The sequence below is a fragment of the Pyrgilauda ruficollis genome, unplaced genomic scaffold (assembly GCF_017590135.1).
Source record: "Pyrgilauda ruficollis isolate IOZ18807 unplaced genomic scaffold, ASM1759013v1 scaffold1, whole genome shotgun sequence".
In the NCBI taxonomy this organism is placed as follows: domain Eukaryota; kingdom Metazoa; phylum Chordata; class Aves; order Passeriformes; family Passeridae; genus Pyrgilauda; species Pyrgilauda ruficollis.
Genome location: NW_024508100.1, coordinates 10,897,943 through 11,019,838, shown reverse-complemented (window position 1 = coordinate 11,019,838; position 121,896 = coordinate 10,897,943). Strand labels below are relative to the sequence as shown.

The following is a 121,896-nucleotide window of genomic DNA, read 5'->3' as shown; positions in this document are numbered from 1 at the left end:
TCCCTCATCTGTTCTTTTTCCCTTTTCCTCTTTTCTACCTCTCTTACTTCACCCTACTTGGCCTTCTCCTACTTTTTTTCTTCTAGACTTCTTTAAACGTGTTCACCAAGTTTTCTTCTTGCATTACACTTCACTGAAGCATTCTCTTTAAAAAATCCCATTAATAGCTTGCCTTCTTTTTGTGTGTGTGTCTTTTTCTGCCTTTTCTGTCCCTTTACTTATTTTACATTTCCAAGCCTGATCTCTTTGAAACAGTGTGCACATTAAAATAAATAAATAAATAAAGACCTGTAATACTGTCAGTTTTCTTCAGGCACCTTTCCAGTGCATTTAATATAACTGAAGGGCATGGAGTCTCCTTGGATAAGGCAGGCAGACCGGATCCTGGACACCGCTCCTGGGCTCAGCTGTGCTCGTGGGCCCTCTTTGGCTCCCATTCTGCTTTCAACACAGCAGCAAAAGCTGAGCAAAGGTTTTCTTCATCACCTATGGGCCCATCCTGGTTCAGAGAGGATTGCCAAAATAACAGAGCATATGAAAGGTGCCAACACTCTCTTCTCAGATGACCTCTGCAGTCCTTTAACACTTAAGAAGGCAGCATGATCTGATCTCAGGCAATCTCTACTACAACACATCCCCGGCAATGTCTGTATTACTGCCTCTAGGCTGGCTCAGCGTCTCCAGCGGGGAATTTGTAGCACCCAGCCGCTGGCGTCTTCTCCTGGCGGAAGCTCAACCATTTGAAGAGAAGGGGAGGGAAAAAAAATCCCAATCAGGACGCTTGCACATGCTGTTCTCTGCTTGCTCGCCTGGGTGTTCTGCTGAAGGACTGGGACATCTGCAGAGGAGGGGAAGCGGCGGCGGCTGGAGCGTGCCCTGGTCAGGGCTGGAGTTCCTCCAGCGCCGGGGGCTGTGAGTGCGCTCAGCCGGGGGGGCGAGCAGCGGGGCCGGGATCGCGCTACCCGGAGCGTACGCAGACAGACGTGATTAAAATTCAAGCCTAATGGCCTCTGGCATAAACAACATTCATCAGCCCGGGACTTGCAATGGATCTAAAGCCGCTCGCAGCAGCTCGGCAGAGGAATGCAATCGGGAAATGCACGTGAAAATGTGCAAGAAGATTGCCCAGCTCACTAAGGTAGGTCTCGCTGTTGCAGTCTTTCAAGGGAGGTGAGGCTGTCCTGGCCGGGGGTGTCAGGGAATTGTCTCCTCTGGTGCTCCTAACTAAGAGGAGGGAAGGGAAGCGGGTCCTCTCTTCTTAGGCTGTTGCCGAGAACATCGCTGTGCACAAACTTCCCTGCACACAGTTCCCCCGCGGGGGCTGCAGCCCGTCCTAGGGGGTGCCTTTGTGGCAGCCGGTGGACGCCTGCACTGAACTGCTCTGATTACCGGGCGACCATAACGGGAGGAGCTCCAGGTCCGCGAAGACGCGGGGTTTGTCTGGGAGCTGTTCAGAGGGATTGATAGTATCCGCTTTGCTTCTAGAATTACGAAGACTGCAAGTAATTTGAGTTTTATAGGTTCTCAAGTAATATTGTTACAAAGCTGTAGCCAGCGCGTGGTACTACAGTACAATAATACTCTGACTCGCAGCTAATTGTTCCTGATGTGCGTAAGGGCTACTTTAAATGACGTCTGTAAAAGGAGTTGAGAAGAGACAGGACTAAATTACGTGGTATATTGTACTTAAAACTTTTAGTCAATAGTGAACTATTTGATATTTTCCACACCGTGTTAAGAAATGAGTAGATGTAGATGTAAATGTGTAGGAAATGGCAGTTATCTATTAACCTATTCTTATGCTGCATCTTTGTCAGTGAGGAAAACATATTTACTACCCTTGTTTATGCAGTTTTTACATGGTCTGTAACCTCACTGCAATTGATATAGACTTACTGGCAATGAAAAAACATTGACTGAAAATACAGGTCAAAGAATAAGAAGTCATTTAGATGTTCAAGTGAGAATGGCTTACTAGTTACAGTGCTATCATTCTTATAATAACTGTATGTGATAGTGTACATCATGTGCATCAATACATAAACAAGAGCTACCTCTAATTACATATACTTCCTATATTATACCTTCTGTACTATACCAGTACTTACTTTACAGGTTCTTTGTATGCTTTAATAGAATTTGTATGTTTTAATAGAATTTGTACACAATAAAATCCTTACTTTTGCCCATACATTGTATAATTTTATTGCAGTAATTTTTTTCATATGTCTTTTGCTAAATTTCTATCTGTTAAAGTGTGTGTGGGTTGATTTCTTTAGTTTTGGTAGAATTTCCCCTCTAGATGCTTTTCAGTTATCTGAAATAAAGATGATTTATACCTGAAGCTCAAAAAATACTTCTGAAAAGCAAATAATTCTGTTTTGGAATGTGGCTTTTAAGAAGTAATTTTCTCTGCAATACTTACAGAGAATTCATGGCACAACTGGAATTTAAATCACATGGTTTCCCTTCTGAATTCTGTGGAGACTAATGCAGTGCCAACAGCAAGCACGTAAGAAGCAAAATCTGACACCAGATCAACTGAAAATTGGCTATATGGGAAATTTGTTATAGTAATTTTTGGCCTAGGAATTTTGAGAGCTCCCTTTTAAAGCTCTTGTTTTCTTGGTTATATTACAGTCTGAATGATTATAATAAAATCCCTTCTAAATATAAATGGCCCATAGTGCTTTCCTTTTTGTTTCTAACTCAGTATGCAGTAGTGCTGTGTTGTTGCACAGCTGCAACTTCCTGTCTCAGTGACTGTAGCAATTTTCATTGATGAGGAGATAATGATCTCATTATTCATCCACTCAGTTTTGTGCCAGGTGAGATGAGTGCAAAATATGTAAATTAGGTATAAGATATAGATCTTGACTTCCATTCTCTTTGTTACATAGTCACTAGGGGCCTCCTCCTACTCTCAAAGGCAAAGAATAAGTGTGTAAAGGTATCAACAGGAACCAAACTGGGTGAGATGATAAGTTCCTGTCCTTGCATGTAGTGCTGATGATGTCTTAAGGTGTTAGGGGAATACAGGGGTCCAGGGAATCCCAACAGCTAATTTGGACAGAGACTCTGAGAGCTGCTCCCATTCTACTATCCTGCTATTTCTGGTTTTGCAGAGGTAGAATATAGGAAGTTTTCATACCTTCAGTCATGCATTTTTTCTCTTCCCCACATTTTTGGCTGTAGCTGCAAAAAAAGTACAAACCTTTAGCAATATTTTGTTTGCTTTGAGCCAGAGACTACTAGTTTTTTGTAGCTCACTTCTCTTGAAATGGCTATATTTGTGTTGTATTTGATTGTAGTATAATGCATGACTTTGTAGTAGTTATTAAGTAATACCAATAATGATGTTCAAACTTCTCCATCAGACACTGGACCCATGGCATGCTGTTTCATGCTTCCCAGTTCTTTGTACTTCTGTATCTGTTTAGCAATGACATGGAGTTTAAGATGCATGGTGACTTTTATAAGACTTGGGGTGTCATTCCCTGCTGCCTCAAGTTGCAGATTTGTAACATCTACTGGCTGTTAAGGGATTTTCATGTGCTTATGGTATCTCAGCATAGTCCTTTTCACTTGAAATAGGATGAGAAATTCAAATGAGCTCTCAAAGAAGAGTGTTGAGGATCAGCTTTCATTAACAGAGGCAGTTTGGACAGGGCTGACAGGAACTAGATACACTACAGATATCTGTGCTATTCAGGCTTCTTTTCAAACCTCTGCCAGTGAGGCTCAAACCAAACCTGCTGTTCCGGACTGCAGTTCTGAAACCAAGCCTAATATGAGTACCTAGAAAGGTGACGGTACCTGGTGATCAGAGAGCTACCTAAGCCACAAACTAGTTCTGTTTCCTTCTTAGAAACAAATTCCTGGATACCAATGGAGGGGTATATTTTAATGAGAGAAAACAGTTATTCTCAAATACTTTTTTCCCCTCGGGGTTCATCTGACTCTATATTGCAAATCTGGGAACCTTGTCACACATTTTAAATTGCAGTATTACTGGTCAAGCAGATTGTTACTAAAAAAAAAAAAAAAAAGTCAAAAAGTCAAGTAGTCTGGCAAAAATTTTGTGTATATATGTTGGATACTGTGAGTTGTAACAGAGGAAAAGAGTGCTGATGCAAGGAAAAGTTAATTGCTGGTAAAATGCACTTGCAAATCCTTTTTTCCCTTTAGGGGAAAAAAATGTCAAAGGGAAGCAAGTGTGTTCCTCTTCAGAAGCAGCAACATAGGCAGATGTTCCTTAATGACTCTGTGTGGAGCAGTTCAAAATGTTACATGTTCTGACTGCCTATCACCAGCAGTCACTAGGAGGTTTAGCCCCTCAGCTCGGTCAGCAAGGTAGAAAATATGACCATTATTTAATAAGCTTCAGTGGAAAATCAGCCAGAAAAGCAAAACCCTCTTTCCTGCATTGTTTAAGGGAGGGATAGCTGACTTCTGCTCTATTATGCTCCTATTTAGTTCTGTTAGCTTCATTCTTGTGGGTGGAGATTTACCTAAAAATTCAGCAAGTGACCTGGCACGTGTGTGAGGCCATAAACTGTGTACACCACTGCAGTGTCTTGTAGCAGGGCTATATATTAGATCTTTTAACCTTTCCCCCTTTATGTGTCATAAAGCTGTCGAACATTTCTTGGTTTTAGACATGAAATATGATCAAACTTTAATGGTTTATTCTGGAAGCACCTAACAGCTGGGTAACTCTAACAGAGCACTTCTGTGGTCTACTCATATTCCTGTTGAAAAATGTGGCCTTTTCCACATAGTTTATTGACCTTGTTTGCTGTGATGTATTAACAGTACTCACTAACCAGTGCTTACAGTGGTTCAGCTGCTGTGCAGTTAGTTATTATGCTACCAGAGCTCTCCTGTGTGCTTGAGGCTTTTTGATCTCAGCTCTCTAGAGACGTATTCAATATTCTACAAAAATGAAGCAAAATAGAATAGAATAAAAACTAGGATCATGCTTTTGGAGCAACAGTATTTTTCCTTTCAGCAAGGAATATAAAAAATTATTTCCATGTCGGCAAATAGAGAGAATCTATAAAACTGCTTAAATCATGTGCTAACAAGACCAACAAAATCAGCCATCCATAGCCCCAACTACTTTCTGATGTATTTGTTTTCATTATTTTTGTGTACAATTTGCTATCAAAGCTAGCATTATTTTTGCCTATGAGCTGACAAGAATGTGCAGTAACTTGTCATTACTATGTTTTTCCTTACGGAAAGTTCCTCCCTAAAAAGGATCTCCTGTGTTATTACATGTATGTGCAATGTCATAAAATTGCGTTGATCAGCTAGTCAAAAGCAGTATTAAAGCCATACTTCTATTAGGAAAATGCCTAGTATCTTCTTTGGACAGCTAGAAATTATCATTTAAATTAACTAATGGGAGAAGAATGACATCTATGTATGGAACTACTTCCTTACCATACAAATTTGTCACTAATTATATCAAGTTTGCAGAAAATCGATGGTCTTACTAACTGGCAACTCAAGACTACTTTGTAATGGAGAGTACATAATGAATTCAAGTCTCTTTATCAATGAATACTAGTTAATGTTTATATACAACATGTTTTACATATTATTAATATGCAAATTACAGGCAATAGGCAATAAAATATGTAATGAGCCATTAATTGCACAAAAGAAAATTGCAAGCTTATAGCTTTTCCATATTCTGTCTTTTTTTAATGGTAATATTTAAAAGTCCCTTTTTCAGTCACACTATAATAGTATCTCTCTCCTAATATTTCCTTTAACCAGTATGTACATGCCAATATTTTACAATTGTGAAAATTATACCCAAATTAGAAGTCATTGCCAAGTCAGTTGAAGATATTCTCTTGTAAATATTTTGAGCTATGTATTTTAGTCTTTTGAACACTCCAGCATTGAATATTGTATATAAAATACCTATTTTCCATAAAGTATCATGTTCTTCCCGCCTCACTCCCTCAGCTATCACATCCTCATTAGTTAAAATATTTTCTGTGTTTTATTAAAACAGCTGTAACATTGAGGTAGAACTCTCTCTGTTGCCACCTCTACAGTCATATTTTAAACACCTTAAGTGTCTCACTGTTCTTCCTGCCTGTACACGAACAGACTGTCTTTAGTCTGGTTCTGAAAACTACTTAACCTTTGTTTTTAAGTAGGAACAGGTAGACATGTGAGTTTTGGGTTTTTTTGGTTTTTTTTTGGCTTGTGCTTAAAGGGAGGCAGGATGTCTGTGAATGTATTTAGAGCAGTACCAAGGGAAAAATGTGGGTTTTGGGGTTTTTTTTTGTTTTTTTTTTTTTTTTTTTTTTTTGGCTTGTGCTTAAAGGAAGGCAGGATGTCTGTGAATGTAGTTAGAGCAGTACCAAGTCTGAGTTAATTTATCCAACCCCCCAGTGGGCACAATAATTCAATCTTCTCTGCGCTGGTTCAAACTTGGCATTTTTCTTCATGTGTATTCGTTTGTCTTCCAAAGTTGGAGACAGCAGAGTACACACAACTCTGTTACTGAGGAAATATTGCCTTTATTTCATAAAGAAACTACAAACTGACTGACTGCTTTCAAATAGGGATTTTTTTTTTTCTTAAGTTAACGGCCTGGGTGCAATTCTTCTGAAGGAAGATTATATTTTTTAAATGTGTGTGTCATTCAGAACTTTGTCTGACTTGGTTTTCAGGCGCCTAAGGTAAACACAGTCTCCTACCAGTGAAGTCTTCTGTTTTAATTATCTTTGGAAGCTCAGCATCTGGCTGTGACTGTGCACTGACTGGTTGTTACTATATAACCCTCTTAGAGGGTTATAGAAGAGCTACCTTTAAATGTAAATATGAGCCTGCAGGTGATTATTTTACTTTTTTTCATTCAGCAAGAGAGAACTACTAGAATTTGACAACAAGGCTGTTAAGAACTATATCTAATACTTTCACGTGTTTTACAATGTTGAAATGTTTTTACTAAGATACTGATATGCCTTAGTATTTAATAAAAAGAATATATTATCTGTAGACTACAGGACATAGCAATGCAGCTCGGTGCATTGCTGCTACACTCTTTGCAGTCTGCTTCCACTTTTTCTGATGATAAATGGTGGTTAAAGTTTGTTGGTTTTATGATCATTGATGCAATCCCAGAAGGTGTCCAGCATATGCTTAATAAGAGTATCTTCCTGAAATGGGAATGTGAGTAGTAACTGTATTGAGTCAATCTCCATTTTACTGTTACAAAGGTTTGTGTAAAAATGTCCTGGGTACAAAAGTAACAATGTAGTATTATGATGTATATAATGATGTATTATGTAGCCCTTTTGCTTCATAACACTATGTTCACTTGGGGTTCAGTGATGCTGCTTTGAAAATGAGGAGAGAAACTCAAAGAAAAATATCTTTTAAAAAACACTATGGTGAGGCTGGTCTGGGACAATAGCCTGATTCTGATGGTGCCCAGAGAGTTACAGGAATATGACATGCATCTGGTGTTCTTGTCTAAAGTTTCATTGCCTTCATTGATCTGTGAGATTTTCCAGAGACTGGCAGAGTATCTTAATACTTCCTTGCCCTAACTGGTTTACAATCACTTCTTGAATCCCTGTGATCTTTTAGTTGAATTTACTTACAGCAGCAAGAACTTAAATTTTGGTGCCTGTAGTAACAGAAGCTGGTATTATAAATTTATAGATTCCTGAGGGTTCTGATGGTTTCTTTTCTTAATTAGCAAAGTATCTAAAATGTGCAAAGAAATCTTTTAAATTTTAAAAAAACCTCTCTGAGAATGCAAACTACAGGAGAGTAAGAATTTGATCCAATCTGTATAATGCTTTAGTTTGAGTTAAGAAGCAACACAACTCATTTTATCTATGCTCATCACAGATCTACATAAAGGGCAAAACTTGGAATAAATATTGTGTTTTAAATAAATTATAATATTTGTTTCTACAAAACCATGTATTTTTTTGGGAAAAATCTCTTCCACCTCGAGCTGTAATTAAATCAACAGCTCTACAGCTTATATTTGCAAGACTTCCAAATACTGCTGTATTTAAAGTAAATACTTGGAAAGATGGGAATCAAGTGAGAGCTTACTTTGACAAGTCTGGGTACTGTATTTATTGTAAAATTGGACAATGTTGCTTTATTGTAATGTGCAATTTAGAAGGTAATTTGGAAGCATAAAATTTCAGGTAGTTATCTAGAATGATTAAAAAAACCAACCGAACAAAACGCTTGAAAGCACTGAACTGCAATTCTGCAATTTAGTCTGCAAATAAAGTCTGCAATTTAGACTCTTTAAAGTTCTTTAAAAGTCTGGGATGTAATGAAACATTTCTCAAAATACAGTGTTATTTTGGCAAATGAATTCTATCACCACTGTATTTAAATCTGGTTGATGAAATGCATTAGCTCATATTTTTGAAGTATAATTGAGATCAAACTTCTGTGAGTTTTAGATAGGTTTATATCCTAGAAGAACTTGGTATGTAACAAAAACCAGACCTAAATTATCTGTAAATTTCATGCAAATAAGTCTTTTTTTTTTCTTTCTATTAACACAGAATTCGTGACTTCAGTTGTGTACTAAAAATTCACCTGGTCTACAGTGACAACAATGGACAGAAGACATACATTTGTCAGACAGATCCTCCACCTCTTGCACATTATACATCTGACAGAGTGGTTAGACATAGACAAACAAATTCAGTAATTCTGGAGACATTTTTGGTGTTTATACAACACAGATTAGTCTTGTGACTCTTATTACAGTCAAGACACTTCCTGGACTCCCAATTAACTTTTGTGGCTCTACAGCATATTTTTTCTGTGCTGAAATTATTGGTGCCTTTTATAGCACCTGCTCTGCTTGTGGAAATATTCTTGCAATATAGTTTTACCTTCATAATTCTTAAATTGCCTAACAGTTATTCTTGTGGCTTATTAGAAACTGTAAAATACAAATGAGGGACAGCTGGATGTCTCTTTAGTGAAATTTAGGCCAGAGCTCCTTTTATGTTAGATCGCACTTGAGAGATTGGGTGCAATACGTAAACCACTAAACTACCATTTTCTGTGTTCAGTATTGCACTACACCAAGCAGAAAAATAAAAAGGTAAAAGATGGGACCAAATAAATGTACCTGTGCCATTTTCTTGTATTAAATTTAAACTAAAGAGGGTGGCAGAAAGAGTCAAAAAACATGACAAAATATATTAGAAACATGTAGACATTTTAGGTTTATGCTTTCTTGATACATTTTAGTATTTCATTGTATTTTTTGGACTGACTGTAACACATGGTATGTGTAGGAAAAGGGGTGATATGTTTAAATTTGAAGAATGTAAGATCAACTTGCCCTCTTCTGCGGTGAATCTCTAGACAAGGCGAGCCTGAGGCAGACTGAGGAGGGTGAGACATTGCACCATGAGCTTCTGCCCAAGAGCCATCAGATCATGTAAACACAGGTGGATTTCATACAGAGACATTGGCTACCTTTGTGCTGCACCACCTCTTCCAGGGTGGTGCAGCACAAGGTAGCTGGGAGACTCTTCCAGGATCTCAAGGGCTTTATTATCATGGATGAAAGGATATAGATTCACCCTGAAATAAAAGAGAACCTTGTGGAGCAAAATCCTTTTTTATTATTGTAATTAGGATTCATTCTGGTGTAGGATACAAGCCATGCACCTCTTTGGGATGTTTGGAGTGACAATTTGTTTAAAGCTTCTCTCATACTACACAAGACAACATATGTGTTTATGTTATGAACAATTGCTGCAAATATTTGGATGCATGAAATTATTCCTGTGCTTTCAGGGAACCACAGAGAAGGCAAGGGAAGAGCTGAGACTTAGTACTTTAGGTCCCAGGTCATACCTTAGAGCAATATCATTTATCACTTACCACCTCTGTATGAAATCAGCATAGATGTAAAATGGGATCAGCATTGTAGCTAATCATAGCCTAGGCCTGTATCTTAATTAAAAGACATTATTCTTCAGTCTTAGGACTTAAGAGACTGATTAGAGTATTAATTAATGAATTGTGGGCGGTGGGTTTATTTTCTGGAAAGCCTGTGGAGCTGATGACAAAGGAGGCCAAGGAATAGAGGAGCCATTTGTTTAAATAACTGAAGTTATTTTTAATAATTTTTCTGTCCTTTGCTTTTAAAGACACCATTTAAGGCTGGCATGTTTTTCAGTACCTCTCTCTGCTCTGCTCGGCAAGCAGACGAGTTGAAAGAAAAGTGTAAAGGAGATGATGCATGGAGTGACCTGGCGTCAGTGAGCCTCTAGCAAACTTCCTTCTTACTAATAGAAGTTTGTCTCCTTCCCTGCTTTGTGTAGAGTGCTGCTGGGAGTACCCTGTTTGGCACCTTCATCCAGGGCCTCTTCTCATTCTTTTGGGGTTTTTTTTGTTTGGTTGGTTGGGGTTTTTGTTTGTTTTTTGTTTGTTTGGGTTGGTTGGAGGGGTTTTTGGGTTGTTTTTTTTTTTGGTGGTTTTTTTGGGGTTTTTTTTTTTTGGTTTTTTAGTGTTTTTTTGTTTGTTTGTTTGTTTGTTTTGTTTTGGTTTTTTTAAGGGATTTTTCTGTTGTTGTTTTGTTTTTTGGGGTTTTTTTTGCTTTTAACTTTTTTTGTCAGGAAGGTTTTGTGTCTACTAGCTTGGGCCTGAAAGAAGACTATTTATGATCTTCTGCTTTTCTGTGTTTATTTTTAAAATCATCACTCCACCTTCCATACAAAATTGTCTTATTCAGCTAGAAAAGCAACCTGCTAGAACTATTTTTTTCATTATGATAGTCAGGTTCCTCTAAGAGTAATATTTAACACTGCTGTAGGAAGAGAGTAATTTTTGGTTTGAATGCTTTAACTGTCTTCAATGTTAAGGTGCAGTTGAAAGTTTTCTTTTTTAATTTTTTTTTTTTTTTTTTGTTTGGGTTGGTTTGTTTGTTAGTTTTTTTTGCTTTTAACTTTTTTTGTCAGGAAGGTTTTGTGTCTACTAGCTTGGGCCTGAAAGAAGACTATTTATGATCTTCTGCTTTTCTGTGTTTATTTTTAAAATCATCACTCCACCTTCCATACAAAATTGTCTTATTCAGCTAGAAAAGCAACCTGCTAGAACTATTTTTTTCATTATGATAGTCAGGTTCCTCTAAGAGTAATATTTAACACTGCTGTAGGAAGAGAGTAATTTTTGGTTTGAATGCTTTAACTGTCTTCAATGTTAAGGTGCAGTTGAAAGTTTTCTTTTTTAATTTTTTTTTTTTTTTTTTTTTTTTGGTTTGGGTTGGTTTGTTTGTTATATCACCCTAAGGAAAATGAGAAAGGAAATTCTATTTAGATTTACAGCATTTGGAGGATAAACTAGGACAAATAAGATTCACATTCACTGCACTGTTAATATTCAAGTGTATATGTATAATATTTTTTTTTACCAACCTGCCATACAGCACTCAGGTGCTATAAACTCAGTACAGTGTTTCCCAATCCATTTGGTTTTGGAGAGCTGTGAGGAGGCAGAAGCCATTGGTATTATGGTAGTGACTCCAAGAGCAGTGTTGTGCTCTTTTCATTTGAAAGCTATTCTGTCTGTACTGTCAAATGATCAGTTTTAGAGCTGCTTTTTAAAAGCTGTTTATCAACACAGCTGTTAAGGGATTTATACCACATTAGTGTACACTCACAATGTGCAGGTCTGAAATAATTTTTCAATATTTTTCCTTTCAGCACATAAAGCAGTGGATTCATCTCATATAACTCCAGTCTTCAAAATGAGGTATCTGGAATGGGAATATAGGAGCTACATTCAGTAGGGAGTAAAAGGGAAGGGTTTAAATTTCATAAAGTAGAGACCAGCAGCCGACTCAAAATTAAATCTTTTAAGAAGGTTAAGATATGGAGGAGTCAATTTCAGCACTCAAGCTTGAAGATTAAATTTAAGGGCATGCAAATCAAAATGCTTCACTGTGGTTCTAGCCAGTATTGAACAGAAGTGTAGGATTCATAGATGGGGCAGGGTGGCCACGTTCTTCCATTGTTTTAGATAACTCAACTAAGGTGCTGGTGGTAGTCTAACTACCACCTGGTAGTTAGAATGGCTAGTAGCTGGCTCAGTGCAATTTGGGAAACCTGTATAATTACGTGAGATTTTAGAGGAATCCTGAGCACAACATAGCATGAGACAGGCCATGGTGATGTGCTAGAGAAATTTATCATTGAGTGAAAGTCAGAGTCACAAAGGTTGGATGTTCATTTCTGTTTTAGTGATGGAATGAAATACAGAAATGTGACCACCAGCATCTGACCTAGTTTACTGAAGAGTTACCCAGCCTAATTACTGGTCATTCAGTGTGGAAAATGTGGGCAAGAATAATCTTCTTGGAGTTTTTATGTCTGTCTCCTGAATAGATAAGAGCTGTTCATAGAATGATTTTAGCTAGTGAGATGAAGAAATCTGCTCAGTATACTGTAACTCTTTCAGTTTCAAAGGAAAATGATTAAAAATAACAGAAAGGAATTAATGGCTTGTAATCTAAGGCCCCAAAATATACTAATCTAAATGTAGACAATAGCTTATTGTCTGGTATTCTTCTGAAATATGATGCTGTTATTCTATTTTGTCAAGTGTTTATCAAGAAACATATTTGGACTGTGTTTTGCATTTGTGACTTTTTAAGCCTTCTGTACCTAATTCATTACTGCCAGGGTGGAACTTTACTATACACAAGATGTATTTCTGTATTTGCTTTCATTTATGATTGACTGAAATTCAATGTGTTATTCATATATATAGCACAAAAAGTGGTTGGACATAGATAAGCAAATTCAATAATTCTGAAGACATCTTCAGAATCTGGACTTATATAACACATTGCAGGCTTGTGACACTTACTCTGATCAAGTCACTTACTGAACTGTCAATTGAGACTTGTCATGATACAGGCTTATCTATTATAGGGCCACAACTCTAGCATAATTAAAGAATTAATTGTGTCATTGTTTCTGTATTTATTTATTTATCTACTTAATTAAGGCTATGATTTTCTCAAACATTATCTAAGAATCTTTTGATTAACTTCTGTGGGCTCAGGCCAGACTGAAAATATTTGAAAATATCAATACTTGGGCACAAATTTGAAAATATCAATACTTGGGCACAAATTCCAAACCTAGTTTTTTAGAGCAGTAAAAAACCCTAACCAACCAAGCAAGTCAAAAACCTTCCTACATAATGTGTTCTCCTTGAATTAGATAACTATGTCCAGTAGAAACTGGATTAGTTCCCATATGTCCTAGTGGAGGTCTGAAAAGACAAGTATCTGTGTTTTCAGGGCAGTTATTCTGTTGTGCAGTTATATGTTGCTGTAAATTTAAGTTGGGCATTTACTCCTCATTTCAGGCTTCTGTGGGCTTCTAATAGTGTTTTCTTTTTGAAGCAGCAGTAGGGTGCTTGTACAACAGCTTCTCTGAGAGATAGTTGGTGTATGTTGTGGTAACAGATGAAGCCTACTTAGGGTAATATGGTCTTACAGTAATGAGAATTATTATTCTGCATTTTATAAAAGAAAATAAAACATTAAAGGGTTTAAATCAGTTGTTTGGAAAAATTACTTATCGTCATCAGAGATTTGCTTGAATCTCTAAAAGCTGTTTTGAGATTTAGAGCTGTTACTGAAATTATGGGGGAAAAAACCTGAAATACGTTGCCTGAACACTTCTCAGAATCAAGTCAAAAGATGCTTGCAGGTGGGTAATACCTACCCTGAAATGCTGACCAAACTGACTTGTCAGGAATGTGATTCCAGGAGTGCATCTTTCATGGTGTTTTGACTGAAGTCAGGAGTGCAGAATTTAATCTGCTTTTCATACTTTCATTTACATCAAGTGATTTTGGTCCACATGAACTGCATGTCAGGAGCTCATGTTTCACTGTTCAGATTTGTCACTACTGGTCCCCAGCACTTTTTTGTGCTAAAGGCAGTGTGGCCTTTAGTAGTCCTGCTGCATTGAAGGTCAGATGAACTGAACTTCAAATAAGGAGTCAGTTAGCTAGAGAAGGGACCCAACTTCTTTCTTTGTATTAGAGATCAAACTAGTGACATGAAGTGGCAACTTACCTGGAATAAAAAAAGAAATTTCTGACAAACATTTTTTAAAAATACTGTTTGTCACCTTTTTTATGAGGTTTTTCAGTTTATAGTTGTCCCTTCTGTTCCTAGTGGGAGAAAAAAAAAACTGAAACAACACAAAGAGACAGCACCACCAAAAAAATATTAATCTATAGCAGTAATTCTCTTTTAGTGTTTAACACCTTGATAGATACAGTAACTGGATTAATGGCTATTGTTCACAAGATACTTTACTTTTCTATTTTTCTTGTTTGATAGGTGATATATGCCCTGAACACTAAGAATGATGAACATGAGGACAGTATAGAGGCTTTGAGAGAGGCTCATGAAGAAGAAATTCGGAATATTCTTGCTGAGACAAGAGAAACGATTCTCCAGTGTAAAAGCAAAGCTGAAGAAGAGCAGTTACTGAGAAAGCATATTCAGGCCCTTGAAATTGCAGTAGCACAACATAAGAGATTGAAGGAAGAAGCTTTAGCAGAGTTAATATTGTGTAAAAAGCAAGCAGAAGAGAAGGAGTCAAGAACAGAAGAGAAACAAGCACAGACGGGCCTTTCTACAGACACAGTAGACACCACTGCAGACTTTGAAAACAAACTTCCACATTTAAATCAGGAGCTTGATGGACTGCTAAATGAGTGCAAAGTATTTAGAGGAGAAAATCTAGATAAAAAAGTAAATTTAGATGAAAAATGTAGTGTGGAAAGGCACATTGTAATGAATGAGATACAAAACCTGAAGAGTGAGAACCAGAAAACATATGAAGAATATACTCAGCAAACAAGAAAACTGCAAGCCCCATGTGAGATACAAAAAGAGACTTTGAAAATAGCTATGCAGCAATCTGTGATAGAAGCAAACTGTGAACAAGGAGAAACAGAGCAAAAAAAGAGCTCAGAGGCTGAGGAAGGTTTTTTGCTGCAGCAGGTAAAGAAGCTGGAGGCAGACCTAGAGGAGAAAAGCCAGAAGATAAATGAGAGGAAGAAGCATTCCCAGAAGCTGAAGGAGCGGATACAGGTAGAGTTAATCCATATCTCTGCCTGAGAAAATGAAAATTATCAATTCTTTAAAATTTGGGAGAGGAGGGCCTTTTACAGATCATGTTGATTCAAATGCTTTTTAAGTAGTAAAGCAGTTTTAGAGGCTTAGAATGGAAATAGGAGTGATATAATGCTGGCATTTTTAAAGATAGAGTTAAGATGATTAGTAACTCATTAGGAGAACACTTTGAACACTATAATTTGTATTCCTTGAGGGAGGAATGAAGTAAAATTTATCTGTTGCCTGAAGAAAGTTTTACCTTTTTTGCCCGGCAATGTGGCGGAACAGCACACAGGCACTACTGCTACCAATGAGTGTTTGTTTACAGAGTACATTCTCCTTTTCCCTTGTGGTTGCCAATAGCTCAATGCATGGATATAAAGAGGGTTAGATATGAGACCTGAGCTGGCAGTTTAGGAGTCAAGTGTTTTGTATAACTCTTGCAGCAATGGCTTGTACCAGGTGCCATTTAATGAAGTGTCCTTTACACTTGTGAAGTTTTATGTGCTGAGCCATGTGACTTTGGCCTTTGGTTTTTGCACTTTGCGCCTTGCACTTCGCCTGCCCACCCTCACTGCTGTGTATCTCACACATTTGCAGCACAGCTCAGCAGATCCTTCCTGGTTGCATCATGTGTCAGATGTAGTTTCAGAGGTTGGCATGTCATGGGAAATCTGCCAAACAGCTGCTTTTGGTACATAAGGTCAGAGTGCAGGAGAGATGCTGATGCACAGTGCTGACATTGAAGCACCCAGCCATGCTCTGTGCTCATCAGTTCAACTTCCTTCTGATACTTTCGGTTCTTTACATCACGTAAACTCACCTACCAGACATGCCTCCAGCCCTATGATAGCAATCTTGTGTATTAGATAAGAAAACACCTTGAAAGTCTAGACTTGGAGTATTAGAGAATAACAAAAATTGTTCCCTAATGGGAAAGATTTTCTTCCTTTGGAGGAAGAGAGCCCCAGAATTCTGCAGGGAGCAGGGTCAGCCCAGTCAGCTGTGTTCTTCCAAGGCAGCTCTTAACTGTTTTCACCATCTGCCCTCACATCTTGCTTGCCACTATCATTTTGCTGATGATGCAGAGTTCTGAGCTACTTCTTTGAGGATGTTCTTAGAGGGAGTTCAGTCTTCAATACAGTCCCTACCTCTGTGTTTTACAAGATCAGACGATGAATTGAATACACCTTCCCCAACATTATTCAGATTTCGTTGTCTCAGTGTGTAGATCTGTAGCAGAACAACCTCTATCTTTTACAGAAAAGTGAAGAGGATACAATGAATGGCAGAGATACAGATAAGCCCTTTTTTTAAATTGAGCTCAATCTGTAATATCTTTTTCAGTACTAAAAAGTATCCTGGCTCTGTAGAAGTTGGAAGCATTAGAGGAAAAGAGAGAAAGGAAGATTTTGATTTTTTTTGTGGGTACATTAGGTGACGTTCAGGAAAAATTAAGATTAAACACATGAAAATTTATGTGCATGGTTTACTCTTCTGATTATTGTATAAGATATGCAGTAATTTAGGAACAAATAATGTAAGCTATTACATTATTTGTGGAAGTGGAAGAGGAATTACATTATTTGTAGAAGTGGAAGTAAGAGGATGGTGTCATTAGCAACTTATTTTCTAAATTCAGTTTCAGCTGGATAAAACTGAAATATTTTCTGAAGAACATATGCTCAACTTGTACATTTCAAATCCTCTAAGTCTGTGGAATGAGGCTGATTTACATACCACTGGAGCATATTGCCTTGAATCTTTGAAGAGATACCTTCAAACTAGGATAAATCTGGAAGGAGGGAAAGAGTTAGACATGATGTTGTTTTCTGTTTCTTTACAGTTTGAACAAAAAAAAAATTAAAATTTCTCCTTTCTAAATGGACTATTTCTTATGCCACCATTAAATACATTTTTTCAGACTTCTTTGGACAATGGTAGGGAAGTGGAAACATCTTTTTAATCAGAAACACCTTTGAGCATTAGTAAATACTAGCAGGAAAAGCATTTTTAAGGCTTGAAAGGTGAAAGGACTATTGATTCAACAAGATGAATTTTCCTGTTTTCTCCTTAGTGTATGCCAAGAGGTTTGAGGCTTTAGATGAAAGGCATTGCATTAGTACACATTTATTATTACTGCTGTAAAAGGGAGAATACATAGGCTGACAAATCATTAAGTCTGATCTGTTCAGTCTAGTTTTGGAAGAATTCTGGCATATATGCCAGAGGTAAAAGTAACAACCTTACCTTGAAATGTTACAAACTGTTGTATTTCAGCAACCGAAAAAGCCCTAATTAATATTCATTAACTTTTGGCATAAATTGTCACGAAATTATTAGAAGTATAACCTATTTCAAGTGTAGGATAATCTCAGACATTTTTTAGATGGTAACTATTGATGGGTATTCACTTTACAATGATGCCAACTATGTGTGAGGGAAGGCCTCCACATCACAAGTATTTATTCTGGCATATATGCCAGAGGTAAAAGTAACAACCTTACCTTGAAATTTTGAGCTACAGAGAGTGTTAAATACTGTTAATAAATGAGGTTTTGCTTGACATTCATATAGGAAAAAAAGGCAATTTTATTTGAATGAGTATTGCAGTATTATGCTAGACATCTGAAACTGCAACTAGAACCTCCAGAATAGAATTCTGTATGGTTCAAATTTTTTCCATTAGTTCTGGAAAGACAACTCCCAGCAAAGTCTGGACACAAGAAGTCCCAGCAAAGTAGGACACAATTTTTTCTGAATTTAGAAAAATCTGTATAATGGATTATGTTACAAACTGTTGTATTTCAGCAACTGAAAAAGCCCTAATTAATATTCATTAACTTTTGGCATAAATTGTCACGAAATTATTAGAAGTATAACCTATTTCAAGTGTAGGATAATCTCAGACATTTTTTAGATGGTAACTATTGATGGGTATTCACTTTACAATGATGCCAACTATGTGTGAGGGAAGGCCTCCACAAGTATTCTGGCAGCAGAGACAGTTTAAGGGTATGGAAGAGCAAAAAAAAAGCATTTAAACCAGCTCTGTAGGTGATTTATATCATGGAACACCAAGAGAGAAAATGACCATTTATTTCTCATTACAAGAAAATTGCATATGTAATAAATGTGAAAGTAATGTCAGGCATATTTTAGGATTTGGAAGTGTAGCTTAAGCGAACACAACAAGAAATTCTGGGATCAAAATGTATACTGAAAAAAGAGGAAGATCTAAGTGTAGTCAAAGAGAGAAATTCACATCAAGCAAAGGAAATCCTGCATAAAGCAGGTAAGATACTCATTAATGTCATTCTAAAGTATTTTCCATGTTAGTAGTCACTGATATTGGAAATTCTGCAAGTTATTTATGCTACTTGAAATGTAAATTTTGGTACTACAGAAGATATGGAAGTTACATTGAATTCCCAAAGCAAAGCTGTTACAAAAGTAGATGAACTGAAACATCAAATAACGCAGCTGCAGCAAATGACTTGTACCAAAGAGAGTCCGGAAAAGAGCAACTCTGAAGATGTGCAAGAGCTTTAACACGTGATTTGCTCTCAGCTACTCAAAGGCATGGCATACCAAAAGAACTGAAATCAACGTAGTTTTTTTAATGATTGATGACTTTATTGTACAGAAGTCAATCCTGTAGGATTCCCAGATCCCTGAGCTCAGTCAGTGGAACACTGACTTGTGTTCATAACATGAAGTACCTGAGTTCCTGCAAAGACAGCAAAGGAGTCCTTGGGCTAGACCAGGGCATAGTGTTCAACTGCTTCTGTAACCAAATCCTTAAAGAGAACAATGTCTAAGGCAGACTTTCTCTGCTGAGGTCAAGCTGGAATACTGATTTATTTATTTTTAAATATAGAAAATGGTTATTCTGAAAAGCTGTGCAGAAATGATAGCAGGAATTAACTCAGTAAAATGAGGAATGTGTGTATGCTGAGAGTACCCTCTGTACAATATCTCCCCTTAGGCAACTGTTCAGCCCTGAATCTTTTCTATATTTTTTAGTTCTCTTTAACTATTGTTAAGCTGCCATTTAGGAAAATTAGACTTGGCATCACAGTCAGCAAATCATCTACTCTACTTTTTCACAGGACTAAGGATGTCCTTGAGGGAGTCTGCATGGTTGGAAGTGAGTTACACACCCAAGCTCAAGCCAGAACAGCAAAAAATCCCAAATAATTCCTAGACTGCAGAAGAGGCTTACCATCCTGAATCAGTACAGTTCTACATTTTTTAACTAAAAAAAGCCAATATTTTTCAATGGAGTATTGCCACCTAAATAGTATTTTCACTGCAAAATAGACTACTGTGACCCTGGGGTTTTTTTTGTACAATATATCTAGTGTGTTTTATAGGCTGTGGAAACTGTAGCTGTTTACAAGGAGGGTATGAATAAAAGAAAGAACTTTTTTTGTAAAATCAAGCATCAGTCCTATAAGGAAAAGATTTGTTTGAAGGAATAGCTGTTAAAAGGAATGGTAATCATGTAATGAAGGCTACAAAGGAAATCATGCCAGTCTAAAACTTCATGGAATTGGAAAAAAAAATAGCAGAAGGTAGGAATGTTCTTCTATTTATAGATGCTTTAATTCATCTGGTTTTAATCTTATTGGTTACAGCAACATCATTTGAATTATGCTCACTGTAGGCACTTTGAATTAACACAAAATGCCAGGATGTTCTTGCTACAGAAAGGAGAAAAAAAAAAAAAAAAAAAAGTCAGACTGATTTATTTCTGTGAAAAGCTCTAAAGACAGAAAGGTGAATTTATCCTTGACAGGATAAATGGTCTTCTTAGCAATACTTATCCTTGCATTCTTTGCATGTGGCAATTGGAGTGTTTTATATAAGATCCTTCCTGAAGAAGAATGTATTGTGGGTGTTATTCCAATTTCTGAGTTAAATTTTCATGGATTGCTGCTGTGAAACACTCAGATAAATTTATTTAATCAGAATTTTGTATTGATTAGGCAGAGGATCTAATTCTGCAAAGTGTTGGCAAATTAATTCAGAGTGCATGTGTTACCAATGAAATTACAACTATTTACAATGCATACATGCATACATATATATATACATATATATATATATATGTCCCTATTTAACTTTAGTCAGAAAGAAGGCTCATCTTCTTGTAGATCCAAACAGCTTACCTCAGCAATACCTTTTTCTCAGTGTGTTTTAAGTGTTACTTTTGTTGTTGATATGCATTAGCAGCAATTGGCTTAAGAGATTCTTCAAAGAATTTTGCTTTCATCGGAGCTGCTGTCTGTGACTGAATCCTTTGGCTTTAAGAAACTTGCAGTCTCTAATGCTTTTGTGCAGCAGGAACCTAAACGTGAGCTGAATTCTGTTCAAAGGGAGGGTAACCTTGAAGCAGATGTTTAGTTTTAAGCATGTGCTTTAATGACTAGTGGAGCTCACAAGTCAGTGCATGTCTGTGATTTGCCAAATTTGAGCATAAGCTAAGGGGGAAATTAGGTTCTGACTCCTAATGGACTTCAGTGTTCATCAAAGATCTTCTAGACAGAAAAAGAAGGTTAATTTCAGCCGTTTGTAGAATGGGACAATAAGGCTACTGCTCAAGTGGTTTTTAGACCCTTCTTGGTGCTAAGAATGAACTTCTACCCATTTTCTGCAGTTGACATTGCTATGTCTTTCCGAGTTCAGTGTTTACTTGAGAATAATTAACACTTGCTGACAAGTTGGGAAGTCATAAAAAGCAAGCAGCTGCTGTCCCTAAATGCTGAGCTTCATAGTACCTGCCCAGTCTTGGAGACTAGGAATTTTGTGTTTAGTGCTTGCTAAAAGAATTAATTTCCATGAAACTGCATTTATACATTTTTACAATCTTATTTCTCAAAATTGAACCTGGTTGAGTAAATTATTTTATCTGCTTGTGGAATGGCTCACTTTTCATCAGTATCAGAAGATGCAGTCCTTCAAGATACATAGTTACCCTAGTGAAGCCTCATGGAAATGACTTTGCCTTTTATATACTGTATTTTACTTATTATTAGCTTAGTACATGTATTATTGAAATTATGCCAGGCTGAAGCTCTTCGTGTGCGTCAGATTGAATTTAAGTATCACACACTTCATACTTTAGAAAAAAGGCATACTAGCAGACATTTTTTAAAATATAAATAAATATTATAATAAATATCGTTATTTAAAAATATTATTACTTACAATAATATCTTCTTAGAGATTCATATTAATTTAATCAGAAAAATATTGAGTTAGTAAAACAAATAAAATTACAAATTTTTTCATTATTGATGCTGTTTATATCCTCTTATTCAACTAAGGCCTGTAACAGCTGTTAAGGAAGCGTTATATCTATTTTTCCAGATAGAAAAATTGAGATACAAAGAAAGTCAGTTGACAGAGATGAAGTGGGAACGTTGCACCTGATCTTCATGTTTTAATCAAAAAGACAGTTATATCTGCTCCTTTTTGTACAGGCAAAACTAAAGCTAATTCCACCCTTGCAATATCCTCGTATCTCTTTAATTCCATCCTTTAATTGCTACCTAAGTTTTACATAGGGGTGTGTGAGAAGGAGCTGTACAGGATGGGGGAGGTGTTAAGTAGTTATTTTTTTCCGTTTCCTTCATTTGTAGTGCATGAAGGCACTGTGGAATGTTTTTTGAGTTTGCAAATTTGCACAAATAGGAAGAGCAAGCACACTAATGAATTTGTAATGCATGTCACTTCAGGAAGTTTCTAGAAGTTGCACATTCAGTCTTTCTACAATAAGTAATTGCTAACACTTGCTACAAACAATTGCTACAAGCTCTTGGTCACTGTCTTGCAACTGATGCTCTCATTGATTTTTTTAACTATTTCCAGCAACATGGCAATTTTACAGTCCTCTTTTTTTTATTATTTTATTTTCTTTTTACTTCCTCACCATTATTTTCTTTATGGATGCTATCAGATATTGCTTCCTTTGATTCTCTTTCCACTAATTGCCCATTAGTCATCTTGTTATTTATATGGCCAATGTATATTTATGGTTTTTCAGGTCTTGTGGGTGACTCTTGCATACTAAATAATTTTTGAAGATTAACACCACTCTAGGCAAAACAGTCTGACTCTTCATGCTGTACAGTTTTACACCTTAAGGAAGCTTTCAGTAGAAGATTAGGATAATGTGAGCTGTATTGTCTCACAGTAATATTGGAAAGAAGCAAACCAAACTGTTAATATATTTTAAATTAAATAACACGAGTGACATTAAATGACAGTAGCATGTAATGTTGTGCACACTTCTGTATTATCTAGGTTAAGGTAGAAGAAATGTGTTCTTTTTCATGTTGCATGTTTTGTCCCATCTATTGCATGCTCTTGTCTTTTCTTCTTCTTTTTTTTTTTAATTTTAGGAGCTCCAGACACAGCTAGATGAATTTAAAAGAAAATCCGAGTGTGAACTAAAGCAACTAGAGAAAGAGAAAGAAGTTCTAACTGGGAAACTTCAAAACTCTTCACTTGAGGTAAACTGGGCATAAATATAATGCAGTAATAAAAAGTCTCTTCATTTTTCATCCCATCTGAGAGATTCTGCATTAGATCTTAATGCTACTTGTTTTGTCTATCATTCAATAAAATATGCAAGGACTCCAAATAGAAATAACAGAAATAACTGCTTCTAAATATCTCTGAAGAGTTTGACAAGCCTATTTATTTCATATATTACTCTTTGGAGATGTGCTAAGGTGAGGAGTTTGGCTATAGTAGGGTTGCAGAGTGACTCTGATTGTTTATTTACAAGCAAAATTAGAATCTTCCTTACAACTCCTGTTAACTTTCTGATTTTTTTTTAAAGCATAGAGATGTATCTTCACTGATTCTAACCAATTTCACTTCCCTCAAGTTCAGTGGGAGTTTGCATGGCAACAACTCTGCAAAAGGTGAAGACCTAGATCTTCTTCAGTTGACATTTGTAGCCTCTCAGCCATAATAAATTCTTGCTGAGTATTTAAAGATAGAGAAAGGACAGATAGGACAGATAGGCTCATGAGGAAGCTAAGCAAAACATTGTCCTCCCTTTACTGCCTCCACTTTCCCACATGCCACTACTACCCCTTGGTGTGCATGTTCCAGCAATCAGGGCATGGGTTATGCTCGTTTATGGTAAGCCACACCTGTTTTTTCTCTCATCTGTGCTACACTAGCTGTACTAGTTATGAGTGCAGCATGGGTTTTTCATTTTTATTTCTTCTCTAAAACATTCTGTTAACATACATTCTGTTATCAAGCAGTGACATTCTGACATTCTGTCTATTTCTCAGTCTTACAAATACAGAATTTAAGTGTAGTTTAATGTTCTGAAATTTCTGGCTATTTTAAAGTTTCATTACACATTTCTGCATGCCACTTCTCTGTGAGAATTTTGGTTCAATCCAACCTATGTTGGCTTATTCAGAATGAAAGGTTTATGACATGAAGGTTTATTCCTCAAGTTTTGCAAATGCAGAAAATAAGGTCGTGAATAGTCAAATTACTTTTCTTGAAATCACATGTTCAGGACAGTAAAATATGAAGGAAACTTATGTTTTCTAACTGCTCATCCAGTCGCATCACAAGATCATGGTAAATTGGCAAAGAGTGCTGGAAAATTATTGCCACCACAAACATAAATAATATTAAATAGTACATAGCATGTCATATGTCACATTCACAGAGCCATGGTAAATATGAAGATACCCTAAGAAACATTTTATTGTATCTTAGAATCTGACTGATCTCAAAAAGGGGGAAATGCTACATTTGAAGAGAAATTTTGCATTTTTGTTGATTACTCCAAAAGTTACTTTCTGATCTAATTACTTGGCAATATTGCCAGGGTAGTGAAGTCATTTCAACTTGTAATAGTTTCCTGCTGTAGGTACATGAATATTCACAGCCAAGAAAGCACCATTTACTATATAGTATTATGTTTCACTTAGGGCATGTTTCCCATCTGGGAACCTTTGCAATGGCTCAGCCCAGAGCTTCTGCCTCAGAGGTTAGGCAATGTGCTGTTACTAATCCAGTTCTAACCTGGATACAATTTCAGACCTAAAAATAGCTTCCTTGGCTGCCTAAGACCCGTTTTTGGTTTGGCTGACATAGCTGGAGCATTATGCAGAGTAGACAGAAAAATGATAATTTCATCTCTCTAGGGCTGCACTTCAAACTGGCAGAATTTCTGTATTAATAAGATTTTTATGGATAAAGAAATCAGACTTCATCTGTTTGGTCATTTGGAAGGAAAGATGTGAGATCCTGTGTGGGTTGAATGCTGATTCATTAGGGCCCTCCAGTTCCTTGGTTTTGAACTACAGGATCTCTTCAGCATGTGTTAAAGGATCTTGGTGCCACAACACAAAAAAAATACAAAGCTATTGGAAAGTGTCCAAAGGATGGCTACAGGGATGGTGAAGGGACTTGAGGGGAAGCTGTATAAAGAGCAGCTGAGGTCACTTGGTCTGTTCAGCCTGGAGGAAACTGAAGGGAGACCTCATTGCAGTCCAGAGCTTCCTTATGAGGGGAAGAGGAGGGGCAGACACGGATTTCTGCTCTCCGGTGACCAGTGACAAGACCCAGAGGAATGGCCTGAAGCTGTCAGGGAAGGTTTAGGTTGGATATAGGTTTTTCTCCTAGAGGGTGGTTGGGCACTGGAACAGGCTCTCCAGTGAAGTGGTCACAGCCATCAAACTGACAGAATTCAAGGAGTGTTTGGGCAATGCTCTCAGGCACATGGTGTGACTCCTGCGGATGGGGCTGTGCAGGCCCAGGAGTTGGACTTCTATGATCCCTGTGGGCCCCTTCCAGCTCAGAATATTCTATGTTTCTGTTCCATTCTGGAATTAGAAGATACATAAAATGGAAGTGCAAACATCAGCTTGTCATGATACATCTTCGTATGTGGTTGATGCTTTGCGTGAGGAGGCTCCTTGGATGAGTGAAGAGACATGAATCTTGACTCCATGTTTCAGAAGGCTGATTTATTATATTATGATATATATTATATTAAAATTATATATTAAAGCTATATTAAAAGAATAGAGAAAAAAGGATTCATCAGAAGGCTAGAAAGAACAGGAATGGAATGCAATAACAAAGGCTCCTGACTCCCAGAGTCTGAGCCAACTGACTGTGATTGGCCATTAATTAGAAACAACCAACATACACCAATCACAGATGCACCTGTTGCATTCCACAGCAGCAGATAGTTATTGTTTACATTTCTTTCCTGAGGCTCCTCAGCTCCTCAGGAGAAAAATCCTAGCAAAGGATTTTTCATAAAATATCATAGCTACATTCGTATAATGCCCAGAGTTTCTATGGACCTTGAAGATTCCACCAAATAGCAGCCAAAAATCACAGTCAGAAATTCCTCTGGTCAGGAATTGCCACAAGTTTAGGAATATTGTTTACTGTGAACATAATTGAAGAAACTCTGAAATAAGCCTAAAAAGTCTGTGAAATACCATTTATTTTGTTTTTATTTCTTATGCCATATTACTCTTTATGTTATGTTGGGTAATGTTTGCATCTCTGAGATCACTTTATGCAATTCTGGTAGATAAAAGTGAATTAGTAATGGAATTAAAGTACATTTTTTTCAAGAACTTTTGTTTTGCAGCAGGAGGACATTATAAAACACAAAATCCCAGAGTGTTGTTGCTTTGTTAATAATGAAAACGTCCAAATAGATTCTGGACTGATGTGAGCTGGCAGAGTTTCATTGGCTTAAATGCTACTTTACCAACCTAAGCAAATTGAGGGTCTGGCTATCTGTTTAGAAGACAGGAAGTGCAAAAAATTACTGGGGCACTGCAAAACATTCCAGAGAAGAATTTTCACTGGTGTATTTGAAAACCTTTTTAATTGCAAGACAGGAGGAAGAAACCTGATAGGATGGAATTGTTTGTTTCTTAACCTCTGTTAGAAGTACAAGGATTCATGAGAATGTCGTTGTATGCCTGTACATTTCTTAATAACTGAAAAACAATGGTATTAAAACTACTTTTCAATCTGATTTCTTACTACATTATGTTCCCAGCTTAGCCTGTTTCTAGTTAGTATGATCTTTCATTTCATGTTAGAAGTCCTTTGGGCCATTACTTGTCTGTGAAGAGTTGGGGAAGTTTATAACAACATGACCACAGATGGAGTTTATATAGGCCTCTATTGATCTTTCCTGCCTAGCTGACTAATTTGCTTTAGAAGTATTCCAAGTAATGTTTTTCCTGTTTCAAATTTTTCTATTATAAAATATACAGCCTTTTTTTCTGACACAATTTTTTCAGTCCCTTTATTTTCAGGAAGCCCATAAAAAAATGCATACTTGAGTGTAGTTATGCTAATGCATATTGTGTCAGCTGATAGGAGGGGCTGTACAGCATTAAGTCTTTCACATCAAAGGTTAGGTTTATAAGGAACTGCAGTACCTAAAAATTTTACTGTTTCTTTTCTTTATACAGGAAAATACTGGCTTGAGTTCAATAGGTGTGAAAACAAAGTAGATTTTTTGCCTGTAACCAGAAACCAAAGTGCCTCTGATTAAATCTTATGATTTACCACATATTTCTTTAAAAAGTAATAAAAAAAAATGAATCATCTCTTGAAACAAAAGTATGGTTGGCAAGTGGCTCTGGCATCTGCCTATTCTTGGAGTGTATCCAGGCCACAGACAGATCCCATTACACAGATATATTAAAGACATTTAATGTTTTTCATTACAAATACTGTTTGGCAATTATTCTTCATAGCTCGATCAGGAAAATTGGAAAATTGGTTTCATTGGATGACACAATGGAAGAAGCCAAGAGACAACTGGATGAATAGTGAACTTAAACTCAGTCTGAGACAGGTGAAGCTAGGTGCTCTTTCAAATTAAATACATCAGTTTGTTGGATAGTTTCAGCAAAGCCTTAGGCCTGCCTTCTGGTTTGTGCCATATTATTGTGCAAATTGAACTGTGGATTGTACCTATGAGATGGAGATGATTTGAAATTTTTAAAAAGTACTTGATGAGAAACAGACAATATATGCAAAAAGGTTGTCATTCTTTACTGAAAAAAGGGCTCCTTGCACAAAACAAGCATCATGCTATTTTTTCATAGAGCAGCACAAGCTCATAAAGTGTAGTCAACTTTACATAATTGCTTTCCACTGTGAATGCAGCTATTAATCCTATCTTGTTGACTTACTTTTCTGGAAGGTGGCTCAGCTGAAGCAAATATTAGAACAACAAGCAAATAATTTCAAGGAGTCACTGAAGAAACATAATCTACAGTCCAACAAAGAAAAAGAGAAGCTTTTGCAGGACCTTCAAAACACCATTAAAGAAAACCAAAATGTTAAACTGCAGTTGGAGGCATCACATCAAAAAGTCTTAAAAATGTTGGAGAAAAGCAAGAATCAGGAACTCAAGGTCAGTTTACTACATACTAATGTTAAAAAATACATATATTTATGGGGTAAACAATCTAAGTGAGAGCCAATTATCAAAACTCAGTTATCTCCAATTAGTTTAATGATGGGTTGCTATTGTTGCACATAATTAATTATTCTGTGATTTTGAAACCTCCTCATTATCAGGCTGGGAGGGGTGGGTTGGTTGGTGGTTTGTGGGATTTTTGTTTTGTTTTTTAATAATTTCAACATTTTAACTTAGACAACATTGTGAATATATTATAACCTACAGTTAGGCTGTAATGAATCCAAGCTCCTTTATCTGTGCACCTGCTTCAGAAATACAAGGGAACTCAGGAGTGTATTAATAACAGGACTCAGTTTTATTATGTTTCATCCATTATTAATTTATACATAAATATTTAAGAAGTATAATAGACACATATAGTGATGTGTATTGCCTTATATACCTTCAAGAAATCATTTCAGTAACAGGATAGCCAAAGCTTTTAAAGGTCCAAGTGAATTTATTTCAGTGACGAAATGTTAATGCAATATACTGAAGTTCTAAAGACTGTTGCTGTCCAAGAAAAAATCAACTTGAAAAATGTACACATGATTGTGACATGGAGTTCAGATGTCCCTGTTGGTTCCCACAGTTTAGTACATTAACATATGAAACATAGGTAATAAAAACACCCTAAGTAGAATTTAATATCTTGTTTATATATTCCAAATAAAATTCCAGTTTTGACAAAACCAAGCTGAAGGCAGTGAGTTGGTGAGAATGAAACTGAGGATAGGAGTTTTGTTTCAGAGCCACTATCATTTGCAGAGCTCCATCATTTGCAGTGTACCAGCAGTACTTCTAATGACAGTGGAAGTGTGACCCAAGAGTGATTCAAGGAAAGATAGATGCCTTTGTCTGACACACTGTGATAAGTAATGGCAAACAAGTCAAATCTGGAGGCCTTTGTATGATGAAAAATAAAACTTTCTTTCTAATGTCAAATAGTGCAAAGATATCAGTGTTATTACTTCACCATGCTCAACGAATCTAAGAGGTGATACACTGATAATTTATCTTGTACCTATTAAGTGTTAATTTTCAACTTCAGCTCATTTTTATGCTTGCATTGATAAAATGTCTTGTAAAGTGCTGATGAAAATTAAAGTTCTACAATGAAAGGCCAGATTCATCCTAGCATTACAAGCAAAACAGCAATCTGATAAACAGGCTCCAACTACTTTGTTTTGGGGGGACTTTTGCTTACAGGAGGCAGAAGAACGTTTGAAAAAGGAATTTAATGAGACTTTGAAGATCCAACATCAGTCTCATAGGCTGGAAATACAAACCTTGGAAGAGAAAGCAAAGAAAGAATTACATGATGAACTTGAGCAGATACAAAAGCAGCAAACCCTGTTGCTAGGTATAGTGCCTCATGTCTTGCACAGTTCCTACTGCTTGATTATATATGTGCTGAGAACCACTGACTTTCATCCCATTCATTTTCTTTCCCATTTTTTGGGTGCTCAAATCTTTGTTAATCTCTTATTTCATACCCTGCAATTTCAACATTATAATCTTAATATTCTTTGTTAACCAAGCTTTCAATTGTCAGCAGCAAAATGTTGCTGAGAGAGTAGTATGGTGTACAGCATTCAAGTATGCATTATCAGGCATGTTAGATTGGAAAATTATAATTAGTTTCTGTGATTTTACTCTTCTTTTTCTATGTTGAGATGAATTTTTATATGTCCTTCAAGTCTGCTCTATTGAGTTCAGCAGTGGAGATCAGTTGCTCCCTATGTACTGTTTAGTCAGTTTCAAAAGTGCCCAAAACTGTTTAGAGCTAAACAGAACACTGCACTAGCAAGATGTGTAATATCTCCAGGTTTAATCTCAGGTTATTAAAGCTCATCTATAAAATGGGGGTTTTTTTAATTAAATAAAGAATAATTTGAAAGTATTTTACATACAAACTGAATTTTATTCTTGGAGTTTTTTCCACCAGTAGTTAAAATTTGCTAGAAAGATTTCTTGCTCTCTAAAGTTTATACTTTGAATAGATAGATTCTCTTCTTCAAGAAAAATTGTAGGGAGACAACAGAAATAAAAACTTTTTTCTTTGTGTACTTGAAAAACTTGTACCTAATATACCCAAAAGTTGCAGTATATGACAGGTGAGCTTGAATAAGTGTTGTACTTCTCTAACACAAGCAGAGCTTTCCTCAGTCTGCATTATGGCCCTCTGTAGAACACCAGCTGAATTAACAGGGAAGCTGAGGGGTTCTGATCTTCAAGATTAGAAGAAACAATGGTGGTGATGTAGTCTGCAATACAACTGCCACAGAATTACCTCTCTGACTCTGATGTGGACTCATTGCTTTTGTAGCTCCATATCACGTTGCTATTGCTCAGGTGAGTTACCTCTCTAGTAATAGGAGGCCATTATGCTTAATGGGGAAGGAGTTGAGGAACAAAGCAAAATGTAAGGAGTTAATGTTTTCATCTACATTCCCTGTATCTGCCTTCCCCATCCAGCTGGCCTCTGACTGCCTAAATGACTGTCTGATTGTTACTAGGATCTCTAAGGATGGAACTCTCCGAGCAACAGACATCATGCACAAACCTAAAGAAACAAATAGAAGAACTACAAATGGAGCTGAGGAGTGTGAGGACACTGAAGAAGCAACAGGCAAGCGACCAGTTTGTACTTCATTGCCATGCTGTGTTTAGCAAAAGCAATAGTATCAAATTTCTCTCTCCAGTGATAAAAAAAGTCTCTTCCAGAAATGGAATGGGTTTTCTGCCTTTACGTCTCACTTGTGTTTATAATTTTTTACCCTGTAGGCAGGCTTTTTCTTTCCTAGTAAAGATCTGAATTTACAAAAGAAGTAAATGACTGAATGTTACAATAAAATAAATTCTGTGGAGACTATAGAATATATTCAGGAACTTTTGATCCCTGATTTTGTCTTGCACATATGTAGCATGGCACATATAACTGAAAAATCAAATCACAAAAATGCAATGCACACAATTCCAGGAAGATATTAATATTAAAAATAAGAGTCTGTGAATAACTAAATGTGGCCTTTTTCTTAGGAAGGAAGTAGCCAAAGCCAGATCAGATCTCTTCACGATGAACTGGAAAAATGTCAGAGTGAAATTTCTGAACTCAAGAGAGAGAATTTACTTTTGAAGGACACAATGGAGCTGCTCAGTGCTGAGTTGGAGTCACAGAAGCAAGAAGCTGCACAGCTTCAGGACAGAGATAAACAGCATAGAAGGTTTGCCTTGAATTCACACTTGACAGTGCTATCTAGAGATTCAATAATAATGCCAGAGTGAGTGGTGTTGTTCTAAGTGTGATGCATGTCAGAATCTTTCCTTTCTAAAGTACTAATTTTAGAAGCTAGGAATTTTGCAAAATCAGTAGTTCATTTCACATTTTCCTCCAGCCATAATAGATGCATTTGAACTAATTGTTCATTATATGTTACAGAAAAGTATGTCTAGTGTATCCCCACAGGAGTGACCTAAGAAAATGTGCATAATGTCAGCCTTTCAAAGGCACTGGAGGACATAAATCCCAAACTCACCGAAGAGCTATTAAAAAAATATTAAATATTAAAAAAATCTGAGAATAAATACCAGGTTTTTATACGTACTCTGTAGCTGAAACCAATGGACTGTAAATTCAAAGGGGACACTTGAGAATGTCATATATTCCCTGTAAGAGTTTGCTTTGGCTGTAGCAGTCAGCTTTGCATTGGGGAAGTAAGGGCAGTGCCAGTGGATACTGACAGTGCCTCTGGGCTGATGGTGAGCCTGCTACTGTGAGAGGCTGTCAGGGCACAGGAAAGGCAAGGTGACTTGAGTCTTGGCCATCTTGTAGAAGGTAAACCATGTCTTAGTGTAGCCACAGGCTCAGCACACGTGGTGCAAATGGGTCTTCCCTTTTCTGTTCAGGAAAAGTGCAGGATCCCAGGATCAATTAGGCTGGAAAAGACCTCTGAGATCATTGAGTCCAACCTTTGACCAAACACCACCATGTCAACTAGGTGCCCATGGGCCATGGCACTAGGTGCCACGTCCAGTATTTCCTTAAACACTTCTGGGCAGCCCATTCCAATGTCTAATCATGCTTCCTTTGAAGAAATTCTTTCTACTAACCAACCTAAACCTCCCCTGGCATGACCTAAAAGGAGACAAGACTGGGTTCACTGCCCACTGCATTTGTATGGCTGTTGAATCCTTTGAAATTTCTGGATGAACATACTTAACACATTCTCTTTGTAGAGAGACTGAGGCTTCTGGTGTGTGGGTACCTTTCAATTAATTTTTGCAATGGTGTAGAATGGCCCCTAACTGCACAAGCTGTATATATAAAAGAATTTCTGAAGAGTATGCCCTTAAAGGAATCTTTAAAATGATGGCCCATATAGTCCAGAGAAAAGCACTCAACAGATAGAATGTCTCTCTGCAGACTGTCAGAGTGGCCAGAGTAACTCCATTCCTGTCTACCAGTCAGTAGATAACTTTTTTTTTTTTTTTTGCCATTGCACTCTTTGGAGAGTTACTTCAAAGTGAATTTCATTTCAAGCTTTTGAAGCAAGATCAACAGAGAGAATTGCAAACCAGAGAGTTTCATTAATGCCCTCAAGCTACCTTGAAGGAATTTAGAGCTTCTGTTCATGAAGAGAAGAATTATTCACGTGTCAGTGCTGAGGTCTAAAAGGCCTCAAATGCTAAGGCTGCTGAGCTGGAGGATTTTCTTTACAGGAGTGAATGGTGTAGCTCTACTACAATAAGCATTTGGGAAGGAAGCATTAATGGAAATTATGTAAGGAGAAACCCTTCCAATAAATGGAGGTAGGACCAAAGCACTGAAGTGGACCTCGGTGCCTGATTCAGGCTGCTCTGAAATTAACCCATGGAAGACTTGAAAAACTAACTTGCAGCTCTTGTTTTGTTTTTGCCAGACTAATAATTTGTGTAGGGGAATAGTTAAATTGGTGCATATAAGTAATTGCTATTTTTACTTTTAACAATAGTGCCCCTGTCTTATGCCAGTTTCTTTTCTGATTTGAAAGCTGATAGTGGCTCGTTACTTGCATGTGACAAATTTTTATAACAAATTACTTAAAATTACTTAAAATTACTAGTCCTACTCTTGCCAAGTAAGTGAAACCCATAATCTGCTTGAAGCAACAATTCCTCTTTCAATTCTCTTGAATTGTGTGAATTCCACCTCCAGTACAAAAAGCTTTTACAAGGATGAGGATAAGAGCAGACAAAGGTGGTTTTATGGGAAGAGAGAACAAGTCCACAAATGGCTCTTCTGAAGGAGCATATTCTACTCCTGAATATTAATTTCAAGGAATCCTTCTCCATTTTTTACCCTTATTCTTCTGCTGCTTATTTTATGCTAAGTGCCAAATTAGTCACTTCCATGGCTATGCTCTGATATCAAGGGGAGAAACCTTTCATGGACCTTTTGGTCTTTCCTGAAGCCTTTCAAAAACAAGTGAAACAGGATTGGGAATACATTAAAAAGAAGATGGGGAAAATGAAAGATAAGCCTAATGTCTTTTGTGAAAATTGCAATTGTTAATATGCTGAGTTGAGCATGTGTGTTTTAATTAGTAAACCATAGAACATGGGCTCTCTATTGAGTTAATGAAAAGGTTTCTCCAAGTAATGGCAAACAAAAATCAAACTATGATTCTTCAATAGATGCCTATTGCTTTTGGGATTGGTATTAGAATGCAGTGTTATGGTTAGACTTAAGAAAATATTAGACATTTTTTAGTTTTCAGTTTATGGTCTTAATCATATAGCAGTATCTTCCAAAATATATTGTGTGAAAAGATTAATGTTATAGTTAAAAGCATTTTTACAACACTGATAGGCAGTATGTAGTGAAATATATCATGAGAGCCTCATGTTAAAATGCCAGATATTTCAACATGATTTTGCTTAATACAAATAAGTTCCTATGGTACTTTGTTGTCATGTTTTATCATTAAAATTGATGTACAAACTAACCCTAGACAGAATATCAATAGCACCATTATATGGAATAGATCTTCAATTTCCTGAAGGGTGAAGGTCAAGTACTTTTCAAAATAATTTTTCTCTTCCTCAGTGTTAAAATATTCCTTCTCAGATTGCAACCAAAATGTCAGTCAAATCTATAGGCAGGAGCCAGATCTTTGCCCAGTTAACTACCTTTGCAGTCAATAAAACTCCTCAAAACTGCATGCTTTGATCAATGATAACAAACTAATATTGAAACCTGAGAATTCAGACATATTTTAATACCAATGAAAGGCTACTGGTAGAAGACCTCAATATCAAGCATAAAAAAGAACTGGACGTACTGAAAGGAGATCACCGGAAGGAAATTGAAAACATAGTATCTGATTTCAGCAGCACTCAGGCACATCTCCAAGCAAAGATTTTCTCCTTAGAAACTGCGTAAGTAATTTAACAATAAACTCTGGCTCACACTGGCAATGGGTTCTGTTTGTATTTATTATTCTTAGTACATACAGTTTTTTATTAATCATAAGTAAAATATTATAAGGATCAAAATAGAAATGTATAGGTATTGTCTTTGAAAACCAAAAAGACACAGCCACATTGTAATAAATTCTGGGTATTGTTTAATCTAAAGCACTACACATGAAATTTTACAATGCTAAATTAAAACTTGCATGTAGGATCTAGAAATTCTATGAAGTGTAAAATCATCTGTGTTACCGATGATACCAGAGGCCTTGATCCATGAACTTGTACTTAATTTTGTTCAGCAGAGCAGCATCTTTGAGTAAAAGCTTCTTAACATCATTCTCACTCCCTTAAAAATTTCCAGGGAAAATGATGCTCATGTAAATAAATGCAGTTTGCAGTCCGCTGTGGATTTAAGAAGTTCTGTGGTTCTTCAGATTTAACAGGAGAGACCCCTCAGAAATAATCCCTTATATATAGCCCTCCATCTTTTCTCTTATTCCAACTGTTTAGAAGCAGCAGAAGTCCAGAAGAGAGACTTGGCATGTAAGCAGGCCTCTAACATTTAAACCTTTCAGATGTAAGGATTTATCTTTTTATTTTAACTCAGAGATAATGCTAAGATAATAAGAGTCAGGGGTGGTCTTCTCAAAAATGTTTACCCACACAATAAAAAAAAAGAAATTTAAGGAATTTAAAAAGCTGAACTCAGACTACAGGTTTTGACTCAGCAGGTTTAATAAAGCAGCATGCATATGCAAGCCTGTCTTCATGAAAGTTACAGGAATTGAGTCATTCTAAGGATTCCAAAGTTACTGGGTCAGAAAAGAGAACAAATAGACGAATATAAATATGTATAGATACTCTGACACTGATTTCTTTCTTTAGGAAACTAGACTGGCAATATAATGTGCAAGCTTGTTACTATTTTACATAAGGGGCTGGATTTTACACTGGACAGGTGTTGTGGATTAACCCTGGAAATTTATTTTGGAACTCCATAAGATTCTATACCTCTACATAAACCATGTACAGATGCCCATTTTATAAAAATCCAGTTTTATTGAAAAGGCCTGGCTGTGTCCCTGTATTTCAGGCTTGGAACATAGGGCAGAGTACATCCAAGGTTTCTCTTGAACCTAACCTGAGGGAGTTTTATTCTGGTCTGCATTTTTTTCGGTACAGACTTAAAGAATTAGAAGAAAAGTCAAGAAAGTGGGAGTCCAGGCCTGAAGATACACACCTTATAAACTGTCTGCAAGACAAATTAAGTGAGAGAGAAGAGATTATCAAGCAGCTGGTGGTAAGACTGCTTTTCATATGGACATAGGTGTTTTGGAATCTATTGCGAGGCTCTATTCAGTGCTTCACACATTGCTTCGTTCTGGTTGTTTCTTTCTGTTCTGGAATTCTTTGACAAATGTATCTTTCCTTACCAGCTTCCAACAGATGCGCGTTTTCATACACATGACTCTGTTTCCCTTCAGGAAGGAAGAAAATGTCAGCATTCATTTTCAGCCAACACTGAATCTTACAGGAATCGGTCATTTTCTTTCAACCCTAATACAGCATGCCTGACTCCCTCCATGAAGGTAAGATGAGCAGTGCAATTAAAATCACAATTTTAATTTTGTGATAGTTGATTTTGATATTTTGATATCAAATTTTGATAGTTTGATATAAAAATATCAGTAGTTTGATAGTTTTATTCCTAATTTGAATAAGTATTTTTGACAGTTTTATTACTATTTGAATCATATCAGGACAATAAAAATGCTATCCATTTTTTATGATGATGTTATTCAGTAGAATTCTTTCCAGTGCCAACCTACAGTCAGTTGTTGAGCATAGAAGAAATTAATTAGAAGTATATATGCAACATAGCTTACAGGTGTTTAAGCCAATATAAAACACTAGAACTCTGACATCAGTCTTCCATTGGGATAAGCATAGCCATTGCTTGCAGATTTGGGAGTTGCTAATTGGAATATTGCATGCAGTGAGGAAAATTGGGAATCTGTTTGAGTTGCAGTTGGTATCTGCCCTTTGTCATTCCAGCCCCTCTGCACGATATTTCTACAAATAGCCATAGAAAGAAGGGAGGTCAAGTTGGTGGAAAGCACCTTGATGTGTCTAAAATCTCAGGGTCAAATACATGTTGTTTTAATTGGATGACAAAATCCATGGATACCGCATACCCTGAGAATTTAATTTAAATGCCTATAGAAAAAGATAGAAATCTTCCTGTTTGGGTGTTCCTCATAAGGTATTTGGGAATGAGATATTGTTAAAGTTTCATAGAATAAATTATAAAAAATGTGTATGTAATGAAGTTTTCTGTTACAATAAGAAGCAGAAGAAAAAGATTGAGGTGCCCAGTCGTGTTGTCAGTGTTCCGAATTTAGCTTCCTACGCAAAGAGCTTTTTGAGCTGTGACTTGAGATCAAAAAGAAGTGCTCCTCAAATAACAAAATCTACAAGCTTAGACCGGAGTTCTGGCTGCCTCAGGGTGGGCTCTCCATCAACACAGTCCTCAGACAGCAGTGCTGCCACAAGGTACTTGTCCATTTTGCATGATGATAAATGAATTCATATTTAGAATCTTGTAGGCATTTCAAAGACATTTGACATGTAGAAATACACAACAATGTAAGGTTCCTACTGAGCAGTGAACTCTGTGTGTTTGGTTTTTTTCAGACAGATCCAGAATTTTACTGCAAAAGTGGGCTATAATTCCTGCCCAGCAGACCTTATGCTTGCAACCCCTCCTGGTAGGGGAAAAAAAACCCAAAACAAACCAGCCAAACAAAACACACACAGACACACACATACACAAAAAAAAAAAAAAAAAAAAAAAAAAGGAAAAGGAGCTGCAAGTATTTAACTAAGAATGTAGTTAATTTTGAACACGGCATCTTTCAGTGGTTCTGTTAAAGATGTGTGTCTTGTGTGTCTTCCTTCTTATTTTTATTGCCTCACCTTGCACTTGGTAGATGTGGATGGCATATTTTTATTTTAAGAGGTATTTGAATGAATCTAGGCTGATCATTTGGCAAAGATTAGAGATTTGAAAACTGATTATCAGATACGTCTTTGCTTTTTTTCTCTCTGAGGAGTTTAAATTCTTCAAATTTTTGAGTTATGTAAACACTGTTCAGTGTTTTATAACATAAACTCTCTCTTCAAGAAATACTTAAAAATGTACGTAGCTAATATACAGTTAAAAAATCCCAAACCTTACCACTGTATTTCAGGGCAAAATCCAGCCTTCTCAGCTATCTCCTGGTGGAGATTTAGTTACCCTGTAAATTATGTGCAAGAGAATTCTTTCCTTGGGGGCAGATGGTGCTGACTGCTGACAAAAACAACCTGGGACATAGGCTTAGATCCTGTTAGGCAATTCCCACTTCTTTAAGATACAAACATGCTGTGTCATGCCAGATGACTGCCAAGGCAAATGGGATTTCTGTTTTAGAGGGAAACAAATGCGCAGGGAAACTGAGGGTAGCTTGGCTGCTGCTCACTTAATTATTTTAAATCAATGATAAGTTGATTTACATTTAAATTTAAAATTTAAATTTAAAATTTAAATTAAAATCTATGATAAGTCCTATTTGCTATCATATGTTAAAAAAATCCTGAATGATGGAAATTCAGGGACTATGTAATAGGACTGATTATGAATGCCAGGTAGTGTTCAGATAAACCTTTCCATTTCAAATAGAACTTTTACCCAACATTTTAAATGCATAAATTGTATTTGGTATTTTTAAGAGTGAATTGCAGCTGCCATTCTCTGATTTTCAAGACTTCATATCCTTGAAGCATCCTTTTGTTTAATATTTTGGAGCAGTCAAGTTAAGAACTATGTTCAAATGTTTCTGCATAGCTGTTGAGCTCTGCTTCATGCTTTTCTTCACGTTACAGTCAGTGCTGCTAGGAGAGTTACCTGGCTGGCACAGATCCCACTAAAACTGTAGCTGGCACCTTTTGGCCTCATCCATTCATGTGAGCACAGAACAATTCATGGGATGATGAGTTTTTCTGGGAAAAGTATTACATGTTGATAAGATTGTAAGTAAGTAGGTTGGTGATGCTAATGCTTATTTGTTTGCACAGGACACATGGCAATGAACCACCACAAACCAAAGATGACCAAAAACAAGACCCTCAGCATCAGGAATGGTTTACTAAGTATTTTTCATTTTAAAGCAAACTATTTCCATACTTCTCAGAATTACTATAAAAGTAATTCCTGTTTTCTTTTTAGGAATGATAATCCAATAGATGATTTAAGGGAAGAAAAAAAAAAGTAATTTCTAAGTTAGGAAATACCTGCACTCTCTTACATCTAGTAACTATGGAGTTGCAGGCATTAATTTCAGGAAAATGCATTTTTTTTAACAACTTCTGTAAAAAAATGAAGGAAAAGTTTGGATACAGCTATGTGAAAAGACTTTTTAATGAAGAGACTACAGTATCACTCCACAATTTCATTAAATATGGAATTTGGACTCTGATATGTTCTGTCAATTTAGCACCAGCTGAAAAAATATCTTCCTTCTATACATTTATATGCTTGCTTCATCAGCTCTTTAAAGTAAGTTCTGCATATAATAATGTAATTTTAAAAGTTTTTAATGCTTTTAATTTTAAGCTGTACAGCATGTAGTACACCTTCAAAAATAGCATGTTTATAGCAGAAATAATTTCTGGTTTGCTTCATGAACTGTTTTGTATATCAGCTATTGCTATGTAATATTCATGTTGAATTTCAATATATGTATCAGCCTGATAAATTAGGATGATGTGTAAGTATGAACATTAAAGCTTGTAAATCATCCAATTTCTGTGTTTTTCAAAAGACTTCTATGCTAATGCTGAAGTAAGTCAGACCTGTACACTGAGTTCCAGTGATGACAACTGCACCCTTGTACCTTTTAACTCCATACTAATTTTATGCCCATGTAAAAGCAAAGTGGGGGAATGACTACATTCATCAGGTCATGCTAATTCATTGCTGGTAGAAAAGAACCCATGAAGAAGTTGACTCTTGGGTAATTAACCCATTAAGTGTAAAAGGCAGGAAAATGTGCAACCAGCAGCCTGCTATTTAAGACAGGACAGTTCCTCTTCAATTGCTTTGAATCCCCATTTCATTTCAACCAACAGGGCCCAGCTACCTAAAAAAATGTTATACATGCAAAGAGGTGCACGTCCAGCTAGCCTCTTCTCACATCCAACAGCCAGCAAGAGCTGCACCAACAGATCACTGGCACTCACTTCAGACAAAACAGCCACTGCATCTCACTGGTGGTGCAAAGGTGGGAGGAAGGGCAGAACACTTCTACATACCAACACTTTTCATCCCAGTTATCCAATATTTTTTTCCAAGAGGAACTGCTTGGTTGGAAAAGTGACTTTGGCAGTAGATTTGGCAAAAAAGGCATTTTTCATACTTGTAATCAAGAAAGATTAATGTACAGAAACCCTGATGGTACGGTACCTTGGCATCTGTGAGGATGGAAATGTACAGCACTGTTTTCATTACTTTTCATTCACGCTGCCCCAATGACAATAGAAATTTCAATACACAATTAGCAATTCTTATTTCCAGGGTTACAACAATTAATTATTCAACTCTGCCCCCAAAAAAGTATATGTTGAAAAGTGGATGAATTAAATTTGTTGCTTCGTAATACACAGAAAGGACTCTTTTGCTACTTCTACTTCCAAAAGCTTTTTGGCTACATTTAACTCACTAAACAGAGCACTGCAATAGAAGGTAGTTCTGTATACTGGTCAGTGGTGATGATCCTACCTCCACAATGAGTGCTCTGTATTTTGGAGTAGGCATTTTGAAACACCTCTTTAGCCTGAGAGTCAGAACATCAGTAATATGAGGCCTACATTACATATCCCACTCTTTTTTATGTTTTTCCATTTCAGTTCATCCTATAAGAACGAAATTTGAATATCCCAAGACACTTTTCATGAGGTGAGCCAGTATGATGGGAGAGTGATGATTCACTTCAAAAAAAAGTGATCTGACCTACATACTGACAATTCTAAGAGTGTTTCTGCAGTGGTATTCATTAATAATTACTGGATCACAAAACATTTAAACATTCCAGAAAAATCAAACACTAAGCTTTGCAAATATTTTGATCATAACAAAAAGAGACAGGAGAAAGCAAGGGCCACCCTCTCTAGAAGGAACAGGATGCATTCTGGGATACACACTTCTACCAGAAAGCAGCCTGAACAGGAATTCTTGAGTATTTTCCATTAAAACATAAAACCATTCCGTATTTCTGTAATAAAAGAAAAGAAGAAAATGTATTTGGCTTAACTGTTTTAACTATATTTGCAGTACAAATTACATTATACAAAAAGCATACAAAGAACACCATTGCTTTTAAAATATTGAGTTGTGTAGAACTGAAGATTATGTTTGCTTCATTGGAGCAGGAATATTTGCAGATGCTTGTTCTAGGTAAGCTAATGGACCTTGAGGCATTTCTGCAGGCTTTTTGTGCTGTACGCTGATGTCTTCCAGGACCTGTTGCCAGTGTCGCAGTTTACTCAAATGCTTCTGAATTAATGCTTCTTTCCTCTGCAATTCATTTCTTAATTCTGAAACATCCTGTGGGGATGAAAAAATTGTGTATTAGTAAATAGACAGTATTGAAAAGGATAACCAACCCCACATAAAGAGCATGTAACTTTTTTAGACATTGAGTTTTTTGAGTAGAAAATGGAATAATGGAAAAGTGTCTAATGATACAGAGGGTAAGCACCGTGAATGCACTAGTGCTGTTCACCTATGTCAGAAATTTAAGAGATCACCATCCCCAGCAAAACCTGACTAACTAGTTTGTCTCTTCCAATGAATTATCAGCTGTGTTCCAATACTCCACACACCAGCAGGTATCCAGCTTCTCCAGGTTCATGATGAGACTTATAACAGCCAAGTTCTATCAACTTAAGGTACAGTGATGAAGGTACATAGCTTATCTGATCTAGCACAGGACAGGTAAATTAACATACCTCTTTAATTACTTGTTCTGGTTTCTGGACTGATAGCTGCAGTCTTTTTTGTAGAAAAAAGCATTCAGTTTGTCTTGCAACATCCAGAAACTTTTGGATGCACTGATCAACACCTAAACATATAATAACAACATTGAAAGAACAACTTCCAAAAAAATAAGATTTCAGGCTGGTAAAGGTAGTGGTCTATTAAAAACACTTTACACAGTACTTTCTAGAATGAAAATCTTCAGACTATCTAAAATAATGTATTTATAAGCCAGTAAGTCACACTGCTTTGCAAACGTAAAAGTTATTTTGTAAGTGCAGGCCAACACTTCCTCCCTTGTTTTATTTTATTTCTGACAAGGAGTAATAAAATAATTGAACTTGCTTGCATGCCTAAGTAGCAAGCTCAGTGTAGGGTTCTCAAATATGCACTTATTGAGAAGAATATTCTGTCCTCATATACTACACACTACTGTTTTGGTAATAAAAGCTGTTCCATGCCAGTACCTGAATATAATCAAATAGCCAGAAAGGAGTTTTTAAAAGCATTTATACCGATTTTGAAACGACATTTGAGTGAAGTTTTAGAAAATTTTCAGGGACAACTGCATTTCTAAGGAGTAGTCAAGGGCCACTTTTCAAACTCCTGTTCATACTAATATTTATTCCACCTCCACGGAGGTGCGTCACTCAAGCCCTAAAGCAGCTACTGAGCTGCCTGGCCCGGCCCTTGCCATGTCCTGTAACTGCTTCATTCCGCTTCCGAATGCATCACATCACCTCCCCGGTGCTCGAACGCGTTTCACTGCACGCCAAAACCGGCACACTCCGACCTTCCCACCGGACCGCGGGCATTCCCGGGTCCGCTCCTTTCCTGCCACCGTTCCCAGCAGCGTTCCAGCGGGAAGGGGAGGTGCCCTGCTCCTGCCCCGGGCTCACCGGTGCGGATCTCCTCCTGGTCCGTGCCGTTCACGTAGTCCTGGCTCACCAGCGAGGCGAAGCAGGCCTGCGGACAGGGAAGCACCGCGCTGAGCGGCTGCGGGGGGCCGGCGCAGGCAAGGCAGCGCCCGCCCGCGGCTGCCCCCCCTCACCTCGAAGGACGCTTCCAGCTCGTCCACCAGCGTGTTGTTGGGGTTGCGCGGCCCGGCGGGCGGCGGGATGAGGCCGGGCGGGCCGGGCGGGCCCGGCGGCGGCGGCCCCGGGCCCTGGGAGCCGAACATTCCGCCCAGCGCGCCCGCCATGGCGGGAGCGGCGGCCGCGCCTGCGGCGGGGGGGGGGGGGGGCCGGCGCGGCCCCGCCCGCTGAGGGCCGGACCCTCGGGCCGCCGAGGCGTGTGGGTCAGGGCATTGCTCCTCGTCCTGTCACTGGGCTCCACTGGAAAGGCTCTGGCACCATTTTCTTGGCACCTGTCTAAGATATTGTATTAATCCCTGCTTGGACTTCTCCAGACTAAACAGACCCAGCTCCTGCAGTCTCTCCTCATACGAGATGTTCTATACCGTCCATCCTCACAGCTCTCTGCTGGACCCTCTCCAGCAGCTCCATGTGTTTCTTGCATTGACCAGGCCAGAACTGGACAGAGCACGCCAGAAGTGGCCCCAGTAGGGCAGAGGAGGGGGGAAGGATCACCTCCCTCAAGCCGCTGGCCACACCCATCCCATCCACCCCAGGATAGCAGTGGCCCTGCTGGAACACGGCAAGCAGAGACAGCACAGCCATCTGCCCCCGAGGGACCCTCCTCCTCCAGCCTTTGCCCTGCCTGCGTCTCACAGGTGCGAGCCTGGGTAAGCGCTGCTTCAGCATCACTTGTCCCACAACAGCATTTAACAAAAACCCAACCTAAACCAAAATAAATCCCCACCTCATGGGCTTGGATCTCCCAAATTGTCCAAAAAACATCACCTCATGTTTTAAGTGTCAGGTCTGTTTGATGTTTTAACTGATTCTGGGAATAATATTCCTGCTTGAAGGGTGGCCACTTCACACCAGGAAAGAGGGGAATATCAGGATGACAAAAACCACGTGAGATAAGGGCAGGTCCCCCTAAAAAACACAAACACTAACTTGCACCCACTAGTTTTCTCAAAATATACACTTCTTGACATGTTATAACTTACTACATAATTCTATGCTGAAGCCATGCTAATGCTAATCACCAGCACAATTTCTGCCTCAGTAAATACCAAAAGCAGTTTAGTTTTTCTAAGGAAAAAATGCCAGAATGGTGTTTCTATGAAAAACTTTGCAGAGTTCCCATTGACACCACCTACAGTTCACTCAAAACTGAGGTACATCTATCATTGATTGTTTATTCTCTCTCAATCAAAACTCACATCCAAATAAGGTATTTATTGTTTACAACAGTTATGCATACTTTGCATATAAAATAGGTGTCTCAATAGTTCCCATTATCATGTTTTGGTATTAAATATTTCAGTAGTTCAAACAGAATAATTTTTGTTTTGCTGCATAATAGGGTAAGGGATGAAAAATCTCAAAGTTGAGATATTCTTTCCCAAGTAATATTTTATAAAATGCATTTTTAGTTAATTGCCATAGTGAAAATATGCTTGGGACATTCATTTATGAATGTATGATACCTTTTAAGATTTTTTTTCTTAAGGCAGAGTGGATGTTTTTAGAACAAGTATTTTTATTTGGCATTGTGACTGTCTTGACTTAATCGAGCTGCAAACTCCACGAGCGTTCTCGTGGGCCGCCCTGCCATGCCCTTCCGGAGATAGGGCACCTCATCTTTATTTGACATGACCCCAGCTATATCCAAATGAGCCCAGTGAGAGGCAGTCACAAATTCCTTCAGGAATGCAGCAGCTGTGCATGCTCCTCCAGCTCTGTGGGGAAACAGAAAGATGTATTGTTCCCAAAGCAATTCCAACAGCACACATATTATACAAATAGGTTGAACGAAAGGGGCACGTGGAAGGTATTGGTTCATCTTACCTGCTGTACTTTCCAATGTTGCTCACATCTGCAAGGGGACAGTCTGTGACTTGTTTTGTGTAATGCTCAAAAAGAGGCATCCTCCAAACTCTGTCCCCTGTCAAAATGCTGGCCTGAAAAAAACCCGATGATATTTTGGGAATGTCTTTTTCTAACTGCACTTGTAAGCCCTGTTTTCATGCATGCTTCTTTTTGTTTAGGTTTTACCAGTCTAAAAACCTTCAGCCCAAGATATTAGGTTAGTGGATATACACTGTTTGCAAAACAAAACAGGCAATCCTGCTTTTTAGGTACTTTAGTGTTAGCCATAAGGCAACATCAAAAAAACGTATTTTTTATCTGTTTTTCCTTTTTCCTGACAAGAGAAATCCTTTCCCTCAGAGGCTTCCTTGATCCACTGGACCTCAGCCACTCACAAGGCCTCTCTGAATTTCTGTATCCATGTTGTTAAGCAAGATCAATTATCTTTTTAACATGAACTAATTACTGCCAGTAGTCCAGAGTTTATGCATATGTAGTGAGTTATCAGAACATGCAGATCCTTAAGATGGTGTATGATATTACATCGCACTGAAGAGCTAGTAATTAATAGCCAACATTATTTTCAACTAAATAGAGTACTGACATCATTCCTCTAAAATTTCAAAACATAATAACATCTTTCAGATTTGCATACAGACTTTCAGTAGTGTACTAACTTTTCAATAAGACATATCACTGAATTACTATTATGATTTAACAATAATGCAGGTGACCTACCTCATAGAGGTGAGTCCAAAGCCAGGATGAATTTGTGAACACTCCAGTTGCAGCAGATCCCAATGCAACATCCATGGCACCTAAAGAAACACACCTCCAAGTTTATATGACAAAGGCAAAGGTGGACCTGAGCTATTCCTTGCATCCTAACTCCTCAAAGAACTTTCCATTTTTAATTCCATTATCAGTAACAGGAATTTATCAGACTGCAAAACTTGAAGACTAGTATACTGACATTTTTGAAAGTCTGAACATCTTTAGAACACTTATATATTCTAAAAAACCATAAGAAATCATAAAAATTATATTGTTTTCCATGAAACTAAACTTTCTGGTTTCAGATTGATGTTTCTTAGAAATAGTTCTAAGATAATGTATTAAACAATAACAGTATCCTCTTAAAAACCATAGTAATTATTATTTTCATATAGAAAATACAAGTGAATGGGCTTTTTCCAGTTTATAGGCCTCTACAATTTTTGAGCTGATACTTTCTCTTTTGTGAATTTCACTTACATAGACTTATGCACATTATGTGTAATTTTACTCAATTAAACATTTAATTTATTAAAATAATCCTTATCAAAATATTAAACCGTAAGATTAGATATTTATTATTTGATGACCCAGAACTGCTTATCTAATACCAACACTTAATCCTTAGTGAGATGAAAAAGAAAATAACAGTAGTTTAGCAAAATATGTCAAAGAAATTTCTATGGGAGCCCTCCTTCTTCCTGTTTGGTGCCCAAGGATCCCAGACAGGAATACTTTTATACAAGCCAACAATCTTAAAATCAGTTTCCCTTCTGTCTATTGAAATTTTCCACAGCATTTGAACTGGTAAAACTGATGGAACATAATTTAAGGCATTAGCAGAGAATCTATATAAGCATAATTATTTTGCTTAGCATATTAATTAAGCAACAGAGTGAGTCCTGTCTGAATTACTCTTCCGTGTTTGCTTTTATTGCAGCTACAGTCACCTCACCCATGACAGCTTGTTAGTGAGTTCATGCATACAAAATTGCTGGTTTTAAATTTAAATTTACAACTGTAGAGATGAAACAATTAAAACATATTTCATAATGCCTAAAAGTATGCAAATTACACAAAAAATACTTCAGTCAAACGAATTCCTGAGGAATGATGACGACTCTCCTGCCATCATGGAGCCAGCCCAGAGAGTGGGAGAACTGGCACTGGCTGGGTCAGAGCTCAGGCACCCAGCAAGGCATTCAGGAACCTGTCTGGGCTCCAGCGTGCCAGATGGACTGGGCAGGACTCTTCCATGAGCATGTCACCACCTCTGCATCACACAGGCCTGGGAGCTGAGAGGGTTCAGCTCAGAGATGGAGGAAGCACAGGGAAACACTGCACAAGCACTGAAGCCTGTGTAGGTTTTCCTGCTCTTGGCTCCAGCTGAGCCAACCCAACTTCATCTCCACTGCTGAGCATGCACCCTGCACGTCCCCTCCCCACTCCAGAGACACATAAGCTGTGCTCACTGCTGTCCTGAAACAAGTAAAATAATCTCAGTTGCCTTTGAATTAAGGTGGGGTTTATATACACAGCACAATTAATCCACAGCCCAACTAATCAGTAACACAAAACTGACTTCAAAGTGAGCAGGGAAGGGACACTGCTTACCTGTTAATGTTGCGGCATTCACAATAGCCCTTGCGTTAAAATTATGGGCATAACAGAGAGCATCAGCTAACAGCAGTCTTCCTTCTGCATCTGTGTTATCTACCTTCAAAGGCAAAATCAGTAAAAAACAGATAAAGTACTGTAAACATCTCTTTCACTGATGTATTTCTCGCATATGTTAAACAGCTGTTGGATAGAGACCCTAGAAACTTCAGGTAATGAAAATTTACTCAAACTACACTGAAAAAAAGAAAGAAAAAATATAGTATTGATATACAGTTGTGTGTAAAAGCATGTCTGTGGCTGAGGTAAGTCATCCTTCAGCACTTCAACCTCCTCTGCATGCTGGGTGTCTGTACTGCTGGCTCCTCAGAAGAGCCTGGAGACTGGACAGGTGTCTCAGGGGAGCACACAGGGTGCATCATGTGCTTGGAGCTACCAGCACTTTCTTGCAGATTTCTTCTTGGTGGGGGAATACATGCCCAGTCTTTTTCCCTCAAAGCAGAGGGTGACTGAACTCAGTTTTCCGAGATGAATGTCAAAGAAATGGAAGGTTCAGCAAGTCAAAAGTGGCAGAATCACAGAAATTCAGACAAAAAGAAAGCCGTCTACTTCTGCATTAAATCAATGATCTACAGCACAATGGCTTTCAGTACAATTTAATCTATTAGATGAGTATGGAACCATTTGTAATATATATGAAATATGTATCTTAGGTACTGATTTGGCAAGCTCCTTTGAACCAACAGCCTCTATGACTCAGAGTTCTGATTGTACTGAGCATTTTGGCAGTGTAAAGACCGTGGTTACATCAGCAGGAAACTGATGTCTTACTTTGATGTCCAGATAGCAAGGAATTCACCTCAAGAGTCTGCTGGAAGCAATTAAAGTTATTTATTTGGACTTAGAGCCTGAATTTATGAGCATTGTAACAACCTCTTGTGCCAAATGAGCTATTCCAGCATGCTCAATAGATGACCTTACTTTGCAGCTTTTCCTAGCAATTTATAAGACACGTCCCATCTCTTCAATCTATATTTGAAAAAATCCTACCATAGCAATTTCTAGCTAGTAACATGTTTCTTACAATTTTAAAACAGTACATTTGCACTGCTTATCTATAAGTGATTTTTTCAAATCTAATCTGACTGCAGTCAACTTGGTTGGTTAAACCAGTTCACTAAAAGTACCCAAATTCCAAGTTTCACATGCATACCTGTATTGTTTTTCCATTCTTGGCTCTAACTACATCTCCAGGCTTGTTTGCCTTACCACTGGGCATATTTTCACAGAGGGGTGCCAAACCTTAGAGAGAGAAAAAGAAAAGTGAACTACTAGTTTTTCTTCTCAGAAAAGCTGTAGAAAAAACCCACTTAGATAAACTCCAAACACCTCCTTAAGAAAATTACAAGTGTAATTTTGAAATTAAACTCAAAATCCAAATTTTCCCAGTTAATGGAAGACATATGGTCCAGTTTTCAATCAGGGAAACTCCTCTGCATGATGCACCACCAGGCTCTCTCACATACACTACTTTACCACTTGGGTTTTCTTCTACATTTTTTCCAGACAAGTGATATCAGAGGAGCAATAAATACTATTTTTTGTCTCCCATATATAATTATTCACAGGTAAAGGAACTTCTTTGTTTCTGCAATTAAAAACTTCTCAAATAAACACTCTGAGCCATTCAAGCTGTGCTCATTGTGTAATGTCTAGAGTGGTCCAAGGACTTGTCACGTAACTCCAGCCATACCAAGAACAACTAGAAATGAGCAAAAAACAGGCTCAGTGTCAAAACTGCAACTGTGACTGGGATCATGGAATGAATAAGGAAATTCACTCATAGGGAAAGCCTGCACGTGGCACAAGGTCCACAAGTGGAGCACCACTTTTCAGTGGCAGGATGTACAGACAGGCTCCACCGCCAGCCGTCCCCATCGCACACTCGGTGAGGAACGCCGTGAGGCTGCGCCTGGGCTCCGCTGCCCTCTCCTGGCTGAAGCGCAGAAGTGACTGCATACCTAGTGACTAAATACTAAATACCAGCTAACTCAAAGTCGAGCTTCTCAAACTAAAACTTATTGCAGACCACGTTCCATGTCATTGCCAACTGGTCTTGCCACAGCGTCTGAATCAGCTCATTTAATTTTACCTCTGTAGAAAAAATAAACTTTTTTTCACGAAAAATATCATTGCACATGCATAAAGGTATCAGCAGACTGGTTTGGTTTGTTTTAGTTTTCTGCTGAGATATTCACCTGAGGAAACTAGAGCTGATCCCTCTTCCTGTTCAGTTGTGGCACACACTTACAGAGGTAGCTCAGCACTCCTGACTCCTTTTCCTTCTAACTGCTTATAGAGATGCACATTCCTTCTTGTAATGAAGAATCAGGACTTTTCAAAGACTCACTGGCAGTATCTTTATTGACAAACATTTCTTACTTAAGATGTAAAAATCATACCTTAAAAATCTTGATTTGGTGTTCTAATATTTTATTCAAGTAAAGAACAGTAATTTTTTCATATGCAAGTAAAAATGGAAGAGAGATTGAGCAAGGGAATGAGAGAAGCAGGTGTGCAAGAGTCCATGATGTTTGTACATGGCTTTTACCACTGCTAATACTAGAAAAATACTCTCTCACAAAACCCTGTAGAACTAAGATTTTTGGATTCTCCATACAAAACCACTTACCAATTATGTTCAAAGGTAGATTTAGAGCTGCTGCTGTCACAATGGCTGAACAGACAGTTGCTGCCCCTCCCATGTCTGCTCTCATCGCATCCATACCCGATGACGGCTTCAGGGAAATGCCACCGCTGGAACAAACAGCTCAAGTTCCATGTCACATACACTGGTGATGCTCTGTCCATCAGTGTGTGTTAACACCAAATATCAGTAAATAAAAAAACCTGCTGCTCCAGGTACTTCTACAACCCTAGTAAGTGTACTGGAATCAAGGTATCTGGGTTTTCATTTCAGATAAAGTATTACTTTCTCCTAATTAGGAGACCATAAAAATCCAGGTAAACTGCAGTGGAGTAACTCATTGGTCTTCATAATGGCAGTGCACATAATGAACAAAATGGTACACTTGGTAAAAATCAACATGTGGATGGGGAACTGACTGATAATTCTTCAGCAGTATGTGACATGAAAAGTAATTATAAGGAACTGCTGCAAAGAATGAACTATTTTCTATTTCCTTAGGCATCACCTTGATGTCCACTGACATACTGCAATTCTAAACATGCAAATTCTTTACCTGCAGGTCTGTTCAGGACAAGAAAAAAAAAATACCACCTTCTTTATTTGCTTTCCCTCCGAATTTCCTTCTTCCCCTTACAAAATGATGTCATATTAATTCCTACTCTGGACAACTGATGTTGTCTTACTGCCAGAAAAGGCAGCACAAGCTACTATATAATGCAAGTTCAGTGGAATGGCATTGGAAGACATGCTGAGCAAAGAAAAAGCATCTCCCTGTTGAACACGAATAGCAGGAAAGCATTTTCTCCCTCTAGTAATTAAAATATCGGCATACAAGCATACATACCTGTCAAATGTAACTCCTTTTCCTACAAATACCAATGGGGAGTCATCTGTATTGGCACTCCCTAAATAGTGAATCTCCAGAAAGATGGGAGGTTCAGCTGAACCCTTGGCTACACTCAGGAATGCTCCCATCTCTTGTGTCATTATCCAAGACTCTGGTCTGGAATAGAAACATGTATTAGTTTTATTTTTTTTTCCCAACTGGACACTTTGACCAAGGTGATTTTTTTAAGATATCATGATTCTTGATGGTTTGTACACAAACCATTTCATTTTAGTTAGTTGTTTGGGAAACTGTAGTTTAAATCCAACCACTACTACCTTTTTTTGGTGAATCAGAGAAAATACTTCCTCAGTTGCTCTTTGATTTTTGTTTTGTCTTGTTCAAAAAAACCCAACAAAGCAACAGCTTGTCTACAGTTTCTGCACCAGAAACACTGATCTTTCACTTGCCTGTGAGGCTGTAGATGCTAAAGGTATGTGAAGTAACATATTGCAGCAGGTTACATTTAGCTTTCTGCTAGCAAGATTTCCCCCAGTCTTTTGCTTTCAACAAAACAGCCTCCAAAATTTGCACAACCAGGAATCATTTCTACTATAGAACAGAAAGTAGAAATTCAGGGGCAAGAAGCACCAGCTGTGCAAATTCACTTGCCAGGGCTTTTATGGCTCCATCTCGCATTTTTAAAAACTATTAAAAAAACCCCAACAGTAACAGCAGTAAATAGAAGATCCAAACAAAAAAGCAAAGGTATGTAAAAAACCCACTTGGGAAGAAAACAAAAGGTACTTAATATTAGCCTTCTATTCACTGAGGCTTCTTTTCCCAGCACTTATGTTAATTAAGCAATAACTGACTGCATGACTAATTGACAGTTAATGATTTTACTGCATCACAGTATTTTGCTTCCTCTGCAAACTAGCAGCTCACTTAATCCTTGACAACAGCCTGCAGTCTGGGCACCCCTCACACTTTTTCCCCAAACACTTCCCCTGCTTTTGTCATTTGAAGTAGCAAAAGGAAAATGAGATCTGAATAACTTCAGATTTTAATAACCTGGAAGGTATCTTATTTCACTGTTATGGTCCTCTACCATACAGAGGAATAATTTCCATGGAATTTACCTTATGTGGACCTTCACATTGCTGAAAGTTCTGAGCTTCTGTTCAATATGTTCAGCAAATTTGATTGGAGTTATATAATTAGCTGGAGCCTCCATAAGGTACCGAGCAAGATTCTGCCCCTCAGCGTAGATAACACCTTTCTGCCAGGCTCCCCTTTCATCACTAAACAACAACACACAATGATCAGGATTATAGACATTTGTAAAAGTAAGAAAAGCATTCACATATTCTCTTTCTTAAAATGCAATATCATTAATTTGGAGAAATTAAGAATATCAGTTATCTTAGTACAAGGACTCTAGCCTAGTAACTTGTCTCTGGTTCTAGTCAGTGCCAAACACTTCAGAGAAAGCTAGGAGAATCCAAGAGTAGACAGATGGAAAATTGTCTATCCAATTCATTAGGTCTTATCCTAATCCTTACTAATCAAAGATTGGCTTAAATCCTTAAACACAAGGTTTAATACCCCTTCTGAAGTTTGTAATCACATTACTTTTAACAGCCTTGAAAGTTTTTAATTATCATATAAAGTCTCCAATTCTGTTTCTCCCTTTACTGAAATATGGTCATGCAGTATGAGTGGAATTTGGATCCCATTTCCCAGTGCACTCAAGGCACTTCACTAACAAATGACAGAGCAAACATCATAGAGCTGCCTGTGTAGGAAATGGGGAATTCTCTCTGGTTACTTGGACAGACGACCAGTACAAAACCTTTCCTTTTACTGAGACAACTTACTTTATAAGTTATCGTAAAGCAAGGCATTGAACAGGATTTTGCCTCTAAAAAGAGCAGGACAATGATAGAGGAATGCAGGAGGAATACAGAAATATTGCCTGGGTATGGAAGCATGTAATTAAGAAGCAAAATGTCAGCTGATACTGAAACTGGTAAGAAGTGGGAAAGGTACCTAGAAGACTTCAACAGGAACACCATCAGCAAAAGGCAGGGCAGGAATAACACTGTTCACTTGCTAAATGGTGCAGGTAACCTACTGAACACTGAGAAGGCTGAGGTTCTCAAAGCTGGCTTTGCATCAACCTTAATAAAGATCTGCTTCCAGATGCCTCAGTTCTTTGGACTCAGCAACAGTTTAAGAAAGAGGGGCACACCTCATGACAGGAAGAGAGACTTAGGACTTAGCTTAAGGATGATGAATGTACACAAGTCCTTCGTAGCAGGCAGAACACATCTGAGGGTTCTGAGGGAGCTGGCTGGCATCACTGCAAACCTAGGCTCTTTCAGTTTGAAAGATGTAACTGAATGTGGTCCCTGATGACTGAAAAGGACAAATATGCATCTTCAAAAATGCCAAGGAGGATATAGGGAAATATATAAGCCAGTTATCCTAGACAAATTCCTTAGAAGTTTGTAGAGAAAGTAATTTTGAAAGCCATTTCTAGGTATATGAAGGACAAGATGGTCACTAGGAACCATATTTTAGATTTGCAGCAAATTCCTGACCAACTTAAATGAATTCTGTGATGAGAGGGTTTGTCACAGAGGACCACAGTGGATGTAATTGACCTTAAAGGTCTTTTCCAGACTAAACTCTGTGATTTTTCTTGACTTTATCTAGGTTTTCAGACAGAATCCTTGCAGACAAATTGAGAAAACATGAATTGAAGCAGGAGTGTGTCTGAACATGGACACATCTCAGAGCTGCACAGTAAGACAGTAACAGACAACAATCTCAAGATTCAACAAGGAAAAGTGCAATAGGACACAAAGAAAAAAATTCACTATGAGTGTAGTTAAACACTAGAACACTAGAATTTTCAATTCAGGAGATATTAAAATGTGGACTAAACAAAGGCCAGGCTTTAATGTTGTACATAATGTCCACGTTATCCCTAATCCAAGCTGGAGCTGGACTGAATGACCTCCAGAAGTCTTTTCCAACCTAAATTACTATATTAAAAAATTTACTTCCATAACTGGTCCTAGGACCATCTGTGTTTTCAGGAAATGTGTTTTCAGGAAATATTTAATACAAATTTAATCAGGTTCTAAAGTATCTGCAGTGCTACAAAATAGGAAGAGTGTTTATTTTACATATAACTTATCAAGACATGCTTAATCAAGAGGCTTCCACTTTATTTCACTAACTTCTTTGTAAGGAAGAACTTGTTCCTGCTTGAAGTACATACAGGAAATTCCTCTCCCCTGAATGACAGAATATCCTATACCAAACATCTAAAGTCCACTCCAGTAATTGTTCTGAAACCAAAAGCCCTGGTTCTACTTTCTGCTCTCAGTAAGTGATGTCTGTTTAGAGAGCAGAAGAACTCAGCTTTCTCTTCTTGCATTATACTCTGTGAATGAAAATATAACAAATGAACTATGTAAAGTATATCCATAGCACATTGGTCTGGTGTCAGTTAGCATTTCCTGATTCTCCAAAGGATTTATCCATTTATGGAATTTGAAATACCCGTTCTCCACAATTCTGGCACACAATACCAAAAGAAGTCCTAGTATATCACAACTTCTCTCCAGGTAGCTTTTACTTTTTATCCTGGTCCTTCTTTTCTATGGAGCAGCATTTATTTGCCCTTAATCTCTGAATACGGCATTAAAACACATAGAACAAACACTATAAATATACTTGAGATGTAAAATACTTCAGGGAATTCAAACAAGTAGGAGTTAAGAAGAGTACTGTTCCTAGCCCTGTTCTTTCAGTTTTGTTTTTCTCTTGTACAAGCATACAGTTTTATAAATAAGCAAACAAACAAAGAAAACAAAGATGAATAAATAGGCAAGCTTTCCTTTGCCATCACCTTCCATGAAGCTGAGGAGTAACTACAGGTTTCTTTTTTTGCTTCAGCTCATTATATTCATGCAATCCAAGGACAGCACCTTCTGCAGCTGCTTGTGCATCTCCACAGGGGTCTACTTCCACACAAGGGATCTCCAGATCCTGGATCTGCCTGCAGCCAACTGAAAAATACAGCACAGAACTGAAGGCCAGCTATTGCACAGATCAGCAAAACAGCTGTCCAAGGTGATCAATGGGATGTTGCAAGGAAAAAAAAAAATTTAACTCAAGATAGCTGAGTTTATAACTAAGTCAGTCAACCAGATCATGCAGTAGAAGAATTAAAAATGCTAATGACCGTACACTGGCAAATTTTTACTAAAAATACCACTTGGTGAATTATAATTATTAAAATGTTTCACAAGAATAAAAAAGGAAAGATCACAGTTATTCTGACTCCTAAAGTTCATTCTATAGCAAAGCAAGGCTCTGTCATTCTGGAGTGCTATGAATTATGACTATCTACAGGTATCAGAAATGTGTCATAATTTAGATTTTTGCCAAGAATATGACTGTTCTTTTCTTCCAGATGAGTTTAGATACCATTTCGTAAACAATGTATTCCATAAATTCTATTTTGCTCCCAAATAATTTAACTATGTTTTATGTCTGCTACAAAGTGAACATTAATTAACAATGTTAATGGCAGCTACAGGCTAGCACTTTGGACAAACAGCTGTCATCCAATCAGACTATAAAGTCTTCAGTGAGAACTGCTTATTTTACACACTTAGATGCAGCAGTCATCCTTGATTAAGATAAGCCTTTTCTGTCTTCAACAGATAACATACTGAATCATAGTACTGATGCTGTGAAAGATATTGATTTCTAACACAAATATCTCAGTTATGAAATAAGTATGCATACTTAAATATATATATTTATATATACAAAAAATAGATATAATATGTGTGCGCACTTAAGTACAGAGTGACCATAAAGTGAATTGGTGATGCTCCTTGGCCCCAAAATACAAATTAGACAAGTGCCTTTTCAATGTCACACTGTTCAGGAAAGTTATTTCATAGAAATAACTGCAGTTACCTGTCTTCAGATTTCATTTACATTCTTGATAACTCCTTGCTCACTAAGGAAAAATTTGCATGAGTATCAGTGACAAGTACATGCATTTACCAAACCATGCAGTAAGTTGTGCATTTCAAAACAAAGGCATACCTAGACTTGGTCTTCAAAAGGGGAACATGCTGCAGAACTACAATTGCTTTACAGACAAAATGCTTTAACAATTTAAAAAATATTTAACCTGCAACAGCTGTACGGATGTTTTCTTTGCCTTCATTCCAGTTTTCTTGTTCATTTATTCCAGCATTCTTCTTTCCCAAGCCAACTACCACCACACTTGGAAAGTCCTAGATGAAGCCAACACACAAATGGATTAATTTTCCTCATTGTTACAACCACAGCAGAATTGTTAAAAGACTTTACTTTCCAAATCAAATCAAGCATAGCATTAAAATAGATGCAGTACTTTTTCTATATCAGGCACTTTCCATTAAGAGTGCCTGCATGGTGCTGCTGTGCTGTGCTCCCAAACATTTGCCACAGGCATGCAAGTCAGTTATTCTGTTGTCCAGTTAATAATCATGTGCAATGCACGTGGCAGACAGGGCTTTATGTTCAATACATAGTAAATCTGATACTCCCAAGGACAAGCCTAAGAGTTCTTGGAAAGCAGATCCAGATTCCAAGCTGTAAGAAAGGACAGAACTTATCTGGAGAATCATAACCCTTTTTGGCACAGTACTATGTTCAAGAAAATAAAATCACTTCAAATGCTCAATGTGTTAGCTCATCTCAGGAGCTCTGCTGGCAGGATTTGACAGGTAGCAAACCCAAGCTGCACAGGGTTAACCTTTCCAGAGCTCAGGAAAACAATGTAGCACAGCAGACTACATGCTTGCCTTGTAAGCTGTATGCAAGTGGAAGGAAAGAAGAAGTAATGAGTTATGAAAGCAGCCTTTTAAGAGTGAAGTGAAATTTGTATAAAGATCCAAGCTATGTATGTGAACATATATAATGTCCCTATAGCTCTTAAGAAAAAAATAAAGTTAGGCTTTCCCATCTCTGTCAGCCTCTAACAACCAGCTGTCAAACTGCTATGCTGTAGTGAAGTCCTTTAGTCCACAAAATGCTGAAACTTGTGTTAGCTTTCCAGAAAATCAGTGATACCAGTTAACATTCTCCTGTCTTCTATTGCAGAGATTTGCTACTCACTTCAGAGTCCATCCTGTATGCAGAACTGGGATAATGGGACCTTCAATGCACTCAACTTCCATGAAATTTCTGAGAGTCTTTTTACCAAGTCCAGTGTCACCTGTGTGGGGTGTCCGCACAGGAATTTATACATGGTAGGCAATTCTCACTACAAATGGATTTATTTCAGATTATTTAAATAGCCAAAATGTAAGAATCAGTTGCTTAGAGAGGAACACCTAATGTCACATCACATGCCTGCCTAGGCCTTACTAGGCCTTACTAGGACTCCAAAAAGGCACAAATCATTCCATATTGGTCAGCTTCACATACGTGCATTAGTTCTATTCCAGCTTCTCAAGTGGAACCAAAAGCCTAACTTTGAGCAGATGAATCCTCATCTCACAGCCTATTATGCCCGTGCAGACAAAAGTTGTGCTTGAAGAACAGTCCCCTAACTTGTTTTCAGAGGTTTCAAGCACCTGACTTAAAATCTCTGACAAAAGTCTATGAAGGGACTACCTTGTCTTGGAACTGTTAGTCTGGAAGCTCTTTGCACCTATCAGTAACTCCTCACAGACTCACCCCTCCTGGACACAGGAGGCACAGAAGTCAGAGCAAAACTGCCATGCTTTAGCTCATTCAAGAAGCAGCTATTCAGAGTACAGCACCTTTTGGAGCAGACTTGTTCACATCCTCTCCATCTGCAGCACGGTGGAGGGAGTACAGGACTGTGCAAAAGGCTGTGCAAACATGGGCAGTGCAGAACGGGAGTTGAAACAGTCAAGAAGAGGGAAGAAGAGCCAGCCATTTATACAAGCACAGCAGTGAACTCAGCATAAAATTAGATGTAAGGACAAACTTCACACATCAATCAACTAGCATACAAAACCACTAAGTACGTACCTGATGCAAACCATGAAATACGCGTGTTTTCCCTTTCTTCAAAGGTGGCCCACATCTAGGACACAAAAAGATTCTTTCAATACAGAAGGCCTTACTTGTGATCAATCTTACAGTACTGCATTTACTCCACGACCACACAGTGTGCCACACATGCACTTGGATGCTTGGCTCTGTGCTGATTCAGAGCAGAGGACAGCTCCCATGAAATTTTTGCATGTTTGCTCAGTGATTAGTTTTATCATAGGAGCTCCCCTCCAAACTGTCAAAGCAAATAGCAGCCTGACAGTGATATGGACAGAGACAGTAATAACGAAAAAAAAAAAAATCATTCCTACTGGTATTTATAGGTACTTTGGTCCATTTCAGAAGCTTATCACACACTTACAGGGACAGAAGTGCTCTCAGCTTTCCAGACACAAGCCTATCAAAAGCATCTCCCGCACTAGTGAACTGGGCAGCACCATCATCCTTTTCACTAGAGTAGACTCCCAGAACAAGACCCTAGAAAAGGGGTTAATGTAAAGGCATTCATGTAAACAACACGAAATTTAGAGACCCATCAGAGAGTCAGCGAGCACAGTGTTCAAACTATGGCTACTTCTGTATGCATTTATCTAAGTTTTTGAATTTATCTAACGTGATGCACAGAGTAACACTTTTGTAAACCAGGATCAACTACTACAACTACTTTAAAGTGTGAAAAAGAAGTCAGATACAGCATAAGAGAACTTACAATAACTTTGCCTGTCACATAAAGACAAAACCCTCTTTCAATCAGTAGTTTTAAGCACAAAAGAGTTTCTCCCCGCCAGCGCAGACCTCCATTCTGCACACCCAAGGGAGCGGAGGGAGCCGCACCGCTCCTGACTCAGCTCCGGGGGGCACACGGGGGGCTCAGCCGAGCCGAGCCGAGCCGAGCGGCGGAAGGGACACGCAACCCCCGCCCCGGCTCCCCGCTCACCTTGCCGGCCGCGCCGCGGCTGTAGCCCCGCGGCCAGGGGCCCTGCGCCGAGCAGCTGCAGGCCCGGGGCACGTCCCGGGCGAGGCGGCGCGCAGCCCCGCTCCGCACGCAGGGCAGCAGCATGGCACGGAGCACGGCAGGCAGCAGGGAGGGGAACGGAAGGGAAGGGAAGGGAACAGCGCGGGCGGGCCCGGCGCGCACCGTGCCTCATCAGCCGGCGCCGCAAGGGGCGGTGCGCGGCGGCCGCGGGGGAGGGCCCGGCCGGAGAGCGGGGATGGAGAGCGGGGCCCGGAGCGCTCCCGAGCGGAGATTCCGCGGGACGGGAGCTGTTGTTTCCTGATGGTCCGGCACGATTGCTCGGCTTCACAGTGGAATTTTGCCCTCTCATGGCATGTTCTAGATAGGTGGTCGTACTTCTCTCGGGGGTTTATCACAGATATAGGCAGCCCTAGTCTGCATACTGAATACTTAATTTGCATATTGAAGATTAAAATGTAAATCGTTTAGGAAAAATAAGACTTTATTGCAAACGTACGTTATTTTCTACGAGAAAACTGTAACAATTTCAGTCTGAAATTACAGAAAGAAATAAAAATGTGGCAAATAAAAAAGCCCCACAAAACAACCCAATGAGAATGACTGGTTACATTCTGTCAGGAAAATTCACAACAAAATGCAGGGTTATCACTGCAATATCAGAAGTAGATTTATGGTCAGCAAAAGCACTGCATGGAAAAGAACTGGTTGGAGTTTGCTGACAGTTACTGTATTGTCAGTCTGAAGAGCATTGAACATGCATTGGATTTTAATTTCAGGTGATTGAGACATATTTTGTTTCTTTCCCTGCCCCTGAAGTGTAAAGCATAGATTTTAAGTAATTCATTTTAATATGTGAGAATAAGACACCTTATGACAATATGTATAATATATACGTTTGCTTTTCCATACATCTTTAAGTGGAGTTATACTGTTAGATAAGCAGAACATGATGCAGAAGGAGTTGTGCCTGTTCTCTAGTAGGAGACCATTGCACTTCCCAACTCACAGCTTTTTCCATGAAGTGGTGCAGAGACAAATAACATGTTTTATTAAGGTCAGCAGCACTCAGAAACAATGACTGAGGAAAATTGCATCCAATTGGATTTATCTTGTAAAATTACAATTTTTTAACATTGAACTACAATATTATTTAAAGAATCAAAGTGGTCATTCACTTTCAGCTTCATTTATTTTGGCAAGGCTCTTGGACAATAAGCAGTTTTGTAGTCCTTTCTTATTCAGTGATATTTTTGGAGTGGTTTGAAATTTGGGGGCCATCAAGCAGTTCACTACCAGTATGAAAATGTGTTGCAATACATGCATATTAATACTACTGAAAAGCATTTTCACAGCAATCACTTGATATGGAGGATTTAAGAATCTGCTTCCTTCTCACCTCCTGAAGAGAATTATATTTAGTAAAAGCTAAGTTACATGCCACAATATAATTCTTTCTGTACAGTAACTCTGTCTAAATTATACATGTTCATAGAACAATTACAAATTACAAGTATTACATTTTCTACTTGTGTAATTATGCCGCACTTCAAGTTTTTCTATCTCAAAGCCACTCAGAATTTTCTGGGAGGGGAAGGTGGTGGTACCACAGAGGCCCCTGTGGACAGTTTTCAGGGCAGTACTGTGTTGTTACCACCTAAGACACCTTCGTAGCCTGGGTTTGTTTGCTGCCTATCCATGTACAGGCTATTGCACCATCTGTCTGGAATTGTGGCCCAGGGCACAGTCTGAGTGAAAGCACCAAGACCAATGAAGCAAGAGGGTGGAATAAAATAGGAACTTTTTATGCTTTATTGAGTCTCCTTTATACTAAAATTGTAACAGTTCTCTAGACTCATCATAATTTTCCATCTATCTTTAAATTTTTTTAAATAATTTTAGTGCTCCTGAAAAACAAAAGTGGCTGATGGTGTCTTGAAGAAGATAGGTTAGTAGGGCCTATTGCAAAGGCACCCTCACAAATTTCTGTTTCACTCATAATCCTGCTAACCTTGTAGAGCCAAACCCAGAGATGGTAGAGGCCACTGTGTCCATTCCTAATGGTATATTCCATATCCTTTTCTCAAAAATATTTGCTCCTTGGGACCCATGAACTGGTTGAATCCTTGTCAAAATTATGGTCCTTCCTAAGAAAGTAACTTTTCCATCCATTTAGCCAGTTCTATCCATTTCAATACTGTTTCATCATACATCACTTTTACTTGATTTCAGATAGACTTAACAATAAACACAGTAATGAAGAAAATTAATCTGTCAGATTATTATTTTCCAGGTTATCTAAAAGCACTATTACCCTTAAGCTGTTTAGTTCCAGAAGCTGCAATAAAACAGTCATCTAGCAGCTAATAATTTTTTCTTCACGGACTAATAGCATTCCATATAATTTACATTTCTCACTTCTTTGCCTTGTTGTATTGGATAATTTCTGTTTTAAAAACATTTCATACACACACATTTAGCCTTTGCTTTCCCTTAACTTTAGCATCACAGTTAAGTTCTCTTTTTCAATGCTGTATAACATCATCAAAGATATATGTCCTTCTTAATATGCTCTAGATAATTCTGTGAAAGTAAATGCCAAATATACATTCTTTCTCTTTTGAAACAATGTTATCGTTTCAAAGATCTGTGATAAACATGTTGTCTTTCTAAATAAAGAAGACATTTGGTTTGATAACATATTTCACCTTTGCTTTCTAAAATACCCCAAAGTGCAAATTTTATAAAAACTGAAACAGCATATACTCACTGCAGATATCAGTCTGTTTTGAGAATAATGATATTTATAGCATTTGTTTTTTGGGTTCTTTTTACAGACATGTTAGTTGCTGGTATTGTAGACTGACATGTTTGCTCACGTTTGTACATAAATCATCTCTCCAAAACAAAGGCTGAAGAGCCAAGAAGCTGTTCCTGTTGTCCTGTGAACAACAGTTCACTTGACCAAAATAGTTTTGTGTAGATTTGTTAGTACATTATATCTTCTGCTGTAACATTCACTTCTTCTGTTTTAGTCTTAATTTTAGGGAAATGAATCCCACTAATGGCTATTAGCAGCAAATTCACTGCATGTGCTGTGGCACTTGCCACACAAATCCAAAAACAGTCTTCAAAGCGTTCTTCTAAGATAATGAACCGAAAGACATTTTCCCGAAAATTGGCAATCCTTTCTGTGAGGTTATGAAGTTTCACAGCAGCCATGAAGCTGGTGACTCCAAGTACTACAAATCCACCTGCAACAAAATGAAATAAGTATTCACCATTATCAAATCAAAACAAGACAGATCTTTTGGTCATGCTTCAAAAGACTTACTGAATACATCACTGAGCACTATACAGAGTGGGGATAGACAAAGGCATGGCTTAAACACCTTAAAAATGCTCAGGCTTTATTGTGTGGGCAAACACACTTTTATCCATGACATAAAGCCTCAGGGCATAGCTCCTGTTAAATGTTAACTAGACACAATAAGCCAAGACATCACCTGGAAGTTCTGTTTTGATAGGTGTGAATTCACTGCCAACTTCATTGTATTCACAAGTATTTAAATCACAGAGGTATTTAGTAAGGAAGAAAGGAACTTGTATCATTTTCTATGAATATGACTACAAAAAACCACTGGAAAATTACCTTACCTGCAAGGAAGTTCCAAAGGCATGCTCCTGCTGGACCGTTAATAGCCCGGTAAGGAACTTTTATTGCGTTAAGAATGCAGAATCCAAAACTGACCAGAGAAAAGAAAATGGCCACACAGAGGAACATTATGATCATCACATGGAGGCCTGTATTCAACTTTTTCACCATGTGTGGGAAAACTGTCAAGAAAAAAGAAATCATCTATTCAGTGTATTGGTTTTCTTGATGATGGTAAACATCACACTGTGCTGGTGATTCAAATTCAACTTATATTTAAGGAAGACTTTTTATGGAGATGTGGAATTTAGCTAGTTGCATACTTCTCAGTTCCTGATGCTTTATTTTTCAGTGCATCAAACCAGGGATATTCTTCTACAGGAATAATCCTCTACAGAGGATCTGTAAATAAGGATTCAGGCTGAAGTCCTGCTTATTTATCTAGTAGTATTAATGTCTTTATCTCTGGTGCTGTAGTGTCTGCTGCATACTTTCTTGTCTCTTTTTCACCTCTGTTCTCCGTACCAAACTCCTGGCTTGAACTTCTCATTCCTGTCTCATGCTTTTAATCTCATCCATTTGAAGTCTGATAGTCTCCATTTCCTTGTTCCCTTGCTGCCTAAAATAGTATCACCTTTTCTGTGTTTATTTTCTCATGTTATTCTTCTTTTTTTTCTTTACTCTCTTTACTGCTGGCTCCAGTGAGATCTGCCCTGATTTCATACGTCCTAATCCCACAGGTTTGCCCTTTAAGATTCCTTTCTTTGTTTCTCATCTAGTGTTCATGGCCCTTTTATGCTTTTCTGGGCTTCTGGCAGTGTTTTAGCCACAGATGGAGGAAGTTTGTAAAATATTGCAGTCAGGTGGGCTTTAGGTGAAGCGCTGCCATGGTTTGCTACAGGCACAAGCTCTCCCTCAGCAGCCTGACACTCGTCTCTTGAGAACAGCAATTTTCTTGGTTCTGTCTTCACAAACACAGTTCTGTTGTTGGAGGGCCAGATTGGCCAGCAGCAGGGTATGTACACCTGAGTGTTTAGTTTATCCTGCAGCCCTCTAGAATCGGAAGAAATCTGAGCAGGGAATTGTAGGTGATGTTGACTGACAGGAAAGAGAGAAGCTGATTGAGAGGAACCCTAAAATACAAGGTTGTTACTATGATATTTTCTGAAAAATACTTTTGCCAGGATTTTCTCCTGAGGAGCTGAGGAGCCTCAGGAAAGAAATGTAAACAATAACTATCTGCTGCTGTGGAATGCAACAGGGGCATCTGTGATTGGTGCATGTTGGTTGTTTCTAATTAATGGCCAATCACAGATGCAGCTGGCTCGGACTCTCGGGGAATCAGGAGCCTTTGTTATGCATTCCTTTCCTGTTCTTTCTAGCCTTCTGATGAATCCTTTTCTCTCTATTCTTTTAGTATAGTTTTAATGTAGTATATTAATATATAATATATCATAATATAATAAACAGCCTTCTAAAACATGAAGTCAAGATTCTCATCTCTCCACTTGCCCAAGAGCACCCCACAAAGCATTCACCACACAAGGTGATCAAGAGCAGATCTTCAGCTTGCACAGCACTGCACACTCATATGTGTTCTGAAAAACGCGCTGCCTAATTACTACAGTTATAGTTATACACTACGTTATAAACAAATAAATAAATTCCTACCTGTGCTGCATAACTGACAAAAAAACCCAAAGTCCAAACAAGCCACCTAAAAAGTAGGCAGCAACAGGTGGTAGATGTCACCATGAACTTCAGGTAAATAATTTGATCATGACAGGACAGAATTATAGTAGATCATGTAGAAAAAATTTATATGTACAAATCCCATACAAAAATGATGTGATTCAACAGATCTACCCTTTCAGTAGCTCCTTCTGGAGTTGTAGTTGAGCCTGGTGCACAGAAGAGTTGCAGAAGACACTGACAACAAGAAATGAGGGGAGTAATGAGGATCAGAAGTATATATGAGAAATGAGAATCAAAAAACTAGGTTGCTTTCTGATGAAAATAACTGGCAGTGCAACAACAAATCAGATGGAATTAAGCCTCCTTACAAACCATCAGAGATTTTAGGGTAGTTGGAAGCATTATTTGGCCTCTTTTCTGAGTCTTGCAGCCAAGTCCCTGTGACATGCCCAGTAAGTCTAGCTTAGTACACAGAAATAAGAATCCATGAGAAGGATACTGCCATGGAGACTCCTGAAACAATCCAGCAGCATTTGCTATGCACAGACAAAACACGTGGCTTCCCCAGCTTGTTCTCGGAGCTTGACTCAATTGTCAAAACAGAAGCATCTTATGCCAGCTTAGGTGCCTTAGGACCATCCTAACAACCCTGTGGGTCTAACGTACTGCACTTGGATGGGACACTTCCAGAAGCTGCAGCTGGAGGCCAGGTGATACATCTTGAGGAGTACAAAAGAGCAAGTAGACACCTGTTATGGCAATGGGGTCACTGTCCCAGCTAAAGTCTACTCTAGTGAATGTTAACAGAGTGAAAGGGGATGTACCAATAACAGTAAATTATTGCAATTTGAAATTCTGAAGTGTCAGAGGTACTCCAATACTGTACCATATGATGTGTTAGCTTTGTCTTCATCTGTGGTGCCAGTGAAATCAATTTATATTATCTCATTCCTTATGAAAAGTCTTACAGTTCTTGCACCCCAGTAAATGCTTGGAGATTAAGGGGGACATTCAAACAAAAAAAAAGTCAAGTCAAACTCAGAACCCCCAGTCCTGCTTACCATTGTGCAAAAGTATTTGCTTTGTGTATTGTTGTTTGAAACCAGTATTGTAAAAATATCAATCTCGGTAGAGTTATTAAAATATTTAAAAGGGAAAATCTCTGGAACACTTGTTGACCAAAATGCATATTTGTGCCTATCGCACTTAATGTTTTACAGAGAATAATAATAATAATTATTATTATTACAGAGAATAATAATTCTAACAGAGAATTATTACTAGCTTCAGTGAGAGCTCTGTTTGTCTAAGGAGTGCCAGCTCATGTCCTGCAATTGCATATCGATGTACTCCAAAGTGACTGTGGAACATTATGCCTTCCTCTCAGGTTGCACAGTAAAAAATCAGAAAGTTCATTAACTAGTCCAAAAAGTTGTACAGAGTTTTTCTCATTCTCTCTGCTGGGATGGGGTGAAATAAGTGGGGCTGGATGAGCGTGACTGCTATGTCCATGTGGTGAAGTTGCAGTCAGAGCTTGAGCAATAATTTGGTTACCAGTGCAAATTCACCCAGTTTAACAACAGGTCATGCTGATCTAAGTTGAGGTTGCTCTGGTTCTTTTCTACATTCCCTCTGAAGTCCCACAGTCACGCTTGCCTTCAAATTTTTATAATAGTGCTTGTGTAGTTGTGTAGTCAGACACGATCCTATGGCAAAACAAGTATTTATTTTTGTAGGCTAAATATTTGGCCATTTTAACTTCTGAAATACCTCACCTCAACTACCAGAGCCATTGCAAAGGATGGGACAGGACAGTATTGCCGTGGGCCAGGGAGAGGGTGAGACTGCAACAGCTTCAACTTGTATTGGTTCAGTAAATCTGTACACTGAAGTAAAAATCTTCAATGCAAATTACCATTTTCACTACAGAACAGGATGAGTGAAATTTGGAAATCATCCAGAGTACAGCTCAGTGCTTTCAAGACCTCAAGAACATCTTTTATGTTAAAAGGAGTATGTTTAGAAGAGTTTCTACATTTGTTAGAAGTTCAGCAATTTTTTGTCTCCTAACTTAATAGAAAAGAAGGTAAGAATTTCTTCAACATGTTAATAAAATTAGCAATATGTGCTATGGTAGACATTTGCATTAGGACAGCCAGAAAAACACAGAAATGTGTCCCTCTAAATAAATCTCTGCTTCTTAAAGGGAAAAAACCTCAGAAGAGTTCAACAGAGAAGGCAAGGACAGAGGCAGAGGAGTGGCATAGGAAAAAGTCAGTCAAGGGGAAAGTATAATTTACAGGGTTATCTCCAAATGACTTTCACCCCCTTCACAAGGCTAAAAGGAAACTCTCCATCTCTCCCTAGGGATTTTTTCCCCAGCTTGATTCTAGGATTACAGAATATAACTGTAGCAAAAGGTATTCATGAAATGATAGAAATTTTATATTCACACTCCAAACATCAAACCATAAAGACTACATATTTATTTAATAATACAAATTTACATTCTACAAGTTCTGTAAACAAAAAGAATAGAATGTTAAATTTGAACTAATACTAGACTAAACATTCAACCAAAATTATACTTACTTGTGAATTTGGAACGCCGCCCGCCCAAGCCACATTGGCGTATTTTGCCGCCTCGAAAGAGTCCGTAGTAAATTTCTCCAATGAACTTGACCAGCTCTGGATCTGTGGCATTGACTAAATCAGCCCCTGTTTTGCAAAGGATCTTTCCAGTCATCCACTTTGGAATCCCCATTGCAACAACAATCAAGATAAAAGACACAAAACTTATTAGAGAAGCCAAAGCAAATAATGTCTTTTTAAAGCAGCCAGGCATCCTAGTGCTTTCAAGGGATCATCTCCAAGCCCTCTCTGCAGGAGTCAGACGTATTTCTCATTTTTCATCACACTCCAAAATCCACAGCTGAATACCAGGCATTTCAAGATACTTCTCTCTGTAATTTGAAGGTCCAGCAATTAGTCTGTGTGGTTAAAAATCAAGGCAAAAAATACATTTTGCTGCAACAACATCCTGAAATGGTTGCAAGTAAGGGCTTCATTATATTGTAATGTGGTGATGTTTCTTTGCAGCAAGTAATCCTATCTCTATGGCCTGTCTAATATTTCCTCAGGGGTTTAATTGTCCTGCTCAAATGACATCAAGTTTCTTACTACAGCCTCGTGTGAAGAAAATTTGAAGAAGAATCCAGTTTATTGGATTATTTTTAAAAGTGGGTAAATATCTATGTGCGAGGGACAAAGCATCAAAACAGCACAATTTAGCTGAAGGATTCTGCAGTCGCCTGAGCCGTGCTGAGCTTCCCGGCGCCTGCTCGCACCCAGCCTCTAAATGTCACTGCAGGCAGGGCTATCTGAGGGACAGAAACGATGGCTCTGCACTCTTCTGAATTCCAGCGGGCCGCACGAAGCCCCTGGCAGCCGGGGTGGCCTGGCCAGCCGTGCCGTAGATCGGGGCACTCATGAGGGGAACTCAAGCGACAGGTGCGATCCATGAGCGCTAAAGAAAACCGGCCGTAATTGTCCGCCCTTCTACGGTTACTGCTACCCGAGCCCTGGCAGGACCTTCAGAACCACTTATTAATTAATTAATTAACTAACTAACAGTAGCAGCAGCCCTGGGCACTAGTAACAAGGCCCCTGCCGTGGCGGGCCCACGCATTGGGATTTCTCCTCCCTTACCTCCCCCTGCCCAGCCCCGCCCCGCCCCGCCCCTCGCACCACCCACGGCCGGAGCTGCCGCCCCTCGCCCGCCCCGTGGGGCGGCCCATCCGCGCCGGGGAGAGCAGCGGCGGGCATGGCGGCACGCAGGGTGCTGGTGTACGGGGGCAGAGGGGCGCTGGGCTCCCAGTGCGTGCGGTACTTCAAGTCCAAGAACTGGGTAAGCGCCGGGCCGGGAGGTGGTGAGGCGGGGAGCCCCGCGGGGAAGCGGCCGTGCCCGGCCGGGCCGCGCGCTGCGGGGCGCGGGCCGCTAACGCGCCGTTCCTCTCGCCGCGGCAGTGGGTGGCCAGCATCGACCTGGCGGAGAACGCGGACGCCAGCGCCAACGTGGTGGTGAGAGCGACCGACTCCTTCCCCGAGCAGGCCGAACAGGTGGGTCGGCGGCGGGCGCGGGGCGGCCGGTGCCGGGTGAGGCGGCGGAGCGGTGCACCAGCCAACCTTCCCCTAGTGCGCATCCTTTCGGCTGGGCGATGCACGGAGCCTCCCCCGGGTGTGCGCATCCCCTCGGCCGGGCGGTGCACGCAGCCTCCCCGCGGGTTTGTGCATCTCTCTCGCTGCTGCCCGCGGTGAGCAAGGCGGCTGCAGGATGGGTCCGGCTCCACGCAGGAAGCAGCAGCGCGGTCGGTGGCGGTCGTGCGGCCGTACCGCGAACCTCAGGGTCCTTCGGGTTCTGCTCGTCCCTTCTGTTTATTTTGTTGTAATTCCTTTTAACTGAATACGCAGAAAGAGCTTGATCCGGGATATTGGATGCTCAGCACACAAGGCAGTTTTGCTTTGTTTTTGTCTTTACTTTTAAAAGTCACAGACTGAACCAGGTGAGTTGTAATGAAGATGGATAAGGGCATCTTAAAATGCAGCACTTATTTCAAATACCCTAACTTAAAAATGTGTTGTGTGTAAGTAGATGGCGTGCTCAAAGGACATGAGCCTAAGCCCCCAGGGATCCCTAGGGGAATGCACTTGTTTCCACAAACGTGGATGTGGGAAAATCTAAGTCAGCCTAAAAAAGTATTTTGCTTTATTCTCGGTAGATAGGGTTCATTTTTTGCATTTTAAGTTTTGAACCAATTTCTGTTACTGATATACTGAATATCTAGCCAGGATGGGTTTTTTATATGTACATAACTCCTAAAGCTTTGGAGGAGTAACACAGAGTTTACAATACAATCTGCAATATGGTTTTGTGAAGCTATTGGTTCTTCTCTGGTTGAGAGATGTATCGTTTACTATTTGCTTTGACAGAGAAAATTTGTTACCAGCTGAGAGGTCTTATATTTCAAAGAGAACAAATTAAAGATATCTAAAAGTATGCAAGCTCAAATTTAGTGGCCAGACTCAAACTGATGGTTGCAGTCCAGACAGAAGCAATAAGAAGGTAATCTTTAGTTGTTTTTCTTGCACTGTCATCAAAAGTGGCACCAGTAGTCTTGGTCAGACCTGGAGTTTCATTTCCCATCTTAAACAACACCATACTTTGAAAAGAACCTGTCAAAAGCAAGTCAATAATAATTTTTGTTAACAATAGAGGTAAGGGTCAGGTGTTTCAGCCCTGATGATCACTTATTTCCAGTGACACCACACACTCTATGGCTTTCATTCTTCTGACTTTCACGTATAGTTATTTTTCAACACAGTTGTTTTGAGTTCATGAATCATAAATATTAATTTTCTATAGCTATTTAAATTGTTGTGCCCTGTGATATTCAAATACATAAGCAGGAAAACGTAGCTTTAAGGCATTCATGGTATTTACCTCTTCACCTTATCAGTCCAGTGTTTTCAGTATGTTCTTGTTCTCTGTGTTGAAGGTGACAGCAGAAGTTGGAAAACTTCTTGGTGAAGAAAAGGTGGATGCAATCCTGTGTGTAGCAGGAGGATGGGCTGGAGGCAGTGCCAAAGCCAAGTGTAAGCCTTTGGTACAGATGTGCTGGTGAAAACCTGAATGATGTCTGAGAGAAGTAATTAAAAATCCTTCTTCCAGAGTCCAGAAGAGGACAAAGGCATAGAAGTACAAAATAGCTCAGTCACAGTGCTTCCTAGGGCTTCTCTGAATTTTTGCTTTCTGTTAAATTTGCACAGCACTTAGTTTCTTCAGTAATGTTTGTTGATGCACTAATTTTTATCAGAAAGTTTTGATGTGCTTTCTGAAGCAGCTTAGCATTGTTATCTGTGAGCTGATTTTTGCTGAGATTACCTGTGTCAGGCAAGGTACAAAACACACATTGATGTTGTTTCCTAAGTCGTTGCTTTATGCATAAAACCTCAGTTGCTTCCTGCAGCTCTCTGAGCTGTTACTGTGCAATACAATATTGGAGGCCACTGCCTAATCATGCTACAGAAAAAAAAAAACAACCCTATAGATTAAAAAGAGGCTTTTAAACATGTAATATTCATAATGAAATTTGTACCCACAACTGTAGAGACAAAAGAAGAAAAATAGCCTTGTTTTCTGTATGGAGTAATTCTGGTGAAATGTGTCCCTTTCTTCCTCCTTCTGGTTTGGCTGTTACAGGCTCAAAGAGAAAGGAGATACAAAAGACATAAATGAGTAGGAAATTGTAGAAAGCATGTTTTCATAGTGCTGTTGGACTCTGTGTAACAGTGAGGAAATCAGAGTTTGTTGTCTTCCTTTGGCTAATTTCACTAATTCTCTTCCTAATCAGCTTTATACAAAAACTGTGATCTGATGTGGAAGCAGAGTGTTTGGACATCGACTATTTCCAGCCACCTTGCCACAAAACATCTGAAAGAAGGTGGCCTCTTGACTCTGACAGGAGCTCAAGCTGCCTTATCTGGAACCCCAGGTAAAATGCTGTGCACGACAGCTGCAGGGACACCAGCAGTTAGAGACAGTTGTTTATCTGATCATTCTTGTTTGTGAGGCAAAGCTTCACCCCCAGTTTCTTGTCATCTAGCACAAATGGGATCCTACTGCTGAAATGTGTAAGGAAAATGTGATTTTACAGGTAGCAATATTGAATCTCTTGAAGCTGTGGTACAAGCATGTAGAATCAGTATTTAAATGGTATTTGACATGCATTGGTGAAATGTACTTGGCTAGTATATGATACAGAAAGTTTGGAAGATAATGAGGACTAGAAGCACACAGCAATAGAAGTACAATGCTTAGACAAAGTTAAATTTCCTATTTGTCTTCTGAAAGACAGAGTCCTTAATTGACCAATCTTTCTGTTGGTGATGACTCAGCTGATTCTGATAACCATGCTTGTCCTGTTCATGTTCTGATTCCAGTCTATCTTTGCTTCAAACATAGATAAGCTTGTTGACTGTTGGCTTTGTCATCAGCTAGCTATTTAATAGGAACTTTATTGCATTTTTAATCTTGCCCCTCAACCATGTTGGTCTACGTGGAGGAAGAAATCTGGGAGCAATTTAAAATTAAAAAAAAAAAAAAAAAGGCACTGACACACAAGCCCACAGGCAGCAAAAGGAAAGTTTGAGACAAATCTCCTATTTCCCAAGCTTTTACTAGTGCCATTTCAACAATATTTTTAAGACACAGATACTAAGATTTTAAAACATATACAATTTATGAATGTTCCTGAAAGCTTTGCCTAAAACTGTTCAGGCAAAAATATTCGATATATTTTCTAGTTAATGATTAATCTTTTGTTTTTATAGTTTGTTTTTCTGTCTGTTATAGTCAAAGATAAAAGGTTTATTTTTGAGAATAAGCAGATGAATAATTTACAGTGAACTGCTGACTGACTATACACAAATGAAAATAAGTGAATTCTGGCAGATTTTCATGGTTTTTGTTTGGGTGGTCTTGGGAGGTTGAGACCACAACACGGGAATCAAAGTGATGAGCCTTTGTGTTCTGAACTAGCTGGTTTCAGCTGGTCTGGATTTTTCTAAAAGTCACGGCAGTGCTTTGGGCAAACACATGCAACTTATTAACATCAGGAAGAATTGGGAAAGAGTTGTTACTCAACTTTTGCAAATATGCCTTATTAGCCTTGTTATGACTGGCTGTTCTGGAAGAAAGAATCTTTTTCTTGTTTGCTGTTAATGAGATTTTTCTTCTTCTATGAGAAAATCTTGCCTCACATAATGCAAACTGAAGAACACTGAAAATTATGTGAACAGTGACAGAAGCAGTTTGATGTTTGAGAAATGTATCAGGCATGAAAAGATTTCAAAGAAGAATTAGAATGTTTGGTTTAGGCAAGATGAGAGAGGACTATGATACAGATGTGAATATTTTTATTAACAATAAAATAAGTTAGCTAGTGCTGTCCATGATTCCTCCTAATAAAAATGGATGTTATATAATACCTTCAATTACATTGTAGAAGTATTTCTATTATGTTCAAAATACTGCTTTAGGAGCATTGGAAAGGGGCTGAATAGCTGTATGGATGTGTAGGAAGGAAGACATTCAGTTGTAGTAGACCTGTTTTCTTAGGTACTTTGTGTCTGGACTTCTTGACAGAAGAAGCATGACTTGAGACATCTGAGACCTCTAGCACTCTGATTGTCCAGATCTTGTTCCTGAGCAGTGTGCCTTATGCTCTGGTTCATGCTGCTCTTGCAGCAGTTTTTAGGAAAAAGATTTCTTTCCCTGCACATTATTTATTAATTTTCTACCATGGGTTTTTTGGGTTTTTTTGTGGCTTTCTCCACAGGGTCTGTCAGACCTGGGATGCTGACTAAGTGAATTCCAGATTTGAGAGGGAAGTGAACTGTGTCTATTTGGGTCCAAACTCACAAATATCTTAGTTATATGATAAAAATTAATAGAAGAGTGCCTTATTAAAGTGTATGAGCATCTTATTCTTCTGTTAAATTTGTAAACTTAGCCCTGTAGGTCACATACTTCAGGGTGCATTTGGATACGTTGACTAAACATGCTTGACTTGGTAAGCTGCTTATTTCTGTAGTGCTAAGTTAACTGACTTCTGTGGTAGTTTCCAGATGTCTGCTAAAGCCTTTTTATTCATATTAGCATTTTTTCTGTTAATATGTATGCTTTAATATGTTTTAAAAGTCTGATTCTTTTCTGGCTGTGGTAAGTGGTCCTAATATTCATCAAACAGTCTTTAGTTTCTGTCATGTTACTGCTGATGTTGAGGGCTGTTGTGATTGTTCTCTCATTTGCCTGTTTTTAATCTTTAGGGATGATTGCCTATGGCATGGCCAAAGGAGCAGTGCATCAGCTTTGTCAGAGTCTGGCTGGTGCCAGCTCTGGGCTGCCATCTGGTTCTGCTGCAGTTGCCATTTTACCGTAAGTGGTTGCTTAGCGGTCTCTGCCTGCATTGTTTAATTTAATTACTGCTGCAACCTAGAGCCACACAGATATGTTTGCAGTGTCCTATTCACAGCACACAAACAGCCTCTCAGACCTACTAACAGGAAAGGATGCATCTTGACTGGATGAACAAAGAGTTACACAAGCCACCTAAAAATGACTACGTTCTTTTCTTTGCCTTTGCAAAACAGTAATGAATGTTAGGATTAAAATTTGATTTACTTTTAACCAGTTTAACTAGCGCCATGCATTAATGTGTGATTTCTTTATTTCAATATTAGACAGAACTGTAAAAATGAGATAAACTGTTCAGTGATGTTTTAGATTTATCTCTGTGATAATAGTAAGGCAAAGGACTACTTGACAAGTTTTCACTTGATGAAAGATGCTTCTTCATAAGGTGCTGCATGCCTATGCTTGACTGGTAAAATTAGGTTACTTTGAGGACCTGTAAACCAAAAAAAAAATTAGCTTGTATTTACCTGCCTTCATTTTTTGTCAGGAAAGCTAGTAAAAAGTAGACGGCCTAGTAGATCTTCACTGTGTTTAATTTTATCAATTCTGTTGCAAAAAAGTACTTTTTTTAAAATACCAGGTCCATATCTAGTTCAGGACCCAAAATGTAAGACACTTCTTCCGGTCAGGCAGGAATGGCATTAAATGTGTTTGGATAACTGATAACCACCTTCTACAGAGCTTTATAGGCAGGCACACACCAAGATCACTGGATTTTTGTGCATGGTGCTCTTGTGTAGTTCTCATGCAAAAATCTGCTCTTAAATGAATTTTTGAGAGGATAAATACACCTTGGATTGTCAACAGCGTTTCAGTGAGGGCGTTCTGGAAAGTTAACCCTTGCATGTCATTGTATGTAGTGTAAATATGTATTGTCAAAGTCAAAACTCCCTATATTTATGCATTTGGTCTCCCAAAAGTATGGATGTAGTGCATGTGTGCTGGGCAGTACATGTGAACAGGCTTATTGCTGCCATTCCCAATCTGCATGAGAGAGGTGGGAAGGGAGCTGCAAGCTGAGTGATGGCTCCAATAGGCAGTTCCTCAGCTAGCCAGGGGGGTTCTTAGCTGGAGCCTTGGACGTACATTGAAACTAATGACTATATACAGTTAACACAGGGGAGGATGCAAAGGAAATCCATATCACATGGTGTAAAAGTCAAGGACATATTATAGCAGTGAATTGAAGCATGCTCATCAGAAACATGATATATAAATGAAATGCTTGCTTATCTTTTTTAATCACAGGGTTACCTTAGATACACCAGCAAACAGGAAATCAATGCCTGATGCAGATTTCAGCTCCTGGACACCCTTAGAATTCATTGCAGAGTGAGTATCTGTGAGATAACTAAACAGTTGCTCACTGTCCCTCTCACTGCTGCATCTCAGTGCCTGTTCTTTTTAAACAGCTGTCTTGGATTTGGGTGGATTTTTTTCCTCCATCTTATTGGGTATCTTTCTAAATCATCTTGGGTTTAATTGCACAGGCTTCCTAACTGGAGAAAATTAGCCTGACGCCATCAACTTCAGCTTCTCTACATGAGTTATTCCAGCAAGGAAGATAGCCTTAAGCAGCTGGAAGCTGGAGAATTTCCTAAAGCCTGTAGACAAATTAAATTGCAGACAGCAGGTGCAGGAGACACCTGGCTTAAATATAAACTGCAAATAAGCATGTCAACTTGGGTGGGATTCTTTTTCTTCTAAACACATTTTACTGCCCAGTTTGTGGCATGTTAGTTCAGTTCTCTCAACTGGCAACATTTTTGCTCTTTTTCAGAAGAATTTAGTGCAGTTTTTTTTTTTTTTTTTGTACTATCCACAAAAACTTGTCCTGAATGATGCTGCAAAATGCTGAAGCCTCAGCTGTAGCTTATGTAATGCCAGGCTGAGATTATCTGCCTTACTGTTCTCATTCCTCAGAGTTAGAGAAGGTGCAGCATGAGTATTGCCTTCTGCCATGTGATGGGGAGTAGCAGAGTTTCTGTTGAGGGTGAACTCACATTTTAAAATAGTTTAGAACTGACAGTGGAATTGAATTTACCTACTTCTCATTGTTTAGAGACTAGTTTAGTTCTGACATCAGATTTCCTTTTTTGTAGATTTTTTTAAGGTGAATGCCAGAGATGGAAATGAGTTTAGTTGCATCTGTTTAGTTTAAGCCTCTGCAGTTGTCTGATGTCTTTAAAACAGGCCTCATCAATTGAATTTAGCTGGCCTGAAAACATTCAGGAAAAGATGCCTAATTTATTGTGCTCCAGGGGCAGCTTAGCTAGATGTTGCAGTCTTGCAAATTCATTTTTTAAGTTGAACTTTTAAGTAATTTATCCTTACAGGAGAATTCAGTTGATTGGTTTATTTTTTTTTGCTAATTCCCTAAAGTTTAACCCCAGTACTCTGAAAACTGGAAATCTCACTGAGCAACATCAGCATCTGTTGGCAACATTTGCATCTTGGGAACAATGCAGGAAATCCTTTCCCATATGGCACTTGGATTTTGTGCCCTGGAAGCGTTTGTTGGATTGTGGGATGTTCCAACATGACAGTTGCTATGTGTGCACTATTGGAAAGGCTGAAGGACCTGCAAAATACACTTCACTCTCTCTAGTCTATTTTGAGGAAGGAGATTATGTTGTATTTTGATAAGGAGTTTGCTGGTCTGCTACCTAGAAGGTGTCCCTCTTACTCAGCACTACTTTGGATGTCTTAAGGCTTTTTTCCCTCCCACTGAGACCACTTTCACAGTTAAATATCATAATGTTATAATGGCCAGTAGCAGAGTAATGGGTTTAGCAACTCTATTCTAATCATAAGACTGTATTTCTTTTATATATATGCTATAAAGGCAACTAAAGTAGCTCTACTTTTCCCTTTTCTAAATTCTTTAAAGCGGGAAAAAAACCTAGTGACTCTGGCATTTTAAGCTCTTGGCCTTTTCTTTTGAGATATTTTGGAAATCCTGTGTGCTGTAATGCCCCTTGGATTTCTCTGGGCCCTCTGCACAGTTCTGAGGATCTGAATCCATTGAGCACATCACATAGAAATCACTAGTGAGAGCAGAAGGAAAAATAATGGGCTTGTATTGTATTCTTCCTGTCGGTGTACCTGATAGTAGTTGTAATTTTTTTGTTTTCCCTCACCCTATTTTATCCATTTATTTATTTTAAAACAGAATCTTTTATGACTGGATAACAGGAAAGGATCGACCAAGCTCTGGCAGTCTAATCCAGGTGATAACTACAGGTGGGAAGACTGAACTAGTTTCAGCAGCACATCTTTGATGTCAGTCACTTGAAGTGATGAAACTTCAGCAAAGGAGGAGCTGTGGAAAATCTGTCCATCAGTATAATTTGAATGGTCTTCTGTATCCAGTGTTTGTAGTTATTCCATTAATGGAACCAGATTTCAAGTAATATTTTCGTGCTGTCAGTTGTGAGCTATCAGCATTTGTTTACCAAATAATAATACCAACTTGTCTCTAAATGAAAGTTGCAGGCTTTAAAGCATCTAAAGTCTGTAGATGTCCTAATTCTGAGCATTATATGGCAATTTACCTGCTTTCTGTGAAGTGGGAATTGTGCATAACTGTGTCATGTGATTGCATACATAATGGTTGGATTTTCTTTCTCTGTCAGTAAGTGTTTCTGGCAATTTACCGTGGATCTTTCAATTTTCTGTCTTTTCCTGTCTGAGAATGTAATCCCACCCCTGCATATTATGTTGGTTGTAGCCATAGGCAGCACCACAGTCATGTATCATGTCCTAGTTGTGTAACACTTTTCTTGTGAACGTTCCACTTGAGTTAATGAAACTGAATAGAGATTACTCACTTGAGAAGGAATTCCTACTTTGCCTTACACTTCATAAGCTGCTCTCAGGCCTACAGTTGTAGGATAAAAGTCATTCTGTCAAATGAATAGTATGTCTTTCTCTTAGTCATGATTGTTCTTGACTTTTTTGAAAAAGCAAAGTGCCGTAAAGTAGTAGAAAAAGCATACACACACTTGAAAAATGGAACTTTTTGTGCTAAATAAATATATATTGTTTTATGTACTGGCTGTCTCCATTACTGTAATCCCAATATCTTGATAATGTTTTAATTGGTTTAATTGAACATACAGCTCAGTTGTGGTAAAGGACTTAATTTTTTTACTTATTTAATTCTGATGGTACATAAAATACATTTCTGTGTGTGCTGAAGGTGTACTAACCAGGCATAGAGGCAGGCCTTCAGCTGAGGCAAATGTTTTCTTAAATCCAGCCATGTTACATGGAAATACAGTTCAGAGAAAGAGTGCAAGCATTACCTGTTCTGAGCATGAACTTACACGGAATCAGTTCTGTTGGATGTTTTGGGAACATTTTGAAAGCAATAAAATATGCAAAGTTGTGTGTATGTTCTCCCTCTGCACTTTCCTATTTTTATTAACTTCAGGGTTGTATTGGGGAAGGATTTATTGCCATGAGTCAGGAAATCTTACCCCTCTTCCCACTGGAAAAGCTCACGTGCCCATGTTATTTTTAACATAGAATGATTGTTTTGCTATGACTGTCTCTTTATTTGTTTTGTTTTGCAGGATGCAAATGTAGAGGGGAATTTTTCTGTCTTGTCAAACCAGGACTGTCAGTTTGTAAATCTGCTTTTAAGTGAAAAGCTTGCAATGATGCTGCTGCACCAGCAGTTTGTACAAGCTAAGAGTACAGACAAAAACTGCAAGGGACTGGTTGGGAATGAAACTGTGAGGTGCTACTCAATTATTCTGGAAAAGGGGGTATCTATCATACTACAAACTAACAGGATTTGAAGGCTTCCCCGTGCCAAGCTAGCTAAAGCAGTGAATAGTGTTAAAGCATAATTGTGGATGCAAGACTTCTGGGTTAACTTTCATCACTTTGCAGGTATGAGCAGAAAGATACAAAAATTACATCATTGAAGCTGGAGAGTGACAGTAGAGGTGATTGTATGACAATGAGCCAGGTGTCTGACAAGCTTGCTGCTAACGGTGAGAGATATAACCGGAGGAGTTTGATGTTAAAGAGGCTTTTTGTGACCTGTTTCATCCTGTATCTCTCCAAAGTTTATTTCAGCTGGCCCAGAGATCTGGTGGTGCTGCAATGAGGAGCAGAGATGCCTTTGTGTGGGTGTGTTCCATATGGATGAGCTCTCTGCAGTGCCCCCACACTACTAATGGAGACTGTAGTTCTGTTGTGAAGATTTTCACAGAATTATGGCATGGTTTGGGCTGCAAGGGAACTCTGAAGATCTAGTCCAACTCCCCCATCAGGCAGGGATGTCTTACTGCTTGTTATGTACATGATGAATTTCCACTCCAGTGTTGATGAGAACTTCTGAATTGCTCATATTTTATATTTATATGGCGTGGTTACCAACACTGTACTACAGAAGTTAGAAGCTTATCCTCCTTTAATTTAGGGAATGCAATATTTATTAATTTCTTTTATATATTAAGCAGCTGAATTTATCATGTTTTTTAATTGGAACTGTACAGATGTTGTCACATGAGAAAATTCATATGTACAGAGCCTGTTTAGTATTTTTCTATGTGACCCTCCTTCAAACATGCATCTATTGTTTACTAGGAAGGAAGTCAAGTGGGGTCTGGTGAAAAATAAAACACAAATCATGCCAGATCAGTCGTGCTGACACTGCAGCCCACTTGTACTCAGCATTCTGGGTTTAAAAATGTAATATTGTTTGAAAATAAATATTTCTAGAGTGGAGCCAATGCACTTTGGTGAAGATGATGCAATTGCATGGTCCAGCCATACACACAGTTCCAGTCTCCTCAAACAGGGCGTCTCCTTGCACGTGGCGTCTGATACAAAGGTGCAGAGACAAAAACGTGGCTTTGTCAGAAGGCCAGAGCAGCTGGGACAGGCCTGCTCTGTGTGAAGGGGGTTTTTCCTACAGATTTAGAGAAAGTAGATTTTAACAGAGCACAAACAAAATAGGCTTGTACAGTAGAATATCAGTAGTATGGTTATAAAGCCAAAGACCTCTGAACACTGGGCAAGAGCCTGTTTTTGACATTCCAAGTGTTAAGTGGGTGGAACCTGAGCTGCTGTGTGGACTGTGGCTGCTGTTCTGCAGACCCTGACTGGGTCCAGGCCCTTTGCTTTGCAGAACTTTTTGTTCATTTCAGGACTGAACACAATGTTTTCAGAGTTCACTGGGAAGTGAGATTCACATGTTTTACCAACAGGTTTAATTTGTTATGTTTTCATGAGAAAATAATTTTTCTACCAATTATCTAGTAAAAATTGCCACAAAATAAACATTCAGAATCATGCCCTGCTTCTAAGGAAAACAGAAGTTTTTAAATACAATAATAGCAGAGTCATTCAGCTTGTCCAGTTCTACTGTAACCCAAAATTGCACTTTGAAATCTTTTGTTGAAACAACAAGTGTGTTGTTGTTTGAGTTTTTTAATAGTGGAATGAAAATTACTACCACAACAAGAAGTAACATTTATTATCTTTCTTCTTGTATTGGCTCACTGGAAGAACACAGATGGGGACTGTAATAGCATGTGAAGATGCTTGAGACTAACCCTTGCAGTGTTGAACAAGGTGAGAAGTAGGCAGACATCTGAAATGCATTGCAGAAGTCAATAGCAAATGTCACTTGAGATTTAGATCTCTGTTAATGTTGCACTTCCTGAAACGCCCTGTTGGGAAGGATTTGCTCTATAAATACGGCCGGTCTCAGCAGGGTCTGTGCGGGCTCTCGGGTCTGATCGCAGCCTCCCACGGCTGAGCAAGGCTGATCTCAGCAGTGCCGGCAGAGGGCAGAGACTTCCACCGCACTGGGGAGATTTCTCTACTGCTAAGGAATGTCTTTTTGTCAGCGAGGGTTTTAACCGTGCCGCAGCCTCTGCTGAGAGGCTCATCCCCTGTTTTTGCTTTATTGCCCACGGTCTGACCTTCCTGGCTTTTCCTGTGCCAAGCACATGCAGCCTACTCTGTATATCAGTTTTAGAAATCACTCCATCAGCTTCAAGCGGAGCAAACCAAAAACCAGCAACAAACCACAACAAACACCACCACCACCAATACACAGACACACACATGCATAAAAAACCCCAACAACAACAAAAAAAGAAGCCAAGGCTGTGAAGGGAGTCCCACATCAGGGTGTACCATTGCTGTTGGCATGTTATCAGCAAGTGGAATGACAATCAATATTCTGCAGCACAGCTTTAAGGGATTGGACATGGTATGAATAGAAACAGGTTATTTAACTGCAGCGCTGCACATAAGAGTGTAAGAATTTCCTAACCCAAGCAAAAAAAGCCAGTAACTGTTCAGACTGGTCTGTTATTAACAAAGAGGTGGAATTTGGAGACATAAAAATTAATTACTATGGGGTTTTGAGTATTAAAGTTTTAACTTCTTTGCCTGTAAGATGCAGGAATGTATAATATTTTTACACAAAGCTATTTAGGAGGGAACAAAAAGTAGCAAACCACACTGTGATTTCTATAGTTTAATATTCATTATCTAATGCCTTTTGTAGATATGAACTACACCACTATTCTTAGTATTTTCCTTGTATGAACTTCCTCTTAAGCACTTTCTAAGTACATACTTAGGATGTTCTTACAAGTGGAAGGCATAGTAAAGCCTTAAGATTGAAGCCCCCGGTTTCTGCTCCTGCCGTGGCTACTGGTTTGCTGGAAGACTTTGAATACATCTCTGTACCTGTGCCTCGTATCCCAAATGTGTATGAGACCATTTTATAGTGTGTTGAGATCTATTGATGCATCAGAACATATGAATAAAACACAGTTTTCTCAATGGGTACAATAATAAAAGCTCAAAGTACCTTTTTTTGTTCATTGAACCTAATGTAAAATTGTGACCACAAGCAGCAGTCCTGTTACCACCAGTCATATTTAGTGATTTGCAAAAGAAGTGCTTTGTCAAAGACTGCCTCAGCCTGGTAGTTTGGACATCACTTACGTGTGTATCTGGTAGTATGTAGTGATAATTTCTCTGCAGTACAACAGGCATTAATTTTTCATGACTATCACAGCTGGAATTTAAAAATACCTTGTTGATTTTAATTTTGAATAAACCAATTACTCTTTCTGTCAATGCATCCTTACATCTCGGTGAGACAGGGCTGAGATAATAAAAGAAATGGGCCTCATAGTAAATTCTGGATTAATATGAGTGAGTGTGTTGTTTAGCTTTTTTATTTAAGACCATAAACAAATATCACCTGAAAGAAAAGGGTTTCTTGGGGCCCCAGAAAGATTTTTTTGTTGAGATCCTTGACATCCATATTCTCGGATGTCGAGATTTTTTTCCACCCTCCCTTAGAACAATGACCAGACTCCTAAACTGCCAGCTTCTAGTTTTCAAAATCTGTGAATCATATCCTGGGCAGCAGGGCATAGCTATGTATGCCCTAAGTGCCTCATGCCTACATGGTTGTGCTAATCAAAAAAAATCAGTCCATAATCCAGCAGGGGTTAATGACCTACCTTATCCACATTACCTGATATATAACTTTAACATGACTAAATTTTGTGAATAACATATTTTCTTTTTCCTTACAGCCCCCCAAAAACTTCCTGTTTGCAAATTCAGGCCTCTCCTCTACCAAAGTGTTACCCTGCAAGACTTTACACCATCTGTATAGTTAGCATGTAGGAAACCATGCTATTAGCAATACGAGGCCACACAAATGTGTAAAAACATGTATCCTCCCCCTTCCCCAGTCTCAGCTTCCCTTGTTTTTCCCCTGTGGAGTAGTCTCTCAGACCAAATTTGCTCTGAGAGGTGTCAGGCAGTGTAGGAGGTTGGGATTCTGTGCTTCTAATGGTTTTCTCCTCCACTTTTCCTGCTGGTTTTCCTGCTGCTCTGTCCCCTGGTGCCCCTGCTCTCACCTCGCGGGGAGTGGGTTGAAGGCTCATCTGATGTGATCACAGCCACGCACCATGTTCCTGCTGCAGAGGGGGTTTGTCTTCACCCTGTTGGTAGAGAAGAAGGGCATAAGTCATGCTTAGCATATACATGTCTTGAGTGCTGTAGATAAAGACATGGACCTCATGTACAGCATAAATGGAGTGGGAAGGACAGGTCATTAATGATGTAGGAGCTGTTTAGCTGGCACGCAGTCATGTATGCACTTAAGCATTTTATCTTGGTGGTTATTAGGAAGGACCCAGTGGTGTTTGCCTGTATAGACAGAAGATGGTATGAAATACTGTTTGGAGAGGCAAGGACAATTTTCCAGCTGTGGGCTGCTTGCTGGGCACTGGGTACAGCAGGCACCTGGGCAGCACTGCAGCGTGCCCGGGCAGGTGGCTTCTGCAGCCCCTGGTCACCAGGGCTAAACAAATCGGTGGATTCAAAGTAATAGAGGTAGATAACAGTAGAGAGCAGGAGTTGAATTTTCAGACAATGTAATAGTTAACTTTTTCATGAGGATCTGATACCTTTCGAAACATTGTTTAAAATTGGAACAAAACAGGAATTGTCACTCTTGAAGACTCCACTGGTCATTTCCAGTGGGGGCTGAGTTTTCAAATTAACGTTTTGTCCTTAACTCTTGGGCTTTTACTTGGTAACTTGCCAAAACCACTGGATTCCAGATAAGGGGATACACCTCTGGTTTGTCTAACTTCTGTTTCACAGTTGTTAAATGGTTAAAGTCAATACTTTCTGTTCAGGAAAAGATATTAGATGCATGTGCTGTTACATACATCTGCTACAACAACATTTCTTGGGTAAATACTTTCAGTATTAGGACTTCTAAAAGCTGTAGCAAATTTGAGTCATATTCCATCATTTAGTGCATTAATTTCACCTTAACTGTAGTCAACAGGGAACTGATGAAAACAGAGCAACCCCTTTGTGTATGACTGCATTATGTGGATTTCATGCAGAGACTCTGACTGCAGCTGAACATGTCATAATTAAGAAAATTCCTAATGTTCGGGTTTTTTTCCTATAATACTTTTTCGCTGAGGGTGGCATTTACAGGGTAATTTTGAAGTTCAGAAGGAAAAAAGAAGGATTGATCTTAAGTAGTTTTGTTCCACTTACTCATTGTTAAACTTATTATTCTTCGTTCTATTCATTTTGTTGAGATCTCAATCAAAACCACTTTATGTGAGGCATGATTCCAGCCACTGTGATTATAGGTTTCTTTGGATTGCTGAGCAAAGTGGAAGTGTTAACAAGAGAGGGTCTCTGATGTGGGTGAAGTTACACTAGAGCTTTAGAGCACAGTCTGTTCTGATGGAGAGCAAGTGGGAACAGCACTGGAGGATGATGGTGATTCTGAAGACTGAGATAAAATGGATGAGTGAAATTAGAGCAAATATGGACATGAGAAAGAAGGGGTTACTCTTCTAAGTGAAGGTAAGAATACAAGCCCAGAACACCAGTATATGGCAAGAAGTAGAGCTGTGCAATGCCCCTGTTTTCATGTTGAATAAGAAAACAAACCTAAGGTTGTACTAGCACTAGTTGGCAGGGTTTTGTGTGAAGATATCAACATCATACTGAAGGACCAAAGTTTTAGGTAAAAAAGGAAGTAATGTTTTTTTTCCCCAAAGAGCAGAAAAAACACTTGATAGAGGTGAATTTGAGTTATGAATTAGCTAAAATAAGCATGAATTTTAGCAAGGTATTTTCTTTTGTTTCTTGATTCTTTCTGTGTTCAGGGAACCAAGACTCCATGTGTTCTTTATGCAGTCATTAAAACTATCAACTAACTTGGTCCGTGTCCAATACTGTTGAAGTTATTAGCCAGGTGATAGAAAACATGCACCTGTTCCGTCAGAAAAGATGAAATTTTAACTCCTGATTTGTATTTCCTGAACAAACAAGGTTATCCTGTATTGCTCCCTCAGGAAAAAACCCTCTGCAAGAGTGTTAGGTGGATACGAAAGTGGTTGTGTGGTCACATCCAGAGGGAAAAGAGAAGGCTTTGGAATGACCTAATTGTGCCCTTCCAGCACCTGAAGTGAGTTTACAAAAAAGGTGCAGAGAGACTATTTACAAGAGCATGTGAGGATAGGGCAAGGGGGAATGGTTTCAAACTTGAAGATTAGATTTTGGTATTAAGAGGAAATTCTTTAGGATGAGGGTGCTGAAGTACTGAAACAGGTCACCCAGAGAAGCTGTGGGTGCCCCATCCTTGGAATGTTCAAGGCCAGACTGGATGAAGCTGTGATCTACTTGGTCCCGTGGAGGATGTCCCTGCCCATGGCAGTGGGGTTAGAACTTTGTGGTGTTAAAAGTCCCTTCTAATCCTGGCCATTCTGTGATTCTCCTTGTGGTAATGCACACCTCCCACAGTGTCATGAATTACACTGTCTGTTTTCCAGAATGGCCCGCTGTTCTGATGGGAGCCTTCTCCAACCATACAAAATTAATATTAAAAGACTATCAAGTAATGGTGGCATAAGTTGTGATTTGGATTAAAATATGTAATGTGGTTTCTGAACTGAACCTAGGGAAACAAACAGGTTTGCATTCTAAATCCTTCTGCTTGTACCAGGAAAAGGAACACTTGGAACACCACTGCAGAAATTAAAAATGTGGTTCTTTTCACTGGCAGCATCTTCTTGCTCCAAGAAGTTACAATTACTAAGCCCCCCTCACAATAATTCACAGAGAAGATAATACCCAAGTTTGAGATATTTTATTTTAAGGAGTGTAAGAGATGAAGTTCAGCCTTCTTTCAGTTCTTTCCATTTTTCGGAAGACATTCAGATAACTTGTCATGACCAGTATGAAATATCACATGAGGTAAGACTGAATGTAGCTATCAATGCTTCAGTGCTTGCATTGGTCATGAAACTGGCATTTAGAGTTCTCAGTGCCCTGAGAACTGAATGTTCCCCACTGCTTCTAACTTAATAACCTGAAGTTATAAAATGTTTCATGGCAAGTGCAGTGAAAATGAAACTACAAAATGTCCAGTGTGTGGCTACTCACAATCGATCTTACCCTGTCAAGAGCCCCATCTATGGAGCTCTTTGGAGCCAGTATTCAAAAGCCAGCTTGTCTTCCATTCACTGAAAAATGAGTGTTGGTAAATCAAACATTTCAGTTGTATTTTGGCTAATCGGATGCTTTTTGTCACAAAGTGAACAGGTGTAGGATAGAAGAAGTTGATCTTACAAGTTTCAAATCAGATTCTAAGTGTTAAAGTCCCATCTGTGATTCTTTTTAGCCAGTGGCACTAACTTTAGGCATGCCAAAGTCAAACATCTTCAAAACCTGTACAAAGTCATGAAGTCCCTACAGACCCTGAACATGGTTTAGTGATTTCCATTTTCCCCCAGTCAAGCCAGATGTTTCCAGCTGGAATACAGACTAGTTTTAGATTAACTCAGATATGGTAAAAGTTCAGGCATCATAGGTCAAGGTTCAGCCTGGGCTATTTACTCTACTTAAAAATAGTTTTAAAAAATTGATCACAAATCACCTGTAATCTTATCTGAAATGCCTCTCAGAGGCTCAGAGTGTTCAGAAAGGAACAGGACCAAAGAAAATATGCATTGTCAGTTAAGTTTTAGTTTGGTTGCAGTTGGAAATTAGTGTCTCAATTAGCATGCTTGCTTCTGACACAACTTCATCTCTTTCTTGCTCTTCTAGTGCTTGATTCTAAAATTCTTTCCCAAAGTGGCCTATACTGCTCATGGTTGGAAACAGAATGCCAAGACAGGTGGACTTTGGCTGTAGTGTAATATACTAGTTCTTATTTTTTTTGCATTTTTATCTCACTGCTAAACAGACAGCGTCAACCTAGAAATTAGAATAAAGTTCCAGTCATTGGATATATGAGGTTTTGGATCAGCTTTTTCAGTGGGATTAGAGAAAGGTAAAATACTGTGCTGTCTACTAGGTGGAGCTTTTTACATTTGTAGGTATTTTGTGACCACAAGTGACATGAGGGGCAAGCCTTGCTAATCCTAGGAAGTTTCTTCATTCCAATGTTTTTTATGTAAAACCCCCACAACACTCTGCTCCTTACGAGTCTCTTTTGCACCTCTGGAAACCAGGAATAAGGCTGTTTAAAGATGATGAGATGAGTGCTGGCAGTAGAGATAGCAACAAACTGCCTTTCTCTTGAGAATAAAACAACAAGATATATTCATTTGATGGCAGATGTCAAGTCATGGAAATTACAGATTAAAAATAATTTATGTAGGAAACATATTTTACATCTCCTGACTTCTATTTTGAAAGAGTGTCACATTAAAGCACCATCATATAAATGCATCATGGGAGCAAAGAATATGAGAAAGGCTGTGCACTAACAGTGACCTACATCCCGGGGCATACCAAAGCCTCAGCAACATCAGACAACATCTTCAGAGTGGCCATTTAACTGTCAGCCACATGATTTGTAGCTGGCTGCAGTAAGCACTAAAAATGTAGCGTGTTAGACACACATTACAGAGGAAGAAAAAAAGTAAAATAAATTGGCACCACCAAAATTTTTTTCAGATTTTAACTTGAAAGTGGGGAACTCCCACTCACACTACCAATTTAATTGCAAACTGTTTATATAGGAAGAGTTCACTTTTTTTTTTTCTTCACTTCCTCTGAAGGAAAAAAAAGGGCAGATATGAAAAGCACAGGTTAAAAATAAGTAGCACATACAAGTGAGCACAATATTGCAATTGCCTGTAGACTGTCAACTCAAACAGAGATTAACTCTGAGCTAAGGCAGGAGACACAGCTATGAACCAGTTCTGGCCCTTGAGAAACTGCAATTATTTTGTAATTAGTGTCTTTTCATTCTTTAAACTACTTGAAGTTCTTTTTGCGGGTTCTGCTCAGCCACTACAAACCCTATGATCAGTGGATTTCAGGTGTCTCTTCAATGCTGATCCTGTAGTGTCTTCCTTCCCGTGGTTTCATTCTTGCCTTGTGGAGTGCTGGGCAAAGTTGCACAAGGTGGGGGAACCATCAGCTTGGAAATGTGTTTCTGGCTCTCTCTGCTGAGGAAACAGAAATTCTGATGTGATGGAGCACCATGTCTGATGTGCAATCAGTACTGCTTTTCTTTTTTAAAAGGAAACCTGCTCTGTGTCCCAAGAATGGGGGGAGTAGCCATTGGTGTGTGGGCAGACACTTCAGGGCTGGGAGCACAGACAGCTGAAGAAGATATCCGTGGGAGAACTCGTAGACTGAGTTCTGAGACTTTAGACTGCTCTAAGAAATGCCTGTGTTATTCCTATTGCTGCAGTAGGTTATTGCTGGTCATGCAGTGCCTGATTCTAACAGTGTGTCTGCTCTCCCCCTGGAGTAAGCAGCAGTTCTGTATTTGGGTAGCATGTCTTGTCCTCAACAAGGACACTGGTTTTTCTAAGGTCAGGAGATAGGATACAGGAAAAAAAAAAAAAAAAAAAAGAACTTCAGTAGTTAGAAAAATCCATTGTCTACTTGCATTTCTCCATGAACTATTTCTGCTGTTACTGATGTTTTGTTCAGTAACAGTTCAGTTCCCTGCCTCTAATCCTTAAAGCCAGGCACTGCTGTGTTACTTTGTTGATAGTTTTTTAACCATCCCTGCTATTATTAATACCTTGAGAGAAAGGCAGCAACATTTTCTTGCCCCTACCGTGCACAGCCTGGTCAGACAAAGGTAAATGTAAACTACAGCCTATTCTGTGAGCATTACATTGCCCTCTAAGCCTGTATTCTTTGGGATGGAGGTGAGGCTTACTGGATGGTAGTTTTCCAGGTCCTCCTTTTCCTTTTGAAGATGGGAGTAACATTGGTATTCCTCTAGTCATAAGGCATCTCTCCCATTCTCCATGATTTTCAAAGATGATGGAGAGTGTCTTAACAACATCTGCCAGCCCCGTCAGCACCCATGGGTGCATCCCATCAGGGCCCATGGATTTATGGGTGTTAAATCTGTCTGGCTGATCTCTAATCCAACTCTCTGTGACTAAAGGGAAGTCTTCCTTTCTCCAGCTTTCTCTTTCTTCCGTTCCTCTCTTACCAGGACAGGGACTCCTGAGGGCCAGCAGTAAAGACTGAGGCAAAGAAGGCATTCAGTAATTCTACCTTCTCTGTGTCTTCCACCACCAGAATACCCACCTGATTCTGCAGCAACCCCATATTTTTCCTAGTCTTCCTTTTGCTGGTCATGTACTGGTAGAAGTCCTTCTTGATTTCCCTTACCAATCTCAATTCCAAGGGGTCTTGGCCTTCTTCATCAGATCCCTGTAGTTTTCCCATTTGGCCCGTCCCTTTTTCCACAACCCAGAAATTTTTTTCTTCTGTTTGAGATTTGCTAGAAGATTTTCTAGATTTTCTGCTCATCCATGCAGATCTCCTGCCCACTTTTCTTGATTTCTTGCTCACTGGAATACACTGGAACGGAAGCTTCAATACTGACCAGCTGTCTTGGCCTCCCCTTACCTTCTAGAGCCATAACCCACAGGATTTCTCTAGGGGTACCTGTTACTGGTGCATAAATGAGCTTTCACTACATGGTTTGGGTTGGAAGGAACCTTAAAGAGCATCTAGTTCAAATCTCCCAGCCATGGCAGAAACCACCACACAGAATAAGGAAGCTATGGATTTAATCTCCAATTTTCAGATGTCACTCTATAGGTATTTATTTATCAATTAAAACCACACAAAACATGAATTTATATATTGTGGTAGTATAAATATGTAGGAAGGCAAACAAAGGATGATCAGGGGTAAGTGGGAACTGAATTTACATACCCTATGATGAATATACTGTATTTCAAAGCAATAATTCATGACTGAAGGTTCACTGGTTTTCTGTACAAAAGTCAAAGCAAGAAGCTTTCTGCAAAGGTTTCTTAAAAGTCCAAGCCTAAGAAAGAAGTTTTGACAAGGATTTAATCAAAATCTTTCGATGGTGGTTCTGGTATCATTACAAAAATAAAATCACTAATTTTCACATTAGCAGCTATTCTCTAAATAATTTAAACATAATGGCAGAATCCTATATGTGCTGAAAGATTTCAAAAGGCAGATGAATCCATGCACACAAATTGACACAAAAAGTTTCAAGTTTTATTTTGAAGATGTGATTGTTTATCTCAAATGGACAATGGATATTCTGGTTTGGACAGCTCTTTTCTGCAATTATGTTCAGTAGTTAACTTGATCTACCAAAGCAAGTTCTCTTTTCAGAGGAATTAAAATGCAGTCTATTTTAAGAAAGAGAGAAAGAAAAATCGTGAGGATGATCAGATCCTTTTTAAAAGCTCATTTAGGGAAAAGAAAAGGTAATTTAATACTTTGTAATGTCTGAAAGGCTTGATTTAAGGCAAAATTACTAGCCAGTTTAGATTATTTTAGCACTAATGGAATGAAATTTTCCTATTTTTTTAGACCTAAGTCTGTAATGAGGAGATTCAAGTTGACTTAAAGTAGTAAATAGATTATAAGTGCACTTTGTGAAATTGGAGAAAAGATACTTTATTTTTATGTATGTTACATTAAACTTTCAAACAGCTTGCAAAATTTGTTTTTCAGATGGGAAAAAAACTTGTCCTCTTCCTTTACTTCTACATAATGTTTTTGGTGTGTAAAGGTATATAAAATGCAGGAAACAGTAAGAACGTACACCTGTGGAAATTTTTTGGTACCCCTTTTTCTTCCTCCTTAAAAAATAAGGAAATGGGGAAAATGCAGTAAAAACTGTAAATATTTAATAAGAAATTTAATTGTGAATAAAACAAATTTGGTTTTCTATAAGAAACAGATGGAAAGAATCCCATCTGTTTTACCAAGAATTGCTGAAACTTGTCTTTTGAGTTAGTTACTGATTCAGAAGTAGTTGAAAAAATTATTTTCTCCTTTATTTGAAAAGATTGATCATATTTAGGATGTGGCTTCCCCCTTCATGGAATAAGAGGAAGACTGATTAATGTCAATATATAGGCAAATGCAAATTCCCTTCCAGTCCACTATGTCCTTCCAGTCCACTATGTCTTTGAAAAGAACTCTTTATCTGAATGTTGGCAATCCAAGGATTGCATGAAATATTAAGATAATGTGCATTTACAATCTGCTAAGTATAAACCAGAAGAACAAAAACATTGAATAAACATTTTTGTTTACATAACATAGCTGTATTGTGCAAAATTACAAGCAACTTAAGAAAATCATTTAGTCAGACCAGATAAAACAAACATTTTTCTTACATTCACCCAGTGGCAACCTGCTATATAATCTCTGTCTTGAAGATCCATCAACTTGTGTTGCAACTCTCCTCATTCCTTTTCAATACTTTGTACTCCTGCCAGTGTTTATGTGAACCTTTTCCTCTATCACCAACCCCACTGACGTTGTTCAAGTGGCAGCAGGGTCAGTATGGGTACTAGGGGGTTCCTTGTATCCCCTGAATGTACACAATTTACTGTTCAGAGCTGCCGGCATAATCCAGTGGAGCCTGCAGATGGCTGCTGTAGCTTTTCATAGGATAGGGCTTTTATTTCACTGATTTGAAACCCACTTGTCTTCTCATTGATTTTTCTTTCTGACTATGCATAGTTAGGACTAAGGAACCTGACTAAAGGATGAGTGAGGAAAGAATGGATAAGAGTGGATATTAGGGGGTGGCTTTTTCTAGAAGAAGGGATTAATGGAGTAAAACCTGTAGAATCTCCATAGAGAAAAAGGATTCAAACTTACTACACCACAAGAATTTATCCTCACCCTCCACCTCTCCACTTGTGAATCTTCCTTCAATATATGTAAGAAAATAATGGTGTTTTGCTTTCCTTGTGATAGACAGATTTATTTTATACTAATTTTCAAGAAGCATTGGAACAGGAAGGGGAAGTTTTAGCCAGAATTAATATGCACCATTCGGCCAACAAGAGAAGGAGGTTGTTTAGAATCTGAACAAGGTTGTGCCTGTCTAGCACATGGCCACAGAACAAGTGAGGAGAGCAAGGGGCATCACCTAAATTCTTCCTCACTACCCTTCATGTAAATATAAACAGTACTTCTGTCCTTATAGAGTGAGAGGTGTATGTTGCCAAGGATCATGTTTGGACATTGTATTTGATGGGGATAGAAAGTAGGAGTTTGACTGGCTTTTCTAGGAGTCTGTACATGCACAACCCAACATAATCTTGTTCCCTAGTCAATTAATTTTAAATGTTTTCCATGGAGGGTAAGGAGAAAATAATTTCTTGAAATACTTAAGTAGGATAACTTATTTTAAGAAAAGTAAACCAAAATATTTATGACATTTTCTTATTCCTCACAACCTGTAGGCAACATGCATGTAATACCCAACCAAATATTTAATTGACAGTATATTAGAAATCTTTGAAACAGTAGAGTTTACAGTGAATGGTCTATAAAAGTTAGTTTAATTGGTGCAAAAGCAAGGGGTTTTTTAAAAGTGTTTAATAGGGTAGATTAATTCAAGAGACAATGCTACTGTCACTCTCTCTTCATGAATAAAAGCACGAAAATATCTGGTAATTTTTTTTTCATCTTGATTATGAGTTCAAATAACACTAAATACCTGTGCAATGAGAAATATGCAAACCTGTTAACATTATTTTAAGGAGACAGTATAGCCCAAAACTTATAGAAGAAAAAATACTCATCACTCAAAAAATTGCATATTTGACTTGGTAATGTACTATATGCAATAGGTGTTGCTATAGAAGTCTCAATATCCTTAACATTCTTTCTGACTTTGAAATATCATTAATTGATATAGTACCATATTAATAATTAGACATCCAAAATGAAGCAAATGCCTGAAAATATGTACAAGAATCTGAGAATAATAGAATCATCATAAGTAATAAGTTGATTTGATAGAACATCTTTCCAGACTTCTAATTCCATTTGTCCATCTGTTTATAACAAAGGTATGACATTTACTCAAGCAATGGCAGCAAAATAGCAATGCTGATTTCATAAACATGGGAAGTTTAAAACTTGTTTGGTTTTTTTTTTTTTCCTTTGGCTGCCACAAGGGCTTGTCTGCTTCCCTGCTCTGTCAGGGGACCCACCAGTGAGTGATGTTCTACAGTAAGTGTCTGAAGGAGCAGCAATAGTGCAGGGTGCTAAAGGGAAGTTATTTTCTTTAAATTTACTGGCCTTTGAGGTAATTTCAGGAACATGTATGCGCCATTCTGACAGCACCGTGTCAACACTTTTTCTGTAGCATCACCAACCTTTATTTTTCCCTCCTAGTTACACCTTTGATTTTTGATTTTCCAGTGTTATGTCAAAATTAGTTCAGTAAAAGGTCCTCCCGGGTCTAGATTGATTGCACTGTGCTCTTCTGATTTGACATAAACAGACATTCAGGACTGAATAGCTGTCTTGCCATCACTTCAGGCTCTTGCTGTAAATATAACAATTTCAACAAGGGCTGAATTACTCTTCCTTTAAGCATGTCTGCTTTCTGTGTCATGTATTACTGACAATCTACTAAGGAGGAAAATTGCAGTAAAAAATCATGGCAATTCAGGTTGCCACAAGATAGAGAGAGCAACCATACAAAACGTTAATTATCACAGTGTGTGGAAGAAAAATTTACCCAAATTTCCCTTAAGCTGAAGAGCAGTGCCTTGCACAGTGTTACTTCTGGGCTAATGCTGAAATGAGCTTTGGAAAGTAAATCAATGAGTAAAGGCTTAATACAGTAGATTTATGTATGCTGTCAGTTTCTAGGCAATATAATTATTGTCAGTTTTCTGCCTCTAGCTACTCTTTTAGCTTGTGGGAATAATGAGAGAATGTGTTCAGCCATGTGACATTCTTTCTTTTGCAGAGCTAACCGCTGTTTCCCCTGTGGTGAATCTTGCATTTTAAAGAGCTCTCACACATTCTTCCATGAGAATTTTGTAAAATACCATGTGACAAAATACCATTTTACAATATTGTAGCTGAAGAGGCTTTCCATATCACATAGGTTGCTGAAAAATCAATGTCAAGATTGGATCCACAGAAATGCACTGTCTCAAATAAACTGCAAGTCAAAAGATGCATTCTTTATAAAAATCTTTATAGAAAGCTGCAGAATGACCATATGATATATGGGTTTGATTCATCATGACAACACACTGCATGGTCAATCCCTTCTGAATAATATTTATTAGGGATGTTCTTGCTTTTCTTCCCTCTCTTTCTTCTTGTCCTCTCTCTACACCATTAGCCCAGAATGATCTCAGATCCTACAATTTGAGTGGCTGTCCTTAGAATCAATCTGACTCTGAGAGCTGGTGAATCAGTGTGCTGTAAAGTCTCTAGATTAGCAGTTGTTTAGTGTTTAACTGTTTCAGAGAAGCAGGACTGCTTTTTTCCAATTTGTAGTCATGATTTTGGCCAGGACAACCAATATTTTCTAAAGCTTTTTTTTTTTTTTTTTTTTTTCATGCTTCTTTTAAATTAAATTACAGCGAGGATTGTTCCTCTTTTGTACTTCTGCAAAGCTGTGAGGTGTGACTGGTTAAATCCATGGCACTGTAATTTGAATGTATAAAGTCATATTGGTAAAAAACGTAGCTTTCATTACTGACTCTATGTTCTGTCTTCCTTTCCTTTATAAGGCCATGTATTTTGGATCAAAATACTCACAGAGGTGCATGGCCAGACTAAAAATGCATGTTTGTATTAGGAATAATGTTCTGGTCTGACTGCTGAGTCCTAGCAAGAAAGAAAAAGTGATATATCTTTTGTAGTCTGGGGTTTACTGAGCACAAGGGATGTGATCAGTAGGGTCTCAAGTCAGGCTAACTAGTTTCAGCTGCTGACTGTAGAATTAATGATCTCCCTGTTTCCTTGGAGGGAGGCAGGGGAAAACTGACAAAATTACTTGTCTCTAAGAACTGTAGCTGAGAGAGTTTTATATGGATCTGGATTTTTTGTTTGTTTGTATATAAAAAAATTGACTTGTTTGTATCTAAAGGAGAGTAACTTGTCCCCTTTCATTCCTACTAAGAAGGATCTCTGTTATCATTTTTAGGTAATTTAGGTTACAAAATGCAAAGAAAATATTTTGAGAAATGGAAATGGGTTCTTAAAATTTTCAAATTTTCTCAAAAAGAGATTGTGTCTCAATACTTTTCATTTTTGTGAATTTATGGGAAATTATAATAATTTCTATCAATGATAAAACTTAAATAAAGTGCTAAAATATAGAGTTTTACCAACCATTATCCTGCTGTTATAAGATGACCTGACTGGAAATTAAAATGCTAGGTCAAAATCAAAACCAGATCAAAGTCTCCCAAAGATTCATTTAAACTATAAGCTTACTAATCTGCAGAATAAATGTCCACAAAATTAAGCATTTGGCAGCAATAAAGCTTTCATGCTTCACAGACTAAACAGCCAAAGAAATAGTTTTAGCTGTGGTAACCCTGTAACACAGTGACTCTAGGGGAGAGACATGGCATCAATGCTCAGAAAGTCTGTGACAACTTCACACAGCAAATGTAAAGTTTATGTTTTGGGGTAAAATTTCACAGAAGTGCTTGGTGGGCCAGTGGATTACTGCATTGCAGATTTGCCTGTGTTCTCTATTGCTCTTTACGTCTCGAGTGGAAAAGGAGAAGGATTTGAATGAAAACAACACCTTTTTCTGTCTATCATAAACTTTTCACAAATTAATAGGATTTCTTTTCCTAATAGAAGAGTGTGTTAAAGTGGGATTAAGATGTGCTGTCTGGAGTGAATTTATATATTTATTTATTTATTTTTTGCACAGCAGCTTTTAAAGCCATTATTAGAGATAATAAGATCAATCATAAAAGGATAAGCTTCACTTTGTCAGTCACACAAGGTGTAGCTGGTTTTCATGTGTTTTCATGAGAATTAGACAAATGTTTCAGAGATTATAAACCAGCGTTCACATGTCTACTGTAATGAGTAGTACATATATAGCCCCAAAGCTCCAGAGATATCTAACCTGGACAGAAGATAGCTCAGGAGCTGTCTAAATTTACTCATCCCGGGGGGTTGCCTATACAGGAAAAATGTTCTTAGAAAATAAAGGGAAAGATATTTAAAGAACAGAAAACTTTCAAAATACCTTTCTTACATATAAAATGCACAGAATATGAAAGTTATTTAAAGAAAAAGGAAAATTAAGGAAAGGTTAGGTTTTTTTGAGGAGTATTGAAAGTTAGCTCTGATGTAGGATGTACCCTTGCTATAAATATGGCAAAAGGAGAATTTTTTGCCCTGATCTAGCTTTAGTATTTAATTTGTTTGTTTTTTTCAATTTCATTCAGCTTCCATCAGTTTCCTGTTCTAACTCCAAATGTGTCCCACAGAAGGTGTGCAGGTCAGACTGACATGGTCCATATGCCAAAATGCAGGACAAGAGTATTTTAAGTCATTGCTGCTGCTCTGTTTTCTGAATAACACAATATTTATAACGATAAATGCTTTCTATGATAATCAGTACAGGGTATCTTAATGAAATTGAGAATTTCTTTGCAGTTCACACTGCTTCAAATACCTCCAGCAGGTAGTGTTTGACATAGGCTGCTTGAGCCTGGAGGTGGCAGAAATGTTAGTGGCAAATGCAAAGGTTGATGAAGGCACAGATTAAACTCCAACAGGCAATCACTGCCTCTCTTCTCCCACATTCCCACAGAGGCTGAATTATCACTGTAAATAATTCAAAAGTGGTGATACAGTGAAATATCACTGTATTACCACTCGCTTCCCTAATTCTTTTCCTCTTTTAACATACAAAATTGTTAGCTGCTGTATGCATGTAGGGAAAAATTCCAAACTTGAATTTGCATTGAGCTGAAGTTAAATAGAGGTCTGAAGAAAGCCTGGAATAGTAGGTCTGAGAAGAGTGAATTGCCCCATGTCCCCGTAGGCTCTACCTGGAATAGCTTCACTGTCCTGCTGGGATTCAATCAGGTGTCCCTGTGCTGGAGTAACACAGCACAGGTAACATGGCACAAAGAATTTACTTGCCTGCCTTGAGAATGTTGTCGGAAACAGTGGGGAATTAAGTATCTGGCAAGGTCCTTTGTTCACCTTACATAACCCACCACAACTCATAACTGGTTGCAAAAGCCAACCTACAGTGTGGGCTCTTGTCTGATGTGAGAGAAACTCAGGCAGATTACAGGGAAGTGGGAAATAGTGAGGACTACACTATGGTATTAGATGACAAGCTGCTGAAAATTGTCAGGCTAATTAAAACTTCACAAAATTCTTTAAATATCTGATAGGACAGTTTTTGTATATGTCATATTAACTTAGTAACAAATTATTTGAAAGCCAAAATGAATCAAGGTCTACATTTTTAGATTAATTTTTTTCAGATCCTTAATATTGTTTTTGTTAATATAAGAAGGCAAAGAATAGAAATGCAACAATTTTAGACTCCAAAGTTAATTAACATCATCTGATGTAATTTATTACGGAATATTATTCTACCATTACTGCTTAGAAGCTGTACTGTAATAAAGTCCCAGTAGTATTAATGGGAACCTCCTGAATAAATCTTATCAGTCCAAGATGCTCTTATGCTTGTTTGACTGTTACCGATACAATGTTTATAAATTATGATGCTTTCTTTTTTATTCATTTTTTGTCCAACTTGTAATGTATAGTTTTGTATTTGAGAATTACCTATGAAAACTGTTAGGCATGCACCCAGAAAAATTTACTTCTCCAATAAAGTTACTCACATAGGCTTTAGTCTGATAAAATGTTAACTATTTTCTTACATTACACTTTTTTCTTTGTAAATTCTTGATGTGATTGTGGCAGATGCTGGTACCTACCATGGTATGACTGTAACAAACACCACATCCTAACCTTGTTAGGATGGGATAAAATTCCTTACAATGTCAAATCTAATTGTTTCACCAAATTTCTATTACTGACTTGTGTTTTATAAAGGTTAAATCATAATCTTTTTAATGCAGGGGTCTTAGGCTTCCTGACTGTGCAGTGGTATAATTTGTTTTAGGAATTAATTTGCATTCTTCCTGAAGAATCCGTGATCCCCTAAGCTTCTTTTAAAAAGTCTTTTAAAAACTTGTCTTCAGTCTTATACAAACCTGTTTTTTATGCAGCTGTCTCTGGAGATGGTTTCATGATGTCAGCTGTCTTCTTGTAGGACATGCCATTTTTTATAGTTAAAGAAAAGTAGTTTTGGTAAATAAATAGTAGTGTGCATAATTTGGAAGATAAAAAATCCAGAAAACTTGTAAGGAATCCAAGGACAATAAGGGAGAAACCAAAAGCTAATCGTAATGAGGAGTCAGAGAAATCCTAGAGGTGCTATAGATTCATTACCAACAGGAAATAAATTAGTACTTAATAATTATAAAGAAGATGTAGAAAAATTCAGTAAGACTTTCTGTTCTGCCTTGTGTTTGCATTCCATGAGGATAAGGAAGTGCTTTTCAGGGCACAGATAGACATTAAAGGATAAACACTTTCAGAGTTGCAGATAATTTGTACCAAACAGTCTTTAAAGAATTAAAAAGACATATGGCATGCTGGTAATTTTTAATAAATCTTGAAATACTAGACAAATTTCAGAAAATGTAAATAGTAAAAGAAAAAGAACTTGCTGGATAAAGTAGCCAATGTTAGTGTGTTCAGATGGATGCAAAAGCAGACACAGAAGCCTACACTATTTAGTTTTAATTTTCTTCATGTATCAAAAAATATTATCATAGTAAATTTAAGGAAGAAGTGATTAAGGCACTGCAAACCAAACACACAGAGAATGTGTGGATATTCCGATTCGAAGTTGTCAGATCAAAGTCATACACATTTTTGGGAGGTATGTTTGAGTCAACCACATCTTAAGGTTTCCATATGAAATTTGGTGGTCAAATGGAGTGAACATTGCAGAGATCAAACCAGATGATCTAATGGCCTCCCCTGGGTTTTGACTTTAACAATAAAAGTGCTTCTGCTGTATTTCAAGCTGGGAAACAAATCTGACTATCAATTTACTTTGAAGGTAGTAAAAAGTAAAAAGACAGTTTATTTAAAAATAATATTTGCATCATATTCTTCAATTATAATTTTCATATCTTTTTACAGACAAGAAAATTTCTTTTCCTGAAAATATGTAATTGTATGTGTACACGTGTATATATTTGTATCTATGGATTTCTTCACAAAACAACCAAAAAACAAAGAACCAGAACAACATGAAACACAATTCAAAAAGAAAAAAAATCTTTTAGGGAAAATATTTCTGAATTTTTATACAGTCCTATGACATGCAGTAGGCAGAGAAATAATACATTGAGTATGGATTTCCCTTTAAAGCAGGGCATTGATGCAATATCTATTCACTGGAATGGGATAGTGGGGCTTTTGTGAAGTTGCAGAAAACATCTGACCATCACCAAATAAATGTTATATGTTGGACAAAAGGAAATACGCAATTTTAATACATGGGTGGGATTTGAAGGAGGGGACTTGAATCCTTGCCTTTTTTCCAGCTGTGCTGAATTTATGGTATATATGTATATATATATGTTATTTCCTCATAGTAATACATGCAGTAACGTATAATATATTCAATATGTTTAATTGCTGGCAAATCTATTGGCTCTAAAAGGTATTAATTCTTCTCACAATCCTCTTACTATTTCCTGGTTACACACTGTATTCCTGGGCATATGTCTTGTAAGCATTAGAGTTCAAAGAAAAGGGAGACAAGATGTATTATGACTTACAGTGACCATATTCTAGTTTAAGAATATTCAACTCATTAAATTGTTTCTAAGGTAGTCTAGATGGATATATGCCTGCCTGCATTTTTTGGTTCAGTTTTGGCTTTTCTTTCATAACACAACTGTTCTCCCTAGTTTATAAAATGTGAAGGTCACAGAGAGGTGAAGCTGAATGGTGCTGGGAATGTGAGATGCAAATAAGTTTCAGATAATCCATGTGATGCTCAGAGGCCATCTAGTTTCACAGAGCCATTAGCATTCAGGGACGCTCATTAGCACTCAGGCAGCCAGTCAGTACACATTAGCAAAATGAGATGTGTTGATTAAAGTTACAAATTATGTGTTGAATGTTTAGACTTCAAGCCATGGTAGCTTCACATTTATGAGAGTATATTTCTATATTTTCACATTAAAAAAATGTTGACTCTTTCTAATTTTCAGTGCTTTTTTGGTGTGTGTGAGAATGCGCTTGCATGTGTTTGTGTGTATGGGAGGAGAAAGAGGTGAATGCAATGATGGAAGAGCAGGTGAGAAGTTAAAGCAATTTCAATATTTGATGTTTTTGTTTGAAGTGCCTTTGAAAATCTTACAGTTAGGACTATCACTGCTCTGATTTTAAAATAAGAGACAACATCAAAAATATCAAAGAGACTAGAAAGATTTTAACCTTTAATCTGTGTTATGCTATGTAGTGTCCCCTTGATTTAATGAGATGTAGAAACTAACAATTCAAAAAATTCTGACTCATATTTGAAGAAATAATCAGCATGTATTATCTGATAATAGTGCAGTGGGACCTGGCTAAAACCATAGGATTATGTGGAAAACAATGATATGGTAGTTTAATGTCTATATTATTTAGTTTTTATCACTGTATCATGCTCGTATTACATGGATCTATCTTGTGTAAGCATAATAAAAAAGGATACTGTATTTAACTTTAGGCCATCAGCATTTTGGATAGCATTGGTAAAATTTATCACCTTTATTGTGCATTGTGCATTGTGCATTACTGCAGACATTCTAGAATAGCCATCTTGAGCAAACATAACATGTCACCCCAACACTTGTTCTTACATTTTGTGGTTCTGTCAAAGGGTCTGGGAAGACCAATTATTATGCAGATGACTGTATTACATGGAAACAAGTTATGCAATGCTGGTATTGTGAAAGTGATTTATTTGCAGGACTAATAATGAAGTACTTTATTTGCATTCTTCCTTGGGAAACATTGTCTACTATCTACAGCTGAAAGGAACCACAGAGAAGGTAGGAATTATTCTAAGCGTGACTCAGCACAGAATTTCTTTGTTTTCTGGGTCTGATTTGAATATTCTAAATCCAGATGTTGGTTTTAGGAGGAGAAAGGTCTTGTGATATTACTCACCAAAAATGTCCTTGTGGGGAAAGCTTTGCTGTGGGTGCAGATCTTCTCTGAGCACAAGATACTGTATTGAAAAACAGCAAAATGTAACTTCTGTTTTTCTTTCCCTGATTGTGTTGCCTTAAGAACTTTCTTAGTGGGTTGGATGGAAGTGTCAGCTCAATATCAGATGTTGAGTTCAGCTCAGTACTTTCCCTCTGACAGTGACATCTCTGTTCCTGGGCATCACTTGGCAGTGTCCATCAGCTACTTGGGTTGCTGTCAGGAATGCTCTGTTTTACATCCCTCACCAGTTCCCTTGCTATTGCACTTTTGATGCTCTGACCTCTTCCTTTAGTTCATTTGTTGTAGTCTGGGCTCATTTAATTTTTCCATTTTGTTTTCTGTAGCTGTCTTGCTCTCTGTAAGGAGTTTGAGTTTGGGAGAAATCCTCATTGGCAGTAAAGAGGGGAGAGTATTTGGGATGTGATGGGCAGAATGCAGGATGCTTAGTCCAGAATTACCATTCATGCTTTGTTTCTATGGGATATTTCCTCCTTGAAGTAGTCTTTTACCTGTTATATTTACATTGATAACAGAGTCTGTTTCCAGATCTGTTGGGATCCTCTTCCTAAGTCCTTAATGTTTCTGTTTTGGTTTGGTTTTGGTGGTTGTTTTTGTTGTTTTTTATTTTCATCACTTGTATCTGCATTACTTGAACTCCAGATTCTGTGCTTCAGAGAGAAGGCTGTTTGTTTCAAGCTTATTCCTTGGGTAATGCAACAAAGATATCTGCCAACATGAGGTGCTGAAAACATAGAATTAAAAAGAGACAAAATATAGGGTAAGCCTGGTGGGTTTTAGTATGTCCTTCTGACCTGAAGGTCAGATGTACACTTGTACCACCAGGACCAATAGGTATCAATAGATTTTTCCTTTGGCTCACATAATTTAATTGCAGTACTATCTAAATTTTTAGGCTCCATGACATTTTGTGACACTGAGTTTAATAATCTGATTTATCTAGTTCCTACTACATATTAAAAACCCAAATCCAAAGCTCCTTCCTATTGCTGTTCTTTTGTTCTGGTTTTGCATTAGAGAATTGCCAGCCTTTGCTCTATAGCTGTCTCTAAACACCTGAGAGAGTTATGATTCCTTCAGGAGAAAGCACAGGTTGCTCTGTTAGATCATTCACAACATTAGAACCAAGACCTGTTTTAAATTAAAATGCTTATAATTACAAAGAATCCTAACATGGCAGGGTCCTTCAGACTTTATTCAGAGTGAATTATTATCCATCTATTTATTAATAGCATTGACAAATCCTGTTCTTATAAAACTAAAACTTGTGTGTGAGATGGTATTCTGTTTTGGAATCTAGAACCCATCACTAATTAAAAAGCTGAAAATTTACCAAGCTGACACTTTAGGCTTATTGCAAGTGTTTGAATGTTGGCTTCTAACCACATAATCATTGGGATAAGCTTTGTGATTATTCCCAAATGACTGAGAAATAAGACAATTAGACACACTCTGATGAATTCATTGTCTTAATATATTTTTATTTTAAAATTCTATCTTATGCTGCTATCATACAGAGAAAGGCTTTATTTTCACAATAAATATATATGTGTGAAATTAGTGTTAGACATTTTTCAGAGATTTTCAGGAGGAATAGTAATCTGGTTTTCTTTGTTGCTGGGAAAGTGTGCTTTTAACTGAAGCAAGTAGAAGTAGTGAAATTTCAGTTAATTCAAAGCAGAACAACAGCAATGTATCTGAAAGTGTTATATATTATTAAAATATTATTTTAAAATATAAAAATATTATTTAAAATATGTTTTTCTCTACCCAGATGTTATTCAGCCATTTTCCAGGGTGTGCCACAGTTAGTGAAGATTTCTGAGGGAGGAATAAGCATGTCTGGAGTGAATTCCTGTTATTACCCATCTTTACAAAAGAGGACCTGTCACTTATGCAGGGGAGCACAGGTAGGTCCTGTACAACAGCCAGAGTGTTGTTTGTTAGAGCTGGATTTTTGGAATCTGAGGACAAATAAAACTGTGTGAGTTTGCTTTCTGAAGCTTTCAAAATCAGCTGGGAAGTAAGAAGCATAACTAGTTTGTCTCTCTTTTGTTTGGTCACTTTTTATCAAGTTTCAAATATACAGAAACATTTCACAGGAAAAAACATTCATAAAGGTCAGAAGTGCTTCCATACTTGGGAGTTCTGAGAGGTATATTTAAGCCCTGGCAGACTTTTAACCTTTTCTAGCTTACAATAAGTTTGCCATCCTCTTAAAATCCTTTGATTGTATGGCTTTTGTTCCCTTGAAAGGGGGACAGGGCTGCCTGGTTACTCAAGCAGATGCCAGGCTTCTGATTTGCATTTGATGAAAGCCACTTGTGAAAGCAGAATCAATGCTCAGATTTACAAACAGTAAATGTGGGTATTGGCTTGTCATTTCTTCCTAGGTTGTTGTCCTATAAAGCTGTTCAAGTTCCTCTCTTCACAAGAACATCTTCCTGCTCTCCCTGCTGCCCATAAACATTATGTTAGATCGAGATGAAGGGTGAGTAATTATTTTTTACTTCCATTACCTGTTTTCTGGTGTTTTTTTTTTCTTTTTTTTTTTTTTTAATTTAACAGCAAAAAAGGAAAAGGAAAAAAAAGAAGAATGAAAATGAAGCTATTTAGAGTAATGGATTATAAGCTGATGAACCACAATAACCAAACTGTGTGTCTGAAGGGGCCTAATTACAGAACACCAGAGGCACAAGAGGGAGCTTATTGTGGACAACAAAATAGTGCTCTATTAATGCTGTCACTGTACTGAGTACAGCACCAGCGTTAATTCGTGTGGTTATATCCAGGTAGAGACTAGCAGAATGCATCAAGAACAACAGAAATGAGTCTGAAAGGGTTGTATATCAAATCACAGCTAGGAGTGAGAGTGGCTTTATTTTGACTGAGGCAAACTGAAAGCAAGATGGCAGTGACTGAACCAGTGTTTCTAAAATAAGGGTGTTTCTGACTAGTCTGTGTGTAAACTCCCAGTGATTAATGTCTAAGATGTGCATATATATGAAGTACATGAATAAGAGAATCAGTAAGGACTATTTGAGTCTTTTCAATCTATTTGAGTCTTTTTATGCCATGAGATCAGGTGCTACTGACTGTATCAAGACCAGCACCAGTAAAAGCAGCTGTGGATGTATCTTTTTTTTTTCTGTTTAAGAGTGTCTATTCTTTTTGGATATGTGGTGTAACATTATTATTTCATGCCTAAGACAACAGTAGAAAAAGCACATCATCAATAATGTGACCTAATAAAAGGACTAGTGGAGAGGTGCTGCAGTTTCCCTTTAACATGAACTTGAAAGAATCTAAGTTGCTTTGGCTTGGGTGTCCTACTTCATTGGTGTTGCTCCATAAAACCTTGTTCACTGTGGTAAAACATGGCCATTCTAAAAACCTCACATGTTAAAAGCTTCACATGTTAAAGAGGAACACTTCTGCAGGAAGTCAGATAGAAAACTCACCCACAAGCAATAGGACTGAATATAAATCCTGAGGTATTCAAAAACTCATTCTTTGTCTTGGCTGTTTCTGTTTTGCTGTGTAGGGCTGGGCAGGGCAGCGCAGTGCAGTGCATGGGCTTATGAGCCAGACATAAATGAGGTGCTGTACTGCAACTCCTGCTGCAGTCTGGGGTAGCTGAACCCTCTTGGGCTAACTCAGCTTTCTTCCTGTGCTACAGCTGCTGTGTCAACACAAGATGAGTCAGCTTTCATAGGTTTATACCCAAACAGCATCACTGAGCTGCTTCCTGGGTCTGATCGTCTTTGGCTAGTGCTTCTTTGGGTATCTATAAATGTAATTCTAAATGGCTATATATGTGAGAAATTTAAACAGATTTAGAAATTATTACCTTATTTTAAAAACTTTTATTTTCCAAATTTGTGTGTGCATCAAATACACCAAAATATTTTTCAAATGTAATATTACAGATAAAGTGTTTTTACTCTTTGCTTTATAAGGCAAATATTTTATGTATATATTTTTAATTTTTTTTTATATTTTTCAAATCATAATTTCTCATTAAAACAATAATTATTGCTGTAATACCAGACAGTATTCCTTGACAAATAAAAAAAGAAACAAAAAAAAATTTACTTAATTTAGTGACTATTTGCCACTTAATACACAGGGAGCTCAGGTAGAATCTACTTATGTTCATTTATTTGGGGGTCACATCATGCCCCAGGTAAATGATTTATACCTGCTCAGTTTTTATGTTGAGGGCATTCTACAACTTTCAAGACCAAAGTTTGGAACAGCCTTGGACAGCTGTGGCCAGGAAACAAATAAAGGTACAGTTTGCATGCAGATATATGATCAGGAGGCAGAAATGGATAAGAACTATTTCCAGGTGGACAAAATCTCTTCATATTCATGAGAACCAGTTCTCTGACAGTAGTGTAGTAGCTGTATCTTCTTTTCGCTTTCCTCTACTGTCTTCCAGTCATACCAAGTAACTGAACTTTCTTAGTTAACAGATTTCTCTACAAACTTCACTCTCTTACGGTTCTCTCCCTTTTCTCTCATTGACTCAAATTCAAATTCTTAATGGCCTTCTCAAATTAGAATTCTTTCTTGTTATTGTTTTGCATACTACTGTGTATACCTTGTGCAGACTTTATTATTCCCATTTCATGCCCCCTCTGCATGTGCCTCTTACCTGACCACTGCTTTGTGACTCAAGTCTTTATGGGCCAGCTCATCCCTGCAGTTGAAAACAGGCTCTTATATTTTGGCACTGCCCACCACATTCCCTCTTCAAGTCTCTCATTAAATCTGTTTCTCTCAGTTTATTGCCCTTCCCTGCACCTGCTTATGTCCAATGCAGTTCTCAGTTGTGGGTTTGTCTGAAAAGGAAAAAACCAAACACCTACAGCTACAAAGAAAAAAAAAGGAAGACACAGAACACCACCGAGTAAAAATTTTAGAGTTATCTGTATGCTCCCTTATCACATGATCACTCATCATTTTTCCATTATTGTCTTACCAATATTCCACACTGTTCAGAAAGGGATCTGACTTCCTGAGTCATCCATAAAGTGCAATCTTTTCCAACACACTGTGAAAACCAAAAGACCTTTTGTTGAGAATCCAGTTGTTTATGTATTCAGAAAGAGAGTTACAGTGGGAGTTCATTTTCTGTGATCCCTTTTGTTTCAGATGGAACAGATGGCTGAGCAAAATGAACATCTGTATGTGAACTGTTAAACGTTCATTTGTGTGTGACAGTGTAAAGGGAAACATGGACATCAATACTTATCCACAAACTATTTCTGAGGGAAGATTGGAAAAATTTTGATTTAACACATATATCAGTAGAAATATGCTGAGAACTGACCAAAAAAAGAAGAAATCACTGGCTATTTCAGTAGTCAGTAATGAGTGATGTGCTGTGCCCCATACTACACGAAACCCTGTAGGCATATCTGTTCAGGATCACAGGATTTCTTTTATAATCATTTTACTGTAAGAATTCCTAAGCTAAGACAAAGAGGAAGTTGAGGACAGTCTATTAGCTGCTGGTCATCTGTTGTCTTTGCCTTTACTTTTTTTTGATATGCCAAAATTACAATACAGCAATCTGAAACATCCTAATAGTTGCATCAGCTGATATTTTTGTGATCGTGTCTGAGAATTTCTGTTACACTCAGTATTTGAGCTATGGCTTCTTTACTGAAACTGGACTCTTCAGCTGTTCCTTGATTTCCTCCTCTCTGGTTTAGGGGACAGTTCATGTAGCATGCAGATATTTCTGTTAGCAGGTCTTCTGTAGTCCTTTTACCATTTTAAAAAGGGACAATTTCTGTTCAATATTGACTAGCATAGGAAAGGTTTATAAGGAAGGATAATATATTCTATTACACATACTGAGATCTCTGCAGGGGCGTGGGTGAAATATAGGCAAGTCTTTGTATGCAAAGGCTCTACTATAACATATTCACTAGTTATTCCACATTCTCCTTTCCATTTCTCCATGCTATGCCTGAGGTTTTGTATTGTGTCTGTTTTGTTTGACTAACACATAACTGTATTGTAGAAATTGTTACAAGTAGTGAAGAAGGATTAGACATCAGGTTGTGGAATAATTGATGCTTTTGGCTCTTGGAAAATTGTTGGAGGCTATTTACTCATATTTGGTGGTTACTACTTGAATGATGGGGAGGAAGTTAGTCCTTTGTTCTAAGCACACTAGAAGGAACAGAGGATTTTGTTACTTTTTATTTTCTTTCTATTTTTCCAATGAATGTAATTTGAACTCTGAGTCTTATACAAATATATGACAGTCTGCGAGCCTGGAGTCTCTACTTCTGTAATTGTTGTTGATTCAACAGTTATAGATATGCACAATAATAAAAGTTATTAGCAGTGAAAAAGAATGTAAATTGTATAATCTCACTTTTTGTAATTTCAAGATAAAACCCTCTTGTGATAAATACAGCAGCTGAAACTTCTCATAACTTGTTTTAGATTGTAGTGTCTTGGATGAAATCCTGATTCTAAAAAAGTCAACAGTAGAGTGCCAATTTACAATGGCAAAGCTGGGAATTCCATGAGGCTTCAATTTCTAGCACACCTAATAACCAATTTTAGGCACAGATATATTTAAATGAGGATCCCCAAAATGGAAAGTTGCATATGTTTGTTTATTGCACATATTCAGAGTTCAGAGTATTTAAGGAGAAGTATAACATGTCCTTAATTTTTACATGACTGAGTTTTTTTTTACTGAGATGGACTTACTGAATTCATAAGTAATTTCATTGCAGACCTAATCCTACTTTTCATGTCAGTTGAGTCTGGTCAAGGAGTTTTATATCAGTGGTAAAACCAAGAACCCAGGATTTTAGAAACTAGGGGACCCCAATAGCAAATCTAAAGATATCAAGGTTTTTATCTGCAGAGAGAGTTCAATTTTTTTCAAACAACTTACCTTGTTCTACTGCAATAAATTGAAATTCTAAAGTGGTGTTAACACTGTTGTAATAAATCAGTCTTGTCTTGTGGTAGTAAAGAGCAAAGAACAATTTAGAGCATTAAAAGACCCTTAGATAATACCAGAGCTGTCAAGCTCCAGCTCTTGAAATCTTTGATACTTTACTTATCTCCAATTTACCTTGGACTCATTTTCAACTTTATCTAGTTCATTAGCCACAGACAACAAACTCCATTTGACTCTCTTTTAATAGAAGATTTCTGGAAAAAAATTGATAAGTAAGTTCAATATCTTTGGTGCTCATTATTTCATTTTACTTCAGGTCTTTCAGAAACTTGAGCATTAATCTATCTAATAACAGAAATAAAGGAAGAGTAAATGAATGAAAGCTGACTTTGGTTCATTTAGCATACTTACTTTTAATTTTCAAAACTTTTTATCTGTTTCTGATTAAATCCACCCAGCCAAACCTGTTTGTTTAAGTTCTGTAGTCAAAGGAGAAATTAAAAACATACAAGTAATTCTAGGTGGATGTTGTCCAAAATTGAAATCAGCTTTAGAAAGAAAAAAAAGGTATGAAATCCAGAACTTGGAAAGGAGTATACCATGCCAAGGCAGTCATTCAGGCATATAAAGCACTTTTCTTTAAACCTCAGTGAGCAAAGTAGGAATCTGTCTCTGATTTTTCCAAAGCCAGGTTTTTCCTTCTTTAGCTGTTCTTGACTAAATTGCATTAAACAATTATATTGCTTGTCAGCCACACAGCTGCAGTGTTAGGAGGCACTTATGTTCCATAGTACAAGGAGGACTTGCCATTTTGTCTCCCCTTCCCTCAGCTGTCAAAAACAAGAAAAGACTTAAGAATACAAAAAAGTTTTAGCAAAGCAAGCAGGCTAAAATTAAAAGTAGTCTTATTATGGGTGTACTTCTCTGCAACAAATCGTTATTCATCACACTTTCACTTGAAAGGGGAATTGAAAAAAGTAAAAGAAGAGAAAACAATAATTTAAATGGAAAATACTGTGCTATTTTGAAAAATAAGGTATTAATTTCAGTTTTTCATTTGCCTTTGCTCTTTAATAATACTTTTTATTTCAGACGTCTCTATTTATTTTTTAATCACTTATTTCTTTCAATGTACTTGATTGTAGTTTGGATGGACAAGATTTATGAAAATCACAAGAACTAGGATTTGTCTAAAATACTTGGGGAATGAGGTAGGACCAAAACAGTAGTAGAAACAGACATTTCTAGTCTACAAGTCTAGTCTACAAGTCTACATTTTATAGTTCATCGGATGTCCTACCTCTCAAAAAAACCAGAAGTGTAGGATCAGGAGCCAAATTTATCTGGAAGTATTTAAATCTGAGGGTTGCAAGCCAGAGAACTCTCTTTTCTCAGCTACTTGAGTGGATCACAGAGATATAATTAACTGTTATCCATAGAATCAGAGCTTTTATTAATCCAAACAAACACAAGACCACAGCAGATGTGAGAAGCACAAGTACCTTTTGTTGCATATGAGAGTTATTGAGGAGAGGAACTGTAGAAGCTGAAGGTTTGAGTGGACAAGGGTAGCCTGTTGTGATCTGTTTTAGGAGAAGGAAGGAATGGATTACATCAGTCTGAAGTACAGCTGGAAGGACATGCCCTTACCTTGCAAAGCAAGCAGAGGAGGAAAAAGTTCACTCATCTTCAGGTATCTGTAGACAGCATGACTACACCTCATCTGAGCACGCTTCAGTCATGAGAAACCATTTTAATCAAATGCAGGAGTAGTTCCTAATTTGAAATTGGAGGCAACTTTGTAACATTTCCTGCAGGCAAAAATGTTACAAATGATATTAATGGAAAGCAGAAACTTAGACCTTGTTCAAGGTTTGTTTGTCAGTGGTTAACTAGGCCCAGGTGCTTTGGTTGAATTCTGTGGAATGCAGAGTGACTGGTAAGCTGGTAGCAGTTCATTCCGAAACCTTTCTGGATTTACAGGTGTAGTGTAGTTTGCTCAAAAGTGGTTGTGGCACTGCAATTCACAGGATCCAGCCAGGATTCCCTGAGGCACAGGGTAAGCTATTCTAAAGGTCTGAAAATTTCTGACTATTCTTCTTTTCTCCCTACAAAATCAAAGACTGTGTCAATGCTAAGAAAAGATCTGTAAGAAAATCCCAAATTATCTGAGAGATCTTGGTACCCTGCTTTTCTGTAAGGCTATATTAAATATTCAGATTTTGTCAGATAGGAGGTATTAGTGTCAGTCATGAAAGTCTCCATTTGAAGCTAGGCAGAATCAATCCATCAGGCCCTGAGATCTTGTTGGAGTGGGGCTGGAAAGGTACTGCTAAGTAAAACTTTTGGCTGCTAGAGTGCTTCTCTCTTGAAGATTTTAATATTATGCTGATGACTTTGAGTGAAGAATCAATCTGTGACTCCTTTTAGAGCAAGTGCAAGGATTCTAGTTGGGAGATAAAGTAGATAGTCCTGGTTCAGGCTGGACTGGAAAAGGGCTGAGGGGAATCAGATATTAAAAAGGGCACATGAATAGGATTTCATATTGCCACAATAATCACAATGTACAAAGCAGCTTTGTTCCTTTTGAAGCTCTTTGTTTTGTGATTGGTAAAATATTCTTTTGACTTGTGTAATATGTCATGGCAAAGCCTTGGTTATGTTGAACTAGGAGCCGAAATTAATGTGTAGATATTTATGCATTAGTTATATTGTATTTTTCTGGTATATTTATTGGATTATTAATATTTAACATTTTTTTAAATGAGTGAAGTGCTTTCAAATTTTTTCTGAGGGTTGGCACAGACTGTGTTGGCTATAACTTGATTTGGCTCTGGAAACAGACAGCATCAGGAAGGGCAGAATAATTGTGGCCCGTCTGTTAGCTGTTAAATTGTTTTGAACACTTCTTTCCATTGATCTATACAGTCATTTCTGCACTAATTTACCTCCCTTGCTTGTGCTTTTATGGCAACTTACAGGCCTATTTGTTGAAACAGATCACCAAATATCTTTGTGGATAGGTGTGGTTCTCAGTCTAGTTCCATAAAGTATTGAGATGGTCACAAGAATTAAAAGTTAGTAGAGACATTCTTGGTAGAATTTTGTTGCTTAGAAATATGGTCTTGAAATTCTGAGTCTAGGCAATGCACCATTCTTCTTCCTGGCTTTTTGCTCACAGTTCTGCATGTCTACCCTCTGATGCAGCTGGTTTGGGATCATGTGGTGAACTAGATCTTTCAGTGGTTTTTCAGCAAAAACAATCTGGCCAGCAACCTGTGCATTTAGCATTCAGCCTGGCAGTGACTGCACCACTAAAACCAAAGCATAAATTTTTGCTGATGTCTTTGCTGCTCCTGTATTTCCAAGAAAATATTTTTAAGAAAATATCACCTCCCTGATACAGAAATAGAATTATGACCTTAGTTTATCAGTGATAGTCTCTAGAACTCCATGAAATATTTCTATTTTTGCCTTTGTACCTACATACCATTAACAAATTGGAATTTACATCAAAGAGGAAAACTGATAAAAGTGTCTGAATCGTGACTAATGAAATGTATTCCTGAGTATGACCTTTCTTTTCAACCAGCAAGCAATAAAGGGTTTTTGCTTGCAAAGCTACATGCTGAACCAAAGAGCAATAAAGTAAGGGGGAATAGAGAACCTGTCAGTTTTGTCAATTTTAACAGGCCTACACTCCTCATCAACAAGTTCAATATCAGCTGAGTGTATTTTCAGTACATTACACTCAATTTTGTTGAACTTAATGATAAGATCATTAGGCAAAAAAAAAAAAAAAAACACATAGGAAACAATCTAAGGGTTGATGCAAAGAAATAATAGATCTGATTACAAGGTTATGTTCTTGAATCTTAATGTTCTGTTTCATTTGGGGAAAAGCTGAATTTTTACACAGAAGGTAAAGGGCTTTCTTATTGAACTATGTACATATCATTTTATGAAACATCAAGATAATCTCTCTCCCTCATCACCTTAGTGCGTGTGCACCAGGGTTTTTTTGCAATTCAGCATTTCAGATCACAAAATTGAAAAATAGCAGAGGCTATAACCTTTGGATATTTAAGGTACTCACACTGATATAATAGGAGTTGCACAGCAATAAGCCAAACATTTATTTAATACCTACTATACCTATTCTGGACTATGAAGCTCTGACTAATGATTTTTCTGTAATTGGAGCTAACAAGTGTGTGATCACCTCACTTCAGATGTAATCTACAGTAATTAGCAAATACGTAATTATGTTGTGAATAGATATTGACCATTCTTTCACTATTTATAAAGAAAGATACCACATGAAGAAAGCTGCAAATCTTAATGCAAGATACAGTTAAATTCACTTCAACTTAAGGTATAAATAGGAGATATTACAATATACAGCTGATCATTTTAACCTCAAAAATGTCCCAGTGAACTTTCTGTAAGGTCACAGCCAGCCCACACTGAAGACAGGAATAAAACTGAAGACCTGCCAATTTAAGGCAATGACTGTCATTGTTTTTTGCTTTTGTGGACCCCTGAAGGTTTTCCAGTAGTATTTCTGACTCTTAGAAAATTCACAAAGGTCAAATAATAGCTATATTTCACTTCCCATGGATCCCTTAGCTATACTGCAGAGACTCAGGGCCAGGGTGAAAGCTGCTTATCAAAAGACCAGCCACACAGAGAGCAGTTTTCCTGAGTTCAGAAGTCTATGCTGCTTCTCCATTTAAAAGTAACCACTGTCTTGCTAGCAGATTGAATCAACAAAAACTTTTATTCCTCTTCAAACTTACCTATATTCTGTAAAAAACAGGCCAAGGTAACTGGTGAGTCTCTAGTTATCTTGCAGGCAGTGTGAAAAAGACATAATGAGTGAAACATGGGACCTTTCCCTTTCTCTGATCTTTGTGCTTGTTTTGAGGACTTTTTCAGGGCTATTAGATTGGGATAATCAATTGGTCTCTGCTGGAATTTTTTCCTCCTTCTTTGAGGGGGTCTTGTACTAGATTCTGGTACAGATAGGAGCAGAAGTGAATTCTAATGGGATATGGGGCAAATTGTTTGCAGTGAGCAGATTATTTTTGGGTGTAACAAGACATGTATTTCTGACACTGCCAGTCATTGTGTGGGTTGTTGTGGGTTTTTTTTTTTTTAATTGGTCAAGGCTGCAGCTGTCCTCTTTTGGTAACACAAAATTCTTAAACCTTCTCTGTCATCAGCCCCTACTATTCCTTATTTCAGAAATGCAAAGAACATGCAGCATTCTCTTATATTTTACCTGAACACTTTTTAGTGCATCTGTCTTGAAAACTCCCAGAATCTGTATAGGTTTTCTGGCTGTATTGTTCATGATGTCTTTGCTGCTGGCCACGGATGTGTTTCATTTCACCCAAGTTCTTTTTCAGCTGCTTTAGTCATCTGTGATTTTAACTGTTTTGTGCAACATCCCTGCACAAATCAGCATGGTTCCTCCAGTTTGGACATTACAAGCCTGCTTCTCTACTGTGTTGCAACTTGGAGTCACTTTCTCTGAGAAATGAGCACAAAGTGAAGATAAAGGAGACTGATGAAGGCTTCAATTTCCACTTGTTCCTATAAGACTAAAAAATATTTCTTCCACTATAAGTATAGTGTGAGATATATTGCATAAGGAATTGGATCCACTTTTGAACTGTACATTTGTCTTTTGATCTAGAGTGTACATGGTCTGCTAATCTCTTCTGCTTTGGAGTTTGCCCAGGTTTTTCTTCCTTAAACTCAATTTTTTTCCCATTTTTTGACTAATCTGTTCCCTTGGAATGTCTCCTAACATTATTCCTGGGCATCTTTAAACTTTTTCTATTTCAAGTGGAGCGCAGAGCATTTTAAACATCTTAAACCTGGTGAAAAACTGGGGGGGGGAAATTGATTTTCAGGTAGAAAGTTGCATCCTTTCCACCAGGAGCAAAGCCAGCCTGTTTCCATAAGAGTGATAAGCATTACTGCAGCTTCTGTGTTACCATCACAGGGTATCCACTGTGTGGAAAGCATGGCACAAAGTAGAGGTGACTTAGAGGCTGGGGCCAGCCACCTAAATGGGGAACATATCCATAGCTCTTCCCAAAGCCATATAATATAAAATGTGTAACAATACAGGACAAGCCTTTTGAGGTGACTGTAGTCTTTTCAGCATTGCCCTGCAACCACAAGTCATTGATCCAGATAATGATCAGTGATGTTTATTATACTAGTATGGCCAGATATAGAGATCTACTTTGGTGTAGGTTAAGTGGAATAACATATTGCATACAGCTGTGGTGGTGGAGACTTTTTGGTATCAACAAGGACTTGGACCATAATAAGGAGCAGTTGCACTCTCTTCTGGCAGTTATCCTTTCTGAATGAGATATAAAAATTAGATTTTTAGGACTAGGGATTGTTCCCTTTACTGTGGACATCGTTCACGTGTAGGAATGCTCTGCCCCAGAGCCTTCCTGCCTCTCAGTGAGTAATCACATTCTACTTGTCCAAATGGCTTCTTTCCTGCTTATGAAAACATCCCTTCCTTTCTTTTTGATTCGAAGAACATCGTTCTTTAAAGGAGATGTAGCGTTTCTGTGTAAATTTAAATCACCCCAGAGCTGATGTCGTCTTTAATTTGGTTTATGTCCTGCCACACCCTAGAGTTTTTGTAGTGGGATCCAGGCCAGCGCGAAGCGGCTCCTCTGGAGCGTGGTTCTTTAGTCTTTGGTCACTAGGTGTCACTAATGAACTAGCAAGAGAGCCAGAGCTTTGTTCTTATCTCGGTCTTAAATTCGTACGAAGCAGAAAAACATTTGTACATGATAACTTTTGTATTGCCTATAAACCTCATACCTACGGATTCCATAGCAGGGTCAGTAAGGAGTCGTGTCCCCCAAATTCAGCAAGAGGCCTGCTATGCAGTCCCCTTTTAACTGCACAGGGAAGAGTTCATAACTCTTTCCCCCCAGTGTGTTAGTTGTTTTGAATACAGAACTATTTTAGCTGCTGTTCAAATCCAGGACCAGAAATGTATCAGGGAGAATATATTCCTTTTTCTGAAAAGAGTACAGCAAACTAGCTTGTAATAGATTATTAAGTCAGATTGTAGGTGCAAAAATCAATTGTCAAAGTACACTTCCTGCTTAGAATTTCATTTGGGGCTTCTAGATTCCTGTTCATGTGTTAGAATCAGTAGTTAGAGGGATTAATCAGCCTGCACACAAAAGATATATGGTGATCTCAAGCAAGGCTGGAAAAATCAGACTCCAAACCTGATTAAGTATTGAATGGTCTGGCCTTTTACTATTGTATGTAGGGGAACTAAATTTGAATCTGGACATAAATCTTGTTCACTTGTTCCCTGATAGCTGTTGGTAAATGTGAGGCACCATTTTGGAATGTATGCTGCTATTCTAAGAAAATGAACTTTGGCCTTTTAGTGAAGGAAAACCTGCTTCCTTTGCTGCAGTGCTGTAAAAACATCTCCTACTCATGTCTATTCTCTGCACTTGGGATTCAACAGAGCTTAAGAAAAATATTTTAATGGAGACTGATTTCTAACCCCTGCTGAACAACTCAAGAAAAAAAATCGAATGATTACATACACATTTATTCTTCTCCAATCATTTAATGGTTAGATATTGGCAGCAAAGTACCTCACTTGAAGGAGAAGGAAGGCCAAGGGTATGTTAAGGGGTCCCTTCATGGAGGAAATGGTGTGTTTTGGTGATCCCTCTCTCTCCCTTTTTTTTTCTTTGTTTGTGGTCTTGTTTGGGTGTGTTTTTTCTTTCTCTTTTCTTTTTTTTTTTTTTTTAATTTTTGTTTGTTTGTGTTTTTGTTTGTTTTGTGGAGAAAAGCTGAGTTCTCTGTGCCTGAGACACCTTGTGCTGATCCTGTGTGAAGGTGACTGTGTAAGCTGTCAGTGGTTTCATTTTCTCTGCTGGGAGTGGCAAGTTTTCAAACAGAGGCAAGTGATAGTTTAGCCCTGCCTGTTGCGGATGCTTTTGAATACAAAGGTGTTTTCAAGGCACAGAGAAAAGAGCTCAGCCTTCAGCTCATCATGTTGTACCTGCAATGCATGGCTATAGTGCTTTGGGATTTTTGTATTAGTTATTCAGGAACATTATCCCCAAACACTGCTGCAGTAGAATTCAAAAAATTTTTTGTGCCTTACCAGAAAATCATCATTTTATTTGCCTTACTACTTCATCAGCTACATCAGACTTCTGACAGACTTGTGATTATACTGTTAATAAAGCACTTTCTGGATAAAGGTTTTCCTGGCTGGTCACTGAATCCATGGGTGCCTGATAGGTACTTTTGCTTGTGCATGGAGTCCTTGGTGATTGATTTTAGAGGGCATCACCCAACTTCTCTATTGTGACATGAAAGCTGGAAAGAACAATTTAGCAGTACAACTCTCCAAATGTTAAAATGTAGTTTCTTTCTAGAATCATGAGTTCATATCCTCAGAGGCTGACTGAGCCCCTTTGCTGGCAGAGGCGCATAAGGTTAGGATTGAGGAAATCTTTCTTGCTCTTCTGAAAGTAACCATAATAACAGAAGTCTTGTGTCCATACTGAGCAAGATAATAGTTCTTTTTACTCCTCTGTCAAAATAGCTTGTCCTTCTTCCTTTTTGTCATCTTCTTCTAATAATGACCATTATTTACAAATTTATTTGCCTTATTGTGTGGGGTGTTCTTTCAAGAAGTCTCATGCAATATCACAACCTCTAAGGTAAAACGTGTCCCTAAACATGTTAAAATATGCAAACACCAAGAAAGGGAGAAATTAGACTTCTCTGACAGAAACTGGAAGTTTCTGGTCTTAACATGCCAGAAACTGGTATGTATGTTCTTACATGCACAGGTATGTAAGAACAGTCCCAAAATGATTTTGTGAACTAAAATCTATGGCGCTTCTGTTGGATCATATGCCAACAGCTCCAAATTTATGTTCTTTTAAAGTTATTTCCTCCCCATCTTCCTCACCTAGCTTTCATATGTCTTGTGTACATACAAAACTCTGAATTACCTCCCCAAGGAGCCAAGAAAGTGTTTTCTTTAAATCTGCAATGGAATGGTTGTTGCCCATGTGTGTAATAAGCGCAGAATTACAGTAATGTACCTGTAACATGTGAGCAAACACAGAAAGTATTACAATAGTAAGTGATAGTATAACAGTAAGTAAAGTATTAAGTAGTAAGTATTTCCACAATGTCTGCAGCTGGGATTTTGTAGTACTCACTGCTTTAACCAGTTTAAATAGAGCAAGGCAAGCTTGAACTTAAAAACCCAAATCTGATTTGCTAAACAAGTTCTGTCCTGACTCTTCATCTATATCTTAAATCTTCCTCCAGCTGTTAGTCAAAACAAATGCATAATTAAGAAGAACTACCCCGTATTACTGTTTAATTTCCTGATAAAGACATTAAATTAAATTAAAAGGAATTTCCTGAAAAGCCCCCATTAAAACTAAATCCCTATACTGACAAGCTATTAGATTTTTTTTTTCAAAAAAGAATAGCAAACAAAACAACGACAACAACAAAAATAAAAATCTACTTTTGGGCTTCTAGATTTGGGCAGTTTAATTGTTGCTCTGTTTCCCTGATAAGGTGAGACTAGACCCATGTCACTAGGGGAATGGTATCCTGCTGTGTTTTTCCATCCTCATTTACAATGATTATGTTATCAGGCTAGCCAGGCAAAAGGGTGGAGCAACTATAATTTCAAAGCAGGATTAGGTTGAAATAACGAGGTCACCAAGTTGTGGTTGTCATGGCAACGTCACATCTAAGAATATGGGATGCTTCTAGGAGATGAGGCAAGCGTGGAGTCTCTCTTGCTTTGCACAAAATTCCAGACTATTTCTGTAAAATTGCTTAATTGCTTTTAAACATTTTTTTTTTCAAGGTGGCTCTTGCTACAACAATGAATAAAAACAGTACCTTTTTTTTTTATTGACAGTGTCTTAAGGATGTCTTTATCTCTGATCTGCTATTGATCCTGTTTTCCTGTCATCTTCTGTGTATGCATTTATGCAGTCTTTAGAAGATCTTTTGTTTTAAATGTATTATAAAACTTCAGTTATTTCAAACACTGCTCAGGTGCTTTGATTCTCCTTGAGACTTTACAATCTTTTAGCATACAGGTTTGTCTCTCAGGTCATATCCTGCCCTGGGACCTCCCACACACTCACAAGTAAGAATCAGTGTTTTGCTGTTAACTCTTGATTTCCTGCGCTAGTGCTAGTTTTTATACACTTCTTGGTACTGTTTTATGTTTTTTAAAAAAGGTTGGGGTTTTTTATTTTGTTTTTGTTTTTCTGGAAGTGCCTGAAAATCCTTATTTTTAAATCTATTATTTGTCAGTGTTTCAAGTTTTATTTGAGTGATTGTAGAGCCTTACTTCACCCTGTCATTGCTCATCACAGGCTTTCATGGAAACTTTATGGTACAAACTTCTGACAACCACAGTATGAAGCAGCTGTGTGGTTTTATTTCATTATGTAAAATTTCACCCAAAAGATTTTCTGGTATTACTCTTACCTCTGCTATAATATTGTGCAACATTATGATATAAATTGCTCAAAATACATTTCTAATGAAATCAGTGTGATATTTATGCTTTTTCTTTGCTAAGTTTTCAGCATAATGTAGTGTTTAAACATGCCAGGCTAAAGGATTGGTGAAACAAGGGTGTAAGTTACAAAGAGTATAAAGGCATTGGGGTAATTTGCAATGGGAGGCCATGGGGTTTACTATTCAGCCTTAATTGTCTTATAATATCTAGTCTAAGTTTTTCTTCAATGACTTCAACACTTTTGTCTCTGGGAGTCTGAGCTCCACACTCTCTGCAGTCTCTGTGCTGTACAAGTCTCCCTGATGGTCAAAGTTCAATCCTATTATTTACGTATCAACATAGTGTTGCCTTTTTCCCAACCTGGAAATGAAACTCTAGATAATTTTAGTAAGGAGGTAATATAAAAGGGGATCTTTATTTGGAGCCTTCAGAGGCAGTTATGGAAAGATGTCCACAAAAGCCCATCCTCCCAGAGGTGAGTATATTTTTATAGATTTTAGGAAATTAGCATAATTGATAAAAGGCACCAATTAGGAGGACAAGTGATGATGCAATTCCTCCCCAGGTCAAGCCCCTTCTCTGGAGTCTCCCCTTCAGCATTAGCTGTACTTTGTCCATGAGAATGGATCTCACGGAGTTGTTCTCAGCCTTGGATCCTAGGAAGAACCAAGATAGGATAGGGGCATTGTTCCCTTGGAGCTCTGGAATTTGTTTTGTCTTTCTGCTTAGTGAAAAGCCATGGAACAGCACTGGGAAAAACAGTCACTAATACAATAGGTGATAGAGTTACAAATACATGTGTGAAGAATACAGAGAACATAGAAAAAAAAGGCAAAACCCAAAAGGCATCACAGTGACATGGAATTTGCCACAACATAATGGATATAGAGACCACTACCTTTTCTCAGGTTTTGGTTGAAAGCTGGAGGTGGACATTCAGACAAACCCCTAGACACAGAGAACAATCACACAAGGCTCATTTCTATAGGTCTTACATGAAACAGTAGGATGAGAGTTCCTACAAATGGGAAACAGACCAAAGAAACCAATCATTCATCATTGGGTTTTATAATGCTATGAGAAAGCTGTCTAGATTTACATTTTATTTACATACATTTTATTTACATTTTATTTGATAGGCCTTTTGGTTAAAACAAAATAACAACAACAAGCAAATAAAGTAGATAGACAGTACCATATTCAGCATCATGTTTCAGACAGGTTGGAGAGATGGGCAGAGAACAACTGTTTGAAATTCAATGAAGGCAAATTCAGAGACCTGTACTTGGAGAAGGATAACCTTGGACTCCAGCACAGCTGAGGGCTGACCTGGCAGCTCTGCAGAGAGGGACCTGGGGGTGCAGGACTAGAACAGCTCTGTTATGAGGACAGGTTGAAGGAGCTGGGCCTGTTCAACCTCAAGAGGAGATGACTGAGAGGGGACTTCATCAATGTCTGTCAGTACCTGAAGGGAGGGTGGCAAGAGGATGCAGCAAGGCTCTTCTCAGTGGTGCCAACGGACAAGAGGCAGTGGGCAGAGACTGATGCCCAGGAAATTCCAGAAATTCCACCTGAATGTGACTAAGAATTTCTTTACTATGTGGGTGCCCTAGCACTGGAACAGGTTGCCCAGAGAGGTTGTGGAGTCTCCCACACTGAAGATATTCAAGAACCATCTGGATGCAGCCCTGTGCCATGTTCTCTATGATGGCCCTGCTTGAGCAGGGAGGTTGGATCAGATGATTCACTGTGGTCCCTTCCAACCTTGCCCATTCTGCGATTCTGTGATATGAGATGCAAGGTCTAAGGGTAGATGGTGTTTTTAGGGGACACAATTTTCAACTGACAGAATTGCTTCATAGACAGTATGGCTTCATAGACCTTTTTGGCTTCCCTTCCTCCCCTTCTTCTCCACTATCCAGTTAGAGCTTGTGAAAAGGGTGGCATCTTGCACTTTGCTGACATGCTGGGGAGTAGGGACTGTGCAAAGCAGACGATTTCCATCAACAGTGAGGCTAATTGCTCAGTTCTGAGAGTAAAAGGAAAAAGAAATCTCAGCTTTGGTGTGGAATGTGCTGTTTAACCAACTGGTAACAGAGTACTATTTTCTCTCTGACTTTGGAGGAGGTGTATGCTATTTTTCACAAAGGGTAGGATCTTTCCACAGCAGCCTGGAAGAGTTGTTGAGTAGCCTCACCTGTATGGACTCTATTTACAGGTCTGCCACCTACAATGGTATATGAAGATAGGAATTCTCCACACCCCTCATCCTTTTTGCAGATTTCTGTCTTGTCCTAAGATGAAGTTACAGATTGCCAATGGATTGACTGAATGTATTTTTTTCTGTAACCATACGATGTAATATTCTTCAGTGTGCTGAAGAACTACGAGGGAGATAAAGAAAAAATTTAAGCCAAATTGTCAGTGGGTGTATCCACCAGATGGTGATGTTCTACCAAATTATTTCACATTGATCTTGCAATAAAAAACTTGTCATTTGAGGGAATTCTGATTACTTAAATTTCAGATGAGAGACTCTTCCTGTTGCTTGACTGACAATTAAATTCAGAAAGAGAATATGTTTCTGTCTGTGTTGAAGAGTCTATCTACCCTGTTTGTGCAGAGAACAATGGACACAGTGAGGAATGGATAAGAAAAAATTGTAGCTTCTGCCATATTGAAACAGGCCAAAAGCTAATACGTTAGAATCCAGGTTTGCATGGCTACTTTGCAGTTATGGAGCACCATAAGCCTGACAGCCTTGTTTGCCATGTAGGGCAGTTTATTTCTGTGAGAAAGCAAGCACCAGAATGAAAGACTGAGGAGGGCTTGTGCTGCTATATTGTTTCATGGCTCCTCTTTCCTTAGCCTGGAGGATCTTGTGGACGAAAGCCAAAGGTTTGGTTTGCTGGGTGGGGCCTCATCTGCATCTCAAGCTGGAAAGAAACAGATCTGCTGCATTCACCCCCCTCCCTCTCCTTGGCTGCTTGCTGAGCTGAAGAGCCCTCAGGAAAACTGTGTTATGGAAAGTTACACAATCTAAAGTCTAGCTTTTCCATCTTGGTATACAATAAACATTACTGCAGTTTATGCACATGCACTGCAGCCATTCAGACTGAAAGGGCTTCACTATAAAAATTGTTAGTTATTGATTTAGTTTGAGGAGTAACTGCCAGAAAAATTGGATCCTTCAAAAATCTTCTCCAATTTTATCTAACAGAGTAAAAGGTTCTCAGAAAACACAAGGAATGTGTTAGAAAAATCAAAATGATAACTTGTTGGTCTGTTTTGTATTTCTCTGTTTTTCACTGCCCAGTGACAATGTTCACATGCAGAACTCCAGTGAAGCTCTTCTGTAGAATATCAACTACCTGTAAATAGAAATAGTGCTGTATTTGATCCAACAAGTTTAAAAGAGCCAATATACCTGGAAAAATCCCTATTTATAATGGGAATGCTCTTTCTGGGATAGAATATCAGTGACGATAATGCTAATCTTAAAGTTACTTTTGCCAAAGAAAATATTTGTTATTACTTAAATCTCCTCCACTGCCAAAGAAAAAACACAATGAAATCAAAATACTATTGTACAAAATTGTCAATTTCGAATCAGTTAAAAATTATTTTTCTCAGGGGGTTCTGTATTGTAAGGATGGTCTGCCTTTTCTGAGAGCAACCTCCCTAATTTGGGAGGGTTCCACTTTAGGGCAGGTCTCATGGTGGGAATACCACCACAGTTCAGACATCCAGATTAAATTTTGCTCCTTCTTGGTAGAGGTGAATTATCTGTGGCCACAGTGCATTTGAAAGGAAATGTGATGATGTTCTTTCTTCTTGCCAGGATGATATGAATTGCATGCTGTGGGTGCTGGCCATCTCCCTCAGTACTGTTAATCCTGTTCTCTTCATGTCCTTTTCCTCCTTGTTTTAGCCAGGACAGCTGGGACTGATTTTTGTGTGGTTGCATCAACACTACAAGCTCAAATGTAGTAGTTCTTCCTATCCCTTGCCACAGCATCTGCTTTGTAGAGCTCACCTGTCTATGCTGAGAGTTTTGTGGATTTGTGTTTCTTTTGAAGCTGAAAAAATAAATGACTGTCCTCTCTCGTGGCCAGTATTCATGGGTTTTGTTATCACTGTTGTTGGAAACCAGCCTGCGTTTCCTCACTCTACTCTGCACTGCCATTTGTTGAGACTGAAAACCAGCTCAGTTTGCTGCCACTGGTCTTTAGAGTTCAGTGTGTCTTTGACTGAGGGTTTCTGTGTAACTTTGCTGGTAGCCTTATCAGGCTCAAGGTACTTGGACTGGACTGTACCAGCCAGGGAAAGCTGCCATAGACCCTTCTTTTGCACTGTAGGAGTTCATGGGTGGTTCATTGAAAGGGTTTTCTCCTGTGTTTGACAGATGACACTGAACATTCAGAAAAGTGTGCCAGAGCTTGCTGAGTTTTCCAAGTTCTGCAGCATTCATTAGGAAATTACTGAGGAACTTGCAAAATCTGAAAAATCCAACAGATATTCTGATGCACTCTTGCTACGTGTAGGTGGATGGCACTGTGCTTGCCCTGTGCAAGCTGAGAGTGCTGCCAATTTATTCTACTACACACATGGAGTGTTTGAGTGGTGAAAAGACACTTGTAAATAAGAAATGCTTGTAAACTCTTTGGGATTCTT

At 38.2% G+C, this 121,896-nt stretch overlaps 5 protein-coding genes across 11 annotated transcripts; 2 read left to right on the top strand and 3 right to left on the bottom strand.

Moving 5' to 3' along the window:
* Nucleotides 1-707: 707 nt before the first annotated feature.
* On the top strand, nt 708-40,597 carry FAM184B (family with sequence similarity 184 member B). Of its 7 annotated transcripts, none has more exons than XM_041474759.1 (13): nt 708-1,138; nt 14,396-15,154; nt 22,588-22,698; nt 27,417-27,629; nt 28,887-29,040; nt 30,197-30,309; nt 30,720-30,961; nt 32,400-32,489; nt 33,951-34,097; nt 35,316-35,433; nt 35,618-35,722; nt 36,487-36,686; nt 38,250-40,597. In XM_041474759.1, exons 1-13 carry the CDS (start codon nt 1,004-1,006, stop codon nt 38,338-38,340), a joined length of 2,478 nt encoding a protein of 825 aa, XP_041330693.1. In that variant the 5' UTR covers nt 708-1,003; the 3' UTR covers nt 38,341-40,597. The 7 variants fall into 7 exon arrangements, with proteins under 7 accessions (XP_041330693.1, XP_041329886.1, XP_041329085.1 ...); XM_041473952.1 differs by having other exon boundaries at nt 36,484-36,686; XM_041473151.1 differs by having other exon boundaries at nt 35,570-35,722.
* Nucleotides 40,473-42,561, bottom strand: MED28 (mediator complex subunit 28). Its single transcript, XM_041480981.1, has 4 exons — nt 42,260-42,561; nt 42,108-42,174; nt 41,181-41,293; nt 40,473-40,776 (listed from the first exon to the last, which is right to left on the bottom strand). Exons 1-4 carry the CDS (start codon nt 42,407-42,409, stop codon nt 40,579-40,581), a joined length of 528 nt encoding a protein of 175 aa, XP_041336915.1. The 5' UTR covers nt 42,410-42,561; the 3' UTR covers nt 40,473-40,578.
* Nucleotides 42,562-43,452: 891 nt separating this feature from the next.
* On the bottom strand, nt 43,453-58,343 carry LAP3 (leucine aminopeptidase 3). Its single transcript, XM_041478481.1, has 13 exons — nt 58,122-58,343; nt 57,546-57,661; nt 57,161-57,215; nt 55,305-55,410; nt 54,003-54,162; nt 51,220-51,381; nt 50,096-50,254; nt 49,234-49,358; nt 47,755-47,843; nt 46,539-46,641; nt 44,889-44,968; nt 44,130-44,242; nt 43,453-44,020 (listed from the first exon to the last, which is right to left on the bottom strand). The coding sequence occupies exons 1-13, from the start codon at nt 58,242-58,244 to the stop codon at nt 43,822-43,824; spliced, it is 1,590 nt and encodes a 529-aa protein (XP_041334415.1). The 5' UTR covers nt 58,245-58,343; the 3' UTR covers nt 43,453-43,821.
* A 2,802-nt stretch (nt 58,344-61,145) lies between these two features.
* Nucleotides 61,146-66,375, bottom strand: CLRN2 (clarin 2). The gene is made up of 3 exons (XM_041479735.1): nt 66,100-66,375; nt 61,815-61,994; nt 61,146-61,411 (listed from the first exon to the last, which is right to left on the bottom strand). Exons 1-3 carry the CDS (start codon nt 66,350-66,352, stop codon nt 61,146-61,148), a joined length of 699 nt encoding a protein of 232 aa, XP_041335669.1. The 5' UTR covers nt 66,353-66,375.
* Nucleotides 66,376-67,280: 905 nt separating this feature from the next.
* Nucleotides 67,281-76,590, top strand: QDPR (quinoid dihydropteridine reductase). Its single transcript, XM_041459205.1, has 7 exons — nt 67,281-67,414; nt 67,534-67,626; nt 69,063-69,159; nt 69,918-70,058; nt 72,394-72,502; nt 73,790-73,873; nt 75,714-76,590. Exons 1-7 carry the CDS (start codon nt 67,331-67,333, stop codon nt 75,820-75,822), a joined length of 717 nt encoding a protein of 238 aa, XP_041315139.1. The 5' UTR covers nt 67,281-67,330; the 3' UTR covers nt 75,823-76,590.
* The last annotated feature ends 45,306 nt before the right edge of the window (nt 76,591-121,896 follow it).

Excerpts from the sequence above, each read along its gene's own strand:
- CLRN2 (XM_041479735.1), bottom strand. The coding sequence starts at position 66,352 with ATGCCTGGCTGCTTTAAAAAGACATTATTTGCTTTGGCTTCTCTAATA. Across the intron at positions 61,995-66,099 it reads GCGGCGTTCCAAATTCACAA|TTTTCCCACACATGGTGAAA; the intron begins GTAAGTATAATT and ends TTTTCTTGACAG. Across the intron at positions 61,412-61,814 it reads CCTTTGGAACTTCCTTGCAG|GTGGATTTGTAGTACTTGGA; the intron begins GTAAGGTAATTT and ends ATTTTGTTGCAG.
- FAM184B (XM_041472277.1), top strand. The coding sequence starts at position 1,004 with ATGGCCTCTGGCATAAACAACATTCATCAGCCCGGGACTTGCAATGGA. Across the intron at positions 15,155-22,587 it reads AGCTGAAGGAGCGGATACAG|GAGCTCCAGACACAGCTAGA; the intron begins GTAGAGTTAATC and ends TTTTAATTTTAG. Across the intron at positions 29,041-30,196 it reads GCAGCAAACCCTGTTGCTAG|GATCTCTAAGGATGGAACTC; the intron begins GTATAGTGCCTC and ends GATTGTTACTAG.
- QDPR (XM_041459205.1), top strand. The coding sequence starts at position 67,331 with ATGGCGGCACGCAGGGTGCTGGTGTACGGGGGCAGAGGGGCGCTGGGC. Across the intron at positions 70,059-72,393 it reads TGCCTTATCTGGAACCCCAG|GGATGATTGCCTATGGCATG; the intron begins GTAAAATGCTGT and ends TTTAATCTTTAG. Across the intron at positions 73,874-75,713 it reads CCCTTAGAATTCATTGCAGA|AATCTTTTATGACTGGATAA; the intron begins GTGAGTATCTGT and ends ATTTTAAAACAG.
- LAP3 (XM_041478481.1), bottom strand. The coding sequence starts at position 58,244 with ATGCTGCTGCCCTGCGTGCGGAGCGGGGCTGCGCGCCGCCTCGCCCGG. Across the intron at positions 57,216-57,545 it reads CTGAGAGCACTTCTGTCCCT|ATGTGGGCCACCTTTGAAGA; the intron begins GTAAGTGTGTGA and ends TTTGTGTCCTAG. Across the intron at positions 44,021-44,129 it reads AACATTGGAAAGTACAGCAG|AGCTGGAGGAGCATGCACAG; the intron begins GTAAGATGAACC and ends GTTTCCCCACAG.
- MED28 (XM_041480981.1), bottom strand. The coding sequence starts at position 42,409 with ATGGCGGGCGCGCTGGGCGGAATGTTCGGCTCCCAGGGCCCGGGGCCG. Across the intron at positions 42,175-42,259 it reads AGCTGGAAGCGTCCTTCGAG|GCCTGCTTCGCCTCGCTGGT; the intron begins GTGAGGGGGGGC and ends CCCTGTCCGCAG. Across the intron at positions 41,294-42,107 it reads CCAGGAGGAGATCCGCACCG|GTGTTGATCAGTGCATCCAA; the intron begins GTGAGCCCGGGG and ends TTATATGTTTAG.